Raw genomic sequence first — 144,179 nt, 5'->3', positions numbered from 1 at the left:
GGAGTAGTTTCTCTAAAGGTTGTGTCTGGCAACAGTGAAACAGGTTGCATCAGTACAATTCCCATAGCAGGCTGCTGGGGAAGGAAGCACCTGCTTACCAAACCAGTGTTTGTGGCACATTGCCCTCACCACACTGCAGGAATTCCACTGGAACCGTGTCCTTACATGTTCCTTCTTCACTTGCTCCTCCCTTAAGCCTCCCATTTGCATCTACAGCAGATATGAACCTCTATTGTTTTTAACAGTTTTACAACCTTTGGGATGATTGAATTCGTAGGATAAGAAAGATTTAAACAAATCCAGTCGGTCCTCTGCTAAGCAATCCATCATTCCACAAGCCACAGAGCACTCAATAGTTAAGAATCCAGCCATTTAAATGATACTTGTTTCTGGAGCTGTGCAACATCCCCATTTCCCACGAGGGCTGTTTCCAGTTGCCGCTCCATGTTTCTAACAATCAAATGGATCAATTCTGCGGATACCTTAAGGCTATGTGTTAAGTAAGAATGATGTTTGTGGCGTGTGTTGGGTGGGGAAGGAGGTGGTGGAAAAAGAAGCATTTCATTCATCAGAAAAGTTGATGTATTTTCTGTTTTAAACACTGGACATTTATTTAGAGTCTTCAGAGCCCATACATTATTGAATAATTTTAATTTATCACATCCAAATATATTAGGCAAATATATAATACAATAAATTGCATTTGTACACACAAATACAAAATTTGAGGTAGGGCCTCAAGAATAATGATTTCTGAAATTAATAACATACAGCATTATAATATGCACTACATGAGATATATACGATGCATCCTTTGTAACATAATATATCTTTTCCACATACAGCTCATGAAAAAATTATAATGATCTGGTTAGGGTACAAATCTTTATCCATAGGCAGCAGTACCCCATAGAATGCCTGTAAATATATATATATATATATTTATATATGACATTACGCAAGTAATTAAGATTTAACCCATCAGCGATGGGTCTGTAATAAAGTGCCATAGGACACAGGGCGCAAATTCTCAGCTGGTGTAAATTGTCACAGCTCCAGACAAAGCTCTGACAATTTATACCAGCCAAGCATCTACCTTACAAGCTAATACTACATAATATAAAGGACAGATAAGAACATGTTTTAGTCAATCAATAATTTTCCTAACAATGGAAGATTGCTATAAGGCAAATGGTTACCTGAAGATGTATCTAGATGCTATCGGCAAACAGAAACATTGCAAGCATAAGGTCCAGCCTGGTTCTCACATTATGTTAAACCTATCAGGAAAACCTTCTCTCTTTGGCAATAGAGTGCCTGAGGGCAGAAACCCCAATATCCCTCCCCTCCCCCCTCGAGTCATCAACCTGAGTCACTCAGGAATATCAAGCTCTGACCATTTTACAAATACCTTAAGTGCACACCATTCAACTCCAAACCAAGAAACAAGTGACTCTTACAACAGTTTTATAGCACAACAGAGAAGCTTTCTGGGATGCCAGCTGTCAAAAGCTCTGCTGCCTACAACCCACAATCCCTACAAGTCCATCCTTGATTGCAAGAAGAAGTGGAGCTGCAGAATAAGAAACCAATAGGAAAACCAATGACTGCCATACATAAGCAATTGCTTTAACACAGGCAACAAGAAATCATATTATCCATACAACTGTACATAACAAACAGACCAAAGGTATTTAAAATCAAGCAGGTGTTGGAATTTGATGGTAAGAGACAGTCACACAGCGTATCAGAAGCAATGATCTTCAGTGTGGAGGCACGTCTAATGCGGTCAGTGGAGCAGAACCTAACCAAAAGACTACTTTGACTCAATTGAAACATTATATAAAGACAATCCAAGTCTTTCTCAATTAAATGTCATTTTGTTAAACCCTTCTTTTGGAAACAAAGTGCTGCCTTGTCTAGCTGAAACACAGGTTTTGAAAATTGCATATTAAAAACACTAGGAAGACCCCAAAGAATTTGAAGATGGCAAGCATTTGCATTAGGTATAATCTTTAATGCATACAATAATGCATCTCAGCTCATCCAGAAACTCAATTTCAAAGAAAAAAATATGCATTATAATTTCACCAAATTTAAACATTTTTTACTCACAAGATAGATAGATCTGCAAGTACGTACATCACATTTTTACTAGTATGGCTTTTTCCCCTCCTTTTTTTTTTTAAAGATCTTTACTGGTATGTTATTAGTTACTAAATTTATTTTTAGAAAATTATCAAAGTACATGCAAACTTTTCCTAGAATATGGTAAATGAAGTGCATTCCCAAACTTCAAGATTACTTCCATTTAAAGAAGACACTGCTGGTTAATTTAATCTCAACTCTCAGATTTGGCCAGTAAAATACTTTTTTAAAAAGCCTGATGTGACAAAAAAAAAACCACCTGCTTTTAACAGACAGTGAAAACTTCACATCTTCTGTGATTTTTGTACGCATTTCTCCCCCTTCTCCAAAGGTTTTTGCAAGCCTAGTAATGGGGTCAAAGCTGAAGATAAAGATCAGCTGGAAAAAAAATCACTATCATCTGTTTACTGAGTTTCAAAGTCAAGCCTAATCCTGCGCTAATGACTTACCAGGCACAGGAACAACATCTAAATTAAAAAGCAAGCAGATTAATTACATAAATCATGGAAAGCAATTCAATTGCAATTTCATATGCATTCTGGTTTGGTAATCCAAGCCAAAAGATATCATACCCCAGCAGTACTCCTTCAAATGATAACTCTTTCATAATTCATGTAGACAGTAACTGACATCCTTATACTGAGGTAATTTTATTGCAATTAGTTAATCCCGGTTTGTCTTGAGACAAGCTAATAAGTGAAAGGATTCAGTACTCTTAAACTGTTTGAGTGTGTTTTCTTCTTTCAAAAGAGGACCAAACCTGTGGATACTTGTTGTTTTTCAATCACAGTAGTGAAGATAAACTGGCTTGGACTCCAAAAATCAAACCAAGATGCTAAGGAATATTGGCCAAGAGAGGCCTAAAGCGATTTGTCCTGACAAAAAAAGCCTAATTTCTACTAGAGGTACTGACTTCAAAACACAGAATCCTTAGCTTCCTTTCTACACCCAGGCAAGGTCTCTCAGCCTCACCTAGACATGGGGACCAAATTTTCAGCTCATCTTTCTGGACCTTCATGAGATCAGACAGAGCATGGCTTCCGAAACCCGCCTCTGTCAGGAAAATAAAAGCCAGAAGCAAGAATAACAAGTCATTTATTAAAACAGCAGGCGAAGCTGAAACAAGGGGGCACAGCTTTAAGGCAGAGAAGCTCAAAGGAGGGTCCTGTCCTGCTGCTGTGTGAGACAGGGACCAGAAAGAGCCCGTGGAGTGGAGATTCGGGGGGTCAGCGTAAAATGTTGCAGAATTTGCCCTCCCTTCCCTAGGTGACAACCCCTGACAGCGCTTCAGTTGTTCTGCATGAGGATTAAAGGTCTCCAGCAGTGCCTAGAACTGGCAACACTAATTGCCCCATGAAAGAGGAAGTTCAGCAAAATGATTAATATATTTAATATACATATATATATACACACACACACAGAGAAAAGAAGTTAACAATTTGTGAAAGTGTTACTTTAAGGTTTAGTTTTTTGTTTTCTTCAACTGGATGAAACAACACACCTACTGATCTACGGACACACATGAATGGAGGATTTACCTGAGACCCTGCAATATGAAGACAGACCGACAAAAGAACAGGATAGAAACAGTCCCCTGAAAGGAAAGAACATTTACAGGCTACTACAGTAGCGTCTGGGGAGGGAAAAAAACTGGATAAACTACTCTAAGCTCATCATCTCTACACTGATTGATAAGATATTTATAGGGACATAAAACATCACTAGTACACACTACATGAACACTGATCACTGTTAAAAAATATCATATATGTATGTATAGGATATAACAAGATAATAAAGATTACCATTTTGCCAATTATTGAAGATATATTTTTCTCCCTCATTCTAGTGCATTTACAATAAGTTGGGCTAATTTTCTATTTAGGTAAATAAATGTACTCTTAAAAAGCTCTATTTTTCACTCTGCCCAATAGGTAACAAAACTATTTTAATCTAGTATTCATATCACTGCTTATATCTGATTTCTAAAATATAATGCTTTAGAATGTCCTACTGCTATGCAATGTTATAATGGCCATCTACTAGATTGTCCTCTCACCTCAATCCTTGCATTTTGTATATCTAAGGTTGCAACCGTGTGGATGACTGCAGTGGTTAATTATTGTGGATTTTGGTTTTTTTGTCTAATGAAAATGTTTTAGTGTAAAGAAAACCCCTATTCACATTTCAGAGAGAATACTGCTTCGAAGAATTTATGTGCTATGTATATAATATATAGACCAGTGGGGTCCTGCTATTTCCCCTTTGGTTGAAAGAGAAGAATACATCATCTGAAGGTTATAGGTTATATAAAGATGTTTATAGGCAAATGAACAGGGAGTCACAAAGTTGAACAGCACATCTAACTTCTAATAACTGTTTTCAGGTGGTAACTAGACTACACTTACCACTGTAAGAATACAAAGTTAGGCACAAATTATATGATGGCTTCTTGAGGAGATACTGTAAACAAAAGCAGAGAAACAAGGAAAATTATGTTCAGAGTACTGAAGTGAGTAAAAACACAGTTGCACTTCTTGTAGAACAAGTTTTCAGACACACTGTAAAACTCAGGCATTTCTAATTGAAGTGACAGATATCAAATTATTGAAAGAAACATATGACAGTACTTTAAACAGTGATGCCCATACACCTCATTCTGGCACTATTTCCAAACCATTTCTAGACTCAAATGCGCTTTAGTCCCAGTCTCAATTGACTAGTTTTTTTTTAATTTTGTTCTTATTTTTCTACCTGAAAAGATTAAATGGATTATCATGTTTCTGTTCTGACCCCACATATTAATTCCTGGTGTGCTGTTCACACAGTCTCCATTTGTTTACGTAACATAACAATCCCTCAAAGATGGTATAAATTATAAAAGAAGTGAGCAGACATGATGGGGCAAGGTCTGCTGTCAGCATAGAAAAAGCAACCCCACTTTTCACAGGAGCCGTATGCTGGATTTACACCAGGACTACAAGAGATCCCCTTCTTTGCTCACTTCCAGCCCATCTGAGGGCTGAACCTTCCTTTGAATACACTGGTAGCAAAATCCTAGTCCCATCATAGCCACCTGTTATGAGGATGCTTGTGGGAAATGGGTCAAATCCTGCACATTGTTTCCTTTAAAGATTTTTCAATTCAGTTTTGTTTATTCCTACATCACTGGTATATCACCTGTCACACGCTGTGGTTTTGCTGTTTCACTGGGTACAGAACATCTCACGAGCATCACCTACACCTGGAAGTGGTCTAGCTAGGTCTTCCCTATAGCATGCAACAGTAAATCCTACTTTCCTAGACAACCACTTCCAGGCACTGTGGAAAAGAAAAGAAGAAACGGTGGGGGAACAAAATGGAAAAAAAGAAAAACGTATCAGAAAAGGCTGACAATGTTATTGCCACCCATTACTAATAATTATTAGCATTGTGTCCCCAGTTCCATATCCTTCACTGGCAGTTTAAGTCCCAGGGAGGAGGTTCCCAGTGGATCAATCATGTTCATGTAGCGTTCACCGCGGTGCTTGGCCAAGAACGGACCCCAGTCAGGCTGTGGGGAGCACACCAGCTTGAGTCGCTGCCACATGGGGGAGAGAAAAGAGAGTCTCATTTGATGTTATAGAGTAGAATTACAATGCAGAAGAAACAAGGATAAGCTCATTTAAGATTATTGATGATGGCCCTGCAATGCTCAGCGTTTGTTTTGCACAAAGTTTTCAAGATTAATAGAGGATAAGGTGCCCAGATTTTAATTATGCATTCTCCCCCACACCATATGAGGGGAGCTCAGAACCACTGCTACAGATTGCAAAGCTCTCTTACTGAAGGACATGTGCACAATTACTTAGCCCAATGGTCTAAGCACTGGGTAACTGCATTAAAATAATTGGATTTCTGTTTAGCATATTTCCCAAAAGTATACAGATGACCAAAAAGTAGTACATCACTATGAATGAACAAAGATTTTAATTTTGAGATGTTTCATTTCTATCTGCAGGAAAAAGAAAGAGGAGAATGCTAACCTGGCAAACAACAAAAATTTTCTAATCTTTCCGCTGATTTCCTTATTGAATATATAATTTGATCGGTGCATTCAGAGATAAAAGGGAAAGAAAACATATTTCTGATGACTTAAGAGGGAACAATTATATGTTTATTACCTAATAAAGTGGATCAGACCTCTCTATCAGTTATTTTAATCTCTGCTTAATTACCAGTTTGCAACTCTTACCTCCCAAATCAACCATAATAATTTTATGCAACAGACCCTGTATTGAGGAAATACCAGGCTACAGCTGAAATAGCTTCAGCAAAAGCCCCTTCAAAACAGATCCAACTCTTGGGTGTTCCTTTGGGTGCACAACTGGAGGGACAGTAAGAAAAGCACCCTAGTTTTGAGGCAATATATACGCCAGTGTGACACATTAGAAGTTTTGAAGGAGAACAATTTTCTCAGTGAGAGGAGCTCATGAGACAATGAACAAGTAAATCTAATTCCACATTAGCTCATTCTCAAAAGGAGTAGTTGTCTCCTGACCTGTGCACTCCAATGTGCTCTACACAAGGGCTGAATGGCCCTTTAGAGAAGTGTGACCTGCTACAAACCATGTGCCTGGATGCCTTCCCTGGGGTGTCCCACCACTATGAAAATTCCTCTCCCATGAAATTCTTTTGCTCTATGGGAAGCAGAGTCTTGGTCTTTTCCCTTAGGCATGTGTAGTGTGGCATATTGAGAGACCAAAAAGATGATGCTCTTTTAGTACACTTTCTCTCCTTTTCATTTTTGAAGCATAAAACAGCCCCGATGGGTTTTGCAGGAAAGCTGAACTGCAAAAGCGGCTACGGAAAGGGGAGAGAGCGTCTGTTCCTTCTCCCAGGGAGAGAACAGCACAAGCAGCATGCAGTGACAGGAAGACAGAGCTGAGAAAGCCTCAAAGACCTCAAATAAGAGCATTGAGCTTCCTCTGAAGACATGGTGAGGGCAATAAAGGGATGAAATGCCGATATGAGAAAGGCATTGCTGTACCACACCCTGCAAAGAACCAAGGAGCCTACAGGAAAGGGACAGGGTATGATGGGGGTGGCAGGCACAGACAAGGCACAGAGATGGAGAGCAGAAGGTGACCACCACATTTCTGGAGCAGTGGGGGGAAGTGTCAGGAATCTGATTTGCAAAATAAACAGGTTAAGCAGGGTAAAAATAAAGTGCCAGCTGGAATTATTCTAAGCCCAGGTGCCAGGAGGGATCAGCTTATTCAAGAAAATAAAGAGATGAAGAAGGGTAAAGCAAAGATTGCCAGCTAGGTTTTATAATGAGTAGTTTGAGATGTAGAGCGGGAGGTCTCTTCATATATTTTATTCCTGCGAGTGGCACAACCTCCTGAAGCACATCCTGGATGACTCCAGAACCCAACCATCCCACACTTTGCAAACAGGCAGCTCCTGATTGACATCTCCTAGTGCTGATTGCCAGGGTGCCTGCAGCACAATACACACCAGCAGTTGGTGCTTCTTACGTCTCTACACTGCTTTTGCAAAAAGGCCAACAAAGCTAGAACAGCTTTCTCCCAGTAAAGCCATACCAGGATTCATGAAATTTGTAACCCCTTCTAGATTTAAAAAAAAAAAAAAAAAATCACTCCACAGTTTAGGAGCATTTTGTTGAGGAGTGAGGAATAGGTCTACAATTTAAATCAACCGAGCATCTCTTTGCAACACAATAACCAGTTTACCATAAAGTAATCTTAGCACTATTAGACATTCAATATCACAAAAATCAATGTAAAATAAAAGAGACAGTCTCCTGTGACTGCATTTGTAAAGAGCAAAAAGGCAGAAGAATTACCTCAATGAATTTGCCTGGGGCTAGATGCATTTTTATCACAAACATAACTGGGATCCAGATGACTGAGCAGGCCAGCATCAGCCACCCGAGCACCATGGACCAGCCAGGGTAGTGGTAAGCTCCGTAAGTCATCGGCTCCCACTGGTAAAAGCTGAAGCAGAGGATGAACTGGAAACAAGAAAGGAAAACAAATATGTTTGAATAAGCAAAACAAGCCTGCTATGCAACAAACGGTAGGTATCCACACACAGAGTTGGAATATATGGAATACGGATAAAAGCGCATACACCTAAGGCAGGGCACTGCCACAAGCTATAATAAACAGCTCAGAGCCTGAATCTAATGAGTTCCAAGGAAATCCTGCAAAATCCCACAAAAATCACTGTATTTGTGCCAGAAGAATTGAAATTAGAATCTTCTCCCTGGAGTAATGTGCTTTATTACATGGTCTATTGGCAGTTTTACCTAATGTGATTATGCTAAGTTACTCCATTTCACTTACTGTATGAACAGCAATACATCTGCTTACATTTGTGCATAATTCAGTAACTTTTGGGAAATGCCTGTGCTTGCAATAATTGCACACAGAAGATTTATAGAAGTATAACTAGGTGAAGGCACATATAAAAATGATCAGTTTTTATTTCCAGAGATGTGGAGTCTAATGAAAGTCTAATATTAGGCTGTTCAAATGTATCAAATATTAGCTTTACAGAAGCAATAATAGAAAAGAATTTATTGCTCGAGTTTGCTTTGTCTGTTTCCATTGCATAAAAATTGAATTATGACTGATCAGTGTCAATTTATTTCTCACTGCAAGTTCACTATATATTGCATTTGGAGAGAACAACAACAGAACATGCAAGTTTGGAAAACAAACACAGTCAGTTCAGATTTGTTTTCCTTAAGAAACAACATAATTTTTAGTGGAAGGTGTCCCTACCCATGGCAGGGGGCTTGAAACTAGGTGTTCTGTAAGGGCCCTCCCAACCCAAACCATTCTGTGATTATATGACTTGTAGGAACTATTCAGCACTGCTGTGAAATGATGAGTTTTTAAAACTCTACACAAATACTGATATCTTGCTGCATATGTGGTCCAGGCTTGAAGACTTCCAGGTGGAAGCACATGCTCTCAAACAGCAAATGCTGGTAAACGAAGGCTTTGTTGTTTTGTGCTGATTTACCAAGCTGAAAGCTTTTAAAATGGTTGAAGTAATTATTTCATTCTTGTGCCCAAAAAAAAAAAAATTATGTGCAATCACAGATTGCACCTGCACTTGGGCTAAAACATAAAAGAAACACTCTGATGGAAATCTTAGATATAGTTATTAGATTTGGACTATAAATCTAGGCAGTAACTGTAGATATAGTTATTAGACTTGGAGAAAACACGCAGAGCAATGGCAAAATTGAGAATGTGACGTCCTTTTTGGCTGAACGGAGACCTAAATGCGAAGTGAGTATTAAGTAAATTCGAAGGAAGGTGTTTGAAGGGAGGTGGGAATAAAAACCAAGGGAAAGGAAGAACAGCAGCAAACCAAACACGCTCCCATCTGCTTCGGGAGCTGCTTTCCCTGCCCCGGCCGCCGCTGGCCCACAGCGCCACCTGCGGGCACCGCGGGGAAGCGCCGCGCTCGGCCCGGGCCGGGAGGGGCTTCGGCTCCCGGGGGCCACATTCCTTCATTGCCTCGGCTCGGAAGGGTTTGGAAACAACCCTTTTTCCAACAGACCCTTCTTCCTTCGGCTTTTTTTCTAGTTTTTTTCTTTTTTTTTTTCTTTTTATTTCCTCTTTCCCCCTTTTTCCTCATTCCCCTCTTTTTATTTCCTCTTTCCCCCTTTTTCCTCATTCCCCTCTTTTTATTTCCTCTTTCCCCCTTTTTCCTCATTCCCCTCTTTTTATTTCCTCTTTCCCCCTTTTTCCTCATTCCCCTCTTTTTATTTCCTCTTTCCCCCTTTTTCCTCATTCCCCTCTTTTTATTTCCTCTTTCCCCCTTTTTCCTCATTCCCCTCTTTTTATTTCCTCTTTCCCCCTTTTTCCTCATTCCCCTCTTTTTATTTCCTCTTTCCCCCTTTTTCCTCATTCCCCTCTTTTTATTTCCTCTTTCCCCCTTTTTCCTCATTCCCCTCTTTTTATTTCCTCTTCCCCCTTTTTCCTGATTTCCCCTTTTTTTATTTCCTCCTTTCCTTTTCCCTGATTTTCTTCATTTCCCGCCTTTTTATTTCCTCTTTTTCCCCTTTGTTCCCTTTTTCTTCATCCCCCCCTTTTTTCTTCCTCTTTTCCCTTTTATCCCCTTTTTCTCATTTCCCCCTTTTTCTTCCACTTTTCCCCTCTTCCCCTTTTCTCCCCCTTTTTTTCTTCCTCTTTGCTCCTCTTCCCCCTCTTTTCATTTTTTCATCATTCCCCCAACTCTTTTCTTCCTCTTTCCCCATCTTTTTTTCTTTTCCTCCTCTTGTTCCCTCTTTCTCCTCTTTTCCCACCTTCTCTCCCCCTTTTTTCACCTCTTTTCTCCTCTTTTCCCTCTTTCTCCCCCGTTTCTCCCTTTTTCCACCCCTTTTTTCCTTTTTTCATTTGTTTTCTTTTTTCCCCTAGAGAAACTAAAACCTTTTATATTTCTTATCCAGAATGCACCTATTTCCACCTTTGCAACAGTACCTCCACCTTTGCAGCTAAAACTCTGTCACTCAAATTTCTATCTCTGCCTTTCCAAATCATCTCTCCTGGATTAGTTCATGACTCAATAAAATGGCTTTTCCCTCACCCAACCTGACAGCAGACAGGAGGATCATGACCTTTCCTTTCCCTATACGTACACACACGTGTACATACACTATGCAATAATGTGCCACGGGACCGTTTTGCAGGGACAGGAAAGGCCACCAGCATGTGGAAACTCATCACCCCTCTCCACCAAAAATAGCATTACTTACACTCTGTTCCTATTACATACACATGTAAGAACACAAGCATTTATGTTTAATTAGCTGCATTCAAGTTCTAATTACTACCACCTAGAAACATCATGAATGATGAACAAACAACAACAAAACTCTTTGGAGAAGACATTAAATTATTTTTCTTTTTTTGCTTACTGTTAAAATAGTCGGGGTCACAAATGCCCAACAGACTCTCCAGAATTTACTTGGCTGGAATCCAATCATCATTTCTATATCTTCACAAAATCTTTGCAATCCTGTAAACAGCAAATGTAGAAGCAATTAGGTGTGAAAGAAACCAACTGCAATTTGCAACAGAGCTCTGGTGCCCTCCCTTGTGCCTAATTACGAAAACACTCCGATTTGTTGGTTGAAAACTTCCGTGGAGAATCCAACTACACAGTAAAAAATGGGACTAATGTGGTGGGAACCATTCCAATAAAATATTTACTTTTTGAGGATTAAAGAAAAATTGAGCTTTTACATAGAGGTCAGGTGTTTGGTTAAAGCGTTAATAGTATGTACAGGGTAGCTACAATTATTTGTATAATTATTTGTAGATTTGTTTTATTTCACTATGAAGACTAGTCTTATTAATATCTGTACACCTGCTTTAGCACAGACAATATTTGAGCTTCTCTATACCTGCTACATGACTGGATTACAACTGTGTCCCTCAGCATTGAAACTGATGATGTCCTGTTATTTTTCAACTGATACCTGAATGATACTTAGAATTATTAGAGAGCACCTGTAAATATTTTAAATTATATTCAATGTTGTTTGAACAAACAGATTAACAGACGTGCTATTTCTTCAGATTATTGTATTGACTGAATCGCTAAAGCTACTTGAGTTAATCAAATATGCAAGATTGGAAAATGGTATTTCAGCCGTCTCTGCAGCTCCTTTCCCAGCAATGCCATGTGGGTGGAAAAAGTGTGCTGGCCAGGAGCTGATATTATTCCCTGTTAGTTATTAGTAATTTAGATATTAGTAATTTATCAAAAAATAATAAAAACAAATTTGAAATTGATTCTAGCTTTTCTAATTACAATAAGAAGAGAGAGGCCTGGGGTCCAAGCCTAAGCTCATCTGCCACATAAATGTTTAAAATTTGGGCCAATTTTATCTAAATTTTATAAAGCATTTTATCTAACTTTCATGATGTGGGGACAGCTTAAATATTGGAGAAAAGGCACTGAGTAGGGTAAGAAATGCTTGAACAAAAGTAATATACTATTTCATGTTCTTATTAGACACTGCAGGGTATAAGAAGGGATAATCCTCAGGCTTGATGCATCTAATTTGGAAGCCTTTCTGTTGATATCAAGGAGAAATAAATCTAACCACCTGACTGTTCCAAGAATCAAGAAGGTAAAAAAATAGCAATGGTTCATTATTCAGTGTCTTCTGATGCAGCTTGAAGAAAGCAACAGGGCTGGGTGGTGTTTGGGCAGCCCTAAAGACCCAACTCAGGCAGATAGCATGTGAGAGAGAAGCTCAAGAACCAGGTTATGATAACAACAGAGAAGGAAAAGCCAGAAATTAAACAGTGGGATGGTACTGCAAGAACTGAATTTAGGGAAAAGGAAAAAATTACAACCTGCAGCAGATGTAAGCTTAAAAAACTAAGCCAAGGTGACCCAGATGTCACATTTTTTCAGTGACTGTAGTTTCTCTCCCTCTCTCCCTCTTCTCTACTGACTACAGCAAATTTGCTTTTTCAGAAAGCCTCTTCTCTGTAAAATACATGTAATTTTTATTACCCATGGAATCACTACTTCAGCACCAGTCTGAATCATGGTGTCCTTCTCTATTTTGTAATAGAAGTTTGTATGTCTGGGCCAAATATAACCTCCAAGGTCATTATGTGACAGACCTGAAAGGATATTTTTGCTGCAACTGAACAATTTGCCCCTGTGTTTTATTTACCTGCAGCGAGCTGTGAGGGAGATTCTCACACAGCAGCCAGTCATGTGCTGTGCTGGAGACAAAGTTCATTTTAAACTAATTGCAGCAGCACAAGATACAGGCTGATGGGTCTTTCCACCAAGTTTAAATCTCATTTAAAGTCTCTACTCCAGCCACACTTGCTGCTGCAAAGAAGGGATACCTAACTGAGAGTTACCAGGGGCTTCTGCCTCCAGAATTCGTGTGAGCTTCATGTAAATCTGCACAGACTTGCTTCAAACTCCAATTAAAAAAATCAGTTCCTTCTTGGAATCTTCAGCAGATATTCACAGTTTAAGGCACTTTTAAATATTAGCAGTTCAGAAGTCAAATGCATGGAAGCAGATACAGGGATTACACAGTACTTATCTCTTTCCAGTGAAAGTTCCACAGAAAAATGAGAGGAATGCTTTGGTTAACAGAACACTGATTTATTACTTTTTTTAAATCCTAGTAAATCTGGTCTCCCTCTCAGATCAGTCAGGCCTGCTGAATAACTTTGGGAAATAAACAGTACATGATATTCCATATCTGATTTCCCCCTCCCTAAAGTAGAATGATGTATTCACAAGTGCTGCAGATATAAAAGCCATTTAAAAAGGAGCCTGCAAACGCAGTCAGACAACTACTTTGTTATTCTGCTGCAGGTAAAATGTTCAAAATCACTAATGTCTCTTACAAACACACTGCAGCAGTTACCACTCACTCTTACAACAAACCTTCTCAAAAAAACAGACAGTCAAAAAACAGGTCTAGAAGGAGCACAAAGTTACAGTCATACATTTTCAGCTTTTGACAATGTTTTGCTCAAACACAAGGATTTTTGTCTTTAGCCTCACGTTACAAAATGCAACAGCGGGAATTATGCTGATGATTAAATTAATACCCCCAGCTCTTAGCTGTTCTTTACCAACCATGCATCATAATCTAAATAACTGGAGAACAAACATTTCTACCAGCATGGGAAATAAAAAGCTGCATTTGGTTGGTTTGTGGAGCACTGACTCTATTGAAAAAATAAGTGATTACAAGGAAATAACCAAGTGTGTCCCTTTTTAATTTAAAAATCTCAACAAGCTCAGCAAGCAGAACATGTAACAAGAACTAAAGACAAATTTATTTCATCATGAAAGCGCCTGCCACTATTGTGCCAACCTGCTTGCCATGAAGAGTACAAGTACACAGAGAAAGGTGTCAGTGGAGTGTAAAACAGCAGTTGTCAGAGCTTGAAAATATATTATGTCAATTTTAAGCACTGCTTGAAGGAATATAACCAGAGCAGCAGCTTTGCTTGTATTTACAACACACAAATCACAAATGTACAGGATGTACTCCTATGAACAGTCCTTACAAAAGTAGCTTTAACACAGTAGAAGTAGCTCTGGTACATTAGTCAAGCAGATAATGATTGTAAAGTAAATCTTTCCTTTGTCATTTAAAAGATTGGAACCTCCTTAGTCCAGCAAAAGGTTAATTACAGGGAATAATCTTTGAAATAGTTTATAGCAAAGGCTTTACCCAGATCTGTTGATGAACAACCAGTTGGCACAGAAAGTATGGAAAGAATAATTTGTAATTTGTCGGTTCTTTTCCACATCTGATTACAATGAAGTAACATCTAACTAAAAAAAAACTTTTTCCTTTATTCAAGTCCTTCCTTTGCAATGCTATAACTGTTTGAATATTGGTTTATATTTTTTATTAAAGTTAGTGTTTTAAGGGACACCGAATTTGCTGTGCAAAGCAGACACAAGCCAGAGCAATTTTTTGCTTCCAAGCCTAATAAAATGTCATTCCACAAAGGCAGGTTTGCAGTGCTTCTGCCACACAGTGTTCAGAGGAGGAACAGAACCAGTACCTGCTTCCTACTAGCTTCATCCTTGTTTAAAAACATACACAACAAAGAAACTTTACAGAATTAAGTAGTTTTTAAAATATTAAAAGCATTCAAGCATTACAGCATCATTCAGGCATGCTCTCAACAAACTGAGGAGGAGAAGAAAGGCAAAAAGAAAACCCAACAAACCCTTATATTCTTCTTGAGCATCCTCACTTATCTCTTACGAAATTGTATTGATTTTAGAGAAGCTGGGTTTCATTTCACTTCTAAGCCAACTCTAATCAAATTACTTACATTCCAGGGGGATAAAAAACCCGCAAGAATTTTGATTAACCAGAAGACGACCGGTCAAAATCAACTCTTCTCTCTGTATTTTGAATTTTTCCATCATATTCTGTAACAATAGTCATGTCTGACTTAGCTTCGAACCACTCAGGCCTGCTCACTGGATTAGGTGTCAGTGGAGATAAAATACACTGCTGTATTTCCATGAAATTAGAGAAAACAAGAAAGGGCTGATTCCCTGTCCTGTCTAGAATGTTTATGTCTCAAGCAAGAGCAACAAATTCTGCATTTGCTGAATTTTGTACTATTTTTTTAAAGCACTTAAGTTACAGAGTAGACTCCGCAACACAGATAGATGTAAGTATTCAGTGCACGGGACTAGGTCATGCTGCTATATGTGCACCTTCAACACAACATCTGGGATTTTTATGCCCAGCTGATATAAACTGGGCATAAAACTGATACATAATTCATTCTTGCACACAGCAACAGCAGAAACAGCCTTATCTTTGTCACTTTTCACACTTTTGCTTCCCCTTTTGCTTTTGAAGGCAAGTGTGAACTGGCAACACTACACTCCAGACACAAGTTAATCACCTGGTATGTAGGGAGATCTTCACATTTCCAAGACTCAGTCTCCTGAAAACACATCCTGAAAGCTTGGAAGCACATCACCAGCTGGTATCAACTGTTGTAGCTACAGCAGCATCATGGTAATTGCACTGCTTTATACCAACTGAGGATCTTCCTCACAATTCATGTACATCAGCATGGATCAATATAACTGCTGTTACCACCAGGGATAATAAGTCACTCTGAGAAGCTGCATAGTCTTGAGTCTGTGTTATGAACAGATAGTGTCACTAACTGCTTAGTCTCTTCTTAGACTCATCTCTAAGCATTGGCTTTAAGCTATTGATGGAAAAGGACTTGAGACTTTTGGGTCTTCTGAATACATTTATTTGAAGGTATCCTATAGTAATGAGGTCCTATCATTCTTTGTCCAAAATAAGAGAACTTCGAGGCTTTTTATTAAAAAAAAAAAAAATACTCCTTTCCCTAAGAACTTCACTTTATCATATGCTAAAATGTTACTTCGACATAGGCTGTCCAGTAACAGTATTTTTTCTTACCGTAGATATAGGAAACTCCAACGAGCTCGAAGATGGCAATAATGACAAGAGAGTAAGAAGCTGCATAAGTGTCCACAAGCTGTAACATATACATTCCACCCTAAGGAAAAAGAGATAAAAGAGCCATCACTTGTGGCATTGAGGTAGGCAGAGCGGAGAGGAACAGGAGCCAAGTCAGCATCCAAACATCGACCAGACTCAGGCTCGTGCTGCACTACAGTTCCTTCCTTCTGGCTGAATGAATATCAAATCCAACAGGAAAAAGGCAGATGGTACCCCTGATTCTGGTAGCCAACACAGCTTGGGAAGACTTCGGCTTCAGTCCTTTAAGACTGAACCGCCATCAGACCTTCCATTTGTAGTGTCTCTAACCCATAATACTACATGAAAAGCAAAATCACCTTTGAAACCAGAAACCCTAATAACGAGTCCAATTCATCTATTTGGAAAGGATATGTTGTCCTATCTCCAGGGCAGAGGTTAAGCAGCATAATTCAAGTGAAGGAAGGACTGAATCCATCCCAGGCTTTAGAACAGTGAAGCTGGGCTGGTAGGGGATGAGGTAAGGGGAGAGAGAAAGGGAAGAAAAAGGAGGGAAAAGTAGTAAAATTTTGTGCATCTTGTCTTGAAATTGCTGAGTTTATAATGTTGGAGGTATTAGTGGAGAGAAGACACTGAAGATTATCAATGGTAGAAGGGAATTCCATTGTCAACTGCTCGGTTTGCCAAGACTGTCAGTATATGTCTAATCGTGGAGGAAAGGCACCCCAAACAGGTTGCATGTTTATATGACATACAAAGTTACAGTATTTTCCTTAATTCATAGAATGGGTTGAGTTGGGAGGGACTTTAAAGATGATCTTGTTCCAACCTCCCTGCCATGGGCAGGGACATCTTCCACTGGAGCAGGTTGCTCAAAGCCCTGTCCAACCTGATCTTGGACACTTTCAGGGATGGGGCAGCCACAGTTTCTCTGGGCAATCTGTGCCGGGGCCTCACCACCCTCACAGGAAATAATTTCTTCCTAATACCTAAACTAAACCTGTCTTCTGTCAGTGTAGATTGAATACCTAGTTTACATTACTACTTTGAAGATGTTTGACTAGGGAGAATTTTAAAAATCTGATTCCCAGAAAGATTTGAACAGCAGAGTCTTATAAGTGTATCTCAGTCAGAGCATCCATTAAAAAAAAAGGCTTTCAGATTCACCCTGTGTCATATGTGGCAGAACTCAGCTACATCTTTTGCAACTTGTGAAGGAGGAAAACGGCCACCAGAGGGGGATTGGGGACAGACGGTGGTGCTCAAAGGCAGTGTTATTACCTGAGTGATCATAGGAAATCCCATGATGAAAAAGGACACGCAGCACCCAAGAGTGAACAGTGCCTTGTGCGTACGTAAGTACTTGGGGAACTCATCTGAAACAGAGGTCACAATAGTCTCGATAGTGGCAAACTGGAAGACAAAATTAAAGGATTCATTTCAGTGCACACAGTGTACACAAAGTGGTCCAGCTAGATGTAAAAGAAAATAAGAGAGCATTTTGAATCCTAGGGAGCATTTTGAATCCTAAGTGTTAAATGCTCAGATGTGAACACCAAAGCTCTGCCCAAATGATTTCAGCATTGATGGCCTTACTTCTTTTCTCTCTTTGGAAACTGGTTCACTGCCCGCATGGAAAATAGCAATTAACCTCATGGTCCCCCAGACAAACAAATAGGAAAAGAGTGGGACACAAAAGCAGTTTACCATGGTGTCTAATCCAAGAGTTAGAAGCATCAAAAAGAATATTATGGCCCAGAAGGGAGAGAGAGGAAGCCTCGTTAAGGCTTCTGGGTAAACCACAAAAGCAATTCCAGGACCTAGAAACAAGAAAAATAAAGGTTATCAGGTTCAGTCTCTCTTATTTAGAGAAAGATCTAAGCATCACAGAATTTAGCCTCACCTGATTAATCTCTATTTTCACCGTAAGATTCAAATCACTCATTTGCTCCTACTTTCCAAGTAGAATAATATGCAATGAATATACCAATATACTGGACCAAACAAATTTTAAAAATCAGCAGCAGTTGCATACTGCAGCTATGTTTCTGTTCTGCTCTGTGATCAAATTCCTGCCAACTACCAATCCAGCCCTAGGTCAACATGGCAAACACCCACAGCCTCAGTGCTGCCTCAAGGATGAATGGAAAAGCAAAAATCCTTCTTTAACTCATCAGCTCACAGCCAAATGAGAAGCAGAGAACAAAAAAGATGGCCAGACGTGATACCAGACACAAGGTAAAAACTACTGTGAATCTAAAAAAATCCACAAGAAAACCTGAAATAATGCAGAGCACAAAAAATAAGGAGCTGGGGTTTTTTAAAGCATTAAACAGGAGTTTCCCGTTCTTTTTTGTTTGATATATTGGGCTTTAATTTCTGTCAACTGTAAAGGAAAAGCATTTTTACAAGTGTGCTCAGAGTTGATCGGGAGCAAAGGCTGCAGGAATGCAGTGTCAACATTACAGTAGATGGCACTTCTTCTCTATTCATCCCAGCTAAAGGAATTCCCACTTCCAACACTCGGAAAGGTATTTCCTGCCAGGCGAGATACAAATGAGAGCCAAGTTGTACTGATGCCTCATGGCAAGAGAATGGGCTCCCCACTCACTCTGTCCTGGCTATTTCTGATCTAATCATTGCACCCCAGTTCCTCCAGCTCCACAGCTGCTTCTGTTCAAGAGACAACTGCTATTTGCTCACGTACTGAGGAAAACACAATTTTAGCAGCACGTCACATCATCTCCTCAGGCAACATGTGGAGTGTTTGGGGTTCCTTCTGAACAAAAGGCAAATACAAGACTTAGCAACACAGTACAAAAAAAGACAAACCCAACACTGTACGTGACTCAGTGTTGCTGCCTTTAAAATGTGCTGCAGAAAAAATGACCTTTTGAAATAAGAAGGGGCAGGTAGAACTACTATATATTTACAAGCACTTCTTTCACCTCTTGATTAAATATTTCTTCTTGATTATTAGAGACAAGGGCTCTCTTTACAGCAGATTCCTGCATGTGAAAGTTTAATTAAGTCTCAGAATAATGAGTTCCCATTAATCCCACTTTCAGGAAAAGTTAAATTAGAGAATATTAAACTGCACATCTTTCCATGTCGACCCCTCATAACTCTCCGAAATAACATGAGTCAGCCACAGGTCAACAGTCACAGAGAGGCTGGCTCACATCCTTTCCATCTTTGGAGACTTAGGTGGGTATGAACTCTCTCTAAAAGTCTATTAAAGACAGGAAAACTCCAAATATTTTATATGTGTTAAAATTTAAAAAGTCCAATGACCTTGAACTTTCATTTTAAATTACTAACATTTTTCAACTGTGCTATATTCTGAATCAGACAGTAGGACAAAAAGAGATTGTTCTGTCTCTCCCTCCATGGTAAGTGTTTTATTTGTTCATCAGATAGATTAGCTTTTCCTGAAAAGAGGATTCTAAATGAAAAAACATACTATGTTTTTCAGATTAATATTTTAAGAGAAAAAAAAAAGGAAAAAACCCTTCCTATTTCCATTAACATTTTCATTCAAGGTTTTGAAAACTTGAAGGGAGATTATGTTTCATCATCATTTTGGCTTTTTTCTCTTTCACTGCAAAAAAAAAAATACAACTTTAGAACATAAAAAAACTATAGGCAAGGACAAGAGCTGGTTCCTTTCCCCACTTCTTGAGTCTGCTTCTTAATTATGGTAATTCAGTGCACTACCTCAGTCCACAATTATCCCTAATCTTCGCACTCTTCCTACTACAAAGTCATCTATTACTTCACTGAATTTTGTTTCCCTCTGTCATGGAGAGCAGCAAGGCCTCACCCCTGTGAAATAATTTTAAATGGCCTAAGCAGGATCTTACAAACACACTCACAGCCCTACAATAAGCTTGTCTTGTGACAGCTATTTCCACATCCCCTGGAACAGCTGCTGAGACAGCTGGGAACAGAGAGCTCCAGCCTGGGACTCAAAGACCACCAGCCAGAAAAGGGTTTTTGGTCTCCTGTGCTAAATTTTACACCATCTCCAGGGAGATGCGTGAACCAGCTGAACCAAGTGTTTCCTCCACCACCAGTCCTGTCTCTCCATCCCACCTCTGTCCATCTCTTTGGAGCTTCCACTGCAGCTCCACTCAGGCACGGCTTCTTTAACTCTAATTCCTTACAAATAATTTTGGTGAGTGCAGTGTGGTTTAGCTTTTGGGGTTTGGTTTGCTTGTTTGTTTGTTCCAGAATGGAGGTAAAGTCTAAAATAAAAATACTGATGTAAACATTACTCCTAAAAACACCTGGCCTCACATGGAGTTTTTCAAAAATAACAGTCTCATCTGTCCAGAAAATTGGGAAAAAATTTAACTTTTCTGTTGCCACTAGTGACTGGCAAACCAAAAAGAAGAGATGAGGCACTGAATACTGAATTGACATTACACTAGCCTGCAAGTTCAGTATCCCCTACTACTTGCTGTCAAGAAACAGTTTATCAGCTGACCATTATTCATTTCATACTATGAAATTCTCCTCTCAGACCCTATATCCCTCTATATCATCCCTCTAAAATGATTGTCAAAATTTGATAGGATTATAACTTCTCTGAATCTTAGCCCAAAAACTCTTCCTTTCCTATTTGCTGCTTCTTATAGCAAAGTAGGCTCAAGAGAGTAAGTCCTGTGAGGAGTGACTGAGGGAGCTGGGATTGTTGATCCTGGCAAAGAAGAGACTTAGGGGAGATCTGATTGCTCTCTACAACTCCCTGAAAGGAGGTTGTAGCCAGTTGGGGATTGGCCTTTTCTCCTGGGCAACCAGTGACAGGATAACACAGTCTCAAGCTGTGCCAGGGGAGGCTCAGACTGGACATCAGGAGGAATTTTTTCACTGAAGGGGTTGTTAAACATTGGGAGGGGCTGCCCAGGGAGGTGGTGAAGTCACCATCCCTGGAAGCGTTCAAGAAACAACTGGCACTTAGAGCTATGGTTTAGTTGGCATAGTGGTCTTCAGCTCTGCTAATTAGGACCTTTCAGATCCCTTCTTATAACCATCTCATTTCATTACTGAAGATTTTCTAATCAGTTCTTCAGAAATGTTTTACTTCCCCATGGAGGCATCTCCTTTCTTCCCACAGTTCAGAAGCTCAATCCACCTTTCACACCATATTTCTCCCATCTTCTACACTACAAAGGCCATCTCCCTCCCATCTAAAATTCCCACCAACAGAAACAACTTTTACCTTGAAGAGGATTTGACAAACAACAGCAAAGACAGATGAAAAGACCAATAATCCCTCAGACTATGAGAAGGGACCATCCCACACTACCCTTCATCAGTCATTTACACAAAGATTTAAAATGAGTCTCAGCTTCCTTCCTTCTCTTACCAAACAAGTCATAAAGAGGTTTCAAGCAAGATATTGACTTACCAGTGTACCTTCTCCTGTACAGAAATTCCTACATGTGGTTTACTAATCCACAGCAGTTTGAAGTCATTATTCCCTCCTCCAGTATCAATGTCATCATTAATAACAGAGCTGAAGGTGCTACCAGGTGCCTGCCTAAGTAACAAAATGCCAGTGTACCCTACCTTGGTCTGCCACAGCTTCAATATTCACTTTGAGTTCATTTGCCATGAAGCCAATAACTGAGAAGATGACAAAGCCTGCAAATATACTTGTGGCACTGTTGGTACATGTGACTATCAATGTGTCCCTGAAAAGAAAAAAAACAAGAAGCTATGACACCTTGTTGGGATACATGCAAGGAGGGGTTTGTACATATTTCAGGAGTCTCTCATGAGCACACACATCTGTGGGAATGCTGGTGAAGGCACACTTTTATACTTATCAGGTGCATTTGATGCTGATCAGAGAGCACAGGAGTCTTCATATCAGCTGTGCAAGTTCTCATCACCCACGTGCCATGTAGGAACCAGAAGCTGTGCAGGAGGACAAGCATTTCTGCTCTTGGCCTCTCCAAAGATGATGACGTGATTGGTAACACATTTTTTAACTCTTTGCCTCATAAGCATATCTGCTCACTATATTACATATGGACTAACTACCACTATCCAGGTAAGACAGGTTTTGTCCTGTATCCTTCTTGCATTTATACATAAAATTCCAGGGTTTAGCTTTCTGTACCTTGCAGAACTCACTCAAACACCTTCCCATCTTCAGAGGATTCCTTGGTACATTTTCCCACTGTTGATATTGTTAAGTGAATCTCAAGCAATCTATACCTGAATGTCTTACTATGCTGGAAATGTCAAGACACGTGACTTGAGAGGAAACCAGCCCTCATGAACCCCATCCATAGTTATTACATTCCTGATAGGATTTTTTTTTTTAACAATATGTGTGTCCAGAGGACTTCCCCATAAACTACTACAACTTAGGAAAAATAGGTCACTCACTTTCAATGTTTGGGGTTTTTATGTTGGTTAGAAACATTGCTAAATTAATACTGAAATTAAGCATGATGTTTCTCCCTTTTTTCCCCCCTGATATTCTGATTGTATTCATTCATCAACCAAAAATCAAAGGCCAGAAATATAATTTTCAAAAATAGGAGCCAAAGGATTTCTGTGTGGGAGTTACTGAATATGCAGCACCGTCACTTTTCAACAATATTTTGGGACAATTATATTAAATTACTTTTTGAGCACTACTAAAAAGGTTTTTAAATTCCTTTTGCAAAGAAAGGTGGATCAGGATTTTAAAGTTAAGTACTCTGTACTTAGAAGTCATAGGATAAGGCAGTCAAAATCCCAAGGAGTGTATGCTTTACGGTCTTGAGTTGGAAAGTTATTTCCCCTTGAGTTGGAAAGTTATTTCCCCTTGAGTTGGAAAAGTTATTAAGCCTCCTCTTGGGACAGTTCCTGTGATGCTGCTGAATGTCCTGAATCAGCACCTCCATCACTGCAGGAATTGGTAAAAGTTTACTTCAGATTAGCTTTAAAGAGAATAAAATAACAGGGAAGCACTCTCCTAGTGCCAATTCTTTTTGTTTCTTCCATCTGCAGACATTTATCTGGCAGGCTTTTGGATGAAAAACTACACAATGCTACCAGAACACACTGACTTTTCTCCTTGTAAAAAAAAAACAACTTTTGGTGAGTTCAAATAAAAGCAATTTTAAATTTCACAACACGAAATAACTTTGTGCATGTAAAACCACACTAAGAGCAATTGGAAAAAAAAACCCAAATATTTAGGAGATAGAAGAATCACATCTTTGGAAGGTGCAAGTTAAACTCCTGCATGTCTGACAACAGCAAAGCTCAGCCCGTTCTACACATGGGCTGTTCTTCAGCAGAGGCTGCCAACTGACTCTGTTCCGTGCCACTGCTCACAGCTGTTGACAGCTTCCCAGACTGTCTTTAACCTCATCCTGCTGATTCTGAAAATGAAGAGCCAAGAGGAGCTCCAATAAGCCTAAGGCTCCTCTTGAGACTAGTAGATTAGGGCCTGGGGAGAGGAGACAATACCCAAAGCCAAAAGGATTAACTGTAAAAGAAACCACACACAGAGAGGAGAAAGGAAAAGGGGAAGGGGGAAAGGGAAAAGGGGCAGGCCAAAAGGAGCAGGGGAAAAGGGGAAGGGGAAAAAGGGTAGGGGAAAGAGAAAGGGAAGGGCAAAGGGAAAGAAGAGAAAGAGAAACAGAGAAAAAGAAAGAAAAAGAGAGAGAAAGGGGAGAGGAAAAGAGGGGGAAAAAAAGACACAAAAGGCATGAGAGAAAAAAAGACACAAGAGAAAAAAAGACACGAGAGGAGGATCTTACAAACCAGATTTCTGCAAGTTGGAAGACATCTGTTTTTGGACAAATCTTTTTAATAAAACCGATTTTTTCACTCTTACATACCTGTAGCAATTATTATGGAATTTGTTGTAAGAAGAGAGAGTAATTAGACCTCCCCATGCTGCAGATAAGGAGAAGAAAATCTGAGTGGCAGCATCCTTCCAAACCTACGTAAGACAAACAGGAAAGGAAATAACATCAGCTTCAGGAAAGAATGTTAGAATGTTAGAAAGTTCAATAATACTATTACATGTTACTGTGAGGGGATTGACATTTAAGTACTTTAAATGAACTTTAAACTAAATGGATGTCAATAGAATATTTAAAAGTAAAACCCTGCCATGAAATACATCATGCCCATTTAATGAGGAGTACTATTTTCATTGAGCCCATATAAAAGGACCATATTAACTTTGCTGTATATGGAAGAAACAAATATCCAAACTACATTGTTTTATACACATCAGTTCAAATACATTCAGAAAAAAAATGCAAATCAAGAGGAAAAATCTGCACCATATACTGATGTTTTATCTGCCAGTGACCCTAAATAATACTTTATCCACATAAGATGAAGAACGTGTTTCCACAGATGACAATACCACCCCTGTACACATAAAATGCTTGCAGCAGACACCAAGAGATCTTCATGACTTATTCACCCCAGTAGTTAGAAGTGCAATAGTAAACCCACCATAGCATCAATTAGCTTCTCCCACTTTGGTGTGATGAAGTACCAGATTCCATCTCCAGCTCCAGGGAGAGTTACTCCTCTTATAAGAAGGATGATGAGAACTACATAGGGGAATGTAGCTGTAAAATACACCACCTGGACAGACCAAAGGAAAGGTTGGTAAAAGGGCTTATTTGGATAAGAAGAGAGGAGGGGAAAATACAGGTGCTACAGAATTGCCTGAAGAAAGCAATTACTCAGGCTCAGAGACAACAGTCAGGGGATAAACTAGGAAAACAACAGGGTTATTTCCCAGGAAATCTGAAATTTTATGGCTCTTCTTGCTGCTGGAAACAGGAATAACACCAACAGCAACAAAGGTAATAGTTGGGATTCTAGACAGAGAGAGGAAGAGGGTTCCTCTCTCTGTCTGGAGAGGAACAATAGGAATTTACAGCTAAAAGAAAATATCACTTTTGATCCTTGCCCAGAGCAAACTATCACAGTTCAATGGAAATTAAATGAGCAGTGCCATTCAATAACACTTAAATTTCTGTGGGTTTTTTCCCTGTATATTTCCATATATTTTTCTGTATTTAACAAAAAAAAAAAAAAAGCCTAATTAAGTTTTATTACTGTTTGTACTTCTTAATAATTGCATATTACCACGGTGATATTTATGGTTCAAATGCAAAAAAAGAAAGTCAGTGAAATGATCCAGATAGAACTAATCACCATGATATCTAAATACACAACAGTGGTTGTGTGTATAATGTCTTAATAATTATCTAGTACAGAGCTCTCTGTGGTCAGATAAGATGACTAGATTATGGCCAGTTAAGCTCTACACTTGACACAAAAGCATTTCAAATATTTTTCACATTAACCTCTGAGTTTAAACAAGCCAGAATCATAACATATTGTGGAATCATATCATAGAATGGTTTGGGTTAGAAGGGACCTTAAAGCCCATTTCATTCCAACTTCCTCCCATAGGCAGGGACACCTTCTACTGGACCAGGTTGCTCAGAGACCCATCCAGCCTGGCCTTGAACACTTCCAGGGATGGAGCAGCCACAGCTTCACTGGGCAACCTGTTCCAGGGCCTCACCACCCTCACAGGGAAGAATGTCTTCCTAATATCTAATCTAAACCTCCCCTCTTTCAGTTTGAAGCCCTTATCTTGGTTCTGTCACTCCATGTCCTTCTCCAAAGTCCCTCTCCAGCTCTCTTGGAGCCCCTTTAGGAAGGTGCCCTAAGGTCTCTTTAGCCTTCTCCAGGCTGAACAACTCCAGCTCTCTCAGCCCGTCTTCATGGAGAGATGCTCCAGCCCCCTGAGCATCTTTGTGGCTTCCTCTGGACTCACTCCAAGAGGTCCATGTCCTTTTTATGTTGTGGGCCCCAGGGCTGGACACACCATTCCAGATGTATTCTCGCCAGAGCTGAGAGGGAGAATCACCTCCCTCAACCTCAGGTCTGAGCTGAAGCAACTTTTGAAATTGCTTTCCTAACCTTCTCTTTGCTGTTTCAAGAGGTGTTTCAACAAGTTGCCCTGATGAATTTTTGTGCAGTCTAATCTCTGTATAAATACAGGATTTCTATCTCTGACACCAAGAACTCAATTTTTTTCCTCTCTGACATCGAAGAGTCAATATTTTTCTTGGTCACTAAGACACACTTGAAGAAATATCTGTTGCCATACCCAAACCAAAGTTATTATCCAAACTCTTATCTTTCACAAAACATTTTTCCACAGTAAGGTGGGGGGAAAAATATCTTAATTTTCCCATGGCATTCTGAGTCTCTGGATTTTTAATTACCAAATTACCTCGCAAGAGATGATGTCAGCTTCCAGAAGCAAAGGGATGGCTTGGAATCAGAAACTCTGGGGTCAGCTCTAGAAAGTTCATGTCTGCACTTCCACTATCTTTATCCCATTAAGTATCTAGTTATTTTGCTCCAGCTTTTTTGAAGTTCAGTTCTGATTTTAAAATACGTTACTTAACATCTACATTTACATCAAAACTTCCTGGATTCCAGTGGAATGTGAGATGATTGCAGAATTTTGATAAACACCACACCCAATAGGGAAGGCTGGAAGGTATCCTTTTTGCCATCCCACTGCTGAGTGCAGCTCAAGAGCTCCTGTTAAACTGATTGAAGATTAAGGAACAAATGCTGAACAAAAATTGTCTTTGTTTATGTTTTGACTGAAAACACAGACAGGAAAAAGGCATTTCAATTAATACTTAGTCATTTACCGAAAATATTTTTTGTAATTCAGTGCCTTAAATGAGTGTGATTTCCTTAAAACATCACCCTGCTTTCTTGAAGTGTACAATCTCAAATACTATTCTTACTTTTCCTGATGACTTGATTCCTTTAGCAAGGGAGGCATATACAATCACCCAAGCTAGGAAAAGAGATAGTGCCAAGGGCCATCTGATCTCACCAGGATATTCAATCCCTGCTGAAATCTTCAATACAAAGTACCTAAGAATAAAAGAATTTTAAAAAAAAATTAAAATTGAGGGAAAAAAAAGAATAGAAAAAAATAATAACAGCATTATAAAGCAACCGGAGGCAGTAATTGAGTGCAAATTCCTGGAGTATTTTGTTTTGCTTCAGCATCCTCAGCAGTTTCTCTAGAAGGTTCCAACGATTCTCACCATGTATTATTTTATTTATCTGCATTGCAGTAGTAGATAAAACTGCCCGGCATGGGCCAACACCCCAGCTGTGCTGAGCACCATAGGAACAGAACACAAGTAATCCAGCATTTGAACTGCCTTTCATCATTCCTAAGCATAAAAAATTAACATTATTTGCTGTCCATAGCTATTATATTCCTAGTTTTCCAAGCAGTGATTTGTTGCCTGTTCCAGCGGATTTTAAAGAGAGATTAACATAACGGTCACTAAACAAAGAAAGATCTTACTTGAAATATTCTTCACTTCCACTGACAAATGTTTTGTTTCCTTCCCTGGTGAAGTTAACCATGGTTAAGTTTGGATAGGCACTCATGCAGAAAGTAGAGTTCTTGATTTGTATTTTTGGATGGTCACCAATAATGCAGGAATCTAGGAAGAAAAAAAGAAAATAAAAACAAACAAACAAAACAAAACATAAAAAAACACAAACAACAAAAAAAAAGGTGTATAGTTGGGGTTTTCTGTTTGTTTGGTTGGTTTTTTTCTTGTAAAATTACAAGAAAGCAGTAGATCACATATAATTGCTTGAACTTTTGCTCAAGTGCCAATACCTTTTCTGGAAGGTTGTTTAATAGGTTTATTTTTCCCCTTCTCATGTCACAGTGAGTTTTTGGCCGTTTGCAAAAACGGTTTTCGTTTGTTTGTTTGTTTGTTTGTTTCGTTATTAAGAGAAGCTTCTCTAAAGGCAAATAATTTGTCTTTAGTGGACACCCGAGGCTGCCAGCTATGGTATTTTCTTCTGTGCTTTCTCCCCTATACAGAGTTTTTTGGGGGGGAGGGGGAGTTGGGCTTTTATTATCATTTTAATTGACAAATCTCATTCATCCTTAATGAGGAAAAATTTAAATAAAAGGAGAGGGAAGCGCCCGTGTGATACAAATAATGTCAAAGTGGTTTTAAAATGGACCGTTCCTCCGTGCTGGAAACCTCGCCCGGCCACGGTCACCCGCAATCTCCTCTGGCATCTCCCAGGGGCGCAGCTGAGCTGAAGAAAACTCTGGAAAACCACCACGGCCATAATTTTGGGAAAAAAAAAAAATATGTCCCAACTCACCTAGCAAAAGTTTGTTTTTATCTTTACAGTCTGGCGTGTTCCACGGGTTGTTACAGGAGGCCCAGGGCAGCACAGGTACAAAGGACGCAAAAAGGTAGAAAAGTGTATAGCACAGGATAATATTGTAATATATGGCTATTAGAACCGAGATGATCAGCATGGCGATGCCGCAGCCTGGGAACAGAGAGGGGAGACAGGAGAACATCGCTATTAATCCCGGGGAAGGGGGGCAGCGGCCGCAGCCGGGGGAGCGGCGGGGCCCGGCGGCTGCAAAGCATCGGCTTCCTCTGGCACAGGTACGGAGGTCTCCCCGCTTTGAGGGGCTTCCCCCGCAACTGGCACAGGTACGGGGGGTCCCCCTGCTTTGAGGGGCTTACCCCGCAAGGACCGCGCAAGGACATGCGGCTGAAGCCATGCGAGAGAGGGAGTGCAGGTCATGCTCCCCAAAACCGGGCCGGCTCCTGCTCCGCTCACCTTGCAAGGCCGGGATGGCTTTCCAGACCGACACGGGGCCCTGACTAGCAAACTGCCCCAGGGAGACTTCCAGGAAGAAAATGGGGATCCCAGCTAGAGCCAACATCATCAAATAGGGGATGAGAAACGCACCTTGGGGGGCAGGAGGGGAGAGAAGAGAGAGTAACCTGAATCACCCCGTGATATTGGGGACAATTCAGTCAAGACATGCAGCTATTAAATTTTTTCTATTTGTTATCGCTTCCCGCTGCCGCCGGCCTCGACGGGGCGGGAATGGGGTGGGGGAAGGTGGGCGACAGCTTTCTACATTTCCGGCATTTGCTCGAGACAATATTATTGTTAAAGGAGTACTTTAACGCCTCCCACTTAGTTCTTATGTGTAAAAAAAAAAAATGCTGACAATTAAAAAAGAATTAGTTTAAAATCGCTTCTTCCCTCACAGAAAACAGGCTCTACAGAATCGGTTTCGATGATCACAGCACCAATACCCCCTGCTGATAGACGTTTCGTAGACGGAAGGGTTTTACAGTTGCAGGGGCTTGAATCCAGTAACGCTCACCGGTTCTCCGTTTAAATAAGAGCCTCTGGCAGGAGAACCCCTGCAAATAAACTTTTTCTTCTCCTTGAAAACTATTAACGGCACAAACCCTCTCCTAACTTCTCCTCTATTCTGCTGAGCAGCATTCGCTATATGTCAAACGATTATTTTTCAACCGGATCATTGAGAGATTTAAAATAATTCCCCCAAACTTCAAGAAATAACAGAATGTCTCGATTTGAGATCAAACTTCCTCTTGTGCCTATCCTGATTCTAAAGTTCTGTGTACAGACCTTTACTCCCTCCTCTTCCCCCATCCCACCGATTGCGGAATCAGACCCGATTGTGCATAAATGAGGTGAAGGGAGTCCTGGAGCCCTCCCTCTGTGATCAACCCGCCTCTTCGTTTTCCTCCCTCTCCGGCCAGCACCAATTGCAGGTGTTTTTAAGGAAAGCACTGCCTTTTAATGAAATCTCGTCGGAGCTTTCCTAGTTCCAGGGGTGACCATCACAAAAAAAAACAAAAACAAAAACAAAACAAAAAAAACCCAAACCAACAAACAAAAAAAACCACCTGGCAGATGCTTCACCACGTCGCTGATGGTCTGAAAGCGCCCTCGCACCTCGGCTAAGCCCGGGGCTGGCTGCCTGGCAATAGGGAGCCGCCAGCCCCCTCTTCCCTCCTTTTTCTCCCCGCCAAAAAGGCAGAGACTGGCTCAGACCCGTACGGTACTGCAGGTAGAGAGACAGGAAAAAGCCATCATACCTCCCCCATTCTTAAAGGCCAGGTACGGGAACCTCCAGACATTGCCCAGCCCCACTGCATAACCCACCATGGAGAGGATGAAATCCAGCTTGCTAGACCAGTTCCCTCGGGCTTTATTTTCATCCCCTACATCGTCTTCCTAAAAGGGGAGAAAAGGGAGGAAAAATGGAGGGGGAGAACAAAAACGAAAAAAAAAAAAAAAGGAGAGAGAAAGAGAGATGGGAAAGCAGCTACTTTTGCAGACAAGTCCCGCGGTGCTGCGGCTGCACCTGCGAGCACCGGCCGGGCCGGAGGGACCTTCCCGGGAGGCCCCCCTGCAGCCCACGCCACTGCTGCCTGGCCTCTCTTCTGTCCAGAAAAAACCCACACGAGAGGTGGGTTTAAACTATAGCCCTCCACTGAGGGCTCGGGGGAAGGGGGAGTGAGGCTCGCCTGGGAGGTCTCGTCTCCTCCTCTGGGGGTTGAAGCCCTCAGTGCCCTCGGAAGGGTAAGGACCGACAGCCAGCTCTCAGCACAGCCCGCAGAGGCCCAGCACACGCAGATGAACTAAAGAACTGCTTCTGCAGAACGAACAGTCCCCCACGCCCCCGTTCCAGGGTAAACGCAGATACGCGGAAGGACAGGGAGAGGGGGTGGGCGCGGCACCTTCCCGGCCCCTCATCCCACCGGCGGAACCCACGGGGTGGTTCGACCTCTTACAGGGTTGGGCTGATTTATTTGGCCCTGGTTTTGGTTACAGGGGCCAAGGCACGCAGCCACCGAGGGTTAGGGCAGGCGGCCGAGCCTGAGGAGAGGAAGGGCAAGGCGCCCTTCCCGTCTGATGCTGGGGCGTGTTAGGGGGATGCACGGGTCGGACCCGGGGTACACCGACAGGCACGGCCTAGGGAACGGACTGGAATTACACAGGATGGTCCTTTGTACCGGTATTACATTATTAGCACTCGCCAGCATTACAGCTCTGGTCCTAAGATCCTCTCTCCCCACCGCCGCACAGCCCCATCCCCGGCTGACCCGGACCTGCTTTTAGAACTTCAGCCCCAGACCGGTGCTGAGTGGCAAAGACCTCCCACGAGCTGAAGCGGGGGAAAAAAAACCTGTAAGGAGAAAACTCACCCCCTCTACTCTGCCAGGAAGGACGGAAGTGTTGCCATCTGTGCCCAGTACCACGGTGCTCTGGCTCAAGGTCACCCAGGTGCCCTTGGTGCTGTTTTGCTCCAGCGTGCTCTTACCAAGGCTTGGATTAGCGTCCCCGTCTGTGCTCTGCAAAGCGGGAATTTTGCAGTGAGGGATAGCAGCTTGCCCGGCGGTCCCTACCCCAGGGCTGTGCTTGCAGGGAAAGGTTTCCACAGATTCCCTCCGGAGCGTGGAGTTGGCTTGCACCGGGGTGCTGCTGAGCTTGCAGATCCCGACTTTGGTCCTCTCAAAATCGTTTGGTTTAGCTTCTTCGGAGGGAAGTGTTTTGTTGTCGTTAGAGAGCGATCGGGGAAGCCTGGCCGTCGCGGCGGGGGTTTGCGGCGGGGCATTCTGCGGCTCATTTTCGGGGCTGATTCTTACAACTCCCGCACCTTCATTGAGTCCACGAGCCACGGGTTCAGGATTGTTCACAACCTGATTGCTCATATCCCTTTGACTGGCGTAATCCTAAAATGAGAACGTCACATATTTTACCAAAAGAAGAGGAAGGGGGGAAAAAAAATGTTGGTGCTGCAGAGATTCTACGAATTTCTGTCCCCGTGCACAAAACGCATGCGCTAGAAAATGTGGATGCAGGAGTGTTGCAGAATTTCGAGGAGCCCCGGCTCGCCTGCTTGTCCTCCCGCTCAATGTTAATGTTCTGGGAGAAAAACAGTACGGCACATGGAAAAAAAAATCATCAAATAAAAACCAGCACCAGCATCTGCAAACCCGTAATTCAAGTTTAAATAAGTGTTTCTACAGCACTGCGCCGCCAGATCTCGTTAGATTTCACATCACGACTGTAGGATGCTCCCTTCCCTATCACCAGTGTAGAAAGATTCTTTAATTTTACGCCCCATTTCCTTTCTGTCATTCAACAATGCACATCGACTTTTTTTTTTTAATATATATGAGCAAGAGACAAGCTGCCCTGTAGGCAGCAAGGGATGTTAAAAAACAAGTGAAATAGTGCTGGTGAACATTTCTGAGCTGGCTGCCATGCTTCAAAGCCTGTCAGCAAGACGGTGAAACGCAAAAAAAACCCAAAAAAACCCAAAAAAACCCAACAATTAAAAAAAAAAAATAAACAAAACATAACCACACTACCACAGTGGAATTACCGCCAATAACAGCTGGTTTTCCCTATTCTTTTTCTTATATTTCCGACTCGCATGTCTCCAAAGATTTTTTTTTAAGCATTCCCTATTAATTAAACAGATTATTGATGACACTTTCCCAATCACCTGTGCCTTTCCCTTCAGTTTAAAATTATAATTTAAAATGCATCTTTTTTTTATATGTACATTAAACAATCGGCAGAAAACCGCTTCATTTTCCATCAGTTTAATATTAGGGTTATATAAGGGTTAATATTTACAAATACACTTTCTTTTTTCAGAATGTTTCACAAAACTGCCCGTCGGCATTTTCCTCACAAGTTTTCTCTCCACGGTAATCCCATCTCCCGGCATCAGGGATAAGATCTGCAAGGACTCAGTCACTAAGTGAGTGCATTTTGGGGTACCACCGTTTTCTCCCTCCCTCGCCCCCTTCCTTCCCCGGCAGCATCCCTACCCCGGTCGGCGGGAACCTTCTCGCTGTGGCTTCGCCGGCAGCACCGCGGACAGCTCCCCCTTCGCCAACTCTTCCCTCCTCCAACCCTTCTCGATATCGAAGATCAAAAATCAAGCACTTACCATGTCTTAAATAGCCACAGATCGAGTCGATAGAGGTAAAAACAGCGGTACGGGCAAGTGGCAGACTGGATTTTGCCCAGTCCAGAGCAAAGCTTTCTATACTTCCTTGGGAAAGACTGGGTTTGCGTCAGTGCATAGCAAGGTGCCCTTCGTGTGACATTTTCTTGATAATAAGAGTTTGATAAATCATTACCCTTGGTTTCAGATTTTAAAGGGACAACGAGAAGCCAGAGCGCCGGCTGCTGTCACTCACGCGGCAGTGGCATTGCGTGTTCCCTGTGACTCATGTGGGGGCTGATTACTAAACCAGATCCAGTAAGAGCATGGGAGAACTTTCTTGCTGGCAGTTAGGGGGAACATGTGAGAAACACGTACTACTGCACCCAAAGCAAAAGAGAAATGGGGAGAAACCTTCCATTTGTACTCCTCTCCCTCCTCCCTCTTATTGTACCGCTATTCAGCTCCTTTTTCCTGCACTTCTGCAGTTCGTGGTCGGATCAGATATAATATTATATAATTTTATATATCCATATGTATGGATATGAAAATAAAAATTAAAAAAATGCGAATTTTATATCTAACCACATAGCTACACACGGAGTGAGAAGTTCAAAGTGTATAAACTAAACAAATACATTTAAATTGCATCTCACTTTGGTCTCCTTGAACAAAATAACATTATATACTCTATTTTTACTGTGCCTCACGGGGGGAAACCTCAATTAAATTTAAAAGATAGAGGCAATAAAGCAATTTTTTCTTTCATCAAAACTGTCTTAAGAGCAGTTAAGTGGGATTACAGATGACGGCAACAGCCGTGAAGTTGTTGGTGCTCTTCCCTCACCCGTCAAGACATTTATGTCTGATTACTGGGGACTGGGGGGAAGAGGGGGATTACTCGTCATTAAAATTAAAGGTGTTAACTCAGAATGGTTTTTGTAACGAAGTAATTCATACATAATCACCTCTCGTAAACGTGTTGCTATTTGAGGGGCTTTCTCAAAGATTGGTTGCTCTCAGGATAATTTTTTTCACACTGACGAAAAAACAAAAAGCGCTTTGGCAAACTGGGGTGCTCCCTCAGCAACCTTCCCAGTTGTTCCAACGTCAGAGGTGCCGTTCCTCCGCATAGATCCTGCTGGCGTCAGCTCCTCCGGAGAGTACCTTACATTTTAGCGTAAGCAGTGTGAAGTGTGTGCGCCCATGCGGGGGAAGGGAGGGGCGGAGGGGGCTAAACTCGCCAGCATCACACGCGTTTCTTCTACGTCCTTGATTTTACGGGTTACCAACGTTTGCTTCAGCGGACAAAATAAATAAAAAATTCGCAGCAGGCCAGACCATTCCGCAGAGCCGTTGGCTCCACCGGGAGCTGCCACCCCCGTCAGGGACCGGGGAGCTTTGTTCCACCGCAGGCAGCTCCCGCAGCGCCCGCTCCAACTCCACGTTCCACCTCGTCACTGCGGGTGTCAGCTGAGACTCACTTGGAGAGTTATTGAAAGGCCCACGAAAACCGAGGAGCTGGCAAAGCAGAACGTTCAAAATCGGTTTTCGAAGATCACTCTGTCTCCCGGCTGAAAAATGCTTTTGCTTTATAGCAGAGCTCCAGAGCACCTTTTAAACACGGCTGTCGTTTGCTTATTGTGATCTTGCTTCGAACACATTCAGGCATAGGAGCTTACCTACATCACAGGTAGTTAATTGCAATATGCACATGTAGGTGTTTTTACACAAACACCCACACCCCGTGTGTGTGGACTGTTGCATGTTCCTGTCTTCAAAGACACTTTTCTGCCTCTTTTCTACCGCGTAGAACAGCAACCTGGTCTAGTGGAAAGTGTCCCTGACCATGGCAGGGATGACGAGGAACTAGATGAGCTTTAAAATCCCTTCCAAGACAAGCCATTCTATGACTCTGTGTACTCTCCACGGGTCTATTCAGAAATCGAGGGGTGCACACAGAAGCTATCTATAGTAGGGAGGGGAAGAAATCCGTGGTATTTTGCAGTATTTCCTTCTCGAAGCATCCTCCAACCTCTGGTCGTTAGCTCCGTTGTGCTGCCCTTCAGCTTACATTAATGCCTCTAAAGGTACAGACCGAATCAAAAGCGACAAGGCAGCAGTCCAAGAAGTATTTTGGTCGTCAAGGCCCCCAAACCTCTACTGGACCCACAGAGTTGACTTATTTTGTTTTCTCAAAAAATCGGCAAAACTCGTCCTTCACATTCTTTTCCAAGCGGTATTTTTGCTTTCTCCATCAGCACTGAAATGTGACATCGAAGTTTCACGCCTGGAAAAGGGGAATCGATCTCCTTTCTTTTCAGAAAAGGCAAGAGCACCCTTCTGTGCCCCTTGGAAGGCTATTGGAAGTGGACGGCCGGAGGCTCTCGCTGAGGACCAGAGCCAAGGATCCATTCTTGATCAAGAGGGAAACCCACGGAGAAACACGGCTCTGCTTCCAAACATTTTCCCTTGACCTATCCCTCCGTGTCTGGCCCTCGGGGCCGTATAGCCCGACTCCCTACTGCCGCTGCCCTCTCCCTCGCGGTTTGGGATGGACACACCTGCTCTTGGTCCAAACCCCGAGTTTGGATTTCCGATTCCTTTCAAAACCAAAACAAATCCCTCCAGTGTGGGGTTTTAACTTCCCAGTTAACAACCAGAAGGTTCATTAAAATGATTTTTCCGAGCTCCTTCTCACCATCCCTCCCAAACGCCCGTCCCGCAGGCGAACCACCCCTCCCAGCCCACAACACGTCCCTAAGAGATTAAGGCAAAACACCTGCCTGCAGCTCCCACCAAACACACATCCCTCCCTCGGGGGCCGTGGGGAAGTCACCCACCCTCGACGTAAAAATCATCTGCCTGAAGGAATCCTGTCTGCTTCCCAAAGGAAGCTGGGGGAGAAGGCGGCTGCTCCAGGGCAGAGGGCTCGTGGTCTTTCCAAATAAAGGAAAGACAGTCCCTCTCTTCCCCGAAAGAGCCCCCTGGGGACCCCTGCGTGCGGTGCCTCCCCCGCGGGGCCGGGGCTGCCCGCAAACCGGCGCCCTCCGTGGTTCGTGGAGCGGACGAGCAAGTCTTAATTACTTTGTCAAAGATGAAAAATAGCAATTGATTTATTTTTCTCTCCTCGCTGGCCATCCTTCCTCTTCCCCTGCCCCTTCTTTGCAGATAAGCAAATACACAAACGAGGGCGGGAGAGCTGAACCCGGGAGTGGTTGTCGGGTTGTGCCGGGGCCCCCGCCCCCGCTGGCTTGGAGGGGCCCCCGCGCCGCCCCGTCCCCCTCATCACACGCACTCTCCTGTCTTTATGCCGCATTCGTGCCGTGCCTCAGTGGAAAATTGCCAAGTCACGACAGGAGCAAGCGATGACACCTCTCCACAAACACCCCAAACACCCCCACAGGCACCCACAGAGTTCCCGTCCCTGCGCTAAAATCCCTCGTCTTGGCTACTTTATGAGTTAAGCATTGCAGTCGTTGATCTTAAATCCTTCCTTTCCAGTGGAAAGTTTGCCTAAAAGGGATGGAGGCAGCCGCAGCAAGAGCCCACATCCTCTTCCCCCGTGGCTTCTCCCACGACTCCCAGGCGCAGCCTTTGCGACCTCCGCAAGTGCCACCATCTAAAGTGTAGGGACGAGGAAAGCAGCTTGTATCAAGCAATTCCCACAGCACATTAATTCGTGCACCTCGCGGGAGGTTTCCTCCTTGGGCTCACTTTTTCTTTTTTTTTTTTTTTCTTTTTCTTGGTCAGGGAGCTTCCATGAAAACTCAAAGAAAACCCCTCCGGTGGGAGTTCTGCTTAGCAGACGGCCATTTACACTCTTTTCTCCCTTAAACCTAAAGGGCAAATCCAACAGCGAGGACAAGGAAGGGTGTGAAGACCCCGGGGAATGCCTTTAAATAACCACTTAAGACTGCGATTGAACAACCTGATTGAACAGAAAGGTAATTAGATTAGAGATGTTAAACGTTAGCTGTGAAATGCAGTGATTCAATCTGGACCAAGTACCTTGTGGATTTGACTTGCAGTCAAATGTGTTTTTCATCTGATCGCGTCCCTTACGTGGGCAGAGGACACTGAATTCAGGGAAGTCATCGGCAAGTGCGAAGGGCTCTTCCTGTAGTTCTGGAGCCCAAGAGATGGGCAGATCCCCGGCGGTTCTCTGAGGATGCACAGCTACTCCTCGATGAAAAAACCTGGCCTCACCCAGGGCTTTGGAATCTTGCAGAGAAATCACGGTTTTGGGTAACAGGGGAAAGGTAATATATGTGTAAAAAAGATTATAGCTTTTCTTATAACCAACAATGGTTTAAAACCATTATGATTTAACTATAGCAATCTATAATGCAAAGCCAAGAGCAGTACTGTACTCGTTCAGCTGAGATAGATATATGCACCAGCAAAAGCAGATATCAATAAGCCAGATCCTGCCAAGGGGTATTTCACCTTCAATTTCTTGTATTTCCCTTTTAATTCTATCTATATACAAAAAATTGTATAGCCTTAACTCAACTGAACAGTTTTCCCGTGCAGGGAGCATGGACCCTTTCTTAAGGCAGAGATTCACCTTACCAGGCTGCAGCATTTTGCCTCTCTCAGTTAATTATATTCAAATAATGAAGAGACTGTAAAAATCTTTCAGGTGATAATTACCTGTTATTCTTCTCCTGTGAAATGCCTCAGGCTCATCCTGTTATTTATTAGCTCCACTGTACACTTTCTGATTAGCTTCCTTCCAATTGCCTGAACTCACATAACTCACTGAAGGCCTTTGGATTTTCAGATAATTGTCAGGGTCTGGTATCCTTATTATAAAAGGAGTCTCTTCCCTGAGAAGTTTAACTCCTTCAGTGGAGACTACTGTAAATAAGAGACTTAAAAGAAAGGGGGATCAGGTGGGGGGAAAACAGAGGCATCTGGAGGAAATTTCTGCACCACTGTCCAGGCATTTATGCTGCTAACAGCTATTTCACCCAGATATGCATGTTTCTTCATTTGCCTTAAACACGGGGCATAGTCTCAATATATGGCATAATACCACAGGTTTGAACTTCCACTTTGCAATAGAACAGGGCATTAAAAAAAAATCATATCTTTAATGGAAAAAAAAAAAGCAGATGCTCTTTAGAGCTCTAAATAGATTTCCATGATTTACCCGTGAGCAATCAAGTCAAGGATATATTCTTTTTCTGGTGCCACAGTAAGCTCCAGGCTTAGCCAAGCCCAGTCACACTGCCCCCTCATCAGGTAAGATTGTACCTGTCCTTACATTGCAAACAAGATAAACAAGACCTAGTGGTGCTCAAAACTGGATTAAGAGCAGTAGTTTCTTCTAATTGTACAAATACACAAGAAGTCTGTTAGGACAGAGAACAAACAAATAAGCCTCCTTGAATCTACGCTGGCTCTGTGCAGGAAGAGCTGCAGGAACACATCTAGAAAGGCTTGGCAGAGCAATCCAAGTGCTTCTGGGTGTCATCAGCCAGGTCACTTTATCTCAGTCTTGGCACAAATCTAAGAGGGGTGATGGACAGTGGCTGTGGAAGCTGTGGGACAGAGAGACTGGAACAGAAGCAGATCATGGCTGAGGAGAGTGTGGCAGCAATCCCGAGGCCAGATAGAACGTGGCAGAGAAATTAGGGACAAGGAACTGCGTATGGGGGGACGCTGAATCACAGCACATTCACAGGGAAGGTTCACCTGCAGAAAAGTGCCTAAACCACCTGCAGAGGCGGGTTTGCTTGGCACACTGACTCTCGTTGAGCCATGAGGCATCAGCTCAGCTAAATTTCAATATTAATAGAGATTAACACCCTAAACAACACTGTCTGAAAAGAGCAATTCTGCAAACTGTGGTATTTCAGTCACGTGTTACTATGTGAATACACATTAAGGTTCGAAATCTTGATCAGAAATCAGGAAAGTAAACATCACAAAATGAGAGAAAGTTGATTTTCTAACTAGATTCTCTGTGAGGACACCACAACTATCACACCAACCAGATTCTAGCAGACAGCCAGTCCATTTTAACACCTTTCACTCACTGCCTTTTTCACTTTTGACTGTTGAGTCAAAACAAAAATTCATGGCATGCACTTCTATGAGGAGCTTTCCCAGGAGTCAGCAATACTGACTACCTGGTCCTACTTTAAGAAAACACATAATAAACGTAGTAATGTAACTACTTCAGTATTTCACAAGGCAAGTCATTTGGATTCTGATTGGGAAAAAAAAAACCCTTGAACTGCTTCTGTGGTCTCTCATAGGAAGTTCTAGGTTTGTTTAAACAAAAGTGCTCCACATAATACTTTTTTTCCTCTTTCACTGTGAAAGGGGAAATCCCCCAATACAGGGTGAACTGGGTATGGTGACTGTCACACAGACATAACAAAACTATGATCTGTCTGCCAGCATGAAAAAGTCCCACCTTTCATCTTGCTAAGTGCCAGCTGAAGAAACCCATCTGTTCAGGACTGCTAAGTCAACCAGCATTGAGATGTAAGTAGTTTGTAGGACATTCATAAGCAGTGAACTTTTAAGGTCATAAGTTAAATCTAACCTTATTTTGGCTGAAGAATAAATGCTAAGACCAAATTTTCAGCTACAGCTTCTCTCACTGGGCCATCTATTTGGAGAACATCAGTAATTACTCCCCTTTCTGAATCAAATCGGTCTCAGTATGCTTGGAATAGCTCTGTGGGAATACACTGGTGGAAATACTTCACTTCAATCCTTAGTAGTTTCCCAGTGTAAATCCAGAGAGAGTCCCTATTCTGGGGTCTGAGCCTTAGGTATGAGAGTGCCATGTATGTCAACACTGTGCAGCTGGGAACCACCCCAGAGGTGAGGAGCAGGAGATGGGGATTTATTACAGAGCCACTTTTCAGCTCCATTACACCATCAGATGGCTCGAAGGGGCTGCCATCACAGCAGAGAATCTGGCTTACAGCTTGTACACATGTGGCTCTTATTCAAAGTCTCCTCAGCTGTTAGTCAGAACTACATAATCCCATAGTGTCTGCACTTCACTAAGCACAGAACTCTGCTCTATAATCCCTCAGTGCTTATCTGGTCATGCTGAACTAGACTCGACTTGTAGCTTACCTTCAACTTTAATTCTGAAGAGAGAACTTCAATGTTTTTTGCAATAAAAAACTTACATATCATCAGAATGATCTCTGCCTTCCACTTAGGGTATTTGGTTTAAATCAAAGACATTGAACTGCTTAAAAATGAAAAAAGCAAGGAAGCCTCTCCCAGTTTATAAACTGGAATTAGGTTTAAGGATTTCCTTGAGAATAAATTTCCAAGTAATTAGAATGACACTGTTCTCCCAAGGTACCAGATTCATTGTTTAAATGATCACTTTGTTAATTCCTGTGCTTCATCTTCTGACATTCTGGGTAACTTCAACTGTAGTTCCACTCCAAATATACTTAATGCCTTGGTCATATGAAAAATTCAAGGTGATCCACTATCTAAGATAATGGAAAACTGAAATCTGACTTCAGTGTCAAGACCATTTTCTTGACAAGGTTCTCAGCTCACTCCTATGCTTGTCAGTGAGATGGTAAGAGGTAAAAACAAAACAAAAAAAGAGATCATCAGAGGTACCTCAGTTTCTCCTGAGTACCTTGTTCATTTAATCTTTCTTTACAGTCTCCTAATAAAGCCCATTTATCTGGGACACTCAGAGGTAGTTTTCTCATTGCATTGCAAAAAGCTCAGCAAAATACAGCTAAATACCATCATTTCTCTTCTGCAGCTAAAGAAGCAGACAAACAGGCAGGAATGGATGAACTGGGGAAGGGAGGAACCTATCAAGGATGATGTGAGACTGGAGTTTAGCTCTGCCTCAAGTCCCCCAGGTGACCTCAGGCACATCACTTCAACTGAGAGTTTGAGTGAGCATGGGCAGCAACCTCCATTCTTTCTCCTCCTGCTCAGCAATATATTCATCTGAGATCAGGTCTGACTCCAAGGACTTCATCCAATTTCATATCCTCTCATGTGACCTCTCATTAAATATCAGTAGTCTGGGATAAAAACATCTATATAACTAACTTTAAAAAATATTAGACATCTTCATTTTATGCAATTTCATGAGTATGTGGTTATACTGGCAGCCAGGATAAGGTTTCACATGTTTAAGTAATTAAACCAAAAGAAAGTGGTAAAGCATCTCCTACAAATACCTTTGGGCTCAGGCATTCCCAGCTAACTGCCTTTCTTTTCCTCAATAAACACATCAGTTATGAGGGAATCTCTGCTGACTTTGCCATGTTGTCCTGCCATTGCTCACACACAACTCTCCTTTTAAAAAAGGTGAAAACGTGACTCATTGACTCAAGAGACATCTGTGCAAAAACCAAAAGACAGCCAGAAAGCAAGATTTCTTCATTCAAAAGAGGCCCTTGAAGTTTTATGGATTTGTATCCATTCTTATGGATTCATTCTCTGACACTTACCTATTTTATTTTTTCTCTAGACACTGTGCAATGAGAGAGCAAGCAGCTGATGTGTGTGCTTGATATTCTAGCATTTTTTGTCTTCCTGTTAGGGGGAGAAATCTAAGAAGTATTTTGGGTGCCCTTTCATATCATATTTAGTGAGATGATGTGCTTGGAAGACATGTTTTGACAGTGGAAATATTCTGCCACCTCATCATGGGTGTCAGACCCAGTCGGGGGGTTGACTTGCATTCAAACCAGGGTCTTGTAAGGTATGATGAGCTAGAAGGCCAAACCCCAGACACAAGTTCTGCCTGCCTGGAGGTCTGCAATGTAGCCACCAGGACCAACCAGTGATTCCAGTGTCAGCACCCTCATCTCTCCCATATCAGAGGAACTTTTTCAGAGTGGCAGTCATTACCTCACAGGAATTGTTACAAAACTGTCAACACAGAGATACCTTAGATCTAGAGGATGCCTCCTGCCTCTTTCTACCCAATTTACTCATCTTCAAGCAACACATCATTACTCAACTTGGAGCAATAACATTTAGACAGACAAATCAAATTGATTTTGATGTCTAGGGCCTTTAGCCTAGGGAATTTCACAGAACTTGGCCAGATGTTTCTTTCTCCAACTTTCTGCTGGTGTTGACAATTATTGGTGATTACTCTTCAGGCATAAAGAAACCAAGTCAGCTTGGACTGTAGCAGACAGAGAAACAAATTCCAGGTATCACACAGCACTGATCCTGGGGAAAAGCAAAGAGCCCTCAAGAAAGTGGAAGAGCATACAGACACACTTCAACACAATTTGGATTGAGACAAATACAGTTTGGGAGCATGTGTCAGACACAGGGGAAAAAAACCCCAAAACCCAATAAACAAAAACCAGACTGGAAATGAATGTACAGTTCAAGAAGAAGTAGCAATAAGGTCTGCAAGACAGAACTGTGTATTCTGCAGAGATGATCTGAAAACTACCAGCAGCTCATGATATCAGCCAACAGAGTCGGTGGGGATCAAACAGGGCTGATCCAGAAATTCTTGGTTATTTTCTCTAGGCTAGCAAGGTCACCAAAACCTGCTCCAAAACTCAGATTTAGATACAACAGGCAAGAGGACTTGAACTTATGGCTTCCCCTTGGACAGTCGCAGGCAAGTGAAAGAGGGATACATGCATGTTCAGTATTTACTTTTGATGTGATTACCACTGAACATACTGAGCCTAGAAAGCTTGTATGTGGAACCAGTGCTATTAACAGCTACAGTCCGTTTATTTATCCCTTTCAAATCCCACACAATCAGAGGGAAGCAAGCTAGTGCAAACTGCAGTCCACAGAATGTACTACAGAAAGATCAAAAGTCCCCTTCACGATCTCCCCCTGGCCCTTCATCAGATCCACATGTAACCCCCTGTAAAAATCCTCCAGGTGATACCTCATACTCTCTCTTCTCTTCCCATGCTACTGAGCATGAAAAATAGCTTCACAGTGTGAGCTGCAACAGACTGCAGGAAAAGAAATATGACCTGCTGAGGCTTCTGTGAAGTACAGGAAAAGGCAATAGGATCTGGTGATGTTTTCTTAAACCACACAGTGCTTTGAGATGATTACCATACCAACTGCCTTTTATTAACTTTTCCTACCATCTATGCTCTTGTTACCAGTTAGGCTTATGCATCCCTCTCCTCAATTCAGCTTCATCTTTAGAGAAAAGGTAAATGACACTTGGCTCACTCCATCTAAGTTTTTATTCTTTATGGAAGACAGGGAAGAGCAGGTAGAGGTGAGGCACTCTGGAAAGAGACTCTGTACTTAAAATATTTTGTGCAAAAAAAGCCCATGATAGATCTACCCAGTTCCCCAGCCTCTCTGGTTCTCCACCACGCCACCTTCTCAAAGAGACTGGTGAAGTACTGCTTAATGCATAGTACACATCAAACAAGTCAAAGTTTGGTGCTGGAGCACTTCCCCTCCTCCCCAGATAACGAAAGCTGCACACATCAAACAGGGAATGCAGATGGCGAAGGAGATTTGAAAACATGTATTTGTTCTCTTCCAAAGGATCAGTACACTTCAGTGTTTTAAATACACAGCTAGCAACAACAGAATATGCTGAAAAACAGATTGACTAGCAATGACCTATTGAAAACAAGGTTTACTCCACTGATAATGTATTAGCTGGGCACAGTGACTAACACGCAGGGTTTCCACTTCGCTCGCAGTGCTGTAACATGATGGGCAAATACAGGAGGTTACTGAAAACATTCAAGCACAGAGTGGCCCCAGAGGAGCAATGGCAGAACTCAGGAAAAGCAGCCATGTCCAGGCAGGCACATCAAAGAGAAGTGTTTCATCAAAAACCTAGTAAACTCTCATGTAAGTTTTTTGAATGTCTTTCCCCAACTCTGTGGACTACCATGACAATTTCTTGCTGGGAATAAATCCACATGAGCAGAGAAATGGCGACACTGTTGTAACAGATCAGCCATTCCTTGCTTATTCCACTGACTCAAGCAATGTTTTCACATGGCAACTACAAAAGCAGACTGTGAGATCACAGAGTCATAGAACAGTTTGGGTTGGAAGGGACCCTAAAGATAATCTAGAACCAACCCCCTGCCATGGACAGGGACATCTTCCACTAGACCAGATTGCTCAAAGCCCCATCCAACCTGGCCTTGAACCCTTCCAGGGATGGGGAATCCTCAACTTTTCTGGGCAACCTGTTCCAGATGATCTTACAATGTTCATTTTGTGAAGGTTTTCCTGCTGACAGCTCCCTTACCCACTTCCTTCTATAATACTGTCTCAATTACTTCAAAAGTAATTAACTGTCACATGGATGAATAAGTCAGGCATGAAACATCCGATTCAGAAAAACAGTTTTGTGTGAAAAACATAAAATTCCATTAAGGAATAGGTTCAACCACAACCCTAACTCTATGTGTTTTCCTTACCCAGATGTTACATATAGGTTTCAACTTGAGAATTGACCAAAGTAATGGATTAAAAGGCAACTTGAAAGCCATGAAATTTGAGTATTTACTCCCTCCTTTATAGCATGTATCATCTGCTTGTGTTTTTGTGGTTTTTTAATATAGGAAGATGAGAAAAAGCACAACATCTTTTAAATATTTAAACATAGATCAACTTATTCTGGAGAAATAATACTCAGGAAGTCTGTTTTAGAGAAAACAAACTACCTTTCACTTAAGGCACTACAAAGGGGCTTTTACTCAGGTTTTTCAGGAAGGTAAACTTTTGTAAAAAGATAAATCCCAGTTTCATCAGAGCAATAAATAAATAAAAAAAAACAAAATCACTAGTCACTTCAGAAAATTTTGATCAGAGCTTAATGGTTGGATAGTTAAAGAAGGAGTTTGCCATTTTTACCTCAACAGCATATGGTTTTTACAATCCTAAGCTTCTTTGGCAATGCGTCCATTTCAACAAAACCCCTCTCCTTCTGTTTTCCTTCCATGGCAGTGTGTTTCCCGCTGCAATTTGCTGTCATTTACAAAAGACATTGGTTTGGTCCAGGTGACAAATAAAAAAGACTGGGGATACCCATCCTCAGCAAGGCTGCACAGTCTGGAGTCTGTCATCTGATACCCTAAAGGTGGTCAAAATCACATGCAGACCAATTGCAAGAGCGTTATTTCTACCTCTACGGACACAACTCAATAATATCTGTTATTCTCTAAGCTAAATCCATTTTGGGGTCTACACAATGCTCCCAAAATTAACATCAATGCAGGTATTAATAGGAGGCAAGAAACCTATCTTTCCGCTCCTTTTTCTTCTCAGTGTTAGGCTTTGTATTAATTCCCAAGCAAGCAGTACAGCACAGTTTAGCATCTGAGTCACAGAGAAGTCCTCCTGCTCCTCACATCCAATTTTCCAGTTGAGTAGACTTTGCTTCAAGAATGTCCAGTGTTGTGACAGGAGTCAATATTATTAAGAAATTCCCTTTTCTCAGTGCTCTTCTCTTTGAATAACCCATCAGAAGGTTAAATCAAAATTCAATTCTACTTACTGAATCTTACTTGTATTTCAGGCTTAATTACCTAAACCATCATTACCCAAAGTGGATCAACACTCCTTCAAGGGAGCTCTTTGAGGTAAGTGCCACCCAGGACTTGTAGTCTTCTGGAGTGGCTCCCACCAGCTCACTTTCCTTTCCTGCCATCCTAGAACTCTTTTTTTCATCTAGGCAATCTGCAACACTCAGGGAAATATAAGTAAAAGCTGTTAATTCTTAGCAAGATTAACTTTATAATGAAAACTACTGCAAATAGCAGTACTAGAGAGTGATGGTAATAAAGAGCTAAGCAAATGTGTATTAATGGGCAATACTGGATGAACTGTGTCAATTTTAAGATTTTTTTTTTAAAAATCTATGTCATTAAATACATACTATGACTATCACCTGCTCAAGTGGGAAAAAAATGAAGCCAGATGTAGTGATACCAAGGGGAGCATATATGGCACAGACCATATTCTGGTAGCACGGCATTAAGTCCATGAGATGGGATTTAGCAATGGTAACTTCCCAAATGTGGGTAGTTGAATCACTCACGGCCTTGCTCCTCACTGCACATTACTCAGGTAAACAGATGTGATCTCTCTCAGTTAATGAAACTCTCTTTGGAAAAATCTATTCCTTTTTTTTTTTTTTTAGGCCATAACACGTATCAAGATGGTAGAGTGGTCAGGAAAAAAAACAAACCTGAGAAAACGGACATCCCCAGCTTCACCTGGCTCTTTTCTCCATTGAAGAAAACAAAATAATTTGAAAAGCCTCTCAGACCACCATCTAAAGCAGGATTGTTGTAGCATCTGCCAATTGAATCCAAGGAGAATAATTTTATTTGGATTGTAGCTCTCACTTGTAAAAGCCTAACTTCAGTCAGTTTGCTTTCCATGGGACATATTTGCTCTCACTCTGTTTGCACTGATGTTTTGAGTAGTACCCAAGTGGAAAATAGAATTAACATGTTGAGTAAGCTTTATTCCTCTTTAATTTGTTATCACTGTCATTAAGAGTCTTTTATTTTTACTTTGGCTAATTGTTACAGGAACAGCAACGGAAATGTTATAAATATGTAAGTTGATTGTTTCATGGTACAGTTTTTCCATGGGATGAATCTTTTTCATTGATCACCAAAGAGTTCAGAGTGCTGGAACCTGGAGGCATTAGTAATTCCAAGAACTGAGTAACACTCTTTGCCATTCAGAAAGGCATAGAAATGAAGTTTGTTTCTAGTTTGATATATGAGAATTAGCAAAGCAGATAAAGATTCAGAGCCAGTTGGTACACATCAGGGAACAGGCTATTACTTACAGATCCATGTGCTGGAAAAGCACAAGTTTTTTAAGTAATCTATTAACAAAACTTAATTTCTATGTGCATAGTAGCTCACCAGCAGTAAGGCTTCTCCTTGACCCCTCTGTCTTTGCTGCTCAACAGTACCATTAAAAAGACTGCTTTTCCCTATGAAGTTAATTATCTACCTATGAATTTTATAGAAGGTAAAAAAAGTATATCAAACAGTAGGTGTTTAAACTTTTACTAAACCTGGAAAACTGAACCATCTTCAAGTTCCAGTCCAGCTATATAAAAGTAATTCCAACTGGATGTTTTTTACACCTATTTAATCACATAAGCCCTTCTGCAAATTTGTCTGCAGTGCTCATGTCACGAAAAGCCAGCTTTTCTCTCTGTTTTCCCTATAATGTGGTATTTGTCTTTTAATTAGATGTCACTTCTTCACCAGCATTATAATTTGCCAATACCTGGATAAGCAGAATAACATAAAATCTCTTTGTAATTTCTTAGTAATTTTGTATATTCAGAGATATGCCCATGACTTTATTTTTGGTTGCCTTTGAAAACCCTTAAATTCCGTTATGCAGTCAATCAATGCTGTAAAAGCAGTAGCAAATCGTACCTCTAAACCTGTTCTCTAAAAATAAGATCATCATCACTTTAGTGATGTAAGTGAAGTGAAGTAAGCCTTTACTTGCAACTCTTGATCTTCCAACTCCCCCTCCTTCTTTTTCCAGACAGCCAGTCATAGCCAGGCTGTGTCATTCCACTAACCTCGGCAAAGACACACTGCTGCAATTTTTTCCTTCAAATAATTTAAACCAGGCACAGAAAATGCTAAAAGCCATTACTACAGGGAACTTCAGGCACTATTAAACAGAGAGCAGAGGAACATCCTTGAAAGAAAAGTCTTAAAACCTCACTGACAGCTTACCTTTTTAAGTTAGCAACTGTATCTCCCAAACCAGCTTTCTGAATCCTCTGTAGAGCTTTATTTGAAATTGAGGTTTTGCTTTTATCTGGATCTGTCTCATTACAGCACATCCCATAGGACAGAATTTAGAAGGTCAAACTGAGGTGTGCACACAAAAATCCTATTAAGAGACCCCAGCATGATGCTCACTCACTGAAGGGACATTCAGTAGCAAAGGACCAGAAGCCTCCAAGTTTGTCTGTCTTGCTTAGCTGCTCTCTGATGGGTAGAAGCAGGAAGATAGTTTTACAGCTTAGCTAAACATTTAAAAGCACTGCAGAAGACAAGATTTAAAAAAAACCCAACACCAAACGCCATTAACAACTAAATAAGAAGTGGAGCTGTGGGAAAATCCAATACTATTTTCAGGTGGATTATTTATCTTCAAATACTCAGTCTTTGGGCACAGATTTGCAAGAAAGCAGGCCAACCTTCAATTTTTATCTGAATATTAACAGAACTTATATGAATCACTAGTTAATTTTAACACATCTGACCTTGGGCTAAGTATAATGTAAATTACTTAAGCTTGAATAGAGACTGATAACTGCTAGTTAAGAATACTCCTTGAGAAAAGGTTAACTATTGGATTAAACATAAAAAACTTCTGTCCATTCAATATTCTTCAGAACCACTGGACTTCATTACTAAGCATGGCAAAACAGACTTTCCCAATAAAAAGAAACAACCACCAAACCATTCTTAGCCAAACCAGCATTTTTTTCTAAATGATTTCCCATTCAATAGTGTTGAAATAATTATGGGATATCAAAGATAATGCAATAGGATCGCAATCATAGTAATTAATCTACAAGTGTATTTTTACAGAAAAACATAGTTTAACTACAAAACATTCAGTGAGCCCAATATGAATTGAGAAATATTAGCATTAGTATGTGGTCCTTTGAAAATGCATGGTGCCAACTGGAAAATTTCCATATCCTGCAGTATGGATGCGTACCTGATCATGTATGAGTATAAATACTGGAGACATACACATGTACACACTTACGTGACACTGCTATTATTTACCACACAGGTTCCTTGGCTTTGCAAGTGAAGACACTTTCCCATAGAATATATCACTTTGATATTTCTTAGTCAGGAAAAAGGAAAAATGAAGACTTTGTCACATAAGATGTTGCTGCTAAAAAATAAATACTGTGAGATGAGCAGCTCAATTTATATGAGCTGGTCTAACAGACAAATGCTGTCAGATGATAAGTGAAATTCAGTCTCTCTACAATTTACTTTTTTCTTTCTTTTTTGAATACAGGAGCACACACTGAAGTAATAAATTCAGGTCTGAAATTGCAACTATCCCAGTCGTTAAAAAGTATTTTAAAAAAATCTATACACCAATGACTGACAAACAGATTTTCTACAACTACAATGGACTTTATCATCATATCACAAAGGGAATTTAAAGAGGATGTGCACCTCCTCTTTGGCAGATGGGTTAGGGGTTTGTAACTCCAGGACAGAGAAAAACAGAAGTTGCAAAGATGAGCAGAGGAGCTGAAAATGTGCGTGCTGAAGCACAACTCTGCCTGTGCATCTCAACATAACCAGAACTGACACACGGAGACCACAAACAACCAACATGGATAAATCTGCATTAGTGTCTTCACCCTCCCTAGAAAGAAAACACATAAGATAAGGATGATACTGTTTGCTTTTCCACAGCAATGAGTTGCAGCCGCTTCTTAAACAGGTCTGCACAGGTCTTAAACAGGTCTGCAGAAGTACTTGATGCCATGACCCGGAATCTGCCTGCAGCAGAGGCAGCTGGAAGACAAGCTGTTACCATCACCTGGAGAAAGAAATGTTTCCATGAAACTACGCAGAACTGATCCATCCAGCCATTGTCACAGTGGTTCGTTTATTTATTCTTAATTCAGTTACAGATCATTTGCATCTTTGGTCACATTGACCATGTGCCTTAGAACAAAGGATCACATTTTGAATGAAGTATTGCTATCTCTCACTGGACAAATTCAAGGGCATTTCTACTCTTAAGTAATTACTTTCCACTTTTCTGCCTAAATCGTTAAAATCCCTTTAAAGGAGTATTTATTGATCACATTTCCTACAACACTTAATTCTTAGAGTTACAATTAGGAAATGTAAATAACTGATTGTGCTGTCAGATGAATCCCATATTATTCAACTGCTAGGTTGAAAAAAGCCATCTAAAATTGATGGGTTACTTCCAGGATGCTGTGAGACCCTGTCTATTAGATCAATGTCCACTCATGTATTTAAAGTTCTTTGAAACTCCAAAGCCTTCATCAAATGACCCTCCCTCAGGCTTTACGTTAATTAGTCTTTTCAGGACATTTTCCTTCTGGTTAATGATAGCAAATCCTTTGTTCTTTACGCAGTTTGTGGGCTTAATTCTTATTTATTTATTTTACAATAGCATTTACTTCTTTCTTTTACATATTTTCAACTTTCTTTTTTTCATTTTCAGCCCTGCTACTGAGCCACACAAACTCTCTACAGGGCTTTGCATGACTCGCCCTGTGCATTTTCTTCCTTTCTTGCCTGCTATGGCAACATTTATACAAATATAAAATTTGCAGAAGTATAAAGAAATTCAAGTTGAAGGGCCCTGAACAAGACCACCCAAAATGAAAGCAGTTTTCACACAGGAACGAGTATCTTCATGAAACCCCTCCTCCCTTGAACAGTCAACCCATGACTGTTTAGAGTTTCTGTAAGAAGCCAAACCAAATCCACCCTTTCAGCAATTGCTCTTTGTTTCCAGTATTTTTCCTAAAGCTGCTAAAATACATACTTCCATCCACCTATGCCTCAACAGGCTAGTACAGAAAAAACTGTAGGCACAACTACATAAGCCATCACTGGATAAACAGGAGAATTTCCAATTACACAGAAAACAAGGAAACTGGCAACTGCATTCTATACCATACTGGGTTCATTTATTTAGATAAATGTAACTGTGTACAACTTTTTAATTACAGAAGTGTATTAAAAATATGGTCTTTGGAATCCCAAAATTAGTCCCATTAGGATTTTCCAGATACTGTTGAGGTGCACTGGCACATGATTTAGCTCCTTCTTTCATAAAAAAATATTATGCAAGGATTTTGCCAGTGGAAGAATAAAACAATATTGAGAGATCATATTTACTGTTCCTCACAGCAAGACTTCACACTCATTTTTCTCACCCAGTAGTCTCATGTAACCCAAACCCATCTTTCTTGCCTTCCTCACATAAGGGAAGCAACAGAATCCAATTTTGTTGTCAGCCTCCATGTCCCAGAGCAAAAGCATCCAAACAGTGCTCTCTCAATTCCAGGCAAATTTTTCATATTCCCGTGTGTGCATACACGCACACAAATCCAAGAGTTTGCCATTTTGGGATATTTAAAAACAGTTATTTGACTTTAACACCTCCCCAAGTTATGTGCCCAGGATTTTCACTGGAGGCTGTAGGTCTGCTGCATGTCCTTCACTGACAGGGTTATGAGGAGGGACCGTGGATCCTTTCTGTTTTTGCGGACTACGATCTTCCCTCTCAGGGCCTCTCCTGCAACAGTTAAAAGGAAATTATTATGGTTACTGCACTGAATCACACATAGTAACAGCAAAGATGCACATGTTGCATGAGAAGCTGTTCCAAATTAATCAGAATTAAAAAGGCTGCAAAGGTTTCCTTTAAGTTTTCAAAGCCCTAAGCAAGTCAAACTAACTGCAGTTAAACCTGGTGAGGTGCTGAGTTCTGTTGGATGCTTCACTTCTCAGATGGCCCACCCAAAGAGCTGCTATGCCAAATATTTCACTTGTGACTGGGGAAAACGATATTAACCACCTTGGAGGAAAACCACGTAACCACAAAATCTATTTCTGCTGTATATGCCTTGTGGTTTGCATTTGTGCTGCATTTCATTTAAGCTCTAATTGGATAATGTTTTTATCTGGCAGAAAATATTAAGAGAAATCTTCATGGCATTTCAGGTACAGACATTATTAATTGCAAGTTTTGTTTTACAAAGTGTCAGGCTCTCTTGACCATAACACCTGATAGGTATGTCCGTCAGTTACATCCAGAGCAAGTGCTTTCACACAGAAGGGGAAGAAAATAATCTCAATTTATTTTCAGTCCTTATTAAGACCTTCAATTTAAGGTATATTTGCAAATTTAGGAATATACAATATAACAAAACACAAATATGTAAATTTGTACATTTAGGAAGCCCCCTATTGAGCTTCTTCAAACGATCATTTTATACCCACAAGAACTACATCTAAACAGATGAATCTACCAAATATATTACAGGAGGGCATGATCCCAACCTACAGCAGTAGTTCTGTGTTATTCTTCTATCAGGTTTCCTTTGCCCCATTCATTTTCATCCCTCACACCAGCCATACCTACTGTTACTACTTTTCTATCTCACTCAATCCAAAGTATTTCCTGCTGTTCATTACCTACTGTGATTTTAAAAGCCAATGTTAATGTTCTGCTAAAAAGCTTATTGCAAAAATGAAAACAAACAGCAATTTCATAACTAAACTGATTTCAAATGTAGGAAGGATTTAAGAGTTCTCCATGTGGCACAATTCTCAGTCACATCCACAAACAATAAACTGACAGACGGTCCACATTATAAGTTCAGGATATTTTGTCAAAGGCTGCAGCATAAATATCAAAGAAAGCTTATCAATAAGAATGACTGTGGTACCAAGGATCAGAAAAAACCCATATTCTTTGATAACTTTTTTTAATTATTTAACAGTTAGTTGGAGATTCCACTGTAATTCCTGTGCAGCTTTGTTATTAGGAGTCAAATTACTGACATAACACAGTGCAATTTGCAAAGAATTTTGAAAATGGTTTCACAGATTATTTAAATAGAGATTTGACAGACAGAAGGACAAGGTTAAAAAAAAGGCATTATAGTTTCATCTCAGGTAGGAATTTTAACCCAGTTTGAACATATAGATTTTCAAAACTGATACAAAATTATTTATTTATTTTAATATCCTGTGATAAAAATTCAGTAAGACTAAAGAGCCTCTGAGAACCAAAATTCAATGATTTAAATTAATCCATAATTCAATCTTCCAATTTAAAACATTAATACAACAGTATAAATGAAGCAAAATTTTTAATACAATTCCATAAATTATAGCTGACTTCACAGAACAGAACATTCAGATTCTGTTTGTAGAGGCAGTTAATAAAACAAAGCATTCTATTCCACTTTCCTTATGTGGTAACTACATTAAATCTGCCTTTCTGAATAAGACTTTTCTGAGGGCTGAAGCAAACAACAGCAGTGCAACCGAGTAACAGAGAGGCAGTTCTGACCAATTAATCAATGTCATGAGATAGAAAATGACGGATGTTTTTCCCCCCATTCTGCTGTCCTAGGATCTGCCTGGAGGAAGCTGGGACTGGGACTCAGCTGCATCACCTTGCTCTTATCACGCTCAGTTGAATGCAAGTAAACCACACAGTGCCATTGGAGTTTGATTAGGACAAAACTGAATCCATTATAATCCTCCTCCTGCATTTTTATTACCCCTCGGGGAGGCCTGAAATGTGTCCCCAAATAGAAAAAGCCAAAGAATTCAGCAGAAATGCTGCATCAGCTTGCTACTACGGGAGAAAATACATCCCTGGGTCCATACTGTCTCACCGTCAGAAAACCCACATTTGGTTACAGGCTCTAGAGAACACCCTGGACATGTGCTCAAACTCAAATCAGTTTATTAACATCAGCAGAACTGTAAGCAATGGCATCTGTCACTTCTGTTTGTGCAATACAATCACACACAGGGCAGGCCTGCAGTCTGTGAGCCAAGGTACTTCTTAGTGCAAAAGCCCCATCACTAAGAGTGCTCAGGCCCAACAAATCATGTTTTTTCAGTGTAGAAAGGATTTGATCAAACCCGAAGATTCTACCCAATCTCCCCTGAATAAATATCCATAACATCTGCTTAAAGCTTGAAATGACCCATGGCGATGAGCTTGTAATGTGAAGAGCTGCTCTGCCTTTCAAAACAACTTGGTGTCTCTTCCCTCTTTGATCACAGAAAGGACTGAAAGAGTTTCCAAAGGCAGCCAGCAATGAAGTTCTTTCAGGTTTCCTTCTTTTCTTCCTGGGGAAGAGCTTTATGAAGCCAACAGAGGGACAAGTAAGAACACAGTTCTCAAATAATTCTTTATTCTGAACCCCATTAATATTTAAGAACCTTATGAAAGAGCTCACTGGAACTGTTTCAAAGAGAGCTGCTAGAAAAGGGCAGTGGATCTGGGCTAAAAACACCTTAACTACTGAACTGCTGGTGAAAAGCATCTTTACAAATCCCCTACACCTTAAAGAACCACTTAGTGGTAGTCACACATTCCTTCACAGCCACCAAACAGTAAGATATGACACCACTCTTCACAATAAGGTTGTCCTTGTTGGAGGCTGACAATTTAAACATGATCAAGTTTTCCACTTTAGATTAACTGGACCCACTATCTAATGCAACACTGAGGTCTAGCATGCAACAGAAAAAACAGCAAGTCTCAAAAGCATTGCTCTCAAAGAGATGGGTAGAAAGTGGTTTCCATATCCCATCTATCTTATGAAAAAGAACAACTGAAATAGTTTGGGGGGGGGAACAAGAGCACTTCTCTTAAACTCAGTAACTTATCCTTAATCCTCCCATTCGCTTTCTTAAACTGCAGGCACCTTCAGCTGTGCACAGACTGTCACATAGGTAGCTGTCTGCCATCTCCTTTCTGTTCCATATCACTGTTCACCCTCTTCTGAAACTATGCTGAGGTTTTGCTTTTTCAGTTCATGCTTTGAGTATATTCTCAGAAGAGTTTTTGTAACAAATTGTCATGTTCCAACTCCCCAAGACAAACTCTGAACCAGGCTGCAAAGAAGTCTGCACTGAGTAAGACTTGCCTGAGTAAGGCAAGACAGGCTTGTATGGTTGCCTAGGATAATGTGTATGCACTGTGACTGAGATTCCCAGATAGCTCAGGTACTAGAAACAGTTGCCACAGGGAATGATGAAGGCCAGGTCCTCCAAAATGTACAGCTGCAGTGGTCAAACTTGCTCACCTAGAACTAGTTTTAATTCACTGCTTTTTGTAGTAGAGATCCTAAACTGTATAGCCTCATCCCAAGCTTTCTCTCTTATCAGTAGTGACAAAATTCAGAGAAAACTAGACTGTTGTCACTGCTTAAGCCATATCCCCTTGCAGCTGCAGACCTTGCAAAGGGAGGCACATAAAACAGCACAAGAAGTCTATCCAAGTTTTCCTGTCTAGGTACAGAATTTCTATTATCTTTCAGTGAGACAGAACAGTCATGGGAAGAGATTCTCTCAATTTAGTGCCTGAAACACACATTTAGAAATGTTTTTGAAAAGTCAGTAGGATCGTTTTAAAAAATACAGCATATGACATGCCAGATTTAGTGTGACCTCAAAATTCAAGTTTTAACTATTACTAGATTTTAAAAGCCAGCATCGTTTTTGGAGGTGCCACTTGTAAATAAACAAGTGACACCATTCCACAGACACCATGTTGCAGCTGTAGACATGCAAACCAGACACTAAAATCTTAATTAGGAACCAAATTATCCAACTGGGATGCACAATATTGAAGTATTTCACTATAGGATCAAAACATTCAGACAGATTAATTGTGCCAGCGTTGTTTTCCTACTTTTAATAATGCTGTCTAGGTAGACAAATTCTTTGAGTTTGTAAATTTACAAACAGCTTTCCAATTAGGGAGACTGGGGAGTTAAAGATAATCAAGTATTTTAGAGGGGCTTAGTCATGTGAGTTCTGCTTAGCTTCGCTGTGCTAGCCCCTTTTAGCACCACAGAAAAACAAATCAAGGTTTTATTTTCACTGCAAGGCAATATCAAGAACATGAAATGCTGACAATATGCTGTTTTACTGCTAATAGAATTCGCTTGCATACAGATCTGGGTTTTAACTTAATGTACTGAAAAGATTCTGTGGGCCCTCTACAATAATTTTTGTAAGCATTTTATTTATTTAGTAAATTCTTGAGACAACCAAATGAAAATGATGTAATTTTTTGTTTACTTAGCAGGAATATTTCAAGAAACAACAAAAGGAAGAGACCATTAATAAGACCATTTTTGGACCATTAATAAGAAAAAGATACTGCTTTGGCATCTCAATTTCAAATCTTCCAAATAAAGACTATTCTTTAGTTCAAGCTATTAAAATGGCTGCTAAGAGAAGCCTTGTAGTCTGTATGGAATCTACAACACAATACTGTTTGTCTGAGAAAACCCAGTTTGTCTGGCAGTAAAATATATGGCTTCTTTCTCCAGTTTCTTTAATTTTACTGGTTGCTAAGCAGTTAAAACATACCCTACACGCTGATGCTATTTTGTTCTACTTGATTGTACCTCAGTTTCAAGTCTCTTATCACAGTCTGTGAGGAGGAAAACCAGCTTTCCAGAACATGGAAACCCCCCAGTCACACAAAGCTGCAAGACCCATCCTTTGGCTTGCAGTTGCTTGATTCTGTTAATCATTAGAATGGCTAAAAACATTCAGTCTTTTTTATGGCTGAGAAAATAGATCTATTTTTACAACAAATAACCTGGCCTCAAACAGCTGAGAAAATTAGCTGGTTCACACTGCAGAACAAAACAATTTTGCCAGGGCATAAAGGAGCATTTTCCAGTTAAATACCCAACAGGTTCAGAAATCTGTAAGCTCGACTTCTTTTACAGAGCAAATCCAAATACAATCCGGGCTTTATAACCACTCCAGGCATAGCCCCAAAAGCTATAAAGCATCTGATAGAGACTTTTAGTCAGCCTTACTGTTTTACTCGGAATTAAAAATCTGAGGGAACCATTTTTCTTTACTGGGGAAAAACAGCCACTGCCCTGTCTGAAAAATGCTTTCAAAACAAGAAAACATTTAAAATACATTTTATATCAGCAAATTCCTCTTTCACAACCTATTAAAATACTAAAAGCAAATGCCACCATGGCTACATTGGTCAGATTATTGCAAGATTCAAATCATATTATTTCTATTTATTTATTGAAAAAAAAGAGCTTGGCATTCTGGCTTGGATTAGCAATAGTGTGGCCAGAGGACTAGGGAAGTGACTACCTCCCTGTTCACTGATGAAATCACACCAAAAATCCTGTGTTCAGTTCTGGGCCCCTCAGTACAGGAAAGACATTGAGGAGTTGGAGAAGGGAGTGGAGCTGGGGAAGGGTCTGGAGCACAAGTGTGATGAGGGGTGGCTGAGGGAGCTGGGGGGACTCAGCTTGGAGAAAAGGAGGCTCAGGGGGGACCTTCTCATTCTCTACAACTCCCTGACAGGAGGTTATAGCCAGGTGGGAGTTGGTCCCTCCTCAGAGGTAGTAAGCCACAGGACAAGAAGAAATGGCCTCAAGTTGTACCAAGGGAGGTTTGGATTGGACGTTAGGAATAATTCCTTCATGGAAAGGGCATTGGAACAAGCCACCCGCATGTGGCAGATAATGATATGGTTCAGTGGTGGTCCTGGAAGTGCTGGGTTAATGGCTGAACTCAATCCTAAAGGACTTTTTCCAAACTAAATGATTCTATGAACACATTTAGTCACAAGTGCATTTTCTTTGTTGTTTCTCCCGTTGCCATACATATTTTTCTGATTATAAGAATTTATATGGAGGGTTGATGAATACTGGTAAGCAGAGGGATGGATGTAAAGCTGAAACGTTCAAATGATGCAAATGTTTTTAATTTAATACAGTTACTTTTGTCTTCCATTAACTTGCATTCAGAAAAGTCCATTTGAAGACAAAGTTTCCCCAAAACTGGAGTGGAGCTCAGTTCAACGTGGAGGCTGATGCAATGTACAGCAAAAATAGTAACAAGCATCGCTGGTTCATTAACAAGTGGCAGATAAGAAACAGCTGGAAGTGCAAATATAAATATAAATTAAGTATACTGCAAAATAAGTTTGAACAGTTTGTTCAGCTGATAAAATGGAAAGACTGAAGAAACAAAAAATATGGTTAACCACAAATTATCAAGATGAATATTCAAGTCACTATTCTGACAAGGAAAAAAAGATAAAAAAGAAAAATAGGGAAATCTGCACTTCAAACTTGTCTTAAGGGAAAGAGATTTTTGGAACAAGAAGGAGAAGGATCAATGTCAGAGGGAATGGTTTTCCAAGAAAATCACCTAAATTAAGACGTTCCTGTATCAGGAAGTGCCTTCCACCCTGATGGGTTTGTGCCATCTGTGAACTCCAAATATCCCACAGAAATTAAAACTGGGATTAAAAAAGAAAAGGAAGCTACACCAAGAGTTTCTCTCAGAATCTTCTCTAACACTAGAAGCAATAGGTAGAAAATCCTAGATTTAAGTGTTAATTTTACATAAGATATAAAACCAGACAATGGGTAAAAGGATGAGAAGGGGGAACTCAATTACAAAGAGAAGGGGACAGGTAGAAAGAAAGAGAAACATAGCTGTAACAAGATTTGTTATGGGAATAATTTCAAGAAATATGAACTAATAAAAATAAAGGAAAAGAGTTATAGCACAAGTGATTTTGAAGGTCAGTTGGGTTGTGTTCACTGCTTCAAAGCACACTGTTTCTGCAGTTGTCTTCAGAAAGTCACTGCACCTAGACTAGAGATCTGAGTTTGAGGCACCACCTCCCAGTAATTTCACACATTTGGTAAATGTCAAAGGATCTATGTAATATGCATATTTTAACAAATGTCATTGCACTTAAAAAAAATTCACTTTGCACTCTATGACATTGAAATTTAATGAGTAGCAGCAAAGGAGACCTCAGTCAGCCTTGTCTAGAAAGAGAATCTGAAGAGAACACAAGCAAAGTACAAATGCACCAAGGCACAGTTGCACCCCTAGAAGTGACAGGGCCAAAGAAATTGCAGATGAAAATTATTTAAGAATATAAAGTTGAAGCATGAAAGAGAGAAATGATTTGTCAGATAACACTGACCACAGTGCCTTTAGGAAGGAAGCTCCTGGTTGCCATGGCTGACAGCTGGAAGAAGCAACTGTAAAAGCAGTTTGAGTGCAGAGGCTGCTCTCACCACTGTATATTGATCATTAGGTATGTTAAAAGAACCATCTATAACACAGCTGTCTCCTTTGAGAACGCACACAGGATCACTCTCGAGGAAAAAAGGCAACGCAGAAAGAACCGTAAATTGCAGAACACACCATCTAAGGAGTCTTTCTGCTGTGCCTTTTGCAATCGGATGTGTCTGTCACGTTTTGGCCTCATAAGCCACCAGCGTGCCTGTAGCAAATGTGGATAGAGCCTTCCCAAATCTTCGTTCGCGAAGCCCAGCCATGATGTTAAAAGAGACAATATTCCATCTATGTCAATACTTCTCTATAGCACCTCTAAACCTTTTGACCTCAAGTGTTTATGCAGCATCCACATAACTTTTTGCATGCTTTCCCCCCAATATGTCTGATCTACTTATAAACTGTTCAGGTCAGGGCCATGTATTACCATGAGTTCATTAACCAACCAATAGAAATGAGCCCTATTCTGAGTTCCTCCCTTGGTCCTGCTAGTCTGTAAAGAAAAATGGCCCTCAAAGATGACTAATTCACCACTGGGTAAGAGTTCAACAGTGAATATCTAGTTACTAAATGGACAAAAATAAAATAACAGCATAAAAATGTAACCACTTCCTTTGATCATAAAAAGATTATGGAGAGTCTGCAAGAAAGTTCTATAGGAATACAAGGCCAAGACTTTTAATTCTTGACCTGCTATTCTGATGGTCATGAATATACTTGTGCCTATAAAGCAAGAAATATTCGACTACTTGTATAAAAATGTACATTTAAGACTTTCCAAATAGAATTAATTAAAACCACTAACAAGCATTGCTTTAGTCTTCAAAACCTTACTTCAGCAATTTATTATCTGAATGTTACGTTATCTCTAATGACAACAAAAACCTTTTTACTTGCATCAAATTCCAGGTGAAACTTATTACAGTACTAACCATTTCATAAAAATTTACAGTGTACCAAACTAACATATTCGATACTTCAAATGGATCAAGTTCATGGCTGTGAGTTCTTTAAAATTGTTTTCAATTTACAGAGGAATCCCACAGTGGCACGTACAAGCCATGTGTATATTCATGATGCATTTGACAAATACAGCATAGTTCAGGACTGCTAAGGAAAATACTGTGCAATCACTTGACCAATTTGATACTTTGGAATATTAGCAATGTTAAAATTAGGAGACTATTAATAGCAGTGTACTGGTCTTACATTTTTCTGCCTCATAAATGCTTTGATATAGAAGTTTTTTCACCAAAGTTACAGTATGGAGCTATACAAGCAGAAGATATATGCCCACTTACATACTTATGCATACATTTATGAGTGGTTTTAACATTAATTTTGTACAGATAGATACCTTCAGTGCTTTGCTGAGACAAAAAAATTTCTTCAACAGTAGCTGAAATATTTATTTACTAGTTCTTTCTAACACTTATATAGTTTTTAAAGTATTTCAGGTGTAAATTTAATGGTAACAGCAGTGTAACACAACCATTGTTGCACCAGAACTGAATTTAAATATACCTGCTTCTACAGGAATTGGTTTCTCCAGGAGAAAAACTGTCTGTTTCCAGTGTGTTTTGGTACACTGGGGACCAGTGGAAAACGAGACCTGCAATGGAAGAGTTCAAGAGTTTGATTAAGAACAACCTTTTTGATATCACACCACATCAATCATTCACCAAACACACACAAATATGAAGTCTCTGCTACAGCAAAACAGATTCTCTGCCAAACACCTTGAGGCAGAAAAAAAAAATACACCATCCTCATCTCTCAGAGACATTTTCAAAATGCATAACCCCAAATACCTTGTTGTGACAGTTCTTCTCAAAAAATATATCAAAGTAACCAGCAACTGCCTATAAAAAAAAAAAAAAAGGAAAATGTAAATACGGTAAAGGAATAATAATGACACTCAAGAAAAAAAAAAATCTATGATTATATATATATCTATGGAAATTTCTACTCCTTTCCAAGCATTTACCAAGAGGAACAAGCTTATATTTAGGATTTCTAGCATGCTTGAAAGCACAAGGCAAAAAAAATAAGCTGCCTTCACACCTTTGCTCTACTTGAGAATATTCAGCCCACTGTAACTGCATTTTACTACATATCAAATTTTAGCGTAAGCTTCCAAAATAACTCACACATCTAACTGCAACTAGAATGGTACATCAGAAAACAGCCTTTCCAATGTGCAAACCCACAAACATAAAACTCAGTCCTTGCCCTGTAGGGCTCCCAGGACCCTCAGTAAACACACACACACATTATGAGGGAATTGCATGACAAATTCACTCCTTGTGTAGCTGAACAGTATTTTCCACAGAAGCTCCCTGTGAACAGAGGCAGAGCACAACCAGGCAGGGAATATTTTTCTTCCTCTACTACACACATAGATAAGGAAAAAGATTCATAAATGCTTCCCGCTGGCCTTTCCAACAGCTAATAGTTTCTAATTGTAACTCTCCATAGGATTCCTCCTCTGTCCCTCCTGCCATCCCACTCCTAACCTCAAGAAGAGCCTTTCTCTTCAGTGCCTAATTCAGCAGTGGGATTTCCAGTTTGAAGAGGAAAAGAAATCACAGAATGGTCTGGGTTGGAAGGGACCTTAAAAATCACCCAGTTCCAATCCCCTGCCATGGGTAGGGACACCTTCCACTAGGCGAGGTTGCTCCAAGTCCCACCTAACATGGCTTTGAACACTCCCAGGGATGGAGCAGCCACAGCTTCTCTGCACCAGTGCCTCACCACCCTCAGAGGGAAGAATTTCTTCCAATATCCAAGAGATACAAAATATTCACATACAAAGCAGTGTACCCACAATTTTAGTTACACAGTCTTTTAATGCTGGACTGCTTTTTTGACAAAAAAAGCCTTGTGGGAGTCCCAGAAATCCAAAGTATTCAAATAAACAACTGGAAGATGCTAATAAAAGAGCATCCACTCCAGTTTCACCCCTGAAATCCTGTCCATGCTCACCTTTATTTGCTTTCTGCTGTCAAATGAGAAAGGTTAAAGCACCTCAGACCCTGGGCCCAAGGCAGCTGTGCTTTTCTACTACATGACAGCCTGGAGAAATGACCCAGAATAGAGCTTTTGAGTAACTGCAATCACAGTTGTGTTTAAGTTACTCAACTGGGGACTCCCTGCATCCCTGTCATGGAAGGGAGGGAGGGATTCTCCCCAGGTCAGCTGTAGTGCACTCCAACAAAATATGTACCAATTCAATGATGGAAAGCCTGTGGCATGAAAACCCACTGAAAACCACCTATTATAACCTCCCTCTCACCGCACCAGTATTTCTCTCCTACTCCAAGATTAGGAAACTGGTTGTTCTGAATAGCTAAAAGGATGAGTCCTGTAGCATGCTCTTCATATAGATTCACACACAGATTGTGAAGGAAAAAGAAAGTCAAATATGCTTACAAAATTAAGGTATAGGGCTTTATCATTATGAAATATATAATCTGAATAACAAAATATATAATCTGAATAACAGCTAGGCCATTCTGGTTTTTTCCTCTCTAGTCTAAACCCAGAACAGATTTCACCAACACAGTGGAGAATACAATGTGTTAAAGCAGTAAAACAATGCTAAAGCACCTATGTTAGCTTTGAGACCAAGAGCACTCCAGAGAAGCCTGGTAAGTTCCAAATTCTAACCTGGCCAAAGAGTCAAAAAAAAATAACTATGGATACACCAACAGACCTTCATGACAAATGAGCATCAGACAGTGTAAACAGTGACTCTTCCAGTCCTTCAGTAAAGTCCTATCACTCAATGCTGAGAATCTCATTCCCAAGTGAATTACAGCCTTGCCTCTAATATGCCTTTTTGAGTAAAGATTGAGAAGTTTTTGACAAAGTTTTATTGACCCATCAGACTACTTTTATTGATGCACAATGTTTTCTGGACATTAGTCAGAGATCTACTAAGCCATAAAAGTATTTTTCCATCATCAGGTCAATAATGCTGGTATACTTACAAATAAGACCTAAGATAAGATCACTAAGATAAGATAAGGAAAACAAGGTTGTGACAACAAAAATACATTGAGGAGAAAAAATCTGGTTTCCAGAGAAAACAAGACAATCAAGCCACATCTTGGATCAAAAAGCTAAAAGCTCCAAGCAGACAGACCACAGTCAGGCATCTATACACTTGGTAACAAGAGGTAACAGAAACACCCTATATGCTACCCTGAGAAAACTTCCCCACACTACTATTTTTTGGGGACAAGCTCGGGTTGCAAAGAAACTCAGTTACAAGCAAAACCGTTCCCTGCTGCCTCCGGTGTTCAGGGAAACAGGCTTTGTATCTTCTGTAAATGACTAGGACAAATAACCACTTCATAGTAAGAAGTTTCTCTATCTGAAATAACCCAAAACACTGGCTTTGAGTATCTAATCAAGAGGTAGTAACAGTAATTATTACATCATAAAGACCACCTTAATCAGAGGTCCAGGGATTACAGAGAGCAAGAGTTCTACACTGATACATTCATTTCTTTTTGTTATGTTCTAAAATGGATAATGTCCTTCAGTATAGAATAGTGAAATAATTGTTGAGCCAAAAGAAAAAAAACATAGAAAAATATTATTACTCAAGTTCCTAAGGATAAGCTTCTGTGAACAGCTTCAGGCATTTCCCAAAATTCTGTCAGTTAAAACTGGGCAGTGGAGGCATCCCAAAATCAAAACATGTGCTCCAGTGAGTTGTGTCAACAGGCAACCTACACAGTCCTACATAGCAAAACAGAAATTATATATATTTTAAGTTAAATACATAGAGGAGAGAGTTTGAATGATGTTTTGAAAACTAAATGTAAGAACACATATTGCAATTGAGAAGTCTAATGAGTATCTTTCATTAATACATTTTCAAAATGGTTTTGAGCCAACTAAAAGAACCAAACACTCGGTTTGATGATTTTCTTCGTGAAATTGGTTACACCTATGCAATTTGCTTTTAACAAATGTTTTTAGGCAACCTGCCATCACTTACCAACACTATGTTTAATCTCCACATAGCAATCTCTTCCCTAATTTTAAAGAAATCTAACATCAAACCCAGTAGTTACTGACCACTTGCAAAATTTGTCTAGTATTCCATGTAACAGCTATTCCAACTGCAGCTGAGAAAACAGAGAGTGAAAAAGCACAGAATAAATATATCCCACTTTGATGCACCTAGCCTATGGATGACCCTGTAATACAAGAAACTAAAAAAGTTTAAACCTGCAGTTCAACAGAAACACAGTTCTTTGCAGATACTGAGGGAGTAAGGGTAAGCTCAAGTCTACGCTAAAGCCTCCCAGTAACTCCAGCCTACATTAACTATCTTCTTTTCCTCTTTTTGATTTCACATGGAAGATTTCATGTGTTAGATTACATGTGCTTCCCTGCCAGTAACATTCCTTTGAAAGGTATTCAATTTATCCAAATTATAGATTATTTTCATGAAGTAAGTTCAGGTTTATTTCTGAACAGACACCCTACATTTTTAAATTCACCAGCTCTTTTGAAAAAAGGGATTGTTCTGTATGGTCCTCTATAGCTTATGTACATTCCTATGCTCATCCAAACACTAAGCAATGCTTAAATGTTTAACTATACTGTTGGTATTTTGAGATCTTTCTGCTTTTGAGCTGTTCTGTCACATTTGGCCTGCCCCAGGCCTAAGGGATCTCAAGCCAGCTATACAGGTACCCCCAGACTCATTACAAAGAGCACACCTGGCCTTCCTAAAACCTATCAGGTGATTCTGCAGAACAACAAAAGCAACTGGGGCAATTGGCTGCTCCTGGCTTGGATGAGTGTATTCTTCACTGAGTACAACAGCAGCTGGAGGGCAGAGCCCAAAAAGCAGTGGCAAATGAAGTTAAATCCAGCAGGACCAGGGCAGTGATCAACCCTCTGCTCTCAGCACTGGAAAGGCTGTACCTCAAATCCTGTGCACAGTTGTGGGCCCTTCACTGCAAGACAGACATTGAGGGGCAGGAGTGTGTCCGGAGAAGGGAATGGAGCTGGGGAAGGGTCTGGAGCACGAGTGTGATGAGGAGCAGCTGAGGGAGCTGGGGGGAGAAAAGGAGGCTCAGGGGGGACTTTCTCACTCACTACAACTCCCTGACAGGAGGGGGGAGCCAGGTGGGAGTCAGTCTTGAGGAAATAGCCTCAAGTTGCGCCAAGGACGGTTTAGATTGGATATTAGGAATAATTCCTTCACGGAAAGGGCTGTCAGGCATTGGAACAGACTGCCCAGGGAAGGAGTGGAGTCACCATTCCTGGAGGGATTTAAAAGTCATGCGAATGTGGCACTTGGGAACATGGTTTAGTGCTGGACTTGGCAGTGCTGGGGGAATGGCTGGACTCAAAGATCTTTTCCAACCTACACGATTCCACAATTTAATGCCTCTGGAAAAGTATTGAAGGATACAAAGGTGCAATGCTTTATTATTTGTCCTCTCAGTGTTTTACAAAAAGCTTTCTATAAAGCATTAGAATTTCTGCTTCTACATGAAGCAGCAGGAATCACAGAATACTCTGAGTTGGAAGGGACCCATGAGGATCATCGAGTCCAACTCTTATGTGAACGGCCCATATGGGGATGGAACCTGCAACCTTGGCACTATCAGCACCACACTCCAACCAGCTGAGCTCATGTTTGGTGCTCTCCTTGAAAGAGCTGTGCAAAACTAAAATGTCTGGCAGCACTAAGAAGTCTGTTTCAATATGCTCAAAAAACCCCTAAAACAAAACAATCACTATCACTTTTAAGGTGTATTAGTGTAAGCACTGCACCCCTCCAGAAATGATCTGGTACCCCACATTAATGTACTGGGAAAAGGGAAAAAAGGGTCTGAAGTAAAGTACATGCAGATGATGTTTTCCGCAATTTTATCTACAGTCAGTAGTCTTGTATATTTAATAAAAATAAAATCTTACAAATCTAAAAACCAACACAAATCAAAGTTGAAATACTTGATAATAATAAACTACTATAAAATTGTGGGTTTGGTTACTTACTATCTTCTTTTAAGGAGTTTATATCTTCCCTCACATCTTAGCTTCTTCTCTTTTTTCATTCATTATTTGTTGGTGGTTTTATGCCAAAATGCACAATACATATCTTTTATTTTCAAGTGCATTTCAGAGAAATAATTCTGTAAAAGTGAAGTTCAAAATATTTTCTTTTCATTTCACTTTTGAACGCTACCACAAACTGCAGTAGCCATAATAATCATGAACATCTATTAAATATGCAATACTACAAACTAAGATTCCCAATGTTTACAGCTTGAAGGAAGATTAAGTCCTCCCCTCTTGTTGTATAATTTATCATATGCAGCAAAATATGATGAAAACAAAAATCACTTAACTGGCACACTAGAAGCAATCACAGACACAAGTGTATTAAAATGAAATATAGGGCTGGCCAGATTTTCATTAAAGGTGACATCTTTTTTTACAAGAAGTCAAACTAAAGAAAAAGAACATGCAAATAACTCCCCCATAAATTCTAGATGATGTTTTACAACTACTGACTTCGTTTCTTTTTCTTCTTGGTTGTTTTTTTTTTTTTTTAAGCATAATGACAACAGTTATTTCTCCTACTGTAACTTCCCTCATCTTTTTGCTCCACCTTTGACAGCTCATTTACAACTTCACCAACAACTAATCAGTGAGAACTTAAACCTGCTCTGGAAAAATCCTTCAAGTGGCAGTCTCTTGAATACCATGAAAGAGGAAAACAAAAATAATGACTTCTAAACTAGTAATAAATAACTACAGCTCCAGCCTGACATATGCTCTAATCTCAAAGGATGTTAAATATTAGAAAACACTACCGAAATATTATTCTTCCTGTTCTCCAATAACTTGCCAGGAGAAAAGCTGAGCTATGAGGACAAAAACTCCAACTCCAAAAGAAAGTCAATATATTTACCCAGGCAACTAAGAATGTGTAATAAAGAACAAAGGAAACATTTAGAAATAGAAATACATTACCGAAACTGCAAAGCAACATCCCAGAAATGTCAACAAAAAGCTCACTCAACTAAGAATAAAAGATTCCTGAAATTAAAATAGCAGCCACTAACTTCTTCCTGATTTTGTCAAACACACATTTTGATGGAGAGCTCATGCAGCTTAAGGTCTTCATCCATCACTGAGGGTTCCTAAGGTGTTCATGCAAACAGGAAAATCCTGTAAATTAAGCACATCCTCCCGAGTAAGATTCACTTCTCTTCAACCTATTTCTTCCCCCACGGATAAATAATTTCAAGACTATTTTTCTCCCCATTTATTCACATAACATGCACCAAAAATATTAAAGTCACAAAAAGCCTTAACATAAGTAATAAATTAGTATTAGTACATATAATTTATAGTCTTCCACTTAGAGCCCTTAGCTGAAATGGGAAAAAGAGTCTAAATTTTAATTCAAATATATCTGACATGAAGGCTTTTTTCCTAAAGAAAATGGCTGGCTGTGCATGCAGCATTTTAACAGGACAAAATAAATGAGACTGCTTGTTTCCTTGTGAGAACTCAAAGGCAACCTTACCAATTCACTTAGGAGCAAGGAAATTAAAAATTATCATCATCACTATCACCTACAGTGAGTAATTTATCATTCTTGCTCTTCAGTAGTATCATGTTCCAACAGTGAGTGGCTACAACAAATACAATTAGACAGCTGGCCACAGAAGTGGGAGATAATGTGCTTTTGATGGAGTTTATCCAAGCATGGAGATGGAATGTTTGTCGTCCATGCAGCAGAGTTGCTGCGTTTTTATCACAGGGAAAAGAAATCCCTGGCTATTAAAACCCAATAATTTTGTGTTTTAAAGATTAAGAATCTGGAGCTCACTGCAGAGGAGGCTACAGACAATAAATGAGAAGGAGAAATCCTGCTTTGTAACATGGTGCAGTAGTATTTCCTTTACTCAGAAATCAGGCATTCAAGGTGTGTTTAACTGTGGTACTCAAATCCAGATTTCCAACTTCTAGCTTAAAAAATTCAGTTTCTCACCAAGTGTGAGAACCAAAGACTCCTACGTTAATACTTATTGTTGGCTCCGAAGTGGATGACTGGATGTTAAGAAATGAAATTATCTTAACATTTAAGAAGAATTTAGTCAGAATAATTTTCTCTAGTCAGCTTAACTTCCATTTCCTTCCTGAAGGTTTTAATACATCAGTCACGTCCTCTGGTTCATTATCCTTCTTTCACCCCCTTCCTCCCTCCCACTTTTTATACACATCCCCTGCTCTTTGACAACATCTCCTGGGAGCAATGAAGAGATACTGCCATTTTGCTCTTAGGGGATATTGTTATTCAGCTAGGAAAGATCAACCTCGATGGACTCACAGGGGAAATGCTCGCAAACAAAAGAGAAAGTTTGTCAATTGATTTCTATACTGAGGGTAATCACCATTATATTTTATCTCAAAAGCTCACACAGTGATCAACTTGGAATACAATTAATGGAGTATTTTTCTAGCAGCATCTACTGACTGATATTAGCCAGATGTCTCATTAAAATCAGCAGTGACAAACCTTAGCTCTTTACCAGCAAAATGCACTTTTGCAGCCTAATTAAATTTTTTTCTGGCCATTATGTTTGTAAGACTGAAATCAAGTCAGTTTGCAGAACAGTGCTTTGGAATGTTTTCATATAATGATTCCATGCAACCGTTCCATGCTTTGAAAATCTTCAATCTTTGAAAGCTAATACTGATAAATAAAATTAATGCTGGAAGAGACTGCTTGTGGCAAACCATGCCAGGAATAAAGGAAAAATTAACAGAAACAATATGTGCTCTGAAAAAAGCCATAACTAAACCCCCCCATAACTTTTGAAAGACTGAGCATCACACAGAAGGTCATATTTAAAATACTCTTTTTTTGCTCAATCATTTCATATTTTCAAGTTCATTAGGATTTTTTTTCCTTGAAGACTTGATAATTTCTTGAACATCTGGAAGAAAAAGCTATTTAGAGCCTTAAGTATTTTTAAGGATATGACTCGAGTGTATTGCAGGATCATCTGCAATACACTCAAGATGCACCTACAGCAAGACATGAGGCTGATCTCTTACAAGCACAACTTAATACTCTGATAGGTCCTTTTTTTGGTCATACAAAAGTATGAGAGTAATTTCAAATAATTTATAGGTGGGAGGACAGATAGATCAATGTGCCAGTGCTATGCTCTTGGGTTTTGTGAACTGCCTAGTTCTCCTATTTCACACAAGCTCATCACGCCATCTGGGCTTCATGTCCTCACAACCAGAAAACAGTCAGCCTATTGTCTACTGAGGAAGAACCAAGGACAGATTTTAGAGAAATTTAACATCTTTTTACATGTGCAGGTAATGATAGGACAAGGGAGTTTTAAACTACAAGAGGAGAGATTTAGATTAGGTACTAGGAAAAAATTCTTACTGCGAGGGTGGTGAGGCCCTGGCACGGGTTGCCCAGAGAAGCTGTGGATGCCCCATCCCTGGAAGTGTCCAAGGCCAGGTTGGATGGGGCTGTGAGCAACCTGATCCAGTGGGTGGTATCCCTGCCCATGGCAGGGGGGTTGGAACAAGATGACCTTTTGAGTCCCTTCCAACCTAAACCATTCTGTGATTTTGCCACAGAAATGTGAAGTGCAGCCTCTCCTGCCTGAGGGATCCTGGAGGTGTTCCAAGTCGTAGTCAGAGCAAATGTGACAATGAGCTGGTAAAAAAACTGCATTATGGTTCTGATTCCTGCCAGCTTTTACAACTTACTGTCCTGTTACCATAGCCCTGCACACAGGTTGACGGGAGGAAGCCACAGACACTTCTGTGGCTATTGCCTCCAGGGCTGTCAGCTCAAAGTTCAGCTCTGAAACCATTATGTTACATACTCCAACTAGAAGAGCCCATAACTCTTTTCTCTGAATACTTGCTAAATTACTTCCCATCAGTGCAAAGCTGCTGCAAAAACAAGTTCAGCAACAGCAACCCTGCATTCATTCTGTGCTGCTGACACATTTCAATATAAGAATGTCTACCTTATGCTGATCTGCAATAGGATCCCCAGAACAATTAACAGATCAATGTGCACCCAAATTTTCCACTTGTTTGGTTTTTAAAGACAGATTACTCCACAGAGTTCTGTTTCTCATGGTAACACTGGTCTGATATTAGTTTTGCTGTTGATGGCAACAATGAATAAGACAACCAAACCTGTTTCCACACTTCTATGGCTGAGAAAAAGCTGCTTTGAAATGAACTTTAGGTTGTGAGTTTAAAAAAACCAGATATATACAAGCATACAAGGATGGATTTCCAAATTGCCATTTTTGTGGAATATTTTATTGTAAATAAAACAAAAATATTTTAAAATGTTTGTATTTCAAAGAAAAAACAACAAACCTGCAGAAATCATAAGAGACAAGTACAAAACCATAGAATTGTGGGGAAATATAAGCAACTTTCTCTTTTTGTGCAGAAAATGAAAAGCCAGTAGAAAAACAAAACACTTAAGCAAACAAGAAAAACATTAAATATTATTTTTCAAAGGACAAATTGCAATCTTAAAGCATCTCCTCAAAAATTCTCAACATAAATAATGGACTTTTATTGTTCATTTACTGCAAGGTTAGGCAGCCTGATATGATGGATGAACTGTCAACTCTCAACTAAACTTCTACAATCCATCATAGAAAGACTGGAAATTTCACTCAAAGTGTCAATAAACCTAAATGATGAAGTGCAAAATACTTTACAGCATTCTGATCATTTTTTAGAACCTGCATTTGCTGCAAAATTTCAGAAACACTGCTCTTCCCCCACTTCCCTCCCCTTCTCCCTGGAAGTCATAAAATGCAGGTATACATCTTGATTTATAAGTCAATGATACCACAGAATCACAGAAGAGAAATGAAGTTACTGTAAGAGTGCGGTGCTGGGAAAAACAGTATTTATAAAATAAGCTATTTTACTTTACCCAAACATCAAAGATGGCCAAGATTTTGCAAAGATTTCTGTTGAATCAGTTATTTAAATGTGGCCATATTAAGAAAATTAAACCAGGGTTGCAGTGGAGCTTGATCTCAAGTCAAATCTGACCCTGCCTTGAGGCAACTAGAATTATCCTATGATTTGATGACAGCTAAAAACAGGAGGGGTTTTTTTGTGTATGCACAATAAAACACGCAGATTTCCATTTAATAAAACCCAAGATGCTACTGTGTCTTTACTTAATTTGGTGATAATTGACAAATAAATATGAAGTATTTGTACGCATCCGCTAATTCAAAATTATAACAATGATTTAAACTATACACAGGGGAAAATTTCACTCTATGACACCAACAAACTCTTATGCAGGCTCTTAGCAAAAACACTGGCAAATGCAGCAGCATGGACTAACACCTAGACTCATCCAAAACTAGGAATTACTTTGTTTGATGTAGGTATCCAAGATTTTCCTGTCAGCTTAAGTGGTTTACATCATACAGAAACATATTCTTTGTGTGTGTATCAGAGGAAGTCTGCATCTCTTCTTCTTATACACGTGCAAATCCAAATAAACCAGGTCAGGCAGACTTAATCACAGTATATTAAATATTAGCTACCAATCACCATTTTAGGGTGGTAACTGAGATGTGACTTAAAGCTAAGCATGAAACTCCAGCAAGAGTTTCACAATACACTAGACTGCAAAAAGTTTAGTTTTTACTACAGATCTCAGAGTCTAATGCAAACTCTTGCCAAATTTGATGAGGATATTTTAATAAATTACAGAAAGCATTTATAATCTGTACTGAATATAAAAGCAAATTACCGAGACAATAAAAATCTATAAAAATTAGGCCATCCTGCCTTTGCTTATAATGTAGTGTTTAAAAACTCAATGCGTTACTTAGCCAAGCTAACACCAGACTTTGTCATCTGTACCTCATCTTTATCCCAACTGTCCTGCCTAATGGCAGGACAAAAATCCTTCTAATTGATTCTTTTATCACTTATTCCACCAAAAGAAGCAAGTTGTGCACCATAACTAAGTCAAGTCATAAAGGTATCCTCACAGAGGCATCAATCTAAACGTTTCTAAATGTTCATGCTGGAATACCTAATTTATTTTAGCTTTAAACACATTCCTAACATCTTTATTTCAGAAGTCACTCACACCCTCCCAATGAAGTATGTCAAATAAAAATATTTAGGTATCTTCCCTGACTCATACTTCAAAAATGGAACAAAAAATACACAACACAAATTGCATGAGCCCTTGAAGAAAAAGAGGGACATGTTTCATTAATCAAAAAAAATCAGTGTTTCTCCATTTTCTCATAACTACCAGATACTGAATGATGAAGAAATGTCATAGAATGAATGTGTATTTATGGGAATTCATACTGAACAATGTAGGCACAACTTCAAAGAAGTGTTTGAAATATGCCCTAGTACAGAGTTTTCATTTAATTCTAAAGCTCAGATTGAAAACTTTCTTTCTTCTTTTCTTTCTTTTCACATTGACTAGTGTCTGATAGACAAAAACTCAATTGAGTGATATCACACTTAGGTTTGCTGAGATTCCTCACTCTATTTAATGCAGCATAATCTGTAAAACTAAGATAAATAGTTTGTGCTCACTGTAATTACAACTCCCCTCCAACCGAATTCCACAGCCTTTCTAGAATTAGTGTTCTGTTGAACTAAGTCACAATAATTTACATAAAATGCAAATACTAACTTGCATACAATAAATAAAACATATATAGTAAAAACCCTGGTTATCAGATTCAGATCCTAATGCTGTATTTGTTCCCCCCAGCTTTCACATCCAAAGTTCATGAACCTCCCTGCTGGAGAAGCTCTCTTTTGCCATATGAACTGCTGGGTGTTCAACACACTAGCTACAATCTACACCTTTCCCATTTCTACTTTGTTTTTCACATTTTTACTAAACTTAGAAAAGCTCTTCTGAGAGCAGTGACTGCATCATTCTTGAGCACAGGGGAAACATGTCTGAACAGAAAACCTGTACTTCAGAAAACGGGCCAGAGAACAAAACAGAATGATTCTAATGCTACAGCTCCTTACCTTTCCCTCTCCTCACCCACCTCTATTATCCTGTAACACAATTACTGGAGTTTTATATCCATCTCTCTTTACAGAAAGGGCTTATTTGACACCTCTATACTGCAGAAATGAAGGTTTCAAGGCAAGGACTGATGATAAATGAAGCATAATTAGTGCACTGTCTCTCAGTCCAGGGCAATACTGATCATATATGAAGAAACAAAAACTGTCTTACCGTGCACTTTGTGCTCATTGTAATGCTCAGGGTGAAATCTGAAGAGAATTCCAAGTCTGGAGAGGATGCAGTATTACAGTCGATATGCTGTCAAAAAGAATAATAAAATTCTGTCAGTAACAGTGATTAATGTCAATTAAGATCTCCCTTTGGATGAAGGTTGTTCAGTCGCTCCCGCAATAGGACAACTTTTATAGGGCAATACTAATTCAGCTCTCCAAAAATGGAAGAGACTTACAAACCATCTAATTCCATGTGACAAAATACCTCTAACTCCTTTTCCTCACGTGCCCAAATAACCAGACACTGACTAGCAGTGGTATGAAACTAGACACAGTAGCTCATTCTGTTCAGGGAAGTTGCTCCTTGGTGACAGCTACCCATTGTTGAGTGTAAGTAGCTTCCACAGGCACCTTTACCTGTTTTACCCCTTGTTCCTGCAGTCACATAGTGAACTACAGTATGACACTGATATGGGTTAAAGCTGGCCTTTTTCAATTTCCCAGACTGGTTTTGTATTGATCATAGAATAACTCAGGTTGAAAGGGACCTTAGGAGATCACTAAGTCCACCGCCCTGCTCAAAACAGGGTCAGCTACAGCAGGTTGCTCAGGACCATGTCCAGACAGCTTCTGAAAATCTCCAAGGACAGAGACTCAGCAACATCTCTGGGCATGCTGTACCACTGCTCAAATGTCCTCACAGTAAAAGTGTTTCCTAATCTTTAAAGGCAGCTGCCTGGAGATCAATCTGTGCCCACTGCTTCTTGTCCTGCCCCTGAGCACTGCTGCAATGAGTCTGAGTCTGGCTCCACCTCCTGTATTCACCACCACCACCAGGAATTTACACACATTGGTAAGATTTCTCCTGAGTCTTCTCCACACAAAACAATTCCAGCTCTTTCCACCTCTCCCCATATCAAAGATGCTCCAGCCTTTCACCACCTTTGCAGTCTTCAGACTCACTCCAGGACAGTCACCTCACTCTTGCATTGGGGAACTCAGGGTTGGACACAGCACTACAGAATTCACCTCCCTGGGGTACAGCCAGCTCCCTGGGGTGCAAGAGAAGATGCATCTCTCTTGAGCTGCTGGTCCTAAGTCTTCTTCCTAACGCAGTCCAGGAGGCTGCTGGTTGTTGCCTTTGCCACAAAGGTGTGTTTTGCTGGCTCATGGTCCACTTGATGTTAACCCAAATTCCTCTCTGCAAAGCTGCTTTCCAGCCAGTAGGCCCCCACCCTCTGCTGGGGCTATTCTTCCTTCCCCTCTGCAGGATTTTGCACTGCAGAAATTGCAACTTTCATTTCGATAGTCTAATTTTTTACTTTTCTATCTATCTGAAATCAGAGCTTTCATAGAAGAATAAGATTCAGTTTTCAGCTGTTCATAACAATTCCACCAGATCTTTTCGCTGTTCTTTAGTTTACGTACTTAGTTAAAAATGCTTTATCCAAAAATATCATATACTGCTAAAGTTAAAAGCATATATGTAGGCAATCCAGGAGACTCCTGGAATGCATGGGGGATAACTTCCTGAGCCAAAAAACAGACAGCCCTATCAGAGGGAATGTGATACTGATGGTCACCAACATAGGCAAACTAACTGGGGACATCAAGACTGGAGGCAGCCTGGGCTGCAGTGATCATGCACTGGTGGAATACGCAGTCCCAAGGGATATGGGTCAGGTAAGGGGTAAAGTTAAGCCCCTGAACTTTAGGAAAGGGAGTGCTCAGAGCTGGCATGTATTTAAGGAAGTCTCCCACAGTGCACAAGAGCTGGTAATCCCCAAGAGCAAGAAACTGAGTTCACCCTCAGTAAGCTGAGCGGTGCAGGTGACACACCTGGAGGACAGGTGTGCCCAGAGGGGCCTGGACAAGCTACAAAATTGGGCCTCTCATGAGGTTTAACAAGACCAAGTGCAAAGTGCTGCACCTGAGGGTGGGGAGGCCCTGGCACAGGTTGCCCAGAGAAGCTGTGGCTGCCCCATCCCCAGAAGTGTCCAAGGCCAGGTTGGATGGGGCTGTGAGCAACCTGGTCTAGTGGAAGGTGTCCATGGCAGGGAGGTTGGAACTGGATGAGCTTTAATCCAAAGCTTTCTATGATTCTTCACATTGCCTCATCTTCCTTAGGGAATGTTTTGCTTCCAGAAAAGTTACCTTATGAACTATATAAAACAAGCAGCACCTGATCTGAACAAACACACCAAAGTATCTTCTGCAATAATCATAATGATAAATTGGAACATTTTTAAACTTACCCTACAAAATATAGTCCATTTGTTCTGCGGAATGGCTATTGATTCAAACAATTTACCTATAATGCCACTGTTGCTCAACTCATCAATTTTACTACTTTGCATTGAAACTCCAGCAAACGAGCACATGCATTGATTTTGAGTTATTTTAAAAACCATGATGGTTAATGAGAACAAATGAGCATAAAGCCATTAAGCACAACAGTTATGCTACAGGCTGCATGATGATAAAATTTGCTAAGCCCATACCTCTGAGCTGGACAGTGACTTCTCATGAACAGCATATGTATTACAAAGAGACATGTGTGCACTATTACTAGTAAAGCATTTTGCTTCTGAAACGACCATGGCTTATAAACTGCATTGGACATATTTAACTTCAGTTATTGTTATCAACACTCTTCAGGCTGATATGTTGTTTTAATTTATTTGCTTGCCTAACAAACCGATCACTCACTCATTGCACCACCAAACCTGTCAAATGGCAAACAGTTACTACTTAGATTCTCGACCTCGGTACCTTTGTTTCATGCACGTTCATTCACTAAGGCTGGAATTTACCTTCCCTACTATGACAGGACTATAAAGTGTATTTCAACAATTGAGTCTCAGCACTTCCTTTATTTGAATACCCAGTTCAGAAAACCTAATACCTTTAAATCTTCTCTGTAATAAAAACATAGACAAGAAAAGCTTAAGTAACTTGCACTTGGATATATTTACAACTAAGCTGCACCTCCCCTGTTTCAATACATTTAGACAGAAATTACCTCCTTGTTAAACAGGTAATTCCCACTGAGGGCAGTAATATTACTGCTTTGAGTGCTTTATAGTAGAAAAGTAACTATATGAACAATAATTAGAATACCATTGTGGCAAAACGTTCTTGGTCTAGAATAGCCCTTCTCTCAATTGATCTGAGCTGTTCAAACTATTACTAATCACAAAGTTCACCACAAGTTCAAACTAGTCAGTGCTCTGGAACATGTGGATGTTCTCTCATATGAATCACTACCAACTTTGCTGCTATTCCTCATCATAACACTGCCTTACAAGAGACAGGACAGAAAAGCAGGCATAAATAATTCAGGAAGTACTGTAGGAACTACTGCTCTTTCAGCCCTGGTTATTTAGCTGGATGAAGCTTTGGGTGATAGTGAGTGATGGTTCAAAGGACCTGTAACACCAGCTATCTTAACACAGAAATAGATAAGAAGCCCCTTTGCTCAGTACACTGGGTGAAGAGGGAAGCAAAGTAAAAGAAGAGACTATATTACAGTTTACATTCCAGTTCCACAACTTGTAACCTACTAAAATGCAAGTTAATTTGGGGTTGGATAGAAGAAAACATTGGACAGAACAACTTAAATATGGGAAGACTACTAAAAGCTCAAAGTTGGTAAAAAAAAAAAAGCAACTGATACAAATCTTCCAGTCTTAACAGCAAGAACCTTATTGCATTTGTATCATTTTGAAGATGCTGAAGTTTGTGTGTGCCACCTGCATTTTTTCCCCCTCCCCCATAAACCAAGGAAACTTCTAATCTGACTACTATTCATTAAGTAGTATGGTACCTTAATGACACTGGCTGAAGATATCAGTGTGTTTGGATCCAGCACCTCAACAACAGCTTCTGGAATTACAGCTTTCTTCATACAAGACATGTTGAAGCCATATACATCTTCCCAGAAAAGTAGCTTGTCCATATGTTTATTCATATCCCCAACAGCTACCAGACTAATGGTGCAAATGTCAGGATAAACTGTAAAAGAAAGAGAGTAGTGAAATTTTATTTTAGACACACATAAAGAGGACTTTTTTTTTCTTTTCTAAGTGATTAACATCTTAAAAGAACAAACAGAATAAATTTTTTTAGCTCTTGGACAAGACACTTTTTCTGCTACTTTACTTTGTAGAGTTCCATTAGTCCTCAGAGAAGACTAGACACAAAAATTTAATAATATTTCCTATTCATGACAAAACACCTTTGTAGTTGAAATCCTACTGCAAGGAAATGATCAGAAACTTGATGTCTGAAGAAAATAATTTGGAATATCCTATTCTGGCTTCTATACAAAGACTGATCTAAAATATATTTAATAAGTGTAGGCAGACACTCAAAAGGAAAATTCAGGTGAGGGCTTTGCAATAACAAGAAACCTCTTTGAAAAGACCTTACTTCCAGAAAAGAGTAAATATTCTTACTCAAGAGTTTTATTCCTTTTTGTTATCAGCTCTAGCTGACACTTGCCTTACAGCCTAAAAAATTATTTCTGGGTACTGGAAAAGAATAACCACTTTTCTGTCTGCACCTGAAGTGTAGGAAGTGAACCAACAGACAGCAGAGAACCTCATCAACTCCCTCCCCCCCACTTTTAGGATAACAACTATCATTCTTACACTATCATTCTTTACATTTGTGCCTTCCTTTCTCCCAAGAATATCTTCAGAAGAGGTAACTATTTACAGCTTTTCCAAAAGTAGTGGAAGACTGACATTTGCCTTTTCAACAGCTGCCAACAAAGTCAGTCAACCTCTTGGCAATCTCAAATGATTGGAAAACCCACAAAGAAGAGTTGCTATGAACATGGCTGTCTATAGCACTATCAAATAGTAAAAGAAACTCAATTTATATTTAGCAAGGCTTCTTTTCACAAAGACATTCCCATGGTTTTTTTCTTAAGAGTATTAAAGCCTCTAAAGCCACATACATTGAATTCTGGATCTGGCTTCAGAACAAAACGCCTGCTAATAAACACCTTATTTTATTTTATTTTATTTTTTATTAATACATGAATGTGGCAGTGTTAATAAAACTGAAGCTAAGTTTCTCTTTTCCTCCCCAAAATCTGGTGAACTGTAAAATTAATTTTGTCTTGTGCTCTGTTTAAAATTATAGCTTAGCAAAATGGATATGGAGACATCATTGGTATGGCATGGTAAGTCAGAAAAGCAGTACCTCCTGCCCTGTACAATGCTGAAGACAGAAACAACAAACTGAAATAAGACCTTTCATATAGCCAGAGTAGTTGTAGCCTAAACAAAATAAATCTTATAAATATTGATGATAGAGAATAGTTTTTTTTAAAGAAGCTTTTTTTTTGTTATATAAAGACTTGAAAGTAAACACACTGTCATCTTTCTCACTTTCTGACTGTTTAAAACAGAATGAATAAATATCAGCAAGTTTCAATTGGAATCCTATCGGTAGGCTATTATCACCCCTACTTTGCAACTGAGGAACCCTGAGGAGGTTTCTCCAGGAACAGCCTACAATTAACTCAGCAGTAAAAAGGCAGTTTGATGAGAATTCAAACAGGAAGACATTCCAACTGCCTTGTCTGAAACAAATCCCTTGGTTCCAGCACACCTGACAGCTGTCACACAAGCACAAAACATCAACATCTGGTGGTAGGAGTATTTGCAGGGAGATTCTGGAGCCATCAGTAAGGGATGTCTAATTCTCAAAGCTTTCATGCTGCTGTTACCTGGTGTAACAACTGCATCACACTTGGCTTTACCTCACAGCATTTCAAACCTTCAAGAACCACCACCGATGCTCCAAAAATTAAAAGACAGTGTGACACGGACAACAAAAGCAAATGAGAACAGCCTTTGAGGGACTATTTTTCAGGGAAACAGACTTAGTAGGATGCAGTTGGTATGGTGAGAAGAGAGATGAAAAGACTGGCAGTCTGTAAATAGGCAGTCCCTATTTACAGAAGACACTTACGTGCTAGAAACAGTGCAACAAAAATGAAAACCACAGTAACAAGTGATCAAATACTTTATGATCTTCCTTTCTCAGACTAGCTCTAATTTCTGGGACATTCTGTAAACAGAAAAGAAGTTTATCAACCTCTATCAAGCATGAAATATTTGAACTGGATCATAATCAGTTTATATTAAATCTCTTTGTTCATACAGTAAATCCTTAAATCAGCAGTGGAGCTCATGATCGATTGTACAAAGTGCACAAGAACAAGGACAAATGTAAACACTAAATGCTCCAATCTAATCTGCATTTTTACTTTAGTCTATTAATAGCAACAAAAGTAGACAATGTCTGTTCAGACTTCACAAAAAGAAACCTGTGTTCCACCAACAGGGCTCAGGTAAAGACTGCAGTGATACATTAACTTCTGAATTTACAACCCCACTCACATCCAGAAGCATATGCTATACTGAGGTTTGACTGGAAATGTAAGCAATGTTATCTAAAATCAGCCTAAATCATCAAAATATTGTAGAGTTTTGTAAATGTTTAAAAGCATCTGCACAAACTGCATTTGCCATTTCACCACTATCCTCAATTCCCTTGGAAATCCTCTGCTCCTTCTGCAGCCCCGTAACACTTCCCTGTGCAATCCTGACAGACTTGCCTTTTTTTTTCCTCATTCAGCCTTTAATTTAATAATTATTCCTCCTTGCAGGTGAAATGAGCAAAATGCTGATTGGACAGAAGCACGCACTCCTCAGAGCTCTCCCAGATTCATCGCTTTGACCATCTGTGTCCTTCTCGACTCGGTGCCCACAACTCATCCGTCACCAGGAACAGCTCACGTGGCGAGCAGGATATGACGGGAAATCCTTTATCCCTCAGCAATGCCTCACAAACTTCAGGACGCTGAAGGGTAAGGCAGCAATCCTCCAGATACACAGAAATAACTCTGTGTGAATACCACCATCGTTTTGATGTGAACAAGCAAACGATATTATGTTTTGAATGACATCTTCCTTGCCCATGTCACCCCTTACCAATGTGAGCTGAAATCAAGCATGTGAAAACCCCTATACTCTAGCAACAGCTCTAAAGAACAAACAGATGGGTCCCGGGCAGCAAAAATTTTATGTTCCCAAATAAAGCTATTAAATACTGTACACATTACCCTAGACAGTTTGGCATAATCCACTTCAGCATGCCAGTAGGTTAAATTGAAGTAATGACGATATGACTGACTGAACACAAATCTAGAAATTTGGACTCTACTCCCAGCTCAATCACTGAGAGATCTGGCCAAGTCACAGCTGCTTCAGTTGCTTTTTTCAGCTTTCAAACCTCTGTAATAACGATCTTGGGCTAATAGTACCAAGTGGCTTAAAACAAAATTAAGCAGATTTAGAAGTTCTTCTGGTGAGACTTCATCTCAGAGTGAGTTCTTAGTTTTGGTTCATCTGAATTTGCAAGTGCCAAAGTTCTGCTGCTGTTCATCTCCACTGCAGGAGAGTCTGTGTTGCTAAGCTGATGGCTGAGCAGCTTTCTCACAAATCCTGGACACAGCCATTGACCTGCTAGACCTGCTGGCAGCAGAGCAATAATTGCAAGCACCTTAATGAAACAGTGTTAACGAAAATTAAAATCTGGCCTTACCAATCAGTGCCTGTACAACACTGTGTGCTTTGTGAAGAGTCAAAGAAGGGCCCAAGACCATTCTCAGACCACAAAGGATATGTGTATTGCAAAACCAGCACATCCTGTCTGCTCAAAGGAATCTTTGGGAGTCACAAACCAATAGCAAACTTACCATCAATACAGTTCAAACACAGATCAAAAAATTTTGGCTCTTTTCAGAAGGCTTTGGAAATAGTAGCTAAATACAAAATGATTCCTTATGATTTTAGGGAATGTCCTTGAATTTAATTGTGTCACAATGTAAAATTATCAGCATGTATCCATACAGACCACTCAGTGTGTTCCTGATCTGGCTGACTATTCTACATTACTGAAAACAAAAAAAGCTCTTACTCTGTCATGTTGTTCAAGTGGCTACTAAATATTCTAACACATCTCTTCTCTGTATATTCAGCTTTGTGACCAAATGTTGAACAACTGCACAAATTCCCTTTTTTCGGCTCCACTCTATAGTGTACAAAAGCTCACTGCAATCAAAGGGAAGCACTGCAGCAAGCCCTGTGACACAGTCATTAATCCAATCATTAAGTCAGTGTAGTGAAACTATGTGCATGGTTAGCACAAAGGGGGAAAAAAACCCCAGACTGATGACTACGATTGAAAAGGTCAATATGAAATACAATACTGACAAAGGAATTAGGCACAAGGAATAAAGCACGTGCAGAACTTGTGCAGAAAACTGCATCACACGAGGAATTAATATTTACTGACACTTAAAGAGTGCTTCAGATGACACTGTCTAAGCTACTTAAATGGGTAAAAGAACACTACTTCAAAATAAATCCTTTTGTCACAGCCTTACCCTCCAACTATAAAGAAAAAGAGCATATTACCACCAGGATAAACATGCTGAACTGAAACAGTCTAATTCCACTACTTATTTCATGTGGTCTCTTGTGTTTGAAACTGTGTCCTCCCCCACAACGTTCCTCTCCAGAGAAACACCCTATTGATTTTTTCTCTAATCCATAGTAGCTTACTCAAACAGTATCACATCCTACAGGATAGTATTTATTTTCCTCCGTTCACAGTTATGCAGAAACTGGGATTTCGGGAGTGGAAAACAAATGCCCACATGTGTGGGAAGAATTTGGGAGGAAAAATTTAGACTGTACTTAAGAATAAATAAGCCTGTCTATTCTTAAAAACACCATTAATTTGAGACCTTGATACCCCATCTAATGTTCTTCTATTACCCATACAGTAAATTAATGCCTTGAAGCTCATATTAATGAAAACATTTTTCATTGAGACTGGCAACTTTCTCATCCATGCATAGCTTACTCTAAGTCTCTGAGTTCATTTAGCTTCTCCCCAGAGCTGAATTTATTAAAAGAATTGAGCACCAACCTGAGCCTCCCTCTGCCAGGTACTTGTCCTTTGCATAGATGACAGAATCCAGCATTGACTCAAAGAGAAGGAAATAACCCTGTTTATAGAAGAAGGGAAAGAATTTAGAAATCATTATACTTCCTATGCAGCCTATTTAATGACTCTACAGATAGATTTTATCAACACATTTTAAGAACTTTATATGCCCGTTTGCCTCAAGAAGAGCCAGCACCTGGTGAGTTTCTCAACAGCAGCGTTGTCACTTCAAACTTCAGTTACATAAAGTATCATACCTGTAGTTTGGGATTAATTAGAGATGTAGCACACACTAAATTAATAAACTATAGACAATATATATCCAATTTACACCAATATTTACTGGAGAAGAGTCCTACAACATCAAAAGAAATCAAATTCAACTCCAACCAAGTGAAAAGCTGCATGTATTGACTTTTTAGTAATAACTGGGAGGTTAAAAAAAAAAAAAAATCCCTTTTAGTAACACTAAAACTTATTGTCAGACAAACACCAAATGCATCTTTGCTACTTCATATTTGCAACCTCGTGGTGCCCTGTATCACCCTGGGCAATGCTCACTAAGGCAGGTGGAAATAAATTGTGTACCAAAGACATTGGTTCTCTGGGTGTTTGACATCATTTAGCAGCATCTGGACTTACAAAAATTTCCAGGATAAAAATGGTTAGAACTAGATTTGCACAGGGTTTTTTTTTGTGTTGGGATTAATTTTCTGGCAGGTTAATCATACTGCTACTGGTGTTTAGAATAACTCATTGTAAGCTTGAGTGAGTCATTTTCTGAAACAGAAAAACGTTCCTTAAACATTTGAGACATTAAAAAACCCACATGGCAGTATTAAGTAAAATTAGCATTTTATAGGAAATATCCAGTTTCTCAACTACTTTTAAATAAACTGCAGATTTATGAGATATACAGCCCTTTGTTTCCCAACAGATTTACTGATTTTATACCCTTCCTGTCTTCCAAGTTTGACTATGATCCTTATTCTTAACTCAATACTGTAAACATATTTCACCTACATCCTTACAACATCAAATCAATTAAGACAAATACCAACACAGGTTTTGAATTTTCACTTAACATCTTAATTCTCATTTTGCTTAAAACACAGATTAGCCATATGGCTTGATCAGGAAAGAACAAAATGGACAACTGAAATCCAGATTTTAGACCTGCAGTCCTACAAGCCCAGTCAGCAGTAACCTAAAAAAGGAAAGCTAAGAAATTGCACCAGGGAATTTTGGATTGGATATTAGGGAAAATTTCTTCACTGAAAGGATTGTTAAGCACTGGAACAGGCTGCCCAGGGCAGTGGTGGAGTCACCATCCCTGGAGGTATTTAAAAGACGTGTAGATGTGGCACTTGGGGACATGGTTAGTGATGGGCTTGGCAGTGCCAGGTTAATGGCTGGAGACTCAATGATCTCAGAGATCCATTCCAACCTAAACAATTCTAAGATATTTTCCTCCATTTTTCCTACCCTCCCATATTTGTGTAGTAATTTTTTTGAATTTATTTTTTATTTTTGAAGTCATCATCACACACTACTGAAGACAGACGGCACTTCATGAAACTGCACTGCTAAGACTACCAAATTTACTTCAAGTTTGTGCCACCTTGGATGTTAATTTTGCCTAAGACTCTTAGAACAAAAAATGCTGCAAGTTTAGAATTGCACATAAACGTCACTACCTGCAGCTTTCAGGATCAAAAACAAAACTGGAAAACCCAGAAACTTGACATATTTGTATTCAACAAGAATATAGTGTGAAAATAATGGCCGTGTCCTCTTCTCAAACCGTTTCTTGTGGTAACGGCAGAGCTCCACTGGAAGCTTTTCTTCCAAATGTTGCCTGTTCTTCCACTGTACTGCCCAACTTCTGTAAGTCCTTAGAATAAGTCTCAGAACAAAGACTATTGCATTGTGAGTAAGAGGATTGTTAGTAAGCTTTGCTGAACAGCCGAAAAGGCCAGGAGCTCACCCTGCACCAGGCAGAGATTATTTGATACCTACAGCAAGCCAAAAGCACAGAATTGGAACCACAGTTTTTATAGTATTATTCTTACAGTTTTAAAAATAGAATATGTTTAGCTAGGAAGAATTATTTTTAGATGCCTTCAACTGAAAATGATTTGTTTTCACCATATTTTAAGTGTAACCTCTAGGACATACATTAAGACTAGTTAACAGCAAGAGTCAGTAACAGCAAGAGTCAGTCACACTTTTATGGATCAGCTCTTCACTTCCTCCTTTCTGCCCATCACCTATGTGTGCCAATCAAGTGCAAGAAGCAGAGCTGGAAGACACCCTTCCTCTTGAGAAACACAGAGAAATTCTCACCATCCTTTCCCTGACCTTTCCACTGTTGGTTCTCCCCCAGCTCCCAGTTCTATCGTCCCCTGAACTCATTACAGCCTTCCTGCAAGTTACATAAACCATCAACGGTACTGAATCAAGTCATTTATTACTTATCCCAAAGCACTGTGCTCAGTGTGCTGTGCTCCTCCGTGGTGTAATCTGGAATGTAATTTCACAGGCTGCTGCCCCACCTGTAGGGGTGCTCCTGGAAAACGAATTATACCTGACATCCTTTCCCCATGATGCTGTGGGGGCACTGCTGCTGCCACCCCAATAATGCTCAGGGGTTTGCTTTTTCTTAAGCATGTATTAATATTCTCAAAATTAATTACTCCAAAGAGATCTCCAGGATACAAATCTGTGAGCTGCAAATTATTAGTACGATTTTGATAGTGGCTAAACTAAGGCACATAAAGGGTGACACTTTCTCTGTTAAGACAAGCTGAATACACAGAACATCTTAAATGTTATACTGTCATAATGTGCATCTTCTACTAAAAAGCTGGCCATTTCCTTCTCAAAGTGAACATAAAGTTCCTTATTTTTTATAATTTGCAAAGCTGAAAGGAAATGTTCTCCAGATAACAACAAACCCCCATATAAACAGATCTGGACAGGAACAGAAACACACAGCACTCTGGAGTAACCCCTGCCCTACCTCTTGTCTGCCCAAGACACTCATCAAAAATGCTTGAGCCCACTAGCATATCTGAATCCAGAAGAATGTATTGCTACATTTCTTTTATATATCCTTTGTATCTGTATTGTGTGTTCATAACAGAATTATAAAAGGCTAACAAAGCTTTGATGCCTTAATATCCTGCATTGTTAAATTTTTATCTATGATTCAACTACACCACAGCATTCTTGCATTTATTTTCAATTTAATTCAAAGCTCCATAAAAATATTTTGCCAATGGATCAAAACATAAGTATGGCAAGTTTTTGTAACTTCAGTGCTTCAGTATTCATCATGATAAGCTTTGTGGAGAAAAAGAAATTAAGCTCTTTAAAAGTATCAAATAGTGCCATTACCATGTTTACAATAGCAAGAATTAGCAGAATTTTTGGTACAGCAGAACAAAACATGTAAAGATAGAATTGCGAAGAAATATTTAGCTACTTGAAATAAGGGTTGTGTTTCCCCTCTGCCTTCTATCAAAGATGCATTTATTATTTTCTGTAACATTACTGAACCTGGTCTGGTTCTCCAGATTCACTAAGGTTTAATACTAAATATTTAATGAGACGAAAGGTCAAAACACTGGCCCAGAGAGTGGATTTTATATTTTTTAATCCCTAGTGGTAGAAAAAAGTGCATTATTTTCTTAAGCTGAAGTTTCTAACTACAAGATTCCCACTGGCCTACAGAGTAAAACACGTTACAACATGCAACACAGATTGGACAAGAAATTATGATTTCAGACAGAAAATGTAATCTGGCATTAACAGATACACAAAACTGATGTGGCCCACTCAACGATGTGAAAAATTACTTTTTACTTGACAAAATCTCCCCAAAAGCTGTGGTGCATTTAAATGACAAGCAGCAGCTACACAAACTCTTCTGCGTGCTCTGCTGCAGCACCATTTCCCACATGCTAAGTCAGCCTTCATGCTGATCTCTCATGTATGATTTAATTTAAAAAAAATCAAATTCATTACTGACAGAGCAAGCTCACAAATTTCAGAACCACAGCTTGACTTTGCCATTATGCACACCCTGTTGTGCCCTTAAACAAATAGGAGTGAGAACACCAAATGGGAAGACATGAAGAATAGAAAAGTGATATCCATTACTGGTGTTGGCAAAAAAAAAGAAAAAAAAAAATCAAGCAAGGAAATTAAATTCCTTTACAAAAACCATTTTGCTATAAAGAAAATAAAGCATTCAGCTACTTAGTATGCTCTTCACACCAGAGTATTAAGAACACAAAAAAAGAAAAGCTCAATTCTCACGTATAGTTATAAATTATAACTGTTACATAAATAGAGCACTTGTATTAATGCACCTCCAAATATTAAAACAATAGAAAATATTAAGATTACAGAATGACTAGTAAGTGTTAAAAAAGTGCCATCACTGTGTATCTCATAGAAATAGGGGAAAGGAGGAAGGAGAGAAAAGATGGTTTCCAGCCCTTCAGACATGTTCACTTCCTAGTCCTTTTCCCTAGATCCTGATATCCTCAACCCATCATATAATTTCAAAATTATCTGAAAAAAAATACAAAAAGAAGAAAAGAAAAACAAGGGAAAAATATTAGCTATCTGACCAGAGATACGATTAAAAGACAAGAGTACTGGATTGTATCCTCAGTTTATTTTAATCTGACAGTCCACCTCTTTCTGAGTTTTAACTTGTACAAAACTGCTGCATATTCAGTACCATAAAGCAGTGCATAAAAAAACCAATTTATGAGAACACGCTGTACACTAACATCGTATTTGAGACAACCATCTCAGGCAATTGTCTCTCACAATAAAACCTCTTTACAAACAAGAAATGCAGATATTTTTCAGGTGAATAACTCTTGCAACCTTTAGTTCTGTAGTATTAGCTAGAGAAAGGAAGCAAAAGCATACTGACAGCAAAAAAAAAAAAAATCTGCACACAGATGCAGCTGTGTAGGAACATTCTAGAAAAGCATTACATACATTTTGTTTCTTTCTACATTCGTCCTTTCAATAAGCAGCCTGTGAAGTTCACGATTTCCCTACCAAAATACATGAGCAATAACACAGTCACCTTTTTTGTATCTTTATAGCAAATATTTTCCTGCCCAGGTAATTCATGTAAGTTTACAGTTTGAACAAGTAAGAGATTTTTTTGTAGGTGACCTATGGTATAAGCAGACAAGCAACACAATGTTAAAGACCTGTAGTCACTAACAATAAAATTCGTAGTTTCACAAATTAAGGCTTTTAAAGGTTTCACACTGAGCCAGGCAGGATGGTGCATCGGAAGCTTGAAGTCCTGATGCAGAGTATCGAAGAATTTTGGTCAGGGAAACTTCTACAAAAACAAGGCCAGCAGGGAGATCTTCCATAAAATTCACCCATTCTTACATTCAAATAACCTTTCTCTATGAGTTGAAGGCCTTTCTCCTCACAGACTCAGTTTGGTTGCAGAACATGCTGTGACTCGGCCACTCTTTCTTAAGGCAACGTGGCTTAAAGTGGGTGAAGTGGTCCTCCAGTCCACCTGCTCTCCCACTGTGCTCCTGGTCCACAGCACACAAGAATCCCTTGCACACTGCACCAAGGTTTTGCTGAAAACAATATACAGCTGTCTTTGGAATGGAAAAGTCTAAATGGATGATCTAAAGGTCTTTAGAAGTCTGACAGGCCCTCAATGTTCAGCAATTTGCCTTTTTGGACACCAAGAGAACAGCTCACAGCTCATCACACCTCCCACCGTGCTTTTCTGTGCTTTACACACCGGTTTTAGTTGAACACAATCACAGAGATGTCCTGCTCATGGTCTGATTTTAACATTGTCAAACACATGTACTTCGGATGTCACAAACTGCATTTAGTACATTAAAACCAGGATCACTTCTAATTTCTTTCACAGCCTTAAATAAAACCACTAAAGAGACAGTTGCTCATCACTCAGCCTCTAAACTTGGCACATGACAAAACCATATCCAGGTGAATTTAAAATGGGAAAATATTTCTTGGAAGATGGCAAGTATACGTTTGAAACATAAATTTCTACATATACACACATGCACTCACACCTCCCTGTCCATTGTATAATATTTAAGATACTTCTCTCACTTTTCCATAGTTTAAGGGAACAAATTTAAAAATGAAAGAGAAGAATAGCAAGCATTTGTGAGTCATAGGTCACTTCTGCAATTAAGAGAATAATCATCAGAAACTATTACACTGGAGATGCTCATAATGCAATGCTGCATCTTTTACAAGACACTGTTCTATGTGACATCTTTTTCAGAAAGCCTAATCTAAAAACCAACCCAGGAGAATGTAGTATTTTTCTTCTCTGTCGCCTCACGCTTTTTTTTTTCTGATTTCACATTTTCTGATGCTCCAGACACAGCTCTAAAAAAGTGTACTGTTCTACACCAAGCAAAACAAAGCTATGGCTCCACAAAAGGGTTTGATGTTTACTAATCTAAAAGCAGTTTGTTTCCTAAACAGAACAGCAACTTTTCATATTTCTGGTACAAAGAAAAACAACTGTTCCCATGAGAATTTTCCTGCCTGTCCATACAGATTCTCTCTACGTAAAGAGCCAAAAACTGACATATACTGAACTCCTTTTTCCTCTCATGCTTCAACATTTTCCACATTTTCAAGCACTTATATTCACATATTAACAGATTTCACAAGGGGGAAGGAAATGAAAAAGCAAATTCACACAAGGAAGCCAGACAAAGAGAAATCTTCATCTGCATCTCAGCAACATAATGTTCTTTTCTGAACAGTGTTGAAACAGTGTGTACACTGTCCAGCTATCAATCTTACTTCCACAGCACTGTCCTCTTTATCTCTGTATTGCAGCAACCTATAAAAATCCTAACATTCCTAAATATTTAGAATGCCTAATTTAGTGAAATGCACATGGCTATGTAATTATGACATTAAAAGATAAATCAGCACACAAATGAAAAACATGGAACATTCAATACTTCATTCCCTACAAGAGACGGTTTTTGAAATCCTTTACTTCACCTTAGAGGCACTGATTTACAACATGACTTCAGCTCAACTGCTCCAGTTCCTTTTAAAACCAAATCTTGGGCTCTAGAATGAGAGATGTGATTTTTGGAACATTAATCTTTGTGCACACATTAGGCAACTGATCAAAGGTTTCTCTGAAAGAACTGTAATTACATTTCTAGTGAAGGCACTATACTGTCAGAAATCACCAACCATAATGTGCTATTTTTAAACCACTAGTTTAAGCCAGTGGCTTAAACCTTCCTTGAAACTAGTGACCTCAACACTAAACTAAGCTTATGTTTCAAATATACATTATAGCAGTGGAGGAAAAACTGCAGATTTCCAGCTCACTGAAATAAGAAAAAAAAGAAAAAAAAAACACAGAAAAGGTAAACCAATTTATTTTTACCTTTTCCTGGAAACATACAGATAGATACATATGGATCCATAGTGAATACTTGACCTCTCTCCCAAAAGCCCTTGCATATAGTAGAATGGCCACAGTTTGTAAAAAAACAAAACTCACCAAAGAAACAAGCAACTTTGAAAAGTTTTTGTTATTGATCTTAAATTTGAAGCAGAAAAGAATCTTTAAGTCCCAACAGCTGGAACTAGCATGAAGAAAACCTGTCTTTTGAAGTGCTTTTTGAAGGTCCACAATATGAGGAGACCGAATAGCAGAAGTTCACAAAAACCCAGTTACAAGAGATGTTTCCTACCATGTTGTTGATAGGGAACAGGCATTCAGTCACTGTGAAGTTAGCCTGGCGCTGGGGCTTGTAACACAGATTTCATTGTTAGGATTAATGGCAGGTAGCAAGCACAAGGTGTGTAACAACTACCAGCCAGCCCATGAAAGAAAGGGAACAGGCCAACAGCTGAAATCCAATGGATTCCAGGAGATGGCTCATTTAGACACTGCCTTTCCTGCTGTCCACCGTATTTATTTTGTACTTTTAAAATCAGTAACTTTATTGTTACACTAAAAAAAAGGCAGTGAATAGTAACACTGTTTTCAAGCTCTGCCTGTATTTGCAGATTTCCAGAGTAAGCACCTCACCTCCTTATTGCCTTTCCCTCACAGTCAGGACAGTCCTCAGCTGAATTTGCAGACTAAAGGTATTTTACTCATCAGAATGACCCAGCTAGATGACTAATACAATATTTCTCCATTACTTTCCCCTGAGCAGTGATTCAGGAATGGAATGCTTTAGAGATATGCAAACCAACTACGTAACAGAAACTTACTGCTGCACCCAAAGCAGCTCAACTGTACTTAAGAGAACCTGGACTTTAAAGAGCTTGAACAAGAGAGATCAGGAACTGTATCCAAATACCACATAATTAGGACTGCCATCCCATCTCTCACATTGTCAAAGACTACTGGAAGCATGACAGATGTTTCGGTTAAAAAAAATAACATCACTTAAAGAATAACTTTTCAAATTAAATAAAACATTTTTCTTGAAAATAACTACACCTTGAAAAGAATATTCATGCACCTTACCATCCATTCAGATACAATTACATCCACTTTTTCCAAAGGCAGATCTACTTCTTCGATTCTTCCTTTGACTAATGTAATAATACTTTCAAGTTTATTTAATCTGCAAGTCAAAACATAAACAAATTAGTTTCTATTTGATTTATGCTGTCAAGAGAGATATACTGACATCTATATTTCACATTCCCCTCTCCCACCTCGAGCTTTTTCTTTTAACTAATCTAGAAAGCAGTAGAACATAATATTTCTCAGTTTTATTTCAGAGGGAATATTTCCAAGCAGCTAAAATTGGCAGCAGATTAAGTGCCAGGCAAAGATGGTAGACTAGATCTGTATATACCTCCAATGTGCCATGCATGCAAATGTGTAAGCTTCAGAAACCAGGAAAACAGAGAAGGGGACAATTTAAAAATGATGGTTCTCTCTATTTAAAAGCTGCTTGTTCCCCTTTCTCTTCCTTTGACCTCTACAAATTGTCATCTACAGCAATCAGAGCCTACTCACCACACTAGGATAGCAATGGAAATTAGCTTCCTCACAAAGCTGTTTTGCACGACTTGGTTTTTTATTTAACCAAACCAGCTGCAAAGTCACTGAGAACAAACATTCCCTCTAGATCAGTATTACACCTATTCCACAATAAAGGCATCCTCCCCACTCTGATTTTGGGCAAAAGCATCTGCAATGTTCAGTACCTGCAGGAATCAGGTGTTACCTCACATGCACGTAATGGTACAACCATCCCGCACAGGGAAGGAGGTTCTGAGACGGGACTATGGGTTTTGAAACAATAACTCACAGCATTGGAATTACTGAGTATGTAAATGCTTGAAATCTACTATTTTTCTTCTTGGCAAACCATACTATAGCCTTTCTTCCACACACCTTTATTACAAAGCTTGTTTCTGCTCTTAGGGCAGAAAAGTCTTCTCACCACAGAAATTTATCTCCCACCTGCAGTTCTTATCTCTGCCCCTTCCCTCCTTGTCCTGATATCTTACTCTTACATTCTGTCCAGCTTTCAATGCAGATCAGTAATCACATTAAAAATTCAATCTCAAAGACAATGGGAGAACGATCAGAATGAAGGGAGGGAAAGGAGAGGGTCAAAGGGCTACTTGAACATGTGGGCTGTTGCAAAGATCAATTAAATACTCTACACAAGACAGTCTTCTGTTAGAAGAGTAGCAGTGCATCACTAATACCATATTTAATGCCATAAATAGAAGTAAAATCAGAAGTTCAAAGTGAAAAATAAAATGTTAAAAAGCTACTACCCACAACAATAATTTAAGAAGGATAAAAAGAGATCTAAGGATAACTTCCTAAATGACCACAAACAAGGACACAATTTAAACAAAAGAGAAGAAAAAGATTAATTCATTACATACTTACTTTCAATTATAATGTTTGAAAAAACCTCAAACCAACCAATGTAGTTTACACATTGTAGGAAAAACTGCTGAGATGCTATTTAGGCAGTATACTTCAATTTTCTATTCTATCATAGCAGTGATGGAGGACAAAAATCAAGTCATCCACTGCACTAGAAATTTTACAGACACTATTCATAGCAAGAAAAGGCAATCATTTAGTTAAAAGGCAGTTTAAGGCTTGTCAGGCTACTTATTCCAGTTTACTTACACACATGAGTTGCACTGTTTCCAGTAATTAGCATGCTACAAATTAACCTAAGTTTTGGGAGAGACAAAAGGTCTCAAGCACACACTTGAATCACAAGTGGAAGCACACTGCAACAGTAATTTTTAAGCTACACAAAGTTGTTTAGTATTCCAATAAATATTTGTTACTCCAGTGCAAGTTTGTCAGCTTTATTCCCTTAGGAAAAGTAGGTTTAACCAGACAAACATAAATTGTTTTGATGCAAACTGGAGACTTTAACGTGAACAGAACTCTTTATAGCAGAAGGTACCTATAAATGTGCAGCCTCACTGATGACTTGCTGTGTACTTCAAGTGGCAATGCATCACTCTTAAGAGTTTAAGAGTTTTGATTCATTGTTTTTCTTAAAGGCCTGCCCTTTTCCTCACCACAGGTAATACATTTTGACTGGTACTTCTATTCTCCCCCAAGTATAAACAACATTCAAAGGACTTGGAGCACCCGTTGAAAGATACGAACAATCCTAAATTTGTAATCTAGTACATTAGAAATAAAACCCTATTTCACATTTGTAACCATTTTGAAGATGTCAGGGACTCCTGGGAAAAATTCTCTTTAAGGAATTCTCTTTTCATGCTAGAAAAGCATTTTAGTCAAAGACCCACTTACATGCTTAACATGGTACTTTCCCCAAACAGATATTTAATTAATAGAATCACTTTATAGCATCCAAGTGTGCAGTGCTGCACCACCAATGTGTGAAGTGGTACCTAACAAATTCAGCCTAGACAATGTTACTTCTGTACAATTCAAGCTTGTATTAAAAAAAACCTGTCATTCTCAAATTCTTCAGCATCTACCTGGACTTTCTTTTTCACAGTTGCTCATACAAAATCAACCTAAATGAAAAAATCTACATGCCTTAGCTATCAACAGCACACATCTACACCTACATTTCTCCTACCTCATGCTAGGAAATACTTCTTAAGTCTTCAGATGTCACTGTTTCATTTCAATATATGGTCACAATCTTCCTTAATATCCTCCACAGGTAAATTAGTGACATGTGGAACGGATAAATGAACCATGAGATGGGCGGAAAGCTGTCTGTACTATGAAGTTCAAGAGGTGAGAGGAAGAGTACAAATCCTAACTGATAGCCAGGTACCAGAGGTGTCCCTCAGGGTTCAGTGTTAGTTCTGATACTAATTAAAACTAATTAATGTAGTGACATAATGGGGCAGAATGCACCCCGACCAAGTCCGTGGATAATGCTGAATTAGGGATGAGCAGCTGATAGGGTAGGGATCTTATTTTCTATAACACAGGCAAACTATAGAAATTCTAGAAATTATTTAAAATTCCTATACAGAAACAGAAAATTAAACAACTATACATACACACACTTGAATAACTTTCACTGAGTTTATCTAAATATGAACTTTCTTTAACTCCAAGGAGTGCAGCCACGTAAAGTTTTTCACACCTTCTTGGTCTCCAGTGCTGTCTAAAAACTTACAGTTTTATCAGTAGCAACATTTAAAATGTAAGAATGGCAAATGGACAGGCAGTATTCAGTTGGAGCCTGCGCAGTCAGGCAGCACTGGCCCCATGGTACCATTAGGAAGAAGGTCTGTTTTAATTACCCCTACCAAGGGGGCAAACAACTTTATAAAACGCCAAAATCTGTGCTATTTCTTTAGGCAAAGAAGGGCTTCAATAAAACACACACTGTGATAGGTGATCATTAACTAGCAAAAGCATTTTAATAACTTTTTACAGTAACATTTACCCTACTTTTCTTGGAACTTTTCCTACCTAATGATGTCCATGGCCTGATAGATGATTTCAGATTGGTCAACTCCAATCACTTTCTTCGCACCTGCTTTGGCAGCAAACATGGAGAGTATTCCAGTTCCACAGCCAACATCCAAAACCACCTGAAAGTAATAAAATAGAAGTAAAATCATCTTATTTTCCTTGCTATGACTTTTCCACACTTATTTCCATGTCAGTGAGAAAACATATTCCAACAGAAGGAACAAATGGTAGCATCAAGTTTTACTGTCACATGCAGATACTTAAGTCAAACTGCTGTTCTAAATCCACACCCTCTACCACCTTTTCCAGATTGAGAATTGAAGCAGATGAGCTGCAGATTAACAACCACAAGCAATTATTTGGGCAACTAAATGTTACATGAAGAGGAGAAAAAGGAATCACTAATAATTGAACTTAGCACTGGTACTAAAAAAACATATTCTAACTGGTTTTCATTAAGAGTCTATTCAGAAGCTTTATTTAGGAATTCTCTGCCAGAAATGGCCACAGTGCCCCAAAACAGCTATGGCTCAAGATGACTAATTTCAAAATGGTCACTGGCACAGTTTTAACACCTGGAAATATTTTCTGTCTAGCACTGTTTATAATCAAAATAAGACCAAAAAAATCCAGTAAGATTTCATGAAAGAAGAGTAAACTTCATCACCACACCTGAAAAAACAACTCAGCTCAGCAACAAGATTCATGAAAATGCCTGGGGTTTGGTATATCACATATTAGCTACTGTAGGAAGACTGAAAAGACTGAAAAAATGCGAAGCAACTAACAAAAGAGTACCAAATTTATTACTAAGTAGAGATGAGCTGCCTGCAATGTTAAACCTCATAAAGAGAGATTTTACCAAGCAGCCTTGTTCAGGCCTTGCTATCAGAATAGTGTATTTCTTCTACCTGCTGCAAACTTTTCAACACTTAAAAACTGATGAATGTGTTACAGTAGATTTTTAAGCTGAGTTTCAGGTTTGATGTTTTCACAGAATCGCTGAAGCTGAAAGGCACCTCTGGAGGTGATGAAGGTGCATTTTATTGCATTGATCAGATCATCAGAGGTCTTATTGTTAGAATTCTACTTAATATAGCTAAGCTTTACTAATGGTGTTAAAAAACTCTCAGCACTAAACCCCAAAACTTTCTGAAGTCTGAAAATCAAAACAAGTTTCCTAAACACTTGGTAGGTATAGCCACTCCTACCATGTATAGCATTTAAGCATTAACAGAACCAGAACCGTAAAGAGAGACTTCCCATATATGAGACTCTAACATGAGAGTAAGTACAACCTCCTCAACACTTCTAAGTCAACCAGAACACTGAGTTAGAATTATTAGTCATAGTAACAATTTATTAGAAAGGAAAATTTCTTTCACCATCTCTCCTCTTCAGAGCATCCACTGCTGTGAAACTCATCTTCACAGCTTTCGTGACATGAATTTTTTTTCCAGAGAAGGCACCAATTTCCTCAAGAATCAATCCCTCCTTTGAGAATTATAACCCCATTTTACAAAATATTTTAAGGCAATAATGCATCCTACTGAAACATTTTTCAGCTCATGAGCTACTGAGCCTTCTTGCTTCAGCACAACAAAGCTTTGCATGTGCACTTTTACATTTCACCTGCAAATAGTATCCAAGTGAACACTGGAATGCGCTGCACCTTAGGTCTGCCTGCCTTCTCTTGTCTACAATCCTATACATGGATACAGAACAATGATCCTGATGCCAGCATGAATAAAACCAGCTGTTTATCCATAGCAGTACAGCGTAAGTGAGCTTCTGCTGTGGTGTTCTGGGAAGCAATGACTGAAGAATTGACTGCCACCTGTCTTGGTAGAGTGACCTACTACCTGGAATCACACTAAAAAATGTTAGTGTGATGAATTTTTTACAGCCCCTTCTGCAGAGGTTGGCCAGGGAAGTTGTGGATAGAGTTATTCGTTCCACTTGCAACTCTTTGCAGCTACATTTCAAAGGAGTCAACTCTACAGCCCTCAAGTTACATATGAATATGTTATGGCTACAGAACTCTCTAGGCTGAATCTGCTGGAGACAGGAACAGAAAATAAAAATCAATATTCTTGCAGCTGCTGAAACCTCACACCCCCCAACATCACCTATTTTAACACTCTTCCCATGGTAGTTAACAAAAATCACTGAGCCATGAAAGCTGGAAGTCACAGCCAAAATTAAACCCCTGTGAAAGAATGATCTTGATGTACAGTTGCATGAAAGAGAGCAATCACCACAAACTGGAAAAAAATCAAAACAGACACCACTTTGGACATCTGCCCTGGTCACTTAAAAAACGCAGATGGAACTCATCTAGCCTTAGGCAGGGGACGGGGGTGGAGAAAAAGGCACCAGAGAGAAAGTATACAAGCTGTAATACATCTGAGGAACAGAAAGACAAGTAGAATGATCACCAATTAGCCTAAGGACAATGGTCTACAGCTCACATATTCTTGTGGTGATCACATATGGCCTCTCACCAAAGACCTGGAGCAGCTGAACTGGCGATTTGACTATACAATAATACACTGCAGCACCACCTCCTTCTCTGCAGTGTAATCAAAAGTGATATTCTACTTTAAATAACAGAAAAAATTACTTCTAATTCAGAAAAACAGGAGGTCAGGTGATTTGGCCAATTAAATCAATTCCATCGATGAACTCTTAGTAGGAACAATGTTTTAAAAAATCTCATTTTATTCCCTGAATATGGCATCGATCTTGCCTCAGACTTCTATTCTACCACAAAAACTAAGCATGGCAACAGTGCTTTACTAAGCTATTTCTTCTACCCAAAAATACTCTCACAGTAAAATGGACCACGTTTCCTTTTACTGAGTACCTTAACTACTCCTGCTAGGTAACCTAAATTGTCCTATTCTCATCTCAAATACATTTGACAGATTGAAAATAAAGGCAGCAAGCAGGATTCATACAAGTTTTAATAATTTATTTTGAAAGCTGAGTTCTGAATAAAGTATGCCTAACAAACAAACCTAGATATTCTGTTCCAATCTGTCACCATGCAACCACACCTCTTTAGGATACAGCAGATTTGGATCAAAAGTGAGTACAACAAATTCAGCTCTTTGAACAAGCTCCTCCCAAACTACCTCACAAGTGTTCTTTTAGAAACAATAAAAAGCACCGCCCTGTATTGTGCAGGGAGAAATAAAATATGGGAGTTCTAGGAAATAGAGTACCAGAATTTTACCCACTTTTAAAAAAAAAACTGTAAAGAAACTTTAAGGGAAAATAGCCTTTTTCTTTAAGTTGGAAGTTTCATTCATTAATATGGTTCTGAGAGCATTATATGATATATTAATTTAAGCAAAATATCTTCATATTTTCTTCAGCAGAAGTCTAGAACTCTGAAAAAAATCCCCTATGTTCTCCATAACTGTGTAGCATGTGAAAGCTACATCAATGTTTAGTCAGACACAGAAGTCAAACAGGGCACTGGTCACATGGATGGGGGTTATTGGGAACTCAAAGCAGTTGAGGATCTGCCTTTCAATTCAATCTCAACACACAATGATGGGTTTGTATCCACTACGAATTTGAGGTAATCTTGATAAAAAAAATGTTGTAAAAACCATGTTCAGAAATCAGTTGTAGATGTTGTGATAACTGAGAAGGTTTTCTTCAGAGAAGTTGAATGCTTTCACAGCTACAGAGTAAGCACATACATTCTCTCAGCTGTTTCTTGAGCAAATGTATCTACCTTGGGGGCTGAAGCAACATTGACTCTAACAGTTAATCCATGGTTTGTTTTGAATGTTTCCAGTGTGTTCATACAGTAGAGGAGAAATACAACCAATTCAGAAAAATTACTGTTCCATGAGGACATACATTTCATGTAACTTCATATCAGTCTTGCCCTGTGAAAACCTGCAGTTATCAATTTCAGGGGCATCTGTGAAACTAAATTTCTCCCAGGAAAGTTTTCTTTCTTTTATTGATTTTTCTGCTTTGGTGTATGAGCTGCCCACCTGTGCAGTCACCTGCATCAGTTAAGTAGCTGGCAGTATAATTCTACAACATTTTCCCTTATTTTTTCATTGTAACTAAAGAGTTCAGAAATGTTTAACAGAAACAGGCTTGTGACATGAACTGAGACTAAAAAAGGAAGAAAACTATTTCCTATTTTTTTCTGCTGTAGTTTCCAACTGAAAACTGAAGTAAGATACAAAAAATAGCCACTATCAACCTTGAAACACCTCCTGCCAGGGCAAAACTCTCTCTCTCACCTCTCCTACAAAGAAAGGCTGAGAGAATTGGGACTGTTCAGCCTGGAAAAGAGAAGGCTTAGGGATGTCCTAATTGCAGCCTTCTAGTACCTGAAGGGAGCCTACAAGAAAGATGGAGAGAGACTAGTTACAAGAGCATGTAGCGACAGGACAAGGGGGAATAGATTTAAACAGGAAGACAGTAGGTTTAGACTAGATATTAGGAAAAAATTCCTCACTGTGAGGGTGGTGACGCCCTGGGACAGGTTTCCCAGAGAAGCTGGGAAGTGTCTGAGGCCAGGCTGGATGGAGCTCCAAGCAAGCTGGTCTAGTGAAAGGTGTCCCTGCCCATGGCAGGGAGGTTGGAACTCAACGATCTTTAAGGTCCCTTCCAACCCAAATCACTCCATGGCTCTATGAACTCAAAACACAGCAAAGTAATCAGCCAGCAGAAGGACAAGGGACAAGAAGAGTATCATAACTGTACAGGGGTCACAACCACTGTAAGGTCATATCAGTACAATCCTCCTCACTGCAAGTGAAACATCAGTTCCTCGTTCTAAGCCCTTTAATAACAACCTACTCTGGAGACACTGAACAACACTAATTCAAAAATCAGTTACACACGAATTCTTTTCCAGCTCTAATAACACAGGGCTTCCAGGACGTTTTTATTGTATCAGGCATACATAGAAATTCACTTAATTCTGGTAAAGAGGCCCTCAGAGAGATTCCACCTAATACACCGGACAAGAAAGGCTCAGCTTCACCCCACCAACATAATTAATGAGCATCTCAATGTGGCACACAGCACAGTGACAATAGCCATCAGCACTGCTCTTATCAGCACTGTGCACCCTCCAGCAGCTGAATAGCTTTCCACCACCTAATAAAGCCACAGTACATTAAATCAAATCTTGTCACAGTGCCATTCTCCATTCTCAGAGCTACAAAGTAGCCAACCTGAAGGTTTTCTACCATTTGAGAAAAAATAAACCACAGAAATGACTGTATTTTCTGAGCTGTTTTACCTACCTTGTCCTTGAAGATATGTGGGTTTTGATAGATGAAGTCACGATAGCTTTCTGTACGTACTTTATCCTGTTATTTAAAAGCAAAAAGTGTTCATTTTTTTCACTTAGGTACAGCATGTCATTCAAAAATACTGAAAAACTTCTTTTTAACCTGACCTAAAGATGTTTTGTGTATACTGTACTTACAAGGGCTCTGCAATCATGACACTGGCTATGTAATATTACTTCAAAATTTACTGTCTTTGCAAATGAAGCCAGTTGCCTCAGCTGGATGAAAAATAAGAAATTAGCTCATGATTTCCTGACCTGCTGCATTTCATTTTGAGTGTTTCAAAGTTCTTAATACCTCTTCATCACTTCCCAGGAACAGCAGAGTGGCAATACTGCACCAACTTTACGTAACTTCCTCTATAATTTGAAACATTCAAATCACAAGCTCATAAAACATTTTGTATCATTTTATTCTCTGACTCTCCTGTGACACAAGAGATTTCTTTAAAAAAAAACACGTTATGCATCAAATTAACCTGTTCTATTTCTGAACAAACTGCAAATTTGCAAACCTAGCTAGCAAATAAAGCTGTACAGCCCATTCTATAAAAGTCAATATAGTAAATATATTTGACTGTAATACAACAAGGCTGGAGAAGCTGGAATGTTTTCAAGCATAGAATGAAACATTTACAGTATCCTAGTATATCAAAGGTAGCAATATGGCTCAGTTTACCAGCAAGATAATCTATTAAAACATTGATTGTCTTACCATGTATCAGCAGGTACACAAACTGACAGCCAAGTATAGGTTTTGGAATTGCTGTTGCAGTTCAAGTGTTACAGTAAAGTAGAAAAAAATTTTCAGCAATTTTTTATCTAGTGCAAATAATGCTGAAGGATAAAATCCAAGTGCTTATATTAAATCTAATATTTTTATACAATGGTAAGGTAAGAATTTTTAGAAACAGCAGAGAAACAAAAGAAATTTTCTACAGTGAGAAGGAACAAAGTCTATTTTGATAGAAAATTAAGATCAAAACCAGTGACTGAGAACAAAGGCTTTGTCAATAAAAAATTTGGAGACAGAATTATTTTGAGGCTTGAAAATTCTAAAATCCAGTTTTAAATGTAGAGGTATTATCACACATAACCCAAAGAAACAGGGTTGATTTTAGAAAATTCCACTTTAAAATTATACATAAGTAATGAATAAAAGAAACTGTGATCCTTGAAAACCATATTGGTTTACTATGATGTTATATTCAGAGCACCTATTTTTAGAGCTTCACCTCTACTGCAGCATATCACAGGATTTTGCTGAAACGACCAAAAAAGTTTAAAAATAAATAATCAAAACTGGAATGTTCAGCATCAACTGAGAAAGCAGTCAGCTGGAAATCTTTCAGCCTTACATCCTGCCCACTCACACTGCCTCAGCACTGCCCCAACTGAATCAATACAATTCGAGCTGCTGCCTCCAGTCAGTCACTTCAGGTGTCTCTGTCCATCAATCCTGCTCTCTCACTCCACATTTCCACGTGATGCTTTTTTGTTTTGTTTATAAGTAAAATGGTAAGAACATTTATTAAAATGACAGTCAAGGAATTCTTGAGCAAAACGGCAGAGCGAGGAAAACACTTGCCACTTGGCCAGTGTGAAGTAACAACATTCTTCCTCCCACCCCTGAAGTGTTTGCAGAAAAAAAAAAAAACAACCCAAACTGAAACTTCATCCTACCACTACCAGGCATAAAGAAAAAAAAAGGTTTAAGACTGAACAATGTCAGAAACAGATTTACAATTCAGACAGCAAAACTCCTTTCCTAAAAATTGTCACGTACCAAGTCACTACATTTATGTAAATAAGGTAAACATGAAAAGAAAAGAAAAAATCCAAGTGAATGCCTACCATATAAGAAAAATTTCAATGTACACACAATGAAAAATAACTGGTGTTGTATGCTTTGGAAACTCAAAAGTCTTCCTAAAAGCTTTCTGAGAAACGTACCCTGAAATCAATAAAATACAATTTTGTACCAATCTCTTTGTGCAGAGATGTAGACTTATTATAAACTTTACTCCTCCTATAGCCTATAACATCTCAAATGTCGGCTTTACACCACTGCAAAACCAAAACCCCATCATTTCTATCTTTCTTTCAAGACTTCAGTTATATTTCTATAGACTATGTATTTTGGAAAACATCCTTCTACTTCTGCAGCCATGTCTGTGCTTCTGTAAAATCCCCTCCCCTTAATATTAATCTCATGCTTATTCTTATCATAGATTCACATGCTTTTCTACATTGGGCCCACTAAATGATTTAGAAAGCTGAAAACTTCTTGTGCTAGCTGCAGGGACAAAGTGACTTCACAACTCTGTATTCTACCTTTACGTTAGACAGGAATTTTATTTAATTCTGGCTTAAAATGATAAAACTGTTTATAACTTTCATAACAATGATATCTTCTCTGAAAGGAAGCATTAAGAGATTCTCATTTACATGTCAATTAGAAGCTATTGGGCTTTCTGTTTTTTATTTTAAAGTTAAAATAGGCTTGCCTTTGAAAAGTTTTATGCATTAATTTTATCTTTATCATACAAAAGGAGCACACTTGTTTTTTCAGCTGTTCAATGTCATGTTATAATACACTGAACCAAGCACAAGTACTAATTTCTGTTTACCTAGTGCAATAGGAAACTACAATATTTGAGAAATGGTCTTGCCTAACAAATTTCAATTGTTAGGAAAATTTAAAACTAAAGAAAAATATTCACTGTCTGTACTATGTTTTATCCTTTTAAGCATGCAGGAGAAAGCTGCTTTCGGCAAGGTCAGGCTGTGTTACTGTAATATCAAGCATATCGGTACGTGATTTCATGTTCCTAATGCCTCCCGTAAACAGAATTTATACAAAGGAAGTAAAACTGGAAAAAGATCTCTCAGCCCAATTCTTGGAGAAAAAACTATCCTGGATAGAAAGGGTTAAAAATGCAGCTGCTCTGCAGTATATTTATGGGCACACAGCCCACTTCCTTCTCTCTCCTCTTCAGTCCTACTAAGATGCAGGTGAGGTGATTTTCTAACCTTTAGCATCTCTTCGTGTATCCCATAATGCCCATAGGAGCTGAAGTAAACACCATCCTCATCCTCCTGAAGGTCTGCGATGGCGCTGGATGATGAGCTGCTCCTGACATCTGTGTTCATCACAAAATCCTGGGCAAATTGTCTGTAATCAATTTGAAATATACCCTTGAGACATGTTTATGGGACCATGAAAGCGAGGGGGGGAGGGTGGGGCAGAAAGGGCTCGGAAGAGGGAAGGAATCCAGGCTGCTCAGGGGTTTGCCAACAATGGGCCCGGCTTTAGGTGTGCACATCCTCCCTCTGCAGGCTCCTCCGGGCTGCTGCACCACTGCAATCCCTGCTTTCTGCTTACAGCGAGCAATTATTCACAGTGAAATCCTGAGATTTAGTTTCTATTTTTAAGGAAGGATTATCTATATTTTGCTCGCTGGCACCAAAGCCAGCACCACGGTGCTCGAGGTGTTTCAGGCTGTGCAGTGCAGATATGGACTCAATTGAAAGAGCACAAGAACTACAGCCCACACAACACTGTGTGACTGGTGGGAGGCAGAAGGAAGTATTTTAAAACTGAGCATTTGGGTGAAAACAAAACAGAGCTTAACATTCAATTCGTTACTTTAATTTCATGCTGCTTATTTTTCCTCCTCCGTGGTCTTGCATTCCTAAAACACATGAGGAAAGGTTGAAAGAATTGGGATTGTGCAGCCTGGAGAAAAGAAGGCTCCAGGGTGACCCTTCAGCACCTGAAGGGGCTACAAGAAATCTGGAGAGGGACTTTGGACAAGGACATGGAGTGACAGGACAAGGGGGAATGGCTTTAAGCTGAAAGACAGTAGACATAAATCGGATATTAGGAAGAAATTTTTGACCAAGAGGGTGGTGAGGCCCTGGCACAGGTTGCCCAGAGAAGCTATAGCACTTCCACACCCTGGAAGTCTTCAAGGCCAGGCTGGATGGGGCCCTGAGCAACCATGGCAGGGGGGTTGGAAGTAGATGACCTTTAAGATCCCTTCTAACCCAAACCCTTCCATGATTCTATGTTCCCTTATTCCTCAAAGCAGTTTTCATGATAAAATACACAAATCAAGAGGTTTATAATGAAAACACAATTAGAAACTGACAAGCAAACAGCTCATACTACACCCCCAAGTAAGTGAAAAACGTCACATGCCAGACAATATTCCTCCAAGGTCTACAGCCCAACAGCAACAAAACTTACACCCTAGACCACTTCAAAGCCACCAACACTTACCTTTAACAGTGATCATACTTTCTTAAATGGGAACTTGACATACAGAAGCTGTAGGTAACACCTCATTACCAGTACCAGCTTTATAGAACATCAAAACCAAAAAAACTATTTCACCCCTGGTATATCAAATACCTCTCTACTCAACTAGTTTGGATGGGGGAGAGAATATGGTAAGGGAATTTGTACTAAAATTTTGTCAGTATCAGCAACTTCCTATACTTGTCTATACAGGTCTGAATCTTATTTTTAATATTGCTCTTTGCCATGGCAGTTTGCATTTTCCTTACTTTTAGATGACTATCTAAATGATAAAAATTTAAACTTCAAAAAAAGATTCCAGGTCATACAATTAAGTATAATTAGCACTGTGTGAGATTTAAATTATTTTAAATTTAAAATTCTTTAAAATGGATTCAGCCAATAGTTCCTCAAGCAGACAAATGCAACACAAGCACCAAAGAAAGTCTAGAGACAGAGCTGCCCTCCAGTGTTTTTAATCAAGAAAAATGGTATGTAAAGACAAAAGCCATAACCTCTGAACAGGTGACAGGTTAAAAAATTCACCATATACAAGCCATGTTCTTATATCTCTAAGTTACATCTAGTGCCAGAGGAGACCTGATTTATAGAACTGTTACCATCTTTATTTTGCACAGGTTTACCTGAAATGAAACATCTGCAGATGGTCTCTTTCCATGGAGGAACCTCCAAGCATAAACTAGTAGCACTGTGAATTACAGCACATTAACTACTACAATGCAACTGCTTCATCTGTCCATAATTTAAAACTGAGCTGCTTCAGCAGATCTACATCTGGTTACTTTTGCTGCCAGACAAACGAAGAGGCTGCATTGCAAAGGAATATTAAAAGTCTCCCTCTTACAGGAGCAGATAACTTGATACACTAACCTCAAAAAAATAATAAAAATCTATAACCTTGATTGAAGTTTAGAGCTCAAAAGAAATTGCTGCTGATGACCTGAAGTGGGTTTTTTGTTTTAAATGAAAACGAATGGAACAAGAGGAAGACAAGAAGACATAAGGAAAAAAAAGGCTAAGTTTTCAAAGCACAGTGCCAAATTCGTTTCATTCTTACTGTTTATGATCAATTAATGCATAATATACCCAGAGACACCAGAAAAGCACTGTGTGCTATGAAGTACAATTTGCAAAAGGCAAACCCGACTGAAGACAAACCTCCTTATTTTTGAAATAAAGAATTGTTCACAGCTGAGAAGATCTAAATACATGAATTTATTTTGGTCTACTTAGTTACTTATAACACCAAGTGTGTAATATCAAAATGTACAAACCCTCAAATGTATTTTACAAGTCTTTTGTCGATTAACTTCCTTGCAAAAGAACATGAATTATTTCTCCAAAGTCTCCTAAATACAACTTCAGTTCTTCGGTGCCCAATCAGTGTAATCTTGAAATGACATGTTTGTACAGGATTCGATCCTACATGTCCCATTTTATCCATGAGCATCATCAATCCATATTTGGCAGACCTCAAGATTTAGAAGTCAAGTGTACAGCTACAGGGATGTCCTGACTCCTGACTGTGATGAACTGAATATTTTCACTAACAGAACCCGCATTTAAGACTGAAAAGTAGCTGAAAAAAGTTGATTTCTTAATTTCACTGAGAGTTTCTCCAGACTGTAAGTGGACTCTACCACTAACAATCATTGTTTGGAGCCAACTCTGACAACGTTTGGAGTCCCGTATTTAATTTGTCAGTCTCTGCTCCACTGTGTACATCCTCAGTGTTTACATTCTTATCTAAAGGACTAACAGAAAAGTGTCTCAAAAACTAAGTGGTCTGAAGCAAAATACATGTTTCTGAGCCATGTGCTTGCTTAGCTTTCCCAAGCGTACTTTGGTTTTTCAATCTACGCAAGTTTTGTGCATTTTTTACTAACCCATCTAAAAGACATTTACTGACCCTCTACAACGCACAAGTCAAACCTGCAGTCCCAACACAAATCAAGAGGTTACACTCTACAACATCTTTGAATTTCTATTGTCTTCTCACCTAAAACACACCAAATAAGAACACCCCAAAACTTCAGTTCAAACACTTACTTCATTTTCTGAAGATCCTCCTGTGCTCTAGCCAAGGCTGCTTCTGCGGCTCTTGCTCTGTGTTCTGTGTGTTTTAACTGTTCAAGGAGCACTGTGGTATCATTTAAACCATTACAGGGCACAACGTTTGCAGGTTCACAAAGATCTTCTATATCTGATGAAATGAAGAGGGACAAAAACCCACCTACCAGTCATGTGTTGCTTCACAGCAAATCATTAACATAAAATGCTATTTCTGTCTTTGGATGATTTGTAAAAGTGGGTTGTTTTACAAAAGACATGATTGAATTTAACAAGACTAACTGCAGAACACAATACGACTCAGAAAAAGCAAATATGCTAGAAGCATGCTGTAAGTTAATAAAGCAAATAAATCCAAAATTCAGGCTTCTTTAAATACCAGTGTTTGATTAACCATAGAAGAGACATTTGGTTTAGAGTATAATTAAGTTAATTACAGTTCTATCCTGCTTTTTTCCAATTAGGTTATTCTGAGGCTGAAAGTGCTGTTAACGGTAATGGTAAAAGGTAAGAAATTATATAAATTTAAAATATCTTAGTAATTAGAGAGTAACTCTTAATTTTCAAACCAATTCCTTGGGCTTTTATAAAGCTTACAAACACACAAAACAGAAGAGCATAAACAGAGTGAATCTAGATGAAACGCTGCTTTTCAACTACAACGCAGACTCAGCACTAGGTCCCATTCACCTCTTGCTAAATTCAGCTGATTTTAACAGGTGTCAGTGGAGAAAAAAAAATGATGCTACTGTGGTTTTGGATATAGTAGGAAGTTACTGCCAGCTGACTGAGCAAAAGACTTAACTAAAAAAACCATGTATCTATTCTTTTTAATCATGGAAGACTGTTTGAGCCATGGGACTGAAAGAAAACATTTAATATTTCAGAAGTTCAGCTCACGCCCATAACCCTTAAGCAACTGCAACTGGCACATCAAAGCACCTCAAAAGTCTATAACTCAGGCAAAGAGCACACATTAGGCAGGAGCTGATCCAGGGAAATGTGAACTCTCTGAAGCAACCAACTCATGTCCTCTAGCAGGCATTATCTCTGCTCCCATGCAACAGGGTTCACTTAGAAAGGGGCAAAACTGCATTCCAGAGTGTAGAGAGAACAAAAAAAATCCACAAGCCCTAAGCACCTTATGGTTTAGCTGAAAGATGTGCAAGTATAAGAGAGTGAGAGGATCACGGGCAGCAAAAATAATTTCAAAAGTCAAACCGAATTCTCTCAAGAACATCTGACGAACTGTCATGAGAGAGAAACTAAGGCTGCTTGCTCTGATCCCCAGAACTACTAAAGAATCAGAACTTTTGTAGTATCTTATACCGGGTTGCTCCAAAATAGAACCTGTATAAAAGATGTTTTCAACAAGGCAAATTACTTGTAGCACACATTTTTGAATGAATGCATCACATTTTAAATATCATCTATTTAAATATCTAAATATTGTGAAGCTTTAAAAGCTTCACAAATCTCCCAATGAATGTCAGGTGGAGTGTCTCTTTGACCAGCATAAATACTATACAGAGCATCTCTGCTATGAGAATTTGCTACAATAAGCAAATGCAGGTAATAAAAAAGGGCTAGGGAAATCTCAGTCACTAAAAATAAATGCACAACATGCAGTAAAAATATCAGAGTGTAACTTACTGTCATGACTTCGGCTACTATGTGGACTTTCTCATGTATGTAAATCAACTGAATAACAGTGGCATGAACTCTGACAATACCACATTTACCCTACAGTGCAGTGCAGTCATATTGAAACAGTATTTACCAAACTGAAGGAGGAGATCATCTTCTAGTTCTGGTTTCAGATATTCTTCTCCTTTCCAAGGCAGTGGGCTGCTGAGAGAACTCAAATACGCTCCTGTTGGTTTCTAGACAGGGGAAGAGCATGTAAGCTAAGTTTCTTTGAAAACACCAGCCCTTCAGTCTGATTCAAGAAAAAAAGGCAAAGACCTGTTCTTTCACACATTCAAATATACAGGGTGTTACTGAAGGAACTTTGTAGCAAAGGCTGAGAAAGCCCAGGCAGCTACAGCATCAAGGACTTCAAGTAAAGCACTGATTGAAGGATACTTGCAGGATTACACTGCTATCAGGAACCAAGTTTACTCAGGTGTTTGGCTGTGTCAGCCTCTTAGCTTCCAAGAGGGCTAATCAATAAATCCCAGATGCTAATCCTGTCAGGTGTTTTTACATGAACACTGCTGCAGGGACTAATGTCAGAAACGCTGCATTCTCTCCTGTTTGCATCCAGCCAGTTAATATTTTGTCAGGAAAGGAAAGGTCAGATTCTGGACTTCAATTTTTGCCTTTCTGCGTTTACTCTGCATAGACAGTTATGCAATAAGTAACTATTTGAGGATTTAAGATTTGAGGATTTAAGTTAAAAAGTGCTTAATGAGGGTAAGATGGTATTAAGTTTAAACCTAAACTTCTAGGGAACAACCAAGGAACATGCTTCAAAGTCACAGAACACACAAAATACACCCAGGCCTATCTTAAAATTGTAGGCTCCCATTAGCTTTCCTGATTCTGGCATCATTTAGCAGAGATTAAAGCTCTGTAGCCTGAGGGATCCGGTGTTGTCCTTACTAAGTAGGGGTCTGGCCAGCTCACACCCTCAGGAAACACTCTTTTACACCTACACACAGGCAAGGACTGAGAAACTTCAGTTAAGGACAAGTGAAGCCATTTCTGAAGCAAGACAGCAAAGGCCAAGACAAATTAACAAAACAAGATGATACTACATAGCATGGAGGCTTTTTGCAAGTCTAACACCCTCTTCTGAAAACAATAAAACCCACATAAGTTAAATACAATTTAAATTAAAACAACTTCATATCTAAATAAACCAATCAACAGCTATTTTAATTCCTGTGATTTCTTATTTCTAGAATTACAATACAAAATCTCATGCAGTTATTAAAAAAGGGCAAACTGAAAGCACAGCACCTTAACTCCATATTCCCCAGACACAGATTACAGAAGTAGTATGTGGCACACCTACCTTTAATCTGATGAAGTTTATTAGTTTAATGTATCCATAAAAATTGAGTCCTGAGAGGGAAAAAAAAAGAAAAAAGGGAGAGAGTTTGCATTACAGAAAAGCACACATACTTTACAATTAAATGAATACTAATTGCTTGTTCAAGTGGCCAGTTTCCCCTTGGGGTGTACATCACTATCTAGCGCAGTCTTCCTATCTTAAGCCTGCCATCTATGTTTTTCTTCTCTTTAGGATTAAACTAGGAAATTCTCACCCTCAGGACAAATACATTTGCCACAAATTAAGAATAGAACACATCCAATTGGGGATTATGAACAGGGATTTCATTCATCTGGCAAGCAAGCACTTCAGGACAGACACTAGCTACCCTGCTGATATTTTAGGCTGTTGTTCATTTTTAGCTTTCTGCTTAACAGAAATCACGTTGATTATACTCATCAAGAATACTTACCAACATTGATTTAAAATTGCCACCTAGGCAGAAACAACAGTGGCTTAAGTATAAATATGTACTCTCACCAACAAGACCAAACAAGACCAAAGACAGAGTACCTTCAATTTTAGACAGAAAACAGACCAGATATTACAACTTCACAGGCAGATTTCTAAATGCTTCATGTAGTTCCCATCCTCTTCTCTCACACACTCCTTTTCAGTGAACACTATTAAAACAGCATTTCTCCAACAGTTTCCCTTCTCCTGCTTTCCACTCTTCCTCTATATGCACTAAAATACATATTTTAGGCTCAGTAGCTCAGCACTTACCTCTTTCAAAGCCCTCCCTACTTCACATACATCCTCCTAAACGTACTTTCCTTCAGTCACCACCTTGGCCTAAACACAGCTTCAAGTGAAAGTCAACCTTAAACTTCTCCTAGAAAGAGTTAAACAGACATTGGAGGGTTTGTCCTCCTGTGATCCTTTGAGGGAACATAAGCCAAGACTGCAAACAGCTGCTCAAAAGACATGAGCAGCACAATCCAGCACCTGCTCTACAGGTGGGTACATCCTTGGTGTCTGCTTAGCTACTGAGCCCAACAACAGCATCACTAATCAGGCAAGAGCTCCCAAGATCAGGTAAACCACATAGTGGGCTGGCTCAAGTAGGCAGGGAGGATTCAGCACACCACCACAAGCCACCAGAGATCAATCTTACTTTTGTCACTAGTCAGGAGCTTTATGAGTAGATAAAGCACACAGGAAGCAGCCAGCATAAAGTATAAGCATTTTTCCACATTGCTTATCTTGTTCAATCTTGGAAGTTTCAGCTGCAACCATGAAATCCATTACAAATAAACCAATGCTTGCAATTTATTTTAAATGAGACACTCATACACAAAAGGAAATTACAAGTCATGAAAAAAACTTACCATGTTTCTGGATCACATCACTAACATTAAACTCATGCTCTGTTTTGCAGTGAGAGAACACAACTTCAGCAGAATTGAACCACCTGTAAATAACGAATTATTAAGTATGTAATAACAACACATTTAGAAGTTCTGAGTTCTATATGCTCTGTTCTGACCTACTAGGCAATACATTCAGAACACATTATCTGCTTTTGAGAAGGGATGCACAGGCAACTCCTTATTCATATGCCTCACAAAGAAACTTTTACCTTGTTTGCCAAACATTGTGAAACCAAAGACAACAAACATAAAAATTTTGTTTGACAAAGCCACAAACCCTGTGAACTTTCAAAAATTCCTGGAAAGCAGAGACTCTGTTAAAGTTGAAATCTAAGAACCACATACAGGAGGTGGGTGGGCTGGCTGGATCTGCTGCATCCAAATAAAAACCCTTATCTATTTACTGGCAATGGGAAAAGATGACAGGGAGAAAAAAATAAAAAAAAAAAGGAAAGAGAAAAGTCTCCACACTGCTCCAGGATGAGGGGAGGGGATTACCTTCTTTCCACGTTATCCTCTCCTTCACTCTGGATCTAACGCACCTTCAGCTCGATCAACAAGTTTTAGCTTGAGACAGAAAGTAAGTCTGGGATCTGGAGCTGAAGTGGGGCTGGAAAGGGCTGCCAAAGGAAAGTAGGAGCTGCAAAACAGAACTTTTTCATCTGGGCAGGGGCAGGTTTTGGTTTGTTGGGATTTTTTGGGGGGGAGGACAGGGCATTATTTGGTTGGGGGATTTGTGGGTTTTTGTTTGCTTGTTTTAACAAAAACTTAGCCTGGAACTAGGTTTAGGGCTATGTTATGAAGTATGGGACTCAGTATTTTACACATACACATATATTTATACCTCTACAGAAGTGCCTCCATAAAATGCACATCGTGGAGCAGCTTGAGGAACGCGGAACAATTTCAGATGCTACAGAGCTCGGCTAAAACTAGGAATGTATTACCTCCCTGGCATGGCTGCCTCCCGCGGGCCAAGCCTGGGCGTACGCAGCTCATTCCAGCTCTGCCCTGCCCAGCCCAGCTAAGCCCAGCCGAGCCCAGATGAGCTAAACTCAGCCGAGCCGAACCCAGCCGAACCGAACCCAGCCCAGCCGAATCCAGCCCAGCCGAACCCAGCCCAGCCGAGCCGAACCCAACCCAGCCGAGCCCAGCTCTGCCCACTCCAGCCCAGCCCAGCCCGCTCGTCACGGGTTCCTTGGCCCAGGCGGGCGCAGCGAGAGCGCACCGCGGTCCCCCCCCCACCCCGCGCCGGCCCCTTACCTATCGCAGAAGAGGCAGCGTGTCCTCTGGCCCACGGCAGCGCCTTCCTCCTCCTCCTCCTCCTCCTCCTCCTCTTCCCAGGGCTCCTCGCCGTCGGAGAGCGCGGGCATCTCCTCATCCCGCCCCGTCTCCGTGTCCATGTCCCTCCGCCGCCCCCACGTGCGGCGCTTCCGCCCGCTGCCGGCGGGGCGGGCCGGGCCGCGCGGGCGGCTCGCGCGCCCCCTGGCGAGGCCCTCCGGCCATGGCGGGCGGGGCGGGCGCTGAGGGGGGGCCGGGCCCGGCCGAGGGGTCCTGTGATACCTTTTGACGCAGTGTTGATAAAACACAAAGACTAAAGAGCACAAATGAAGATCATAGAATCAGCCGGGTTGGAAAGGACCTCTGAGATCAAGTCCAACCCTTGATCCAACACCGCCGTGGTTCCCAGACCATGGCACTAAGTGCTACATCCAGTCTCATCTTAAAAACCTCCAAGGACGGAGAATCCGCCCCCTCCCTGGGCAGCCCATTCCAATGCCTGATTACCCTATCTGGAAAGAATTTCTTCCTAATATCTAACCTGAACCTGCCCTGGCACAGCTTAAGACCATTCCCTCTTGCCTTACTGATCGCTGCCTGGGAGAAGAGACCAACCCCCACCGGGCTACACCCTCCTGTCAGGGAGTTGTAGAGAGTGATGAGATCTCCCCTGAGCCTCCTCTTCTCCGGGCTGAACAGCGCCAGCTCCCTCAGCCTCTCCTCATAGGACTTGTGCTCCATACCCTTCACCAGCCTTGTTGTTCTTCTCTGGACCTGCTCTAGCACTACAAAGTTTGCTATTAAAAGTTCAGAAATCTACACTGCTGAGCTCTGTGATGTGAAGGTAGTATAGCAAGGAGTTTTTGTAGCTAATTTTGCTATTTCAATTGTTAGACTTTTTATGAGTCTACTACAGACTCCAGCCCCAAACCCACATCTTTACAAAAATGACAATGAGTATTTTGCTAACCATGGACAAACACATGTTGTCAATTGTCCATCAAGCCATCAAGCCCTCATCAAGTCAAGATGTAAGCTTTAAGAATTCAATGTATTTAGTATGCAGAGCTCATATTAATTTATCATAGACAAAATACTTAATGAATAAAGTTTTCATGAGTGGACCAAAAAGAAGCCTTTTTTTTTTGCTTTCTTTTCAGAATAATGATGAAGTACTTATCTTCTTTTTTTGCTGGTTTAAATTGTCTATGATGACACTAATAAAAAGGTTCAAGGTAAAAAATAATCCAAAGATGATAAAGATGACAAAGTAAAGATACGTGTACAGACTGTTTTCATACTTAGGCTAATCCAAAACCTGCAAAAAAAGGCATAGAAACTAAACCTTAGTTTGACAGTGAACACAAAATATATGCTGGATAAAATTTAGGGCTCTATCACTCTGATCTTTGCTTCTTACAGTCAAGTTCTGATATATCCATTTCACTGACTTTCAATCTATTAAGTTACGTTCTTGAAAAAGAACTTTGCTATCAAACTTGATATTTCATTTTGAAAAATGTAATGGCCTGTATGAATGTAGAATAAATACTGAAGACAGCAAGTTGTGGTAGTTGTGGTATTCCACAAATCAAGCACATCAACTATCAAAACTTTTTACTATATATGCATTTCAGCAAACAAAGAAATTAATGTTCATTGGCTACAATTTACCTAGTTCTCTTATTAATTGATATTTTATCTTCTTTCTAAGTTAATGACTCTCTCGTTTCTCATGCCAATTAGTCTGCATGCTCAGTCTTTCTCTTTTGGGTCGGTGGTCATAATCTCCCCCTTCCAGAAGTACCTTTTACCCAGTCAGAGCTGATTTCAGCACAGTTGCTGGGATGGTTTTATTACTTTCTTCCTTATCTTGGGGGTTCTGCCAGATTTCCCTGTGGCCTGTAAATTCTGCATTCTTTGTGTCCACTGTCGCTGGTACATCCTTCTTCTCAAGACTTGTTAGCCTCCCCTTAGGTCATTGAAACATGTCAAACCCTAAACCTTAACAAGGCAACAATTACTACCAACAAGTAATTTGTTTTTCTGACACCTGGACATCACTTAGAGCTCGTTAGCTGCTCTCCGTTTCACCAATTATGTCCCCCTTCTTGTTGATTAGATTTGAAAGTATACAAAGATCCAACATTAAAGAACATCCTTTCTTAAGAAAATTTTATATATTACACATTTTGCAACAAGACCATGATATTAAGTGCCACAGTCTTTCCTTAAACACCTCCAGGGACAGTGACCCCACCATCTCCCTGGACAGCTCATTCCAATGTTTAATAATCCGTTCTGTGAAAAAATTCTTCCTACTGTCTTCTATAATTGAGGCGTCATTCAAATGAAGACGCGAGAAAGTAGTTTTAAAAATTATATAGAAAAAACAAAGCTTGAGGGTCATCACTTGAAGAAGACATTTCAGTTGGGTTACTGAAGTTCCTTAATTTTCTCTCTATTTTGTGCCTAACAGAAACACGCATCTCTTCAGAATCAAATGGTGCTGGTTCTCATGGTGCTTCTATGCAGGATGGGATGGAGGAAAAGTCAAAGCTGGAAGTTTTCCAATTTGTACCATTTGTATCATCCAAGTGTCTAAGTTCACATCTGTGCTACTACAAATATTTCCAAAAGTAATGAAATTAGTATTTCACCTTGAGCATCACTACCTTATATAATGGCAAGAGCAGAGGTACTCTGGGCATCCTGCTAGAACTGGTCTGATTCAGACAGGTATACACTGTATTTGCGCAGTGCTTATTCCCTAATATGACATAAGAAATCTCCCACATCTTACCACTGCTGTTAGTCAACAGCACCTCATTAGGCATTGCACATGGATTTATATATTTGCCATGGTTTAGGAATCGTACTCCCCCTGCAGAGAGCCCAACTTGAAGCGATGAGAAATCACCAACTGTATGAAGTTTAACATTGGCCGCGTTCTGCACCTGGGACGGGGCAACCCTGGTTGTGTGTACGGTCTGGGAACGAGAGGCTGGAGAGCAGCAGTAAAAAGGGACCTGCGGGTCCTGGTTGATGGCAAGTTGAATCTGAGCCAGCAGTGCCCTGGCAGCCAGGAGGGCCAACCCTGTCCTGGGGGGCATCAGGCAAAATGTTGCCAGCAGGAGAGGGAGGGGATTGTCCTGCTCTGCTCTGCACTGGGGCGACCTCACCTTGGATATTGTCGCAGTTCTGGGCACCACAATATTAAAAAGACGTTTATCTATCAGAGAGCATCCAGAGGAAGGCCACAAGGATGGTGAAGGGCCTTGAGGGAAAGCTGTATGAGGAGCAGCTGAGAGCACTTGGTTTGTTCAGCCTGGAGGAGACTGAGGGGAGACCTCATAGTAGTCTACAGCTTCCTCATGAGGGGACAGGACTCAAGGAAACAGCATGAAGCTCAGTCACAGGAGGCTTAGGTTAGATATCAAGAAAAGGTTCTTCACCGAGAGGGTGGTTGAGCACTGGAACAGGCTCACCAGGGAGGTAGTCACAGCACCAAACCTGTCTGAGTTCAAGCAGCTTTTGGACAACACTGTCAGGCACATGGTGGGATTCTTGGCTGTCCTGCACAGGGCCAGGAGTTGGACTTGATGATCCTGATGGGTCCCTTCCAGCATATCCTATGATTCTATGACTCTATGACATTTATTTTACAAAGGCTGAATCTGGAACAGTGCTCGATATGTAGCACTCAAGTGGAGGTACCAAGTGTTTGTTACACACAGTATATTATAATTGCTGTTTGACAGAATGATCATCAGCATTATTATAATCTTTGCAGCTTTTGATCATTTCTAGAGGGGCGGAGCCAAGGGTCAGATTGTAGTCTCATTTTTACAGTGCAGATTCAGTGGTGTTTGTTGAATATAAAACCAAAAAGATTTGAATTGATCTGTAACAAAAAAGAAAAGAGGGGTATGTAGAATTCAAGAAGAAAACCTGAAAGTCTGAATTTCCTTGGCTGGATTACAATCTCTGATCTCTCATCTGTACTTGTATATCAATCCCATGTAGCATAATTTTCCCTTTTACCCTCCTGGCTCTCAAAGCTAACAAAGAAGGCTTTTAAGTGCGGTAATTGAACAGATTAGGCTTGCTTAGTAATAGGCAAATCCAGAGGGACATGAAAAACCTAAATATGGAAACTAGTTTTAGATAAGACCAGAATTCCAGTTTGAAAAAGGATCTAAGAGCTACTAAGTCAGACTTCTTCACAAATTCTGTGCTATGCCTTGTTTTTAAATTCTATATCCATTCAGAATTACTTCTACAGGTATGACAAGACACCGCCAATTCTGCAAACACTCTTTAGTCGTCTAAACTAAGTGCTTCTCGTGGATTTTTTTCATTACATAGCGAGTCAGTACTAGTTATCGAATTAGTCAGTGCAAAATTCTGGCAAAGTGCTGCATACCCTTAGCTCAGAGAAGAAATCTAGTCAAGTCAGATGCTTACGCTGCCAAAGTAGGATCTGATCCCATAAGAGAAACAGAAGTGACACAGAATGATAAAACACACTTCTCCTCTACCCTTGCTTAAGCAGCCAAGAGCAGAAATAGATTTAACAGCCACTGCTCTGTCAGTAGTGCCCAGGCTGATAGCAGCAAAGGCAGAAACAGCAGCTTCTTTGTCTTTTACTGAAATTCTCCTCGTCCCCCTCCCTCCACCCCCGAAGGGGCACAGGGTCACTGATTGCATAGTCTTTGCTCCATTGCACACTCTCAGCTATTGTTCAGTCCGCTCAGAGAGCAACAGACTGAATGTGCGGCACAGCCTTGTAACCGAGCCTTCTTTTTTATTATTGTGTGAATTAAGGATTCTCAATAAATGTAAAGCACCTGTTCATTTGGGTCGGTGTAGATGACACGTTGGGGGAAGGCTGTATGAAATCCTGCAGCAGAAGTGTATGACTTACACCGGGTACCTCTTGAAATATGATCATCTTTGTTACAATCTCCTAATCCTTGTAAAGGGATTTGCATGGTACAGAAGATTTACAATGTAATGGATTACTATTTCATAATCTGGGCCAAGGGGAAGAAACTTCAAATACTCACAATTTTTTTTACTGCATTTCAAACTTTTTTTCCGTTCTGGAAACACAACACTGGGGAGATTGTTAGAGGGTGTCTGCACACAAAATGTGGTATCAACATATCACTTGTGGGCTTTGTCTCATCTGGATTTCCAAGCATGTGTAATTTTATTCTCTACCTGCGTCACTTTTTTTTTGTGGCCACAGTGCTTGTCATTATCCAAAAGCAAAGAAAGTTTGTTAATAGAAACTGTGTAGGAAATGAACAAAGTATTTTTTAACAAACTGTTATTAAATGGGCATGACTTTACCCTGTGTAAAATATATTAGAAAAAAAGAGAGAGCAAATGTTTAAAAATAATATTAAAAAACCAAATCACTTCTTATTTGTGTGGTCAGTTATATTTTTTTTCAATTTTAACCACTCAATGTTGCCAAAAGAAAACTGCACAGAACCATGAAACTCAAAACTGAAGACAATTTTTCAAAAGTATTTTCTATCTGCAACGTCCAAACTGTCTGAAATTTTACACTACATTCCTTGGATATTAAAGTTAGCCTGCTACATGTAGGTACCAAGAATGACACTCCCAAAAGCATAGAGTGTGAGCACAAATACCCTTATGCTCAGTCTTCCCTGCCCAGTTTGTTGCATTTTGTGTTTATTTACTGATGCAAACTCCTTGTAGCCAGTGGTCTAAAAGCAGATAGTAGCTTTTTCATTTAGCCTTTAACATGTGTAACAGTGAACAGGTTCTTCCCAACATCCCACAGCAATGAAAAGCACAGCTCCAACAGCCTTAGGTGCAACAGAAAGAGGTACAGAAACCTCACATTTTGCAGAAGGGCATCACTGCAAGTAAAAACTTCATTAATGCCCATGAGCTCTTTATGCCTTTATTGCCCTCACAGCCAAAGGGTGAATTTAGACTCTGTTAAAACCATAAAAGCTTGGAAAGATTTAAATTAAGCATAAATCAGAAAATTTGAGTGCCAGTTTGTATACAGAGGGAATGAGCTGTAGTCAAAAAGAATTTTTTATTCCTATCATCAGGAAAAGCTAGTAATATTGAAAGCAGAATTGCTAATCAGAATTTGTATGCTCAGTCAGTTTAAAAGTTTCACAAAATGATGGCCATATTGCTCTCAATATAGTTCTGAACTAAGATAACTGACAGATATTTTTCATCTGGAGAAAGCCCAGCAGACCCTATGTAGGGCTCACCCTGAAAGCAGGGTTAGGTTTAAGCTTGAGAGAGAAACTAAGTCTGGGATCTAGAGCTGAAGTGGGGCTGGAAAGGGCTGCTGAAGGAAAGTGGGGGCTGCAAAACAGAACTTTTTCATCTGGGCAGGGGTAGGTTTTGGTTTGTTGAGATTTTTTTTGGGGGGGTGGAGTTGGTTATTTGGTTGGGTAGTTTGGGGGGTTGTTTGTTTGTTTCTTTGTTTTTCTGTTTTACAAAAACTTAGCCTGGAACTGAAGTTATGGCTATGTTACAAGGTATGGGACTCAGTACGTTTTTATGTATTTATACCTCTAGAGACGTGCATCCATAAAAAGTGCATTGTGGAGCAACTTGAGGAACAGGGGACAGTTTCAGACTAAGATCACTCCAAATAGATAGTATTTAAAAAAATAATCAAAAATAATCAAATACTTAGAAGCTTAGAAAACCACTGATCTTCAGAGTTACTTTCACTGTTGATGTCCAAAGGGTAAATTCAGATAAAACAACCCATAAGCATCTCAAGGATAAACCAGTGCTACAGAGAAAGCACCTATAAGTAATTCAATATTTTCTGTCTCATAATACCTGTGTTTCTCTGGGGAAAATGTTTTCTACGGGGGAAAAAAATACCTGAACTTAGAGTAAAGTATTGTAAAGAAAAACTACAAAAGAAATCTTATGTCCATTTGAAGTACAATGAAGTATTTACCTTAGGCCACACCTTTACTATGAAAATATATAATCTCCATTCACAGTAAGAAAACAAGTGAGGACAGGCAGGGGTTCTCATCAGCTAACAGGTTGAACTAGTGGAACTATGAGGGCTGTGCATTAAAAACAACCCCCCAAAGGCAACTATTTGGCACTTGGGGGTTTTTTTACACTATCTACGAGATACTTAATGTCACAAGAGTGGATGTTAGGCATTTAGCAAACTCTGAAAGTAAATACTTAGATGAGTTACCTGGAAATCAAGACCCTCCTTGTGAGAGGATGAGCATGTGCAAGGTTAAGTCCATCAGAACCGGCTCTGGACTGTGCTCCTGAGCAGTGACTGACCAAAGACAACGGAAACTTGAAGTGTGCTAGAAAAAAAAAGAAGGATCAGATTATTTGAGCTCAAAATGTAGAAATCGTAAATGAAAGGAGCAGTGGTAGGTGTGTGCATCACTATTTAAGGAATCTGGTGCTTAGTGCCCAGATTTCCAAGGGCTTGATAAGAGCAGAACTGAAATGCAAGCAGAGGAAGAGTGTGAAATGTTGCAGATTACAGGAGAATAGGGACCAATGGAAGCCAGTCATACTTCTCATGTCTATTATGTGTGCTGTGAAAATGATTTACCTTAGATTTACCTTACTAGATCACAGCCCAGCCCAGTATCTCCATTTTGAGAGATGTTACAAAAATACAAGTATTTCTTTATTCAGCTTCACTTTCCCTAAGTTCTTATTGCCTCAGCAGAATGAGGAACAATATTGATGATCATGGGCAGCAAAAAACAAGTTAGAAGTTAGAGAAAGAGACAATCAGAAAGTAGAATCAGACATGGGACCACATTCATTTATGCTGCTTTTCTTGCAAATTTATTTTGGCTTTTCCAACAAAGACAGAAGGAAATATTCATCATGTTGCATTTGTCAAAAAATAAATTTTGTAGTTACCTGGGATGAATTCAGTTCATCCCTTTCAGCAGAGGATACACTATTTTGCTTTTATTTCTATATCTAGAAAACCGGAGAGACTTATACAATGATTCTGACAGCACACAGATTTGTAATATTTCAGGAGCTCAAGATCTTGAAGATTCATTGCAACAGTTCAGTGAAATCTTTGTAGAGGAACTTTAAATATAGGATTTTTTCATGTTATTAGTATTGAAAAGACAGTTACTATCTCTTGCTGTATACTTATAGAGAAAACTTCACAGGAGAAGATACATGGCAGCTTGGGAAAATTATTTTCCCTGAGACAATCTGGATACCTCAAAGTCTTTACTCCCAGGGGTGTAAAGAATGCAGGAAGGAGGAAAAATAATTACTTACCCTGCACAAAAAATGTAAATAAACAATAGCAAAATGTAAATGTACAATCAAGGCATTTTTAGAGCAGGTAAACTAAAATATTATGAATCAAACAAGAAATCATTATACAGCATTAGGCTAGTGTTTCCATTTCTGCACCAGCTTGTTACAGGCTGTCTCAGTCCAGCTTTTTTGTTGACAGATTTTTACCTCATTTTCAGTTCATTTCACTGAAAAAAAACCTAATGTAAAAATGGAAATATCCTTCAGTAAAACTGCAAATTCTCCTGATAAATATTAATTCCCCCTTCTTTAAAAGGTGCTTGTTTGAGGTATTATGAGTAGTAGCTATGTGTGTTAAATCTCTCATTCTTTGTACCAGCTTCTTTAAAAAAAAATAAATCAGCCAATGAAAAGTGCCTAGACTGACGCTGTCTCCCTCGGTTAATCCAAGGCCAGGAGAGGGATAATTTGATTAAACTGAGACCCTAATTTATTTAGCTTTAGTTCTGGATCAACCTCTTCTTAATAGAGTGCTGTCGTCTCCAATTGTTTGATGAAAATTAAAGTGACATAAATACCATGGGACTTTTTCAATCTGATTAGTCAGCTAACTTGCATCAATACTACCCCAGCCATCAGGCGCTGGCGTCCTTCCTTTCACCAGCCTTACTAACAACTGACAAGTTCTCCTTGAAGCCCGGGCACCCACGCTGCCACTCAGACCCCCACACTTAACCCATCATTCCTCCTCAATGGCTCTTGTTTGACAAGGTGCCCACACCTTTTTCCATTGCTGTTCATCAGACAAAGCTAAATATTGTTTTATTAGCAATCAATAGCCTGTTAATCCCAAACGATTTCACAAATCCACTGAGCTCCCAAGCTGATTAAAAACGTTTGGGGGTTTTTTTGGAGGTTTTTTTTGGTTTGTTTTTTTTTTTTTAAGCTGCTAAATTTCAGATGGATTTTCACCTCTCCTCCCAGCCCTCGCACTCTGATATGGGACATTGTAGCTGGTAAGCAAAGCCACAAAAGCAAAAAGAGCTCTGTTGTCTTTAATGTTGCCTTTAAGTGGACGTATGCAAATGTCAAAGTTTCACAGTTTAAATATGAGCAAACCTATGCCACCAAACTCTCAGCACATTTAGTAGCTCCTCCACTTTCAATCCATCAGTTTGCAACTTAAGAATACAAGAGCTTCTGAGCCTTCTCCTTTCTTTTTACAGCAATATGGTAAATTCTTGCTTAGTCTGTGGGCAGGGAGACCAAGAAGTGAGAGAGAGAAGTAAGCTTCTTTGATTTACCATACATAAACAGCTAACAAAGCTGGCTGGTGCACTATTGAACCATCTACCATTCATGTCCGAGTCACAGACAAAGACTTGGTGGACTGTGATGATACCTATGTTTGCATGTTGGATCGTGGGTAGATCTTCTGAAAGGCACAAGGGGAACAGCATTACAAACACACTTCCTCCTGGATCTACCCATCCTTGCTCACACCCACTGTCTGCCTGTCTTGCCTTGGAGACACTGATTAGGAGAGCTGGTGATATAATTAATGATAGTTTACTAATGTGATGCAGCATAAATCAAGGTCAAGGCAGACAGGAAGTGTGGACAGGCATGCACTGAGCCTCTGAAGCACCCAGGAGCACAATGCTGACTCTCAAGACTTGGTGAGCTGGCTTTGCATGTCTAGGTTTTATTCTTACCCATAATTAATTGTTGCTGTAGGTCTGCTCCCTCTGCAACAACAGGGAAAGAAGGGTTGTGGGCAAGCTGATGCCTCAGCAATGTTGCAAATACCCTGCCTGAAACAAATCTTGAAATGGATAGTCTTGACTCTTCAGTCAACTTAACTCTAGGACAAGTTCTTGTTGACATTGAAGGACTTATCTAAAAGCAAAAGCAGCCCAACACACATTTTATGCTTTTTGTGCTGGGTTTTAACATACCCAGACTGTGTTTTAAGTAGAAAGGGAAAAGTTATTTCAGCTGATACAGTCCTCTGGGAAGTCTGTTGAAACAAAATGTATATTTCCTAAAGCATCAGCCTTGAGAACAGAGTACGAGTTCTGAAACAGACTGCAGATGTAAAGTCTAAAAGGCAACATTTCAAATCAGTAACTTGCAAAAGTCGACATAATTATTGTGAAAATAGCTGCTTGTTAAATAACTACTGTTAAAATAGCTCCAGATTTGGCTGTTCAGAGTCTGTTTCAAATGAGTCTTCCATATAAGCTCGGGTGTTTTGTAAGCTCTTCTGAAACTCTTCTTTCAATAATTTTTTCTGTTAGGATAAATATCTATCCTATCAAAAATATTCATCAAAACACTAGAACATAATGGCAAAACCCCCACTATCTTCTAGTAATTTTAAAAAAAAAATTGATATTTTAAATTGCAGACACATTAAATGGAACATGCAAGTTTCTGCCAAGGCAAATAAAGCAGCAACTGTTTGTTACTCTCCCTTTGGCTACTGTGCATGACCCCACTGCATTTGCCAGTGGCTAAAAAGGGCCTCAAAGAATGTTTTTCAGTTTTGTATTTTATGAAGTTATAAATAAAAGTTAACAAAAAAAAGTACTAAAATTAATACTCATCCAAGTAAGTACTTACTGTAGTTTAAAATTCCTCTTTAAATCCTCTATTTCTAAGGCGAAGGATGGTAACTTTAGAAAATTATTGTTGATTCAAGTTGTGAACAACTCTACTGCTCTTGAATTCTAGGATAAAGCAATATGTATTTTGTGTCAAGATAGGGGATTTTTTAACTATATCTGCAGATATATTGTGCAATAGCATTTGCTGTTCGAAGTAGAAAAAAAAGTTTGCTATTTGTTCATAGAATTATTTTTGTGTAATAACAGCAGAAATGCCATTGATACCTCAATCTCCACCTAGTCATTCTGTAAAGAGTATTTGAACATCTGAAAACACGCGGGGAATGAAACCTGAAACATTGTCCTCGACAGCACAGTAAGAAACACACCATCATCATAAAGAGGTGCCAAAGACTGAAAATCAGGACGAGTTCTTGCTGCACTGTGAACTCTGGGTATGTCCAGACCACAGCAGTCTCTGCAAGCCAGCTCAGGTGTTGAAAGGAGTTGATACAGATCAGCATGAAACTCCACACTCTTTAATGCACCATGGACACATAGCTTTTCAGTTCTTGCTCAGAATACTTGACCTTAATGTTTTGCTTTTAATATGTTAGTTTTTATAGGGGAAAAAAATTAATGAAGTTATTCAGGAAAGCAGAAGACACAAATTTGCTGTGTAACCTACATTAATTCTGGGTTACAGCCTTGACTGTATGTCATGACTGCAGTGGCTGCATCTACAAAGCATTTTGTTTTGTGCAAGAACATCTTCAGCTAGACCAGTGTGCCCAGAGCCCTGTCCAACCTGACTTTGAATGTTCCCAGGGATGGGGCATCTTAGCCTCTTTGGGCAACTTCTTCCACTGTTTACCACCCTCATCATAAAACATTTCTTTCTTATATCTAGTCTGAATTTACCCTCTTTTAGTTTATAACCATCACCTCCTTTCCTATCACTAGAGGTACCTGTAAAACATCTGTCCCCATCTTTCTTATAAGCCCCCTTTAAATATTGAAAGGCTGAACTTATTGTGCTGCATCTCTGGCTTCTGCTTACTGATCTGCCCCTAAGACATTATGTAAACATAATATTTTTTGCTGTCAGAATGAGCGAGCTATTATTCCGGTGTTCTTCCCCAGAGGAATAATCCCTGTGAATCATTACAAGTGGCCACAATTCAGAATAATTCCTCTAAAGTTTCGCTGGTGCCAGGGGTCACCTGCCTCTGCAAACTGAGTGTTAGTGATGCCTGTGCACTTGTACAAAATTGAGGTCACCCAGCTTTTTTATTGGGACTCTTTGTCTGGCAGTCAAATCCTACAGCTGGAAGCTGAGGCAGATGCTCAGCAGCTGTTGTCCAAGTTACATGTGCAGGAAGGAGATTTACTGTTTTGTTCAAGTTCTCCAAAGCAACGGTTCATTTCTCTGGCAACATTCAGGGCACACTGGAGACAGCAGTTATACAGTTTTGCTTTTAATTGATCAGGAAATTTTGTTTCTTAACCATGGGTTTGGGTAGTAATAACTTGGTTTATTTAATGATCATATCATCTGCATGCTGAAGTGTTGTTTTCTGAACTTTAAACCCCCAGAACTGAATAACATGACACTCAGAGAAGCTTGAGATCAAATCTAAATCCAGATCCAGGGTAGAATTTGAGTCAACAGTGAACTGTCAAACAATTTCATCTGGATGTACAGTAATTCAATAAAATTAAGATTGAGTCTCAATGGTTTATTTTGACTTCCAGCTTCCGTTCTTAGAAATACCTGACAGTAAATGATTCTTCTATAATATTATTTTCACTTTTGTTCCCTAGAAAAAAATCTGTGATAGCAAAACCATGAAAGATTCTGTCTTCAAAAACCCTCAAAAAATGAGAATTACCAGTTTCGTGTTTCCATTACAGTAAGCTTGCTGCAACACTACTGAACTAATACTTTGCTATGTTATCCCAAATCTGTCTTCCTGAGGAGCTGTCCTGATTATCTCTTATCAGCAACAGCGGATAAAGTTGTCTTGGTCTTCTGTTTCCTGTTTTCCTTGCCCGCTTGCTTTATTTCTGTTCTGCTAGGTACAGGGCTCTCTGCTTGCCTTCTAGGAACCAACTCATTTTGAAGAGATGTTACCAAAATACACCAGCAAATCAGGGTGGGGAAAGCTTTACTCAATATGTGGCTTGAGCTCCTTAAATGAGAAGGTGCACCACCCTTCAGTGAACTCCTAATTTGTATAAAGCACCAGAGGACACTCTATAACAAGCAACAACTTTTATAGGATCATAGAATGCTTTGGGTTGGAAAGGACTTCGATGCTCATCTTGTCCCAACCCCCCTGCCATGGGCAAGCACACCTTCCACGAGACCAGGTTAAAGCCCCACACAATGTGGCCTTCCAGGGCCCTTCCAGGGATGAGGAAGCTACAGCTTCCCGGGGAAACCTGTGCCCATGTAACTTTCTATATATTTACATATATTTTCCCATTCTCCCTAATTACTCTCACAGACCACTATGGTTCCTTTTAAGTGCACCGATTCTCATTTTAAAAAGGAGTTGCTCTTCTTATTCCTAGGCTTTCATGAAAAGATTGCTCTAGTCTTTGTTTTTCTAATAATCAGGAACCCTTCTTTTCTACTTTCCAGAAATTTCCGTGTTGCTGAGTTGCTGCCACCCAGCATTTGGGGTGGTGAGAAGGAATAACTGGGTGACCTCACATATGCATTAGAAGCTTCTAATGACAACTGCATGTGTTGTCAGTGATGGCTTTGGAATCTAAACAGCTATAAAATGGTCAAAATTCCTGAAGTCTTTACACAAGGCTTCACTGGAGTCTGAACTCACTACCTGTAAAAGCAGATCATCCTGCAAAGCTTCCAAAATATTTTAGCAAGGAATGCATAGCTGGAAAAACACTCCAAATGGTTTGGACTTTCCACTTTTTCTGTATGTTCTGGGTGAAACCGAGAGCAGATTCTGCTCCTAGCAGGCAAAATGACTTTGGTGCTGTGCTCTTCTAAGTAGGTGGGCACAGGAATAATTTTGTTCCTTTTGTTCCACATTCGTGGCGCTAAACGAGATGCTTTCTCTGTACCAGGGATGCTCCACGAAACTTCTTCCTTTTCGACTGTGAACGCAGGAGGGCAGTGCAGTTCCAATTTGGATTCAAACATCTCTGGAGCAGCTGGTCTTAAGGAAAGCTCAGCCCAAGTCCAAGTAAAGCCTCCAATTCCAGTTAAAGGAGTTTCTGCTCTTTCCTTCATTACTACATTTGGCAACCCAGCTGTAGCCAGACTTTTTTAAATAATTGCATCTTCCCCAACCTCCGCATGTGCAGCAAATATACATACTGCCAAAGAAAGGCAAAAACAAAAGAAGGATAAGAAGGAGAGAAAGGAAGGCAGTGGAGGAGAAAAAGTGGGAAGAAAGGAGGGGAGGAAGGAAGAAGGGGAGAGAAAGGGATGAAGGAAAAAAAGAGGGGGGAGGGGGGATTTTGAGATGGGGTTTGAGATTAAAATAAAATAAATAGAGTTGCTGTTGCATTTATCTATACCACACATAAACAAGCTGCTGGACTCACAGGCATCAAAAAAAGTCAAGTCAGGATGGCAACTCATGTACAGTTCTAAATATACCTTTGAAATTGTACTTGCAGTATAAACAGTAGCTGCATGATTTTAAAAAGTGTGAAATAGGTAAAGGAAATTTAAAAAATTTTTTTCCTGGTAGCTCTGGCATATTTCATCTGATCCCTGCTGCTGGGTCACAGCCTCCTCATTCAAATTTCCTCTGTAAAATGTATTTCCACTGTCACATTCTGTCTTTTACTGTATTCATTTCAGACTGGTTCTTCCAACCAAATTGCCTGGTAAATGACTAGTAAAGACAAAATAGTCACTGAAGTAAATGAGTAGTTTGGGGAAATAAAGATTATCTGGTGAAATAATTTGGGGTTTTAAACACTTTTTTCCCCCCAGCACATTGACGCAAAGTCAACTCTTTTGCATGAACAAATGTCTGTTGTTAGCAGGACACTGACTTTAACCAGGCCCTTCCCTTGTGCAGAACCTTGAGTTTGGATCCCATCACACACCACAGTGCTAAGAAACATTTAGAACATGGGCTGCATGAGATGGGTGATGTTTTACCAGCAGGACCACACCCCATGCCCAGCATACACAGGATCTCACAGAATCTCACAGAGTAGCCACAGCAGCAGAGATTTTGTGGTGAAACAGTTCTTGAGCAGGAGATTTCAATTCTGTGGGTCAAGCATTTGTGGCATTTCCTAGTCTTTTTCTGTTTGATCCTTTTGACAGGTGATTTTGTTTCCTTGGGAATATATATACTCATAGAGAGATATACAGAAATTGGAGAAATCATTGAGTATATCTGCAACCATTACTTTATTCTGTTATTTTATGAGCATTTCTAGTTAACATTTTGGTGAGTTAAATAAAAATAGCAGAAGATATACTAGTAGAATAATCACCTTCACAAACACCTCATAAGATATATAATATTTACAACAACAAACAACAACAACAACAATAATAATGATGATGATAATAATAATAAGCTTGTTTCTGACAAAAGAGGACGTACCCTGCTTCTGTTTCTGGTTTCACAGTCCTACCACACACTGACACATTCCCATATGAATGAAAACCCAATTTATCTGAAAACTAAACCTGCAAAGAATGGATCAGCCAGGTTGGTATCTGTGCTGTCTCAACACGTGGCTAAAAATATCCCGGTAAAGGAGGAGAGGTGGGATGGTGCTGCTAAGGGCAGGAAGGGAGGAAGGCAGGGAGGGAACTGCATTTATGAGCAGCATCTTCAGTTTTGCCTGGTATAAACCTGAGGCCATAACCTGAGACCAACTTCCACCGAGTTCAAGGGAGTCACAGCACTCTGAGGGCCTTTCACTGGGGCCACTGACTTATAAAGACTTTCAAAAAAATTCTAGATCCACTAAAAAAATCAGATTGAAGATATCGAGGTAATAACACAGTGTGTATTCCTTCTTCTGAAAGCATTATTTTCCAGTGAAGGTGTATGTGGCATTAAAGAAAGAAAGAAATGGCTAAAAGTGAAGTGGTAAAAGAAAAGAATCACAGGAAAATCAATAGCCTCAGGGGGAAAAAAAGTAGAAAGAAAAGATGGCTGATATTGAGAAGATTGACTTCAAAAAGAAATACTTTAAGAAACTGAAAAGCATTTATGAAGCCAGTACTTACTGAAACTCAGTTGCACTGGTATAAAAATATGGAACAGCTCCCTCTGCCTTTTCTTTTGTAACTGTCTTGTCACGTGCAAAGCTGACAAAATAATCAAAGCAGTCACTGGAAAATTATAAATAAATTTTGGAAAGAAAGGAAGAATTTTGAAAGACTGAAACTTACTTTCTTTGAAGAAAGAAACTAGAATTCTGAAAGACTGAATGCTAGAATTTTTTAATCTGCATTCCTATCAATAGTGTTACTCACTGCTGCAATATATACTGCTAATTAATATTCTCTATGTAGCCACTTATGCAGCCAATACCATTTCAATAAATAAGTTCTAGCCTATCAAATCTATGATTGGTTTTGAACTTGGACTAAAACCATTGTATCAAAGTGAAAAATGATACAAGAACTTATACACAGCGAAAAGCATTCAGCAAAACATTAGAAATTCAGTGACATCAGTATTGTATTTTTTCAGCAAATCGAGTTATTTTGTTTTCTCAGAGAAAAATAATGATGCCTGAAATGCCTGATTTTGTTTTTTGTTTCCCACTCCGCCCCCCCAGATAGCAAGCATAAAGGTAAAGAAACTTTTATCAACTTCACACAAAATCTTCATTAACATTGCTGTCAACTGCAATTCTCTACTAAAGGATTTTCTATTCTTCCATAGTAATACATGGTGAAAAAATAACATTTTCACTATTATTGGGTTGGTTTTGGAAAACACGAGAGATGGCAGGGTGGCAAGACTAGTTTTTGGGCTGGATCATCCTTTTGTAGTATCTACTTTTATTGTGACTACTTTTGTTACCACTTATTCATGGATTTAAATAGCAGAAATCTTCATGTGCATGCAATGAGCAACCAGTTATTGCAAATAATTTTACTAAACTATAGTATTTGAGCTTTTACAGAGTGGCTACAATAATTCATACTTTTGCAGTTTTTTGGGGGACTTTTTTTCATTCTGTCACAGTAATGATAACATTTTTAATTGTTAATCAGATTTGGAGAGGGAGTTGTTCTTTTTTCTGTAAAAGAAATGTGAAAATTAATCTTTCTCTCCTTCTCTGTTTTACTGGCCTAATTCTGATTTCATTTTTAATCTCTGTGAAACCTCTACTGATGTATAAGGACACATCAGAAAAAAAAACAACTTGAGCCACTTTTTATAAAGCACCCTTAGAAGCAGATTTATTCAAAATGACAGGATGGTGTATTTCTTTTGGTATTTCAGGCAGAGCATTCCTGAAACATCCTTGGCCTCCCACCATCTTCAGGAAGCCAGTTGGACAAATGGGAAGGTTAGCAAATAATAAATATCAAGAATATTAGAATAATGAGATCATTGCCTGGCAGACAAACTATTTTGAAAACTAAGATCCCAGCTACATCTCCTGCACAGCCAGAGGATATAACTGAGATAAAGGGATGACTGTACAGAAATATGCCCCCAAATCCTATAATCCATTTCTCCATAACTATTTCCAACCATCAGAATGTACAAACAAACAAACAAAGCAATCTGACCTTAGTAGAAAAGATAAAGTGAACTGCAAACAAATCTCAAATTCCGTCCTCCCTCATCAAACATGCTCAAAATGCCCTCTGCAGCCCATGCTGAGAGGAGAGGAGAGGAAAACCCAGCCAGCCAGCTCTGCAAAAACACCCTGGGGACCACGAAAAACCTCAACAGTGGGATGAAAGAAGGTGCCATATCAATTCCATTTCCATTCATCATTGTTAAGCTTCGAGTTTAAGAAAGTTTCATTGCCCATAAATACTCGGATCATAAGCAGCTGCACATGATATCATTCAGAGCCTGGTTGCATAACCCGTATTTCCCCTGAGCTTTGTCCCTAAGCTGCAGCCTGACAGGCATCAGCCAGACCCAACTTGTTGTTTTAAAAAAGCTTGGGCAGCGTTTTTACGTTTAGCAGCTGAACCAAACGTCACAAAAGCGGCTGAAAAGAATTGGTAAAAGGTTAGGATAGATCGACTGTTTCCAAATTGGAATACTAATGATGATCCTTAATGAAGCCTGACAGTACAATCTGTTTCTTATTGTTCCCTAAGTGCTGGCTGCTGATCATATTCACTGGCTTTAGGTGACGGGGACAGACAGGGACAAATGGGCCCCACTGGTGAGCAGGACTGTGCACAGCTGATCTTTCAACAAGGATTAAATTCATTAAAATGATTCTCCCATCAGAAGAATCAATCTTTTGATTTGTTATCATCGTAGTGGTTATTAATTTTGAATGATGTCTAATTGGTGTCACTACTGTTTGGGTCAGCTATCTTAGTAATCTTCTTAGAAAGCAGTAAAGAATACATAATTTTAGTAGCTTCAGGGAGCAGGGGAGTTGAAGGAGGGAAAAAATACCCAACTTGATTTAATACCTCTCAATAATGTCAAAGAACAATGGAGAAAGCAGGCAAAATACCTGCCAGACCCAACTGGTGAAAACTGACTTTGCTTTATTAATTCCACCACTTTTAATAAAAAATTTGTTTCTCATAAGGCACTTTCTCATAAGGCACTTTCTCATAGGGGTAGTCTTACATAAATGTTTTATTATAACACTGATAATAAACATAATTGGAAATACTTCATTTTCTGGGCAAAGACCATATGCTCAGGGCTGGAGAGAACTCAGGGGGAAGCCCAGACTGATCAAGCAGGTCATTACTAGACTTCAGAGGCAGAACTCGCACAGGTTGTATGGCCTTAGCTCCACAAACAATATCTCACAGTTCTTCTCACAACCAGTCTTTTGAAACCAATGTCAATGACCACAGAATTAGGATTGAGAGGATCTGGTCTGCTACTCAAATTTTTAAGGTATTTAAGCACCAATGGGAGTCTAGAAGAGGTCATGGAAGCACCTGTATGTCGAGCAAGGTTGTTCATCTGCCTGGTTTTGCTGTTTGGGCTGCGTGTCTTACCTCGACAGCCAGGTGCTCCAATAATGCCTAAACCATCCCTGCAAAGTGGATGTGGGGTTTCTTGTGTGTTGTTTAGATTCAAGCGACAGAGTAAGAGAAAGGCCACTTTCTGTGCCTTAGAACAACAGAGACCTTAATGAGGTGAGGACAAAGCTGCCTCTGACAGAGCTGGGATATGACAGATTATTTCCTCCTGTTCACTCTTGAAACAAATATATGGCTGCCACAGATAATCTGAAGGAGAGCTAAAACCTGAATCTTGGATATTCAAACAACTAAAGCCCCAGAGACTTCCACTGCAGCAAGTGATATCCAAATCTCTCTCAGAGGAGAACAGGGAAATAATTCTTGGTTTATGTTAATTTGTCTTCTACACATAGGAAAATGTTTCTCTCTTACCTATCTATCATCATAAATACACAACAGTGGCAACATGACTTTGTGAATGGAGCAGTTCATGTGGGAAGGCACCTCTTTCATCAGTGTAATAGGTGTTTAGATGATATACACCCATATAATCTAACACATTTTGGGGCTGAATGGGTTACCACCCTCTTCCCTGCAGCTGGCAGTGGGAGACATCACTCTCTTTGCAAAGCCACTGTTTCACCATATCTTTCTCCAGCCCCACAACCAGCTGTCTCATTGGAAAAGGAAATGTGTTGCATGACAAATCACAGTGGTTCAATCCTGCTTTCTCATGGAAGATCTCTTCTGCTCTAAGTCATCACAATTGCTGTAATTCACCTGTTTTACCTAAAACCTCAGTTAGGTTGGAATAATAACACTTGAGTAAAAATTATTCCCACACATTAGCTCTTTGGAGTCAACAGCAAAACCATCAACCCAGGATCATACATCCACTACATTAGATGAAAACCAGACCTTTTACAATCTTAGCTACATTTTGTAAGAAATTCTGCTTAACTTGATCTTGTCAGGCTTTACTATGGGCCCCAATTCCAACCAATCATCTTCATAACTCAAGTAGTAACAAGAGATTAAAACCCCATCTTTCTAATTCCTCACCCTCCAAATGGTCATTCTTTAGAAAGCATTCTGTAAAAAAGCAAGATAAACCTAAACCAAATTACAAGTCATTATAATAATAAATAAAAAACTTTTAAATGATAGAGCCCAAATTGTCACTCAAGTTTGGGTAGCTGGACCATCCACACCTGGGTCATATTTCATAGGCTAAAGGCATTTATACTCACTTGATGAAGTTTCTTTTTATCTTTTCTCCACACACATTCCCCCTACTTGTTCTTCTGTGTTTGGTTAGACTGGGCACACTGATCTTATTCAACACTGTTAATAACTGTTTAGACAAGGAGTTAAGTTACAGATTGTAAAATCCAACTATTGTTCCTGTTCCCAGCACTGATTCGAGATAGATCTATCTATCTATGACTGTGGATAGATTACATTCCTGCTGTTTCCTTTCCTTTTTTTTTTGGCTTGAATATCCTGTTCTGCAAAATATTTTTAAGCAAATGAAGCTGAACATCATTACATGTGCTCCCACAAATACATTTTTTTAGACAATCACTCTAGCTTTTTTTGTATTACTCTTTTTGAAACGGATAGGGTGCATTTCTAGATTGGGTGGAACCTAAGGCTACAGACTAATATCCAGTGGGACAACACCAGCTCCTAACTGTCATATCTAAGACTAGTATTCTATCAATTTTTTTTCATATCTGCAGTCAGAAGAGAAAAACAGGTTAAAAGAATCTCATCAAAATGTGTATTGAGAATTTTATTTCCACAATGAGAAGAGTCTGAGACAAAAAAAAAAAAAGAAATTAAAATATTTTGAAAACTATACAACTATACATTATTTACTTAGTCTTTGAACCATGCTTGAGCTTAAATCTTCCTATATTCGTTTTAGAGACACAGCTGTTTTGATTCGGATTTCAAAAGTCCTCTAAGTATGAAAGTGTATTTAAAGCAAGCACATTAAAGAATCCATTTCTAAATTCAGTTCTTCAAAATATCTGTGTTGCATTGCTATCTGCCCAAATATATCTAAATATAACACTTCCCATTCTTCCTTGCAAACATGCTGTCATTAATGTAAACCTCATAGCTGCCTTGTAGCTAAAAGCTGTTTTACACAGAGTGAGGCCACAGCACAGATTTGCCACAGAAAATCCAAATTGCAACCACTAGCACACCAGCTGTTTAACAGCCTGAATCAAATCAGTGTTTTAGTGCAAGGTGGAATAAACATCTTCCCCCTCATGACAGCAGTGAATCCAATAGTTACATTTTTGTAAACATATTACTGAATATATATTCACTTTATACACACACAAAGTTTTACTCCCGAGAGCTGTATTAGTCCTATAAGGCTGTGTAAGTGCCTGTCTTTTCTTCTCTAAATCCTGCTCAAAACCACTGTGGACTTTTTCACACCCAACAAAGAAAATAGCTGTGTTATCCATAACACCCAACCTCTCAAAGGCCCAAAAGATCTAGGAACACACACACACACAAAAATTAGAGAAGAAACCCTGCAACCCAGATGAGGAAGGAGATCCAACAGCTGTACTCAGTTCTTAAAAGTTATGAATATCTCTGGCCACCTACGTTATAAACTCTTCTCCAAAACAGGACAATTTAAATTGGAGATTTTTATTGTTTCAGGATTCCCCCTCCAATCACCGACTGAATATTTGGAGATACTGCTCCAAACAGCACAAGATCAGAGGCCTCCAACAGCTTTTTCCTTTGTATCAGACCTGACTGTAAAATTGCCACTTACTTTACAAGCTCTAAAAAAAAAAAAAAGAAGTCAGATAGATCTTGAGAGGCATAACTACATCAAAGGAAAGAAACATGGGAAGAGAAAACTCGTGTGTACACTGAAAACAGAGCTTAAATAGAGCAAAGCTAAAGTACTTGTGGAGAATGCTCTCCTCTCTCTCCAGCGACCATGATTTCCACACAACCTATTTGGATACTGTCAGATTTTTGTAAAGGGAACTCAGTTTCTAATGGCGGTTTTTAGTTTATATGGAGACAGGCTTTCTGGAATTCCCCATCTCCACACTCTTTTTGTTCCCCTAAATACTTTCCCCGCTGCAAAATGCACTGATTCCAAACAACCATAATGACTAAGTCCTCTAGCAAATGCCTTAAGTACCTGATTTTGAATAACACCTTGTCCAAGGAATTGGTCCGTTGTTAACCTTTAACCCTGTATACTGCCATGCAGGAGGAATCCGCTTAAAATCCTCATTGTAAAGATACACAAGGAGTAGCATTAAGGCTATTTGACCTCAGGATTTTCTGAAGGCAACTTTTGGATGTAATTTTCTCACATTTTTTTGCATTTGCAAATAACTCCTTAAACAAGAAATCTAAATGGACTTACTTTTCATGGCGCATTTTTTCCCATTTTGTGATCCCAGTGAGGGAACTGAGAATTCTTTCCAGGAAAAGTTGTAAACAATTTAGGGTTCAGAAGTGCCTAAGAAGGAAGCTGTATTTACTTTCCCTGGAATGGGAGACATAAGCTGTTTTTGACAACTGATCTTTCTGTTAATAGAGTTATCCCAAGGGACCAGAAATCAATCACTGGGAAAAGTGAAAATCTTGGTATAGAAAGATTTTGGTATGCCCTATGCATGTCACTGGAAAAAACTGTGTATTTCCGACAGGTACCATAAAAATTTTATCTAATAAAACATGGCCATCTAGAACAAATTAGAGAATATAATTTGCAGCCAGATAAGGAAATTTGCTTGAGAAAGAAGCAATTATAATTCTGCTATATCACAGGTAGGTCTCTTTGAATGAATAAGAAATCAGACTTACATCAGTTATATCTAGACTGCAAGAGTGAGGTTGGTGGAAGGAGCTGGGAAATGTATATACACCAAGTTACAAGGTAGGATGCAGAGTTACAACTTTCCTCTGGTGGTGCTTGTTAGAAAGCACCATCAACACTACAACATATTTTGGTGTCACCTTCTCATTAACCATATTTCCAACCACTCTGCTGAAACCATGACACTGAAAGAGGCCAAGGCACAGTAGGGTGGCTGCTCCACAGACCCTCCTCTCCCACCTGCTTATGGGCCACATCATGAGACACAGTTCAGGACAAAACTCAGCTGGCTCAGGCTGGATTCATAGTCTGGATCTTCAATGTTGTCTTACTTCATCTCTTGATTAGGCATCTCTTCTCCTCAGAAACATTTCACTGTGTTAGTGAGCAGAACACAGGATTTCTTTAGGCAGCACAGAATTCCATGCTGACAGTTCTACAACATTCTTAAAGACATTCTAGTAGCCTGGGAATAATATATTTGTTTAGCACGGTGGAGGACTATCTTCAAAATAAAGGAGGGCAAAAATGGATTCTCTTTTCTGTGAATATGTCTGTTTCCGTGAAGGAATTTTAAAACTACTTGCATGTAAATAGATCCCAGAATAGATTACTCTATTAGATTAGATTTCTTGCAGCTGTAGATAGATCCTAGCATCTGAAACTCAAAGAGAAACTCTCAGGGAGTCTGATTCATAAAAAGCTATGTGTGCTGTTTACAAGAGCAATTTGTGTTCCGGTTTTATTATTATTTATTCTGCATATGTGGGAAATAAATATTTTACAGTGAATTCCTCAAAACAGGTGTATGATTCATCTACCCCCGAACTTTTATTGGCAAAAATATTGAGGAAAACAGCAGGCCGAAAAACTTATTTTCCTGAAATCTAGAAGAAGTTGCTGTTTTAATTCAAACTGATATGAACCCTAGCAATATCATTCATTGTGCCATTTCTATTTTAGAGCCAAAGAAGTAGATTTCAAAGAGCATTTGCAATAAAGCAAGTTTAAATGGAATTCTTGAAGTTGCGGTATCACTGGTCCTTTGATTACAACCTGTGTGGAATTCAAGGATGCTTAGCAGTTGAAGGGTTCCTTTCCAAAATACAAATGAACATTACCTGGGAAATATAACTGCTGCTAGGTAGGTGATGATAGTCCCTGGACAGAAGTGAAGGCATATCCTCCTTTCTCTCCCAGCCTTTGAGATTCACCCTTCTGGGGTACAAGACTGGCAGCTGCTTAAGTGCACTGTTGACAGCACATCACCTGGCAGCTCGTTAGGTCATCCAATGGAAATCAGCACGGGTGGATTCTTAATTTAATTACATTTTAATTTCATGTTTACTGCCACTGTTTCTTCCCTCAACATGTATACATTACTATAGCTCATGTGTTTCTCTCCACTGGAGCATAGATACTTTTTCATACACACATTCATTCGTGAACACTGCATTTTTATACTTTCTTGACCAAATCAAAGTGCAACCTCTTACTTGAATGCAGCATGTACTCTCTTCAAAGTGCCAGAAGTAATCATCCACGTGTTAAAGAAAAAAAAAAAGCGAGAAACAAAAAAAAGAAACACACAGAAAATTTATTTTGAAACTACACTCTTAGAAACAATTCTTTTGCTCCCACTTGTGGCAACTACTGCCAACGTTGTTAACTGATCAAATATGTTTCCTTAAAATTTTAACAACATTTCTGATATGGTCTGTCCAAGTACAAGTAGGCTTTTTTTCCTACCATGTCTTTTGCATTCCTTTAGGTCTGTTGCATTTCATAAATTCAATATGCCTCACCTCCTCAGCTCTCAACTAAAACAGAATTATCAGCAACTGGAGGTGCTGCTGTTTCACTGGCATATCCATTAAAAGAAAATATATCTTTGCCCTTGTTCTAAAGAATTCCTTCATCTTTCTGAGGATTTATGTTCTTGGTGAATATTTGGAGATTCTGGCTTCTGGGATTTTGAATAGGTCCAAACTTGATAAACTTTTCTCACCTTCTCATTATTTGAAGCAGCAGCATATAGAGACAAAGCATAAGGATAAAAAGACAGATCTCTTTATTATCTACAAATAGCACAACATTCCACCAGCAAGACTCCACTGGGCTATAGCCAATACAATTCAGATTCTCCCTATCGTATTCTCCAGGTTATTTTAGACGTGACTGAAGAGCAGGATGACAGACTGTAAAAAAACCCAAAAAATACATGCTCTATTTAAACCATTCTAGTATTTCTGGCTTTCTCCCTCCTTTACTCAATGCTTTTTAGCTCATACAAGATCCAGGCAAATTCATTACACAAAGCACAGGTTATCCCAAGAAAAAAGTGAACAAGAGAGTGTCCACAGGCCACCTCAGGTTACAACCTTAGTAAAGGTGATATATAAGCAGATGAGCAGGTGTCATTTATCTAGAACCCTTAGATTCAAGAGGATGATCACTGATCTGAATTTTCAAATTTTTAGACCCCTGTTTTATTTTCAAAAATCTTAAAGTAGAAAGGCACAAGAAAAGTTTAGCTGAAGAACTTTGCTTTAAAGATAGACATTTAGTTAGGGTCAGTCAGAGCAAACAGAGGAAGAACAGCTATGTGTGCATTAAACCTAAGAGGCTTTGCATATTGATATTTGTGGGCTCACTTTTGAACTCTTTACCCTTTAAACCTTTGTCTCAACATCCCCCACGTATAAGACGACAATCCCAACTCAGTCGTTTTAAAGATGAAATCAAACCTTCGAACTCCTTAAAAGCTACCTGGCCCCCCCGGCTTTCTGGCTTCTCCCCAAACAGCTCAATACTCTGGTGAGTTTCTTGAATTTTAAATAGTATTTAAATGAAGGACATTGCAGTTGGAGGTATTACTATTGTAATAAAAACAAAACCACACAACATCGCTCTTTTTTGGCAAAATCCTCAAATGGACCTTTAAGTTAGACTTACTTTAAAATACCTCCTTTCCTCTGCTGACTGGAGAAAATAAAAGCTGTCATTCATTGGGCATCTTCTATTTAATTTCGACACTTCTCAGATACTGTCCTCGTGTATTTCTACTATGTTCTGGGTTCCTCATACATGGAAGCAGCTGTGCTCCTCTATTTCATTGTTCATAAAGCAGAGATTTTAAAATTATTTTCTTGTCCTCTCTTAGTTTCAGTTCTTAGACTTCTGTAAGTTGACACCAAAGTCCTTTGGGGAAATACTGAAAATTGTTATAGACTTGGCACACATATTTATGTGTATGGAATTTTTACTGTTGATGAAATGAGTATACTTTGGGAAATTTTAGACAACCATGTAGCCAGGGTATCCACTAACAAAGTGTTCACATCACATGCTCTGGTCTGTGAATACCTTACTGATGTCACTCCACTTTTCTCCACTGACCTGGTGAGTAAACGCACTACAGTGCAGAGTTGCTTGCACAGTGAAGGAACTTTTTTAAAGAAATATCACTGAGTAAGAAAACTTAGACAGCAGAAAGATGTACCGAACAACTGAAACAGCCAAAGCCCCAGAGAGATCGCTCATCCCCAGAAGTGGTTTGTTTTGTTCTCACTGTGTATTTCTAGGCTGCATGTTCTTTCATGGAAGAGAGAGTGGGCTAGTTGTGATCAAGAGAAAAAATAGGCTAATCATAGTGCTTCACTTTGCATTTTATTCAAAAGTATGTGAAAAGTTCATATAAATGTTAAGTAACTGTCAATTAAACTCCCCCTTTGCCCTCTTGTGGCAATTTCCCAGGCAGCTGGGGTAGAGGGGGAAATCCCCATTTCAGTCCTGGATTGCTGTGTATGGCTAAAGATCAACCCAACTGGATTTATTAACTTCATATCTAGCAGCGAGGAGTTTGTGTCAGACCCACCACAGCCCTAATAGATGTCCTACTGGGCCACAAACACCAGTACAAATGGCACGGCTGCCAGCACAATCCCAACATGAATGGGCCTAAATTAGCCAGCGCCTAATAACCAGTTTACTAACACCTGTATTAGTGCTGCATCGCTGTGAGGAGGACTGCTGTTAGACAAGGCATAATCCCATAAGCTTGTCATTTGCATATCCCTCATTAGCTGATTAAAACCTGAAGGAGGCAGGTTTTTGCAGCCGGTGGGTCCATTCCGACGCTCCGGCTGCCTGGGTGGCTCGATAATGAAGTAGTGGTGGTGAATGTGAGGTTTATATGTATGGAAGGGATTAAGAGTATTAGAGTTTGTGTGAACCGATGTTGCCATATTCTTTCTACTGGATCACAGTAATTGGATGGGAGGAGCATGAGTGGATCCGTTAGTTTTGTCTGTTTGCCCAGGAGCTGGGTGCTAGAGATTCAATTTTGCTTCCTTTTGCTCCTTTGCTTTTGTGAAGCACAGTGCTTTGTCTCGGCAAGCCCTTGGCACCTCTGTACACTACCCAGCTAAGGCGATTCAGCCACAAAGAAGAGACAGGCAGCATAAAATGCAGCCGAGACTCAAGTGCTACTTGAGGGCAGCACAATCCTGCACAGCCCAATCCTGGGAGAGAAAGTAAGAGATAATTGAAATCTATAAACACCTCTGGAGCCTTTTTATTATTTTATTAGTTCTCCACATTTGGGCTTAACAAACCTCATCATCAAAGAAGCCGTGAGCTCCTTACAAGAAAACTGAATGGCTTGAAATTTCACTGACTTAAGAAGCAATTGTTGGGATTATTTGCTGGGCTTGCATAATTCTAATGCAAAAAAAAAAATCCATTTCCTACGTTATTTGTACAGCTGGAGTAATCACATTGTGTGACTGATGATGTAAAAAAAAATATGCAAGCCTGTCTCTCTCATAGTGCCAACAATGCATCTTCAGCCACAACAGGAAGAAAACACACTAAAACAGTTCAGGAAAGCCTGATGCCAGTGATAGGCTTGGCAGGCTCTGGAGGAACAAGTTATGTGCAATAGACATTATTAATAGACATTAATTAGATGGGGGGAATATTTTAGGCATTCTAACATGGCCATGTCATTTCCACAACAATTTGGAGAAAGATTTCTTTTGTTCAGGATAGCTAAATGTTTGAAAAATTACTATGTGAATGAAGCTGTGGGACACAGAGAAGATGGGACTATTCAAATATAATAATAACAATAACCCACAGGCATCATGTTTTTTTCTCATTTTAAAAAATATTTTCATTCCTAAAGCTTAATACCATCACTGTGTTAATTACACTTCCCTGAATTTTGGTAGTAAAATCTCAGTTGTTTTATATCACCTTTTTATTTTATGTTTTTATCCTAAACAATGGCTGTTGGTTTTAGAATAAGAGAAACTAGAAGTTCCTTTAGTTAGATATGTAAAAAAACCTGAAAATATTCTCATCTTTAATACGATATAGATTTTAGAACCAACGAACACACAATGGCAGTATAACTTTAAGGAATATGACTTGTCCTTGTGTTACTCCAGGGTTTCCTTACTGGAATTGTTTCACTAGTACAAAACTATGGTGATACAGACTCTATTTATTAGGCAGTGATTGAATCTGTATTACTGACTCCATGTAAGTCAATATGGTTACATGCATTTGAACGATGTTATAACCATTTATTGCCTTTCACCTGAATTTCACAAAGCAAGAAGGCTCTACTGTGTTTCTAAGTGGATGTAGAGGGGAATGTTTAAATTAGAGGCAGTCCAACATTTCCTCCTTAATTCCATCCACACCCAAATTATACAGGCTTGATTGATGATACTCTCAGGCACATGGTGGGATTCCTGGGGATGGTTCTGTGCAGGGCTAAGGGTTGGACTCAATGGTCCTTGTGGGTCCCTTCCAACTCAGCATATTCTCTGATTCTGTGACACGTGCAGCAGGCTGTGAGCTGACCTGGTGAGGCAGCTCAAGAGCATGAGAAGATGCACATCCAAAATAAATTTGCACTTTTACTCAGGTCCTCAGAAGACAAGGACAGGCTCAAACAACATGCCTGATTGCTGGAGCTTCTGAAATCCAGACAGGAGCTGCAGCTCTCCAGCCACAGCTTTTGCCCCCAGGAACATACCCAGTCCTAGGCACTGGAAGGGTTCTCTGGAAGGTGACACAAGCTGGGGATGCATTGACCGTCTCCTTTAGGTAACAGTACAACACAGAAACTGCAGAGCCTCCTACTCCTAGAGCCAAGCTGAACCCTTGACAGAAGATTCAAACACTCTTAAGTTGGATGGTGTGAGACAGTGCTGACAGTTAAAGACACAGAGTCCAAGGAGTTGAGTTTCTGCCCTCACTGACCTCCACTGCCTCCGGTGAGTGACAAGCACGTCATGTACAATATTCCTTCTTAAACGAGGACCCCTGCTCTGCCCATTTCTCACTAAAACAGTGTTGATAGCATCACTATCAAGCCAAGAGACCAAATAAAAATCTACCCGCAAATTATGTTTCTATTTTTCCCCCACCAAAAATAAATTTTGGAATTACACTCTTTAAGAAGTGTCCTCACCTGGGTACTCTAGAACGTATTTACAGTGCCCCATCTCCTCCCTGCTTTTAGCAAATTCTATCTGCCATTAGAAACAAGCAATTCCCCATGTCTTTACCCACTTCTCGTTTATGGCAGTCACATATTCCTGCCAAGAACAGAGAATTCAGACAGACTATGTTTGTCCTTGTGGGCATTTCAGGAAGCTACACGAGGTACCACCGGCTTGTGCAAGTAATCACTTTCCTCTCCTGATGAGAAAGCCCTTAATTTCCTTTTTCCTTTCCCTACTTCCTGCAGGAGCTGAGCCCTCTGACAGCTCTGACAATTGTTTTGTTCGCAGAGTAATGCTACTTATAACACCCAACCCAACCTCATGGCTATGAGAAATCAGGTCCCTGCCACGCTGTATGGATGATTAATGAAACTGCAGTGGCTGTTAACCCACTGCTGAAAGGACAGCACACACTGTCTAACTGTTATTTCCAGAAACTCAGGTTCAGCCAGGACTGGTGACAAAGAGGAATGAGGCTGTCCTGAGGTGAGCTCTGAGTGTTTCAACAGCTCCTTATGTGCTCTGCACTGAGCCTCGCCTTGTGAGATTATCTGAAGTCCCAGATTCAGAAGGGAAGGAGGCAGCAGAAGTTACTATGCTACCTCTCATTCCCCCAGGGAAAGAGTACTTTTAATTCAGATTATTTTCATCTTGGACCCAACAAGTGGATTTGCTACCAGAAGAGAATGGACACTGGAAGGGTGAATACTTCATGAGTCAGCTGGGCTATGGGCACCAGCCCTTGCGTTGCTAGATGGTCAAACACTTCATGTGTCTGCTGCAAAATGAGAAGAACTGCAAAACAGGATTTCCTATGACAACCAGATTCTGTGGTTCGAGTTAGCCCTTCTAGACTGATGTTCCTGTACTGAAGTAGGAATTAATTTAGGAAATAATAGAATTCCTTTGGGGCTTTTATCTAAAAATACCCATCTTATTTCTTCATATAAGAGCAAACACCCAGTTATGTTTTCACCATTGACTGTAAATTACTGTCTAAATATCTTCAAGCAAGAGAAGTGATGTTGTAAACAAGCCAGTCAGAATGTTAGCTTGTTAAGATGTCTTAGTGGATTAGACAAAAAAGAGAGAGCATGAAATAACCACCTGTGTTTTTAGCAAGTGTTGCCTGCCAAATCCCACCTGGTATTATTATATATCTCTTAGTGATGCAATGTAACTTCTTAAATTATAGCTGATTATACTGCAGAATATGAAACATCAGGTACCACAAGGCTTCCTTTGCTTTGGTTGGACCAGAGGATCATTTACAACCTGGGTTGTTATATGAGTCTAAGTGAGGTAATAAAAAGAAGAATCAAATCAGCAGGCTGTGAGAGATATAGAGAGATTAACACAAAAGTTCTTGGTAACTTCAGAAACAAACTATGGAACAGGACATTTTGTGTAGAGGACAGAGGGATCTTGTAGTCCTCCCGCCAGAGGAACCCTCATGCCCCACTACGGCTCGGCCTCTCCAGAAAATAAAAACTGAAATCCAGAATGGAGTTCAAGAAAACAAACCATTTAAATTAACTAAATTACTTTGGGGAAAACAAGGATGTTTTTGTGTCCCAAAGCGCCTCTTCAATTCCACATGTTTTTGTTAAGCATTCATGATGTCTTTGGAATAGCTTATTATTAAGGATCACACATAAGGATCACACACTTTCTTCATGGAACACATCTTACTATCAAGCTGATTTTGCATGGGAAAAGACCCACAGTTTTCTAAAATGACTGTACTAAGCTGTAGGAGAACGTTGCCAAATGAATCAAGCTGTGGCTGCACTGTGGTAAATTCCAGAGCACATAATAATGCTCCCATTTGTTTGTTTGAATCATCTTATGGTGCTGCGTGCACATTTAGCTGATGTACCAACACTAATGGGTCACGCTGTTCTTGGAGCTGGATTTATAAAACATCTCATAAAAACAAACAGCTTTATTGCCAGGCTCATGAATGATAATCCCACAGATACAAATCATTAATCACAGAATGTATTAAGGTAATTACCAAACCAGGGATCTGTTTTATGGAATTTGTGGGTATGTGGTTAGATTATTTTCTTTTTGCACAAAGCAGACAGCAGTTGCCTGCTGCTGAAATCCCTCTGTATCCACAAGGATCAGGTCCCAGTAGAACCATGGTGGTCAGCCAAGCCACGATCATTACAGTGTTGACAATGTACTGCCTGCACAGAACCTTTTCCCATCACTTTTATTTAGCATACATGACATCTCAACATTGCTGCTGAGAGCCATAAAACCCTCATTGCATGCTTATACTTGACAAAGTACAATTCAGAAATCAGGAGAAGGTCCTGACTCACACAGAGCTATTGTCTGTTTGTCCATTTTGTTCCTTGTTAATAATACAAGAAGTACAGAACAAGAGCAGTGGGTTGTTTTTCTCCTCACTTCAAACCTTTGTGTATGAAGACAGAAACAACTTTTTAAAGTGACAACATTTTACATTAAGTTATTTGCTAATATTTTAAAGTTCTGCCAGCTTTGACAATTTTTTTTCTATTCAGCAATAGAATTTTCAACACTATTGTAACATGGCACTGGGGTTTAGCAACTCTGCAAGAAGCTATTCTTTCCCTCAGGTCTTCTCTATTTCATAACTTCTTCTCTCTTTACCACCACCCCAACCTGTTTAATGTGAGTTGACAACTATCCATTTAAATAGAATTACAATGTCTTTCATCATACAGAGACAGTAACAAGCAGAAAAGAAGATTAATCATTAAAAATACAGGAGGGGAAATGCTGTTGCAAACTCCAACCTAGGCAGGTTTCCAAAGCACAGCTGAGCCCTGGGATTCTGGGCAGCCAAGAAACACATCTTGGAATATAGCTCCACTGTCTCATTAAGGGGGAAAGAATAAAAGTTTGGCTGCATAAGGACAAAGCACTGACCAAGGACATTGGTCCAGAACAACTGGCTCCCACAGTCATTGAAGTAATTCCAAACATTCATCCAGCTTTCCATCCCTATTACATATAA

At 39.6% G+C, this 144,179-nt stretch overlaps 2 protein-coding genes across 3 annotated transcripts; both read right to left on the bottom strand.

Moving 5' to 3' along the window:
* Positions 1-588: 588 nt before the first annotated feature.
* SLC6A5 (solute carrier family 6 member 5) lies at positions 589-33,162 on the bottom strand. 2 transcript variants are annotated; one of them, XR_001876729.1, is made up of 17 exons: positions 33,063-33,162; positions 31,303-31,830; positions 30,190-30,328; positions 28,886-29,017; positions 28,412-28,585; positions 27,585-27,726; positions 27,007-27,139; positions 24,668-24,802; positions 24,037-24,140; positions 21,761-21,885; positions 17,894-18,006; positions 17,468-17,599; positions 16,145-16,244; positions 11,090-11,190; positions 7,997-8,164; positions 5,329-5,728; positions 589-4,611 (listed from the first exon to the last, which is right to left on the bottom strand). XR_001876729.1 is itself a non-coding variant. In XM_017826818.1 (16 exons), the coding sequence occupies exons 1-16, from the start codon at positions 33,063-33,065 to the stop codon at positions 5,573-5,575; spliced, it is 2,385 nt and encodes a 794-aa protein (XP_017682307.1). In that variant the 5' UTR covers positions 33,066-33,162; the 3' UTR covers positions 589-5,572. The 2 variants fall into 2 exon arrangements, 1 of the variants encoding a protein (XP_017682307.1); XM_017826818.1 differs by having other exon boundaries at positions 589-5,728.
* Positions 33,163-50,974: 17,812 nt separating this feature from the next.
* PRMT3 (protein arginine methyltransferase 3) lies at positions 50,975-111,877 on the bottom strand. The gene is made up of 15 exons (XM_017826809.1): positions 111,695-111,877; positions 110,390-110,472; positions 109,020-109,069; positions 107,781-107,883; positions 105,980-106,133; positions 102,640-102,781; positions 99,560-99,625; positions 94,269-94,390; positions 90,831-90,930; positions 82,250-82,328; positions 77,061-77,248; positions 73,233-73,319; positions 60,736-60,786; positions 60,449-60,536; positions 50,975-51,374 (listed from the first exon to the last, which is right to left on the bottom strand). The coding sequence occupies exons 1-15, from the start codon at positions 111,832-111,834 to the stop codon at positions 51,265-51,267; spliced, it is 1,563 nt and encodes a 520-aa protein (XP_017682298.1). The 5' UTR covers positions 111,835-111,877; the 3' UTR covers positions 50,975-51,264.
* Between the last annotated feature and the right edge of the window lie 32,302 nt (positions 111,878-144,179).

This window comes from Lepidothrix coronata, unplaced genomic scaffold (genome assembly GCF_001604755.1).
Source record: "Lepidothrix coronata isolate B3197 unplaced genomic scaffold, Lepidothrix_coronata-1.0 Scaffold130, whole genome shotgun sequence".
NCBI lineage: Eukaryota > Metazoa > Chordata > Aves > Passeriformes > Pipridae > Lepidothrix > Lepidothrix coronata.
Note: the sequence above shows the minus strand (reverse complement) of the source record. Positions and strands in the feature narration are given on the sequence as shown.

What these genes read in the sequence shown, in the direction of transcription:
- SLC6A5 (XM_017826818.1), bottom strand. An exon ending in TTCCTGGCAGAGTAGAGGGG is followed by an intron (nt 30,329 to 31,302) that starts GTGAGTTTTCTC and finishes CTCCCCTTTTAG; the next exon opens with GAAGACGATGTAGGGGATGA. An exon ending in TGGAGTTTCCTATATCTACG is followed by an intron (nt 11,191 to 16,144) that starts GTAAGAAAAAAT and finishes TGCTGTTTACAG; the next exon opens with GATTGCAAAGATTTTGTGAA.
- PRMT3 (XM_017826809.1), bottom strand. Translation starts at nt 111,834, where the DNA reads ATGGACACGGAGACGGGGCGGGATGAGGAGATGCCCGCGCTCTCCGAC. An exon ending in TAATTGTATCTGAATGGATG is followed by an intron (nt 82,329 to 90,830) that starts GTAAGGTGCATG and finishes TTCTATAAACAG; the next exon opens with GGTTATTTCCTTCTCTTTGA. An exon ending in CCTGGCAGAGGGAGGCTCAG is followed by an intron (nt 77,249 to 82,249) that starts GTTGGTGCTCAA and finishes TTTCTTTTACAG; the next exon opens with TTTATCCTGACATTTGCACC.